This window comes from Lepisosteus platostomus, chromosome 7 (assembly GCF_059453375.1).
Source record: "Lepisosteus platostomus isolate fLepPlt1 chromosome 7, fLepPlt1.hap1, whole genome shotgun sequence".
NCBI lineage: Eukaryota > Metazoa > Chordata > Actinopteri > Semionotiformes > Lepisosteidae > Lepisosteus > Lepisosteus platostomus.
Window position 1 is genome coordinate 48091528 of NC_142617.1, and position 144179 is coordinate 48235706.

Sequence of the window (144179 nt, forward strand, 5' to 3'; positions counted from 1 at the left end):
CAGAGTCCAACACACAGCAGACAGCTTTTTTCCCCCACTTTATTAAAGATAATAGAAAACTGTTAAAATCCTCAACTACAAGGCACATTGAAATGATTAAAAAGTTTACCTCTCACAAAGACATCATTACTAAATGTTAATATAGAAACAGAGGTAATTGAAGCATTTATATATATAAAAATGCCCAACCAATTACATAATATTAACATATATGATGTGCCAGGAAAAATCTGTCAGAGTAGCACGAACCAGTAGCTTTATTTAGATGTCTTCATTTCCAAACTAGTAAAGTGAAATTATAAATCAACAGAGGCAAGTTTAAAGATTGTTTTATATATATTTTAGAGCTGAATATTGTCAAAAATACATTGAATGATTTACATATAGGTTTACACTACATTATAATGCTTAGAATGACTGACAACATGTGTGCAGTAAATGAAATATTAATTTAAATATTAAATAACTGACAAAATAAACATGTAAACACTAAACTAGTTAAGATTCTCTTCCTATTGCAACACTTCCAATAAAGTGGTTCTGTAACAGTACAAAAGGTATTAGAATATTACTATTTTAATTTCCAGTTAATGTGGAAATACACAGTGCCCTTTTGATGCCATGTGGTCCGTGGTCAAATGGAAGGACTAGAGCTCTTCTAGAACAACATCAAAGAATGACGAAAAAGTAATGAATTTAACAAGCCTCCTCTATAGAATATATTGACTAGCATCTTGGGGAGAAAGGAGGATTTGAAGGTGCCTCCGTGTATGACTTCAGCTCGTATGCAGCACCACTGTCAACTTCCATGGATTTCCGAGAGAAGAGGAGCCGTATATCTCTATGGAGGTAGATCTTTCCAGATTTTGAGCTCTGGAACCTGAAATGGATAGTGAAAAAAGTGAACCATCATTTCCAATAGAGTGTGAAGAACTAACTCTGCTTTCAATGGATAAAAGGAAATGAAGTTTAATTCAGAGACATTCACATAATTGCTTTAACAAGTCTGAACTAAACCCTTACTAAAATTGTTCATAGCAACATTGGCTTCTCAATCCACTAGAATGTATTTTTCTGACTTCCAGTTATCATCACTGTTTCTTTTTTCTCTACTAATTAACCTTGATTGCTATGGCCATCCTCAGAGAAAAACAAATGGAAACAGAAAATAGATTTAATCACATCCACTAGGGAAAACCATCTCCTCCTACATACCATTGTAATTAAGCAAACCATGCTAAGTGAAATCATAATCAGAAAGGAAAATGTGCAAAAAATCAGTTTGCTAAATTAAACCTCAACTCCTATGTGCTTGACATAAGAGACGCTTGGTCTCTTTTGATCACAGAAAGAGACTGTGTTTTCACTTACCTCAGGTGTATGAGGTAGCGAAGTGTTCGCTCCTCAGTCAGCAGGGGGAGCTTTTTGGTGACGTGTCTGTTCATTTCCCTTTTCACGGGAATAGAAAACGTCCTTTGTCGCAGGAATGTCTGGTGATTGGCTGGCATCTTTCTCAAGTCAAAGATCACCACAAACATTTTCACCACAGTCTTGTTGGGATTGAATAAGGTCTGAAAGGCACAGGCCAAAAGTGTTACGCCAGACATAAGCTGCATGTTATAGACATATTGGTGGCAAGACTATGCATTTGCAATACTTAAAGTAATAAAAATGACTACCCTTCATTTAGACATAAAACAAATTGCAGTTAATTTCCTTTTAAAATGCTTAAAGGAATTTTGCTAGAAAATGTACTTAGTTTGATTGGATTAAATCAAATCCTGGGCCAGTATAGTTTTTACATAATGTTATTTTTTACAATTATGTTTATAAAACAGTTTTTACTTATAGTTACTTTAGACAAAAAGGTTTAGCCTAGGACAATAGGTAGGGCAATCGAAAACAAAATCCCTAGCATTTTCTAGGTGACGCCACTAGAGAGCGTATATCGCTCTAGTTTAAAGCACTGCTGTGTTGTAACTGTCTTTTATTACTGTTCGTAGCTGTTCTCTACTTACCACTTGAATTGTTCCTGAAGGAGGTACTCGATATCCCCTTTTTCCTAGAGACTCCAAGGTAATTACACCCTGCAGACACAGCAAGTAAAAATCAAACTAGTACATGAAGTGGATACTGCCTGTTTTTTTAAAAAAAACTTTAAGGTTACTAGAACAACAAGCTGACAGCACAAAAATACATGTATTGTAGAACATAGCCCACTGTTACATTTATCTTAAACTCTGGATTTGGGCTAAATCATAACCTCCACTTAGGCTACAATTATAAATCTCAAACCTAATGCTGATTGTTGGTTGATTGACATTCAGGGAAAGCCTCCAGCAAAGAAAAGGCAGCATTCAGGTACTGGATTTGCAATTTGCTATTAGTAGATGAGTTGATAATTTAATTTAATAATGGTGTTAAAAGTTAAAAAATCTATGTTGATACATTGGCTCTTAAAAGTCTAACCAAAAAAAAAATCATTTTACAATGAGAGGTAATTCAAACACCTGAAAGCAAAGCACAATGTTTTAAAAGTATCCAAATAGAGACATGATCAGACACTTGGAATGTTGTTATCCACCAGTCAGTCTCCCTTCCAATTTTGCTTCTTCTTGTTATGCTAAGCATGACTGGAAGATGGTATATTGCGCTATGTTCAGCTAACAGGGGCCAAGGTTGTGGAAACTCCACACAGCTCACCATCCTTTAACTGAACCCAGGACCCAAAACCTATGAAACAGCAGTGCTAAGCACCATGCTACTTGTAAAATATGCTAACACTAAGATGGCATATGCTGTGCCTTGCCAAAGGCTGGCAAGCTTACCATGTAAGGAGAAGGTGCATTGTCATCGGAGACACTATAGAATGACACTTCCACAGGCAGGGTCATATGACTGGGACAAAACATTCCGCTAGCTCCAACCTCAGCTGTGAAGCCTTCAACTGTACCTAATGGCTCCAAACGGTAGTTTAAAACAGACTCCTGCAGATAAAAAACACATTTCATGTGATTAGATATATTATATTAAACCTTCCATATATGCACATTTTTAAATATTATTTTAACCAGAAAAGGTATTTTGTTTTCTTTTCTATCTAGTGCAAACTCTTCTGGTGCCATCATGGATTTCACAGTTAAACGCAAAAAACTTTTTTTGTATCTAGTTTCAAGCCACCATACCTAAAAAGGTTTTATTCACAGACTTTAAGACTAAGCATATTATTAAGCTTTACGATCTGATTAATCACAGAATGTTACACACATTATTAAAACTAATAAGCATGGGTGTTTTAAGTATTTCATTGTATGAAAAAATATTTTTGTATTCAAGCTAATCCGCTTATGATAATTTTTTTTGACTTGCTCGACCTTTTTTTAATCTTTGAACACTTAAGTTACATGAGACTGCATTTCCGTATCAATGTAAAACCCATTTAAATTAATAAGAAACTGACATCATACCTCAAAGTTCCCCAGGAGGCTAAGACTTGTTGTAGGTGGAGCACTTGTGCTAAAAACATGTCCCTGATCATCTCTATCTATTGTTTTCAAGCACACCCTATTGAAAGAAATGGAACAATCTTGGGTCAGCATTTTTTACATTGTAAGAACTCAATGACACTTAATGAAAAGTACAAAATAAAGAGAAACAAAAAAATGTATACAATTGCATTTACGCTGACGTTTCATTTTGCTATGAAAACTACATCTCTAGAGGTTTTGCAAAGAGATACAAATGGTCCGACCATTAAAAAAGTTTAAGTAGTACTCTACATTCTTAGTTTTGTAAAAATAGTAAGTAACTCAGCTGTCCTGCTTTTTTGCTGTTGGTACCCACTAAACAATGAACTAGTTCCTCAGGCCCAAAAGAGAAGAAAAGCAATAATTGAAAATACACGGTTAGGTGTTAACACGTTGTGGACAGCACTGCTCAAATACTTGGAAAACGTCAATTCTCCTTTAATCATTCTCCTGGGTGACGTCTGCATTCATTAAATGTGTTCCAACTCATAGCACACATTTGTTCAAAGAACAGCAGATCTAACAGTACCTTTTATTTGTGGACCATGGTAGATGTTTACACCGTATCAGTGAGGTGTCCAAATCAAAACACCCAGTCTGTGTTCTTCTTTGGGGAACCTGAAAAACATTTCAATAAGTAACACTTACATTACATATTACTGTACAAAAAATATTTATATACAGGCTGAAACTGACTACTTTTGCAAAACAGTTTTTGCTTTACTGGTAGAGTGGTAAGCCTATATATAGCAAACAGCTTGAGAGAGTCTGCTATGTATTAACTCACTGTAAATATAGGTCACTTCTATAAAAAGACTGGTTTAAGTTTGAATGTCTGCACGTCTATTGCTCACGCACTTAAAAAAGGCAGGAAATTAATATTTTGCACGGCTTTCTCTTTGGACAATGTTGTTTTTAACAGGATGTTAGTCAGAACCTTTTGACAAACAGACCCCTGTGAGTCACAGGTTTGTCTTGTGTGAGTACCTAATGACTTGGATGTGAAACAAAAGTCTTACTTTACTGTGGCTATTAAACTGTTTCAAAGATGATCTGTTGCCACTAAGCACATGATTGAAGGACTGTGTACTAAACACAAACCTTTAGACAAAATATCAGGAGACCATGCATATCCAGGTGGAGTAATAAATATATTTAGGGTGTTAGAAGGCTAAACATATTTCACATCTAATTAAAACAAATTCTACTGAAATGTAGAAAAGCCACAACTCACAGGGCTTGAAAGCAGAGGCAGTCCAGTGCAGGGATGGAAGGCATTTGTTGCTGTCCCATCTATAGAGTGACGATTCTGCTTTTTCCAGATGTTGAAAGGCTTCAAGGGAGACTGTGCTTTAACCCTCTGTGAAGGAAAGGAACAGCCCGCAGAGTAAGTATCCCGACAACACACACCTAGTAAATAAAAGAATATAATACACCTAAAATTATAATGGGACTAGTTTTAAGTATAAGAGGGCACCAGGATTTTGACACTGCCTCTCACTTAAAAGGACTTTGATAAACACTTCAAGGTGCTGTTTACCATTAACATACCTGAATTCAGAATGCACTTTACATCAGGAACAACTATATTATCAAACCAAAGACTAAATTTAATTTTACTGTGGTAAAATGGTTGCATTCCTTTTATCACTATCTGACTATCCGTCAGAATGCAATCAAAGTTTAATGAACTATGTCAGAACACAAAGCTCACAAAAGGAGAGGAGGCCATTCAACCCATCTTTCTGGTTTTACACGAATGACTTAAACATTTCAAGAAAGTACTGAAGTTGGACACCAAATTTAATTTACAATTAATTTTAGAATGAACTTCAACATTGGCATTTACAACCTTTTACAACTTTGCATTGTAGACTGGGCTGTTATATTTTTTTAATTCAAAAGAAACTAGAATCAGGACAGCATTTCTCTACAGTACTGCAATCAGTAACTAGGAAGGAGGTACCAAAGTTGCAGGCAATTCCATAAGTATAAAGTTCCAAAGATGAAAGGGTGAACCAGGTAAATGTACAGTTATTCCTGTTCTGGTTTAATTTCCTGATTTTTAAATTCAAGGGTAAATATATCATGAAAATAATAAATGTTATGATCAGTGGAAATAAAGCTACTGGTTGGCTTTGAACTAGCAGTTCAAACTAATAGGCAGTAAATACATTTCACCCGTGACAATTTATTATAATACAAAAATGCACACCTCCTATACAGAAAGCACTCTAACATATTTACTATGATTGCTTATATACTGTAACTACAGAAAATAAAACATTAAAAGAAGTCAAATGGAAAACAAATAAACAGATATCCTCACTGTTTTCATGATGTCTTCATTCATGATGCAAATCACAAAGAAATGTCAAACTACTATGCTACTATTTGGTTCCTAGACACGTATACTTAATATACTTACACCTTCCATAACATATCCAATCAAGACATGCAGGAAACCAGTTAAGTTAAACAGTTATACATCCATAATCTCTTAAAACGAAATTTAATAAAATACTTATTGGCAAATAAATCCTAATTCTCTTACTGTCTCTATAGCATAAAGTTTAAAAGCCAAGTATGAATTTAAATATCTTACCACAACATCAGCGGGTGCTCTTTCGGCCTTCACTGTTTGATCTTCGTGGGAGACTCTCTGGGTAAGGCCCGCAAACATGCTGGAATCTGCAGGATCTGTATTTTCATCTTGCACAGGTTTAGACTTATCCACCTGATCTGTACTCTTGGTATTAGCAACATCTGTACGCAGCGAGGTGTCTGTGACTTTGAATCGATTCCCTCCCTGAATGTCTTCATTTCTTTCCATATGTCCTTCAGTAAAAGAGTTCCTGGGGTCCTTTTTGGCATTATGTAAACTATCTGAAGTTCCCAATTCAGATTGATTTTTTTCATATTCAAGTTTTTTACAGGCCTCATTCTGAAGTCTAAAGGAACAGTCATGTTTGTTATCGTCGGTAATTGTTGTTCTGCTACTTTTACAGTCTGTGCAAATTTGTAAATCAGTGCTAATTTCTTTAATGAAAGCTTGAGAGGTATCGTGGCATGGTACTTGGCCTTTAAACTGACTGTCAGGACTAGAGCATACTCTCTCCAATGTATTTGGTGCTTTCAATGTGCCTTCTTTGCATGTTTTGGGTGTGCAATTATGGAGACCATTGCATTTGTTCTGAGCCTCCTGAAACGTGTCTTGAATCAGTCTCGAAATATCCTGTACCGCCTCTGATATTCTAGAATTCTCAGCGGATTCTGGCAGAAGCAGCCTTCTGCATACTACTGGCTTAGGGGAAGGCCTCAATTCACCATCAATTTTGGCTTTGCTACATAGATTCAGGGGGGTATCAAAGGGAGAGGACCTGCTCTTCCCTTCATAACTGTTTTCAGGGGAAGGGACATCTTGTGAGGCATGGCACAGGAAGCCAGGCTCTTTGCTCTTTTTGGAAAAGCCATCTTCTTCATGCAAGCTCCAGAAGGCTTTTGAGCCATGTGGTTCATGGTTGCTAAACAGGCTTCCAGGGATATGTGGTGCAGTGGGATCACAGTAATTCAAATGCTGGGCAATTCGAGCTATCACCTCTTGCCTCTCCTGAAGAAGAGACCCAATAAGGGGATTGGTTTCACCTGAAGGAGGTCTACTGCCTTGGCTGGGAGGCCCAAGGGGATCTACTAAGGTCAGGGACTTGAATGATCTCACTGGTGGCTCAAAGGCAGGCAGCTTTGAAATTTCTCCACCATTTATAGTACCATAACCCTGTTTTTTAGGCAGCAAAGATCCAATATCAGAGGAATTATTTAATTTGGCATAAAACCATCTCACAGCTTTGCTGGGGGAAGTGACTTCTGGAAGCGGGCATTTCCTGGGATTTACTATGGTTTCTGCTGACGGCGACCAGGCTGGTTTATTGTATATGAGGGAGGACCCTTGTAGGTTACAACGGTTTACACTTGTGATTGGTCTTTCTTCCTGGCCTTGGAGCTTCTTTCCATAGAACGTTAGGCTAGTGTGAATGCTACATTTTAAAACCGGGTAATTTGGCTGTCTGGGAAGGGACTGGACACTGACTTTCAAAGCCACACTATGGGAAACATTTGGGACTGGAAAGACATGCTCAGTTGGTGGCTGAGAAAAATTCCAGACCAATTCTTCATCAGCTGCACTGATCCTGAAAAAAGCATACATATCTGTGTCAGTCTTGTACTATTTAAAACAAAGTAAAAAAAATAGTGTATAAATTTGAATTCATATATTTACAAATATATAAATTAAGATGATTTTTTTCTTCTCCATTCAACTACCAGGTTTTCTGAAGCAAAACAAGTACTTCCTGTGATACTGTAGTTACGTTTTTCTTAGCATTGATCTAAAAAATGCCAGTGCAAAATCTTCTCACTTTATAAGAGTTTAGCTTAAGTTAACAACCTCAAACCACAGTAAATAAGCAATGAATTTAAGTCTCCTTTAGTACAGCTTTCACAAGTACAGACATCATAAATAATAATGCATTCTGATTCTGACATCCACTATCTTTACACAAAGTAATGAATAAGTCATAATAGGCTTTGCTTAATTTAGACTAAAAGCAAATAATTTATAAAAACAATGCTATACACAAAAAATTGTAGTTAAAAACAAAATATCCAATGCTGTGCCATTTTCACATTGTGGCTATGAACAGATGGTATTTACTGAAAGACCACAAAAGTGATCTAGTGCTTAATGATAAAGTGGTCAGCGGGTTTGTACGCATTTGACTTTGCAGTGAAAAAATAAACCCAAGACTTTACTTGGGGCACAAAGGCTTAAATACTGAAATTAAACTTGAATAACAGCTCTCTGAGTAAAATGACAGAATCGAAAGATGTTACACCCACTACTCTCTGGAATAAGTGGCTTTGGTAATTATTGCTTTTGTTTGTCCTATCCACATCACAGGAGGCATAGCCTCCACTTTCCACTCTAATCTGTCCTGACGAAGGCTATTCTGTGCCAAAATGTCAACAGAGTTTAATAAATTATAATGGAATTTAGAGAGCATGTCCTAATAATTTCTGGACAGCAAAGTCTAGGCTGCAAGTCATTCCACAGCCCCTCACCTGTAGAGAATATTCCTGGGAACGACACCATGTGAAGCACTAAGCCATGCACTCAGCTGGGAAAAGAACACATAGGAGCGGACGGCCAGAAGCAGGGTCTTCTCCTCAATGAAGCGATCTCCACTTCTGAAGAAAAATGCACGGTCATTTTTATGCTTTTTTTAAAGAGCAAAAACACAGAATATATAACTAGAAAGATGAATGCCCTTTTTTCAAAACGTTATGCATAAACATTTACCAAATAAAAAGCAAATTATAGGTAACCATACAATCCAGTGCAACAACAAAACAATGAAAAGGTAAAATAGTCAAATTTAAAGTTAGAAATTATTAACTCCTTCATTCAGGAACACACTAAAATGTTTTAAAAAATCACAATTGCACCAAATATTAATGTTACATAGAAAGAATTACTGGTAAATATTTGTGGAGGCACAAAATACTATAGTCTCAAAAGACTTAATATGATCACTTAATATGACTTAATAGTGTCTAGGAAAATGGTGAAGATGACTGGCTGATTGGTGTGCTCTTGTCATTAACTTTTCTTGTATTTGAAATGGCAAAGATGCTTCACACTTACTGTCTGGGAACTGGCTGCAAGGTCCATCTTTCTAACAACAATGCATCCTGCTTGACAGCAGGGTCATTTATGTCATTCCCATCAGTAGTCGGTCCTTCATCGCTATAGCAACAATCTGGAAGCAGCATCACCTCAATCATAATGGGAATGTTATTCCTCCAGAGCAGCATGACCTCAGACCTCGTCCTCCTGGCTTGTCGACACTGTCCAAGTATCAGATATTAAACATGCTTAGTGTCCTGAAGAGTTTAATATACAAAAATCCTGACAAGTTAAAATCCAGAACGATATGGCACTATAACATATAGATGTCTGAGGAGGCCTTTTTTAACTACTAGTTCTACAAGGCCTTTTGACAATTCCCGATACTTAACAAATGTGGAAAAATAAGTCTACTTTTCTGGAAAAAAAATTATTCAAATTAAACAGTGGTGTGAATTTTGTCTTTGGCTGTAGGAAGAGACATTCTAGTAGCTTGATACCTGTGGTAGGTTCTCACTGCACTCATGCTTGGTGTTGACGGGCTGCCCTGACTGGGCTGGAGGGCAGTGAACACCTTCAGTCCGACCCTTTACTGAGCATTCTGGGGTTCGTCCTTCAGTGATCAACAGGGTCAGGAAAACCAGAAACTCCTCGGCATCATATTCGAAATATTCTTCTGCAGCCTCTGCAAACAAAATGTACAGATGGCTCTATTAAGCAATAGATTAGGCACTGTAATGCACTATGCAATGTTATTTAAAGTGGTACTCCTGCTTAGATTAAAAAAAAAGTCAGACAGCATTTCTCTCCCATTCCCCCAAAATATATCTTGAAAAAGTGACCAATTTAAAAACACAGAAATTTAAGTTTAGAGAAGGTATTTTTAAACAAAAACATCTCTGTCCATAAAGGCAAGATTTGTTCTCTAAATATCATGACAATGGATAGTTTCTGATTAAGTTGAAGGATTCTACCCAGTAGTTCTTCCAAAAAAGCATACATTTGTCTGCAGCCATTGCAGGCTTTTGAACTATAATTATGTCATGAAACCTTGCAGACAGACCTAACAGCAGCATTTTGCATCGTGTGCTTTGAATGGTTTAAACTCTTATCCCCACAGTAGAAAACTGGAGTAAGTTACTTTTATGCTGCATCACTGACATTCATCTCAGAAAATACCTGGGACATATGATATTCAATCTTTATACTTCTTAACACCCCACCTCTTGGATAAACAACTAAGGAGTTAACCTCTAAAAACCAGGTCAAATTCTTAACTCTTAAGTTTGTAATTCAGATAATGTACCACAGTGGTCTCAAACATATTCTATTAATTATTGAAAAATGTGATGGTGTGCTGATATGAAGATAAATCAATTATTCTTAAACCATCACACATAAAACAGATACCCCAGAAGACTAGTAGTTGCTAACACTACATTACATGTAGATCTCAGGATATATCTTAAGAACTAAGGAAGTTCAGTATGTTTTCTGCCACATTTTTAAAGAAAGTCAAACAACTCAAACCAAAGAGCAGAAAACCACACAGCCCAGACTTAAAGACTTAACAATGATCTGATGCAGCGTCTAATGACAGCTCCCACAGCCTTTGGGCTTTTTATTGTCAATTTCTAAACTCTGGTAAATTGAGCAGCCTGCAGAATTAGCATGCAGTTCAATATTGGAGCATTCCAAAGAGAATGCTTAAATGTTTCCACAGAGATATTCCAAACACTACAGAAAGTCTCATTTTCTGCTTATAAGAAATTAATATTCAATTAATAATGACAGGGGTACAGCATGCCATGGGAAAAGCAAAAAATATTTTTTTAGCTGAACCTAACTTACATACTGCCAATACTATGCAAGTACTACTCACACCTGGACAGGGCTGGCAACAATGTAAGGATAATGTTTTTTGACTTCTCCAGTGCCTTCAATCCCATACAGCCCTTACTTCTAAGGAGGAAGCTGGAGGAGATGCAAGTCAATGCCTCCATGACCTGGTGGATCACTGACTACCTGACAGGCAGACCACAGTCTGTGAGACTTCAGAACTGTGTGTCTGAACAGGTAGTGAGTAACACAGGGGCACCTCAGGGGACAGTTCTTTCTCCATTCCTCTTCACCCTCTATACTTCGGACTTTAAGTACAACTCAAAGTCATGCCACCTGCAGACGTTCTCAGATGACTCTGCAATTGTGGGATGTATCAAGGGTGGGCAGGAGGAGAGGGCTGGTCAGCAGCTTTGTGGAGTGGTGTGGGTAGAACCACTTGGAACTGAATGTAACGAAGACAAAGGAACTGGTGGTAGATTTCAGGGGGAAAAGGGTCAAACCTACTCCTGTCTACATCTATGGGAGTGGCGTGGAGATGGTGGACTCGTACAAGTACCTGGGAGTGCACATCGACGATAGACTGGAATGGTCTAAGAACATCGTGGCCATCTATAAGAAGGGACAGAGCCGACTTTATTTCTTGAGGAGGCTCAGGTCCTTCAATGTATGTAGTAAAATGCTACATATGTTCTATCAGTCGGTGGTAGCAAGCACCATTTTCTACACAGTGGTATGCTGGGGCCCTGGGATTAGAGCAGTGGATTCTAAAAGGCTGAACAAGCTCATCAGGAGAGCAAGCTCCGTCATTGGGACTGACCTGGAACCCTTGGAGGTAGTGGCTGAGAGGAGAGGAGGTGTCCAAACTAGAGGCCATCATGGACAACATCTCCCATCCCCTCTATGACAGGCTTGTAGAAATGAAGAGCACATTCAGCAATAGACTGATTCATCCACGGTGTGACAGGGAGCGCTACAGGAGGTTATTCTTGCCTTCTGCCATAAGACTGTATAGCCTTGCGTCTGGGCAGAGGCAACATTGACAATGACCTGTTTCTGGACTGAACGCATCTACCACTACATCTGTTCTCTTTCTTTTCCCATTTACAACCGTTTTTGTGCAATATATGCCAGGGACCCATGCAATACATTTATATTTATATCTATATACTTACATCTATACTTATATTCATATGTGTGATACGATTTTTCTGCGTACTGTTCTGTTCTAGTGTGTTCTTTGTGTGTCTGGACTGCGAGTAACTCTTTTAGTGCACCCCTCACTGTACTGATTGTATTGTATGTATTGTACTATTATTACTGTATCATTCGTTACACTGTGGCTGAGTTGTCTGTGTTAAGCTGCTGTTGCACTGCAATTTCCCTCACGGGATCAATAAAATATCTATCTATCTCTATCTACTACAGGAGGTACAGTATGGTCACCACGGGTGTGATATCAACTAAGGCCTGCATAATTCTGAACACCAGCTCTTGAGCATAACTCAAAAGACCACTTTTCTTGAATTGGGGAGTGCCATTTTTCTTGAATTTTAATGAGTGGGGGAGTGTTACTTTTTAAAAAGTAATCCATTAGAGTTACAAGTTACAGTACTTCATTACCTTACATAGCACATATACACACACGTAACATAAAATACATCACTGTATGCAATCCTTTACACCAGTAACTTGTAAATATTAATGAATTACTTTTAAAAGTAACACTCCCCAACTCTGTATGAAAGTGGCTTTATGCTGCTTGATATACTGTATTTTGCATTTATAGAGTTAACATACAGTATAATCTCTGAAACCAAAGGGAATTACACATTACCAAACTAGTAGAAACAAAGTTAGATTCAGCAGTTCACTGGAAATGTAACTGCAGGCATTTTTTATGCATCAAACAAAGGTTCTGTCCAGTCTTCTCCCCATTAAAATCAGTCATGCACTGCATACCTTCATCGCAAGGTTATCAATATTGATCATGATTAACATTATTATTTAGATCTATTAAAGTAGACAGCAGGACATTTTTTATATTAATTTTACTATTTTGCAGAGGCAGATATCGTTCAGATATCCTCTTTCATAGACATTCATAGTTTATTGGCATTGCTTAACATATATCAAAGGTAAAACAGCACAAAATATTAGGTAACTGAGGTTTTTCATTTTGTTTTTGCGTTGAGTATAAAAATTAATCATCTTTAAACATGATGAACTACATAGTCAATGAGATAAATAATAAACTTTGTGTGAAACTTTGTATAAATGAAAATCGTAGTATTAAAGTATGCCCAGCCTTTATCGGAGACATGTTCTGAATTATATTACACATTATATATAAAAGCTTGTGATATTTAACTTTCATAAATCCAAGATCACAGTCAAATGAAATCACACTGAAAACTAAACTGCAGCCTTCAAATGTTAATATAGAGAGGAAGATGCTACTTATAGTGATAAATTGAAACACCTCAACCCATGTTAGAAGCATTTATTTAGAAAAACCCACAAAGTAACACCAACAGCAATATTTTTGTACAACATATATGTAGTCTAAACAAAAAATACTGTCTTTTAATGTTTGTATTATGATGTTAATTTTAGTATTTTAACTACAGCTCCACTAATTGTATGGTCTAAAATGACTAACCATTCCTAAAGAAAGCACATTATTTTAGCTGCATACTAACATTAGCAAAGAACTAGCACTCTTTAACTTGAGAAAAAAATAACCAGAAAAAAAGACACCTAACCACTCCAGTGTGATGAAATACAATAGATTTCAGAAGGTATATTATGCCTGCAAATTTAAATCGTACATAATTAAGATATCCATCCTATATGACAGGATTTTTTTAAAATTCCTCCAGCAGGAACTCCCAAGACTATCAATGAATACAAATCTTTCCCTTACCCAACCTTAGACATTTTTTGGTCCTTCACTGACTGAATTGTCTGACCCTTTTCTAATTTATAAATATAACAAATTGCTACACCTACTGCATGGTACAAAATATTTTCTATAACATTGCACACACTACAAGAGTGAATGCCCTGCTCTTCTGCTTAGACAATCAGGTACCTGACAAATCCATTTGCTTTTCAAGTTGGATCACTATGGCTCCCTACTCTCATACAATAGAAACTTTAATAAGGGGCTCCAGTGTAAAAGAGGAACCTGAATATCTATCCATAACTAAACCAAATTAATGGAAATGACAAAGAACAGCCAAATCGCTGTGCAGCAAAAATGTGTTAGCGTACCATAGAACATACTAAAACTTAACATGACAAAAATCAAACATGACTAATTGCTTGTCTGTGGAGTTGCAAAGCCAATGGTTGAGAAATAATTTAAATGTCTTAATCATCTGAAAACGTGTTTCATGTTTTAGGTTGTGGTGTAATCAAAGCAAAGATGCTAAAATTTAAACTTGCTTTTTAGTCATTCCTCTAAAATACTCATGTAGGAGCCCAGTATTTGCCACTGTATAAACCCAGGGCTTCAGATTGCATCAACCTATTATGGCTTTTATTGTCCTTTCAGCTCATTTGTAATCTAACATTACAATCTGTATAAATTCTATGGTGAAAGACAGAGGATCTGCTGCTAGCCAGAATTTACACTTGGACGTTACTTAGCTGCCAAGAATAAAGGGCTCTTTTTCACCAAGTGTATGCATCCAGTTTGTAATGTGCACAAGCCTTCAAATAAGTGAATTTTGAAAGACTTCTCATATTTTGTATTATTAAAAAACATCAGTTTTCAAAATAAAAATCCAAAAATGACTGTAAAAAAACTGAAGAACTGATATCAGATGCAGTTATTCTATCATTTTTAACCCTTACTCTGAAGTATAAAACACCACATCTGGTGTATCTGTTGTAGCTGTAGCATGTTCCAAACGTTTAAAAGAAACAGCTAAAGTACTGTACAAAGGTCTGTCTGAGCAAAAGGGTCTGAAAACAACATGGAAACCTGACCTTTTCTTCCCATTTACAAGTGGAATCTTTCACTGTTGCAACAGGCAGCTGCTGTTACTTTTCTTCCTGGATAAAAACCCTTGCCAGCTGATGCAAGCAGATGTAACCAAGATTCAGACAGCTGGTAATGATTAGCAAGAAATTCTGCAATACTACAGTTCCTACATCACCTCTGAGTCACAACTGCTTCAGCTGAAGTTTACCCCATGCTTCCTGCACGTGATGAAACTAGTCAACAAAGAGAGAATGGAGGATACTGGCTCTAGTCATCAGAAACTGGGCCTGGGCTGGCTTGGACTGTGGAGTTATACTCCCACTCAAAGTTCTTTGTTGGCCAGGCGCTTTCAATGAACTGGGTTAGAGGTAACACGTCGCAAGATGGGAGGAAGGCAAAACAAGGCAATGTGCTCCAGGGCAACGAAAAGATGAAACACAATGATCTTTCCAAGGAGCACAAAGGACAGCATATCTGTCTGTTTTCAAAAACAAACAAAGCCCAAAGGCTGAATGAAGAAAACATTCTAAGTTGCTTCCAGCTGCTCAGGAACATATAGGGGAAGCTTATTTGCATAGGTGGAATCTTGTTTCTCTAGCCCGCTACAGGTTCACCCAGTTACTAAGGAACAGTTCAGATTTTCTAGCCCTCATTCCAGTATGTGAAAGCTGATTTTTACCAATTTCTTTCACAACAGGCTAGAAAATATGCACTGCAAGAAGAACACACAAACTGCCCTGACCTGCTCCGAATTGTCTATTGTCAAATCAATCCTGTTGCATTTAATACATTTCCAAAACGCTCTCAAGATAAAATGGTTTATGTGTATATGCAGGGGCATTTAATCTGATATTTATAGTAACATACTGGAAACAAAAATAAAAAAAACAATGACATTTGCACAGAAACATTTCTTAATATATAACTGAATCCAACTTCTGTGTACATTTAGTTTGTGGAACTAAAAGTCATTTGAGAAGATCTATTACTTTGAGGGACACCCCTGTGTGATACTAGGGTAGAGCCTACAGATCAGCCAGTCAGATGTCACACGAAGCCCCAGGGCCCTTTTCCAATGTAACAGCGATCCCACAGCACAGAACAGGTTTCTGTTTACCCAGGCTGTTCCCAAATAGTACAATCTCTCAAGAACTGCCACAATTGCTTCAGTGGGGATGTGTTTCTAACAGCTCTGATGAGGTGACATTACCTCACTGAAAGTGCGTTCTTGAGAATGTTTTTCTTTTTTAAAAAAAAACAACAACCTATCCTTAGGTTGCTTACAAAGAACTACATGACTGTAAATCCTTGTTTTTTCAGAGCTACAGATTTTTGAGCTACTGGTTTCTCTTCATGTTGTGCGAAATTGAGACCCCTGAAAATTCATCAAGTAAAGAACTACACCGAGCATGAGTCATCTTAATGTGCTACAATTGTAATTACACCTTTTGGAGGATGTAAAAAGTATACATTACTATACTGAGACACTAGCAATCATCAACATTACTTGTAACTTTAGAATAGGCACTGTTATTTTGTAGGTCTGATCTTGAAAGAAATTAAAGAAAAAACAATACTGATTATAATGGTAAATAATAAAACGGGAAAAGTATTTCTTGTGTGTCAGCTACTGTATATATATTTGTACAAACAATCTACACACAAACATCTCATACCCCATCTCACATTTGGTTCACTCAATTGAAAACTATTTTATATTCCCCTATTTACCTTCTGTTTTCATGCAAAATATTACAAAAACTGGCTACTATATTAGATTATATAGCATTTGAGTCATGTTATAATTAAGTTTTCTAGATACCCTTTTACCATATCTGAAATGATTATGGAAATACATCTAAAGAAAATTAATACAGTTAAAAATAACCCTAACTTTTGAACAGAACTGTACTTACAGCCTTAGGTATTTAAATATCATCTTGAAACTTCTCTGCCACTGATTACAAAGATAAGCTTGTATTTCTAAACAGAGTTAGAAGAAACTTCCAGTAGGTAAAGAGCAGGGGACTGAGGTCCCTGTGATTACCTCTTACACAATTCACACATGCTTCATACAGCTGTCCACTCCCAGCATCCTCTTGGGGGGAGAAAAACAGAGTGTCATGTGTTCATCTGAGAACAGTTCTCTCATTAATAGATAATGCTGTTTTTGGGACACACAGCAATCAGATAAGCTTATTAAATAATCTGTACTTACTGCTGAAACAAGGAAATACTGTTCCCACTCTCCTCATAAATCTCTGTATTTGTGTAGGGCTGAGATTTTATTAACATTCATAAGCATTACAGTCTTTCAACAGAGCTACTGATACAATAGATATTCATTTTGTGCAAATCCTAAAGCAACACAGAAGTAGGGTTAACATTTAACCATCCACCATCCTTTTGAAATACACTGAGGCTTACTTTTCTGAGTTGTTAAGGTTTTTAATGTTTTTACAGGCCTTCAAAACACGTTGTCAGTCTGTTATACAAGTGTTTAACTGCTTGGGTCTTCTTTTGATTTATTTAATCTAGAAAGGAGGTTAAATCATCATTACTGGTTTATGACTACCTCTAACTACAGCAACTGCTGGCTCCATACAGCCAGGGCTTTTGTGTTGAAATACTAATAAACTCAAGGACAGTCATGCATCAAATTAAATTAAAATCAGCGCACATCACCGAGTAACATGGGCAGTAAAGGGACTTCAATGCCTTTCACCCTCTTTCTGTAATAAAAATAAATATTTAAATTGTGATAGGAAGGCTATCTTTACCAGTCACACTGAATTTATTTTAACATCAGGATGTCTAAACAAAGACAAAATAAAACAATCTTGCAGTATAACTGTATAAATCCTCACTGTGATGATACACTGATTTCCTTTTATACTAAAATACAAATATTAAGACCTTGAAATCTCAGCAGCTGCTAGAATTTAAGACATCAGTCTAAACTTAAAAGCATTGTTTTGGTATTTAGTGCATGACAAATGAAAATTTTAAACCTGTACCACGTAAATGCAGCACCAGGAGATTACTACACAAGAACCAATTACACATGAAAGCTTCTTACTGTAGGCACTAAAGATAAATATAACCACTGAGCCCATTCCCCCACTGCACACAGCTTATCATACCACAGCACCCTGAAAACAGGAGCACGCACCCTGAAACCGCCTGTCACCCCTCCTTCTTCCACAAAAGGAATTGAACACCATGATAATAATAAATGATAAACAGGATCCAAGTGTCTTATTCAAAAGAACAATCCATTTATTTCAATTTTATGGAAAGATAACATCTTTCCATAAAAATTTCCTGTCGGCTGTCAGGGTGTATAACGCTGCCCTAGGATAGGACTGTTAGCCCTTCATTTGCTCCTCCATGGACAACATGTTTACTCCATTGTACTTTTTGGACAATCTGTCTGTATAAATCTATGCACATTTTGCACATATTTTATTGTTTTTACAGTGACTATGATCAACACATTTTGCACACACCTATGTATTTATTTATTTTGATTTATTTTGTTTTATAACTATTCTGATGTCTGTTTTGCTCATCTTGGACTGGACTGCTGTAACACATCAATTTCCCTACGGGATTAATAAAGTATTATCTATCTATCTGAAATCTAAACACTAGAGTGAAAGAAAAGTTGTAAGCTTAAGGCTTTAATTTAAATGTTATAATCAAAGATCTACCTAATAAAAAATGGGGGTCGTAAAGCGATACTACAGCTTAATTACAACACTTACATATTCTTTGGAAATTGATTAGCTTATATTCGAAAAATAACCATCATTAACTACATTTTATAAGTAATGCTACAAAACTATTACTTCTACAGATCCACGAGGTATGATGCTTTTTCTGCATTTAATGTACAGCAGAAATAAATTAGTAATAGTAGTAGTAATTCAACACCTGACTTAACAGCATAAAGGCAAATTTGTTTTCACAATGGCATTTTTAAACACACTAAAGTTACCATTAAAGGTATACAATACAGCTACAGCTATATAATACTAGAAAGCCTACAGTTTTATTTACAGATTTTACAAAGCATTATTAAACACCACGATACAACTTAAGAGAACTAGAGGTTGTGAAACCTAAAAGCACTTGGAGATGAAACACAGATAAGACACTGGCTTGTTTATACTCCAGTCCTATGCCACTAATACAGTTATAAAAAGACTTCTAGCTGTTAATAATAAGACTAATTTGAAAATTCTACATAAATAAGTTAAAGGACATATACATACAAGTACAGAGTATAAGCAGAAAAAGATTTAAAGCACAAGAAGTAATAGTCCTGAATCCTTAAAAATACTAGAGATTTTACCAAGACTTATTAAAATAGACTATGCAGCAGTCTCCCACTAATCCCAAAGTAGCACTGTGTTTGCACTGAGTGTACTCCAGACACAGGAAGTCCAGATCGGTTGTGCAGTGAAGCTTTTCAAACAGGGCCATGGAGCAGTGCAGGCTGTTTACTGCCTGCTGGCGACATGTCAAAGGCTCGCCATATTTGGTGCAATCCACACTTTGTGCCTTCACTGGCCGCTTTCTAAAGGTCTTATTCCCCACGTTTCAGGTTCCACCTTCAGCAGACCTCAGCACCCACAGCTATATAACTCAACATTTTTTATATTTTAACTAGGTCTTACTTCATATAGTTCCCATCCAGCTAGCATACAATTACTTGGTAGATGCAAAACATGAAAAGTCCAAATTTAGCAGACATCGAAGCCTAGGTCTATAAAGAAAAGAGATAATTGTGGTAGGAAAATTCTGAAGGTTTTACTACCAGTGATATTCTGCAGGAAATATCATGTTAAAAAAAATCTTAAATGGGACATTGGATCTTAGTTTGTGAACAACATCTAAGCTGAAGTTAAATATATATATGCATATATCTTACAAGTCTTGAGGCTCTGTAACAAAAAGAGCTGAGTTCAAAAAGGGATGAGGCATCCTTGAATAACCTTGTGAAGTCAATGTGCAGGATCCTGGAATTCGACCTCTTGCAGCATGTCAGCACAATTCTCTCACAAGTAAACACTCCAACAACTGGGGCTGATGAGATATGACCTTACTAACTGCCCACAGGCAACTGCTACCCAATCAGAAAGCAAACCCTTTTAAATGCAGAAAGACTGCATGAAAGAAATATGTAAAACCTTGGGCCACGGCGAAGCTCCTATTTACAGGGATATGAAGCTTGGAACCTATAAAAACTAGGTATAGTATTTGTATAGGGAATTTGGTAAGAGCCAAGTCATGTATATGGGAAAGGTTTTATCACGCCATGAAACACCCACAACAAACAGATATTAAATCCAAGATTAGGATTAGAATATTGTATTTCCTAAAATATACACATACACAAAATTTACTTATGCCTTTCATAGTCTTCTTTAAAAATGGACAAACATGAAAAAGATCTGCAGCATGCAACTGCTCAGATCCAATTGCTCTGACTTCAGTAGGATGGTATTACATACAGTATATCCTTCCCAGGACAGTACATTACTAATTTATTTCAAGGAACACTTTTAAAGGAGTGTGAATGTTGCATTTCTATTGCATTTCTAAGTTGTTCATAGCAGAGACCATGTTAGTAATACAACTTCAAAAGTGATTATGAATTTAATGCATTTTTAAAATCCCAAGGCCATGTATGTTCATCTTATCATGTTCATCGGATTAAAAAACCTAGAAGGCCTAAGGGGGTTATTCCTAAAACCTACTGTAGGTTTTAACGTGGTTATAAAGGCTGTTTTCATCTTTTTGTGCCTTTTTCCAACTCTTGAACAGTCCACTGGCATGGTAGCCACATTAATTTTAAGAAAGACGGTCTGGTCAACACGCCTCTTTCCCCCTATCTGCGTACACTTAAAAAATGATTCTTAAAAACTTTAATGCCAGTAAATGATAATTCCATATACCCAACTTGGAATTGATGTGTCAACAGGAGATGCTTGATTGACTAGCGTGTCAGCAGCGATACATTTATCATGTCAGACACTAACTGAATGGTAAATTTAGTGTTAGCAAAAGTATTAGAGTAAACCCTCGTTATAATGATCTTTGGATTTAATGAACAAATGTTAGTATATGGGTTTTTTTTGTTCTCCAAAGGTTATGTCTGTTGTACTGAAGTGTGATCTGCAGGCAAAACATGAAACTGAATTTCAGATGCAGTGATGGGTAGCTCTGGTGATTTTTTAAATGTCATGAAGTAGTGAATAAAAGTACAATGCCAGTGAGACTGCTCTCTTAGGGAGTTTACTCCCAGAACATACCCTAGCTTACAAGCACTAGACATCTACACCAAAACGTAAAACTAGCAAGGACCCTGCCATTACTGTGTGCAAAAAGAGACAGAGGGCCCTCAATGATATAATGAACAAGTTTCCAGTAGCGTATGACCATTCCAAAAAAACTTGGTTTACTTCTGAAACGTTTTTCTCATATACAAGTGTTTTTGCAGCCTAGGATATTGGTAAATTAATGAACAGCTGGCAATATCAGAAAACCCCCTTCCCTCCATTAATTCTGTAAAGCGTGGGTGCACTGTGATATAATATAGTGTAATTATATAAACATTAGTGGATTCATATATTAATATATAGTGCAGTTGGGTATTTACGTGTACATATCCAGAAAGCACATATCTAGTATACATTTCTCATACAAGCTGAAAAAGCATCATTTGTGATTTAACAGACATTCAGCAATAACTATACCCTCTCCCCTCTGTAAGTCAGTAAAACCAAGAATTCATTGTATAATGAAATCTGGGAGCAATTTTAAGATGGTTAGAAACCAAATGACTGAGATGAGTATGACTTTCAACCTGATATTTTTAGTCTGTACCATTAAATTACAAAATAATCATTTTTTCCATTTCTGATCATGACTGAATACATAGGTTACAGCTCCACAGATCCAATCATTTTAACACTTGGCCAGGAGCTGGAAAGATAATCAAAGCTAAATCTTGCGAAATCGGCAGGTTTCTTCTATGATCAGTCGGTTTTACATTTTCATGGCTTTCAGTGGTGTTTGCCACCACAGTCCACCCATTACTTGTTGATTTATCATCTTTGCCCCTTTTCCAGATTATTGATCTATTGGTGAATATTACCTATAACCTAAGGAAACCAGCTCTGATTACTTTTCATAATGACCGTCAAGTGTAATGATTTTCCAAAAGACACCTTGGTATTTTTCATATTTCGTTCTGCATTGTGTTGCCTGGTCTATAGTGAAGTTTCCAGTTCAGTGGTAGAGATTATCCCAGAGGCTTGTGGGAGAACCCACTCTCTCTTGTTCACCTCCTGATGTGGCCCCAATGTGGTGTTGAAAGGCTTTCAAATACCATTCTCCTGTATGTCAGAGTAGCTCCACTGAATTTATTCCATACGAAATGGAATAAAATCATAGTGTTTCTTAACTTACCTCCTTTTCAGTGTTTTGTTAACACAAAGGGTCATGGGTCTCTGAAACAAGCTGAAGCACAGGCTTCTTTCGAGAAATTACTGGATGAGATCCCTGTATCAATTAGCTACTAACAAGACTAGATGGTATGGTAAGAGCAAGATGGTATGTAAAAGCTGAGTATTTGGGGAAAATACTTGTTGATTTCTTCATAAAAAACAAATATTTGAGGTCAATGTTATAAAAAACAATTCAATTCTTCCAGGACAACTCGGTAGTGTTACGGAAAGGCATGTCTATACCTGTATATGACAAGATTATGATAAGGGTGGAAACACTCTATTACTGCAGTGTGCTTCCATGTACTACATGACATCATGGTATTTTTCCTGGATGTGGTTTTCTGAAAGAGGTAACAAGCCTTAACAGTGTTTTTGCCAGGGTGATGTGGGTTTAAAGTCTATTTTTATGAATAAGTCATTTTGTTTTCATGTTAAGTAAAGGCGTGAGTACTCCTTTACAAAAAGCACATTTGAGCCTAGTACACAGTGCTGGTCAGAGAAGTTAATACATGTCTTGTTAAGCACAACAAGTTAAACACTTGTCCATGAACTATTAAATGTGTAAAAATGTGGTTTGTGTTTGCCAGTCAAGGATTTCAAGCTCTTAAAATGTATTGCATTTTAGATCACCTATTAAAAGAATAAAACTTTAAATTTCCATATTGAATGGGAGTACTGTTCTGTGAAATTGGGGACAGAAGAAACGGGGACCATCTGCTTTGCTGTGATAACCATAGCTTGCTTTAATCTGTTATCTAATTTTCTAGCAAAAAAAATGAAAGTCACTTCGGTCAAGCTTCTCTGGCTCCTGGCAAAAAAAGGGAAAAAAATCAATTGCCAGCTCTGGAAAAACAGCACAGAGAACAGCACGAAGACTGGAAGTGTGTTGTTAATGAAAATCATGACGTCGTTACTTTTAGCAGAAACCTTCGACATTCAAATTTAGTTTAGACAGAGGTCTCATTTGCTGCACCCGATTGGCTGGATTTTACTTGCATAAGCAGCGTCTGCCTCGCAGCAAGACTGTTAATGCCACAATTCTCACTGAACTGAAGTATACTTTTCAATGAGTAAAAGGCGCTATGACCTACATAATGCAAACACACAAAAGGGACAACAAGCTTTTCAGTGCCTTGTTTTTCCACTAAAAGACAACTGGACGAGGCACTGAATCAGCAAGATTCCGGGACAGAGTACTCATCTCTAAAAAGTCTAAAACTAGTTGAAACAAAATTGAACTACACCTAAACTGCAACAAAAAGGATTTCTCAAAATAAGAAATGGGTTTTATTTTATTTTTCATCATTTTAAGGAATAGGTACTATCCATTAAATGTCATAAACAGAAAGACAGCAGCCATGTTATGGTTCTGCCAGTTACAGGTGCACTGGTTTCTGCCTCATTATGATGGCAACCTACATTACAGCTCTTATTTCTGCCTAACATTTCCAAATGATGATTCCTTCTAATCATGGCTCTAGCCATCCTCCTAATGTTATGCCGATGTCACTATTCATAGATCTTCTGAGGCACATGTAAACTTCTGTTGTCTGAAGTGCAAAAAAGCTCTAGATGGGACATGAGAAGAAAAACACTTGGAAAAATAAGAACAAGCTTTTTGGCCCGCTGCAGTTCAAAGGAATATGTCAGAAGGATGACCAGTACATATGGGGTAATGAAAAGGAAAGTTCTGCCCACTCCATTGGTTACAACTTAACAATACCCAGGTCATTACAACAGCAGCATAACTCATATGACTGAGCAGGTAAAAGTGTTCGCGCTAAGAGACATTCTGCTACAACCCTCAACATACATTCTCTTATTACACAAACAATATCAAGAACCATTCATGATACAATATTAACTTTACAAAAAGAGGCTATCTACAATTTAGGTTTTTGATGAAGGAACTGCAGATTCTAATAGCAAAACAGACAGAATTTTACCTCTAATATCTATGTCCTGTATTGCTAAAACACCCATTTAAAAAAGCTATTTCTCTGCTTGTTAGATGACACATTGATAGGCAAGTCTGTCAGCACCTTGCAAATCTTAGAAATAACAATCAAAAATAAACATGGAACTAAATGAGACTTCAGTCCTCAAAGTGTTAAAATGAATGGGAGAGAGACAGTATTGTGCTGTATTCTGCACTATTTTTCTGCTATTTTCTTTGTTCTGGCCCTAGTCACATCACAGAGACATGAAAGATAAGAAACGAACGTAATAACAGGATCCAAGAAACACTGCATCCAGTACAAACCTTTGTTTTCATTGTAGACCATACTGGACCCCTTGTGTAAAGGAAGTTGCCTCCTGGCTACACTTGGGCAACACTGCTAGTATCTTAGGGCTCCAGATGTCTGCAGTGGTCTGGCTCTGCCTGCATGTTCCTTTACTGATATTGCACTGCAAGGCACTGGGTTTTTTTTTTCTCTAGCATACAAAGAAGGCAGACTCAGAACACACATAGCAACAAGGGCTGGAATCCTATTGGCTGGGAGGCGTGCTTATACCCCCTCACCACTTGTCAAACTCCACTACTGTTTCCTGTCTGCTTGGCAGGAGCAGTGAATGTATTCTTTCTTCTGGGCCTGTGAACTCAGCTGCTCTATAAGTCGACTGTGCTGATCGTTACACTAAGAAGAGGACTAGATGTACTTTCTGCAAGTCTTGCAAAGAACTGTGCTTCAGAACTTTCAGATAAAATTTAAAAAACAAAAACAATGGAAAATTTTACTTGCAACTGTAATAATATTGTAATCGGTTGTTTAAGTTTTCATTAAAGTGTGACATGTATAAGCTTTTAAAAATTCACTGAATACAATTAAATTCCTTGGAAAATGAATCACATTCTTTGGGCCTGTATTTCTGCTGGTATCTGGGCTTGCACAATTTGGTCTACCTACAGATGTCCCTTAATTCACTTGGTGAAGCAATTTTTCACCCTTCTCCACCTGACCTGCTGTGTTACAGGCTGCAGGTGCAGAATAGCTGCTGAGGGACTTCCAGGTGGAGCTGTCCTTAGTGGTGAATGTTTATCCCCTCCCATATGTAAAGCACTTTGTGATCATTTGGGATCAAAATCACCACATAAAACGGAAACCATTGTTACATCTCCCCATTTTAGGTAAGCATACGTATTGGGACAAATTAACAAAAGTTAATTAGTGTAGTATAAAGTTTAGTATTTGGTTGCAAATCCTTTGCACACAATAACTTCATTAAGTCCAAGACTCACTGACACCACCAAACTATCTTGAGATGCTTTGCCAAACCGTTGCTGTAGCCATTTTCAGTTGCTGTTTATTTTGGGGGCTTTCTGACTTTAGTCTCCTTTTCAGCAAGTGAAGTGCATGCTCAGTTGGATTTAAACTGGAGATGGACTTGGCCAGTCCAAGACTTTCCACTTTTTTCCCCCCTGATGAACTCCTTGGTTGTGTTGGCAGTTGTGTTTAGGTTCATTGACATGCTGCATGTTGAAGAGTCTGGAGGAATTTTCTTATACACTACATAGGCAGACAAAATGTTTCTGCAGCTACACTCATTCTGTACTTTTGCCTCATGTTCATATTTTCATCTAAAATTTGAGCAGAAACACCAATTTTGATTTCACTGTCCCAGTACTTATGGCGGGCAATGCATCTTTGTTTTCTATAGGACCATTAAATAAATTCCTACATGCTCTAGAACTCGAGGTCCTTAAATCTGAAAAATAAAATCAATATTAGTCACGTTTAATTATTGCTTCCCTCAAACCTCAGTTTTAAAAAAAAATGTTACAATGTTACTGTCTTGAGAAAATCACAGATAAGGTTCACCTGCAATTCCATGAAAATTATTCTTTTGGTAACTTTTGCAGAACCTGGGCTGATTCCAACAAAAACTTTGGCTCGACCTCATTATATATCTGTTATGATTGTACTTCCTGCAAATTTTCATATTGTAAAACTTCAGTACAAAAGTGCTCTGTGGCTTTTGTGAATCTATAGTTTGAGAATGAAACAGCTATCCTTCTCTTGAGCTACAGAGGCAGTTCATGGCTGCAGACTGAGGCTTAAAGTCAAAATTTATTAGACTAAAAGTAAAGTCTTATCACATATTGGCATGTTAACACAAGGAACAGAGCAGAAAATGCAGGGCATGAGGGCAAACATCTTTAACCCAAGTCCTTTTCACAGATCACAGAAGACCCAGACAATATTACAATCCTGTACCTTCCTGACCTTACGTTTAGCGCTGTAGTTGCCACAGGATAGCATTCAATGCAGTGATGCACAGAAGCAATACAATACAGCTGAATCTAAAATAAGTACTTTTAATGTTTCCAGCAGAGTAGTACACATTTTTAAATACTGCTCCTTTTTTGCTGCCTGTACAGTATTTGCATTTTAGCTAAATTTATTAGGGTTGTCTTTAAGTTCATGCACACTTAAGACTTCCATTTGCTTCAACCCTAATGTCAAACTATGTTAACTCGGTGGCAAATCTGCTTCCCAGTAATCCCCACTGCATCTCAACGGGCCTTTTTGGCTCATGTCAGCCACGTTGTTGCTCAGTTTCACCTGAAGTGAAAACAGTTTTTTCTTAGATATGCTGAAGTTTTCCTCCTACTTTCTGGAGAACAACCTGAGGAGCACTAAGGACAGTACAACCAGAAAGATTCCACAAGACTGAGCCCCAGCTCAGTTCTGAATTCACTGAAAAGACACCTGAATTGGAAGAGGTACAAAAATAGATGGATGGAGATGTATTGGACAGTGTGTTTTAGGTTCAGCATTTATAAAGGCCCTACACTTCAGCACACATCAAATGCCACTCAGCAGCTATGACAAAAAAACAAATGCTCCCAGTGTTAATTTTGCACTAGTTCCATCTTATCTTGACAAACAGATCCTTCTGATTGATTACTTTGACCTACTTACTCTTGTGGGTAATTAAACTTCTGCAGACAAATGGGGCAGAAATTACAGTTCCTCCCACATGCTTGGCTTATTTTTAATATTTGAGTCAGAGCTTCACTCACCTTGGAACCTATATTTGGGAGAGCAGCTTCGGTCAGTAGTGCCTTATACTGTATAGATTTATAATACACTTGACTAACTAAATAATCCTATTTCTAACTCATAATATTCAATTACAATTTATTCTAAAAAAATCCAGACAGGCAACAACAGTTTTCTGACATGAACATTAAAAATTGCAGCACACATTAATTTACCTAAGGGTATTTTTCATATCAGAGATAAAAGAAGCATGCTAAATCTAAGTCATTCTGCAACACCGGTAATATAACAGTCACCAGCCAGCAGTTCCATGTGTACTGTAAAAATACTTTGTGTCATAGAAAAGGAACTCCTAATCACATCCCCTACCATTCCCAACATCAAAGTGAATTTAGCCATTGTATTTCAAACACTAGCAACCTAAAACAAGAAAGCTTTAGGATTCTCTACTTGAACATTCATAGAAAATCTAGATGTAACCACAATGTGAAAAATGTATTTTCTGCTAGGCAGCTGTCACACTACTATTTTCTTCTGCCAAACAGCCAGGTTAAAGATATACCTTAGTGTCTTTCAAGAAACAGCTGGGTGAGTTAATTAACCAATAACTATCAAACAGGCACGACTGGTCGAAAGGGCTTCTCTTGCTTGTAATCTCCTGTTACTTTACAGGTATTTGCTACCAGCATTCAACATTTATATTAAAATGTCATTTGCCAGAAAATCTTGAATGAAATCTTCTTGAATTTCCTTTGGGGCTGCTATGGATTTGGCAAATCCTCCTTTTGTAAACTTGCTTCCTCAGGTGTGAGCAGTAATATGAAGCAAATGGCCAGGTCAGGAGAACAAAAGGAAGAGATTATGATAAGGGCACGGCAGGCGAGAAAGGGTGTCCAAACAAATGCAAATCAGTGAGACCAATTCCAGGGAATGTGTGAAAAGCCAAAAATGGCAAATAAATGGGGCAATTTAAAACGAAAGCAGCCTATCATTGACAGCTGATGGGAAGCAAGATTTTAGTTTAAAAACAATTCTGGCTTCTGATGTTTTTATAGATTGGGAAATTGGCACTAGTGTGAGTGTGCGTGTTTGGATTTGTGTGTCCTGCAATGGACTGGTGTGCCATCCACGGTGCATACCAGGACAGTCTCTGACTGCACCCCAACCCTGAATTGGACAAATCGGTTAGAAAATAGATGGATTGATAGAGAATCTGGAATGCTTGTCAAAGAACTCAGGCAGAAAGGCCAATGTCAATCAGCTTGGAGAGATCTTTGATCATCACAGATTTAATGAGTTCTCTGAACTGGTTGCCAGGTGTTGCTCCTGCAGGATATGTATTAGCAGGTTATGTGTGGCAACAAAAGGTACCCAAGGTGGATGGCAGCTTTGGAAAGTTATGGAAAAAGGCTTGTCAATTCCTTTTCCCTTAATAGTGGTATGAAATGACTGGTAGATCTGGTGAACGGTAACAGTTGAAGTTCTAGCAAATTACTAGAGAATTGCCTTTCCTAAAACATTCCATTATATAATATTTTCTAGTTAACTTGTATACATTGTCTCCACACTCTTACATATAACACAAGTAAAACATATTACTTTATTAATTTCTTATTACTGCTTTGATTCTGAGGACAGGGGCTATATTAGTAATTTTCCGGTCAATGTGTATAAGCTGTATTGACTTTGATATTTAATGAAAAAATCCTTCATTTCCTTAAGAAACATTGTTAGATTATCACCAACCTTTAGAAATTTGTCTTTCTTCAGTGCCTATAGTACCTGCAACCCTTTCAAAATAGAACTTTGGTTTTCCTCATCCTGAAACATGTTGATTTCTTCCTTAGAAAACACCTGAAATATTTACCAGCTGTTTTCCTTTCATCACTTAAAACATTACCATTTTAAATCAGTGAGATACTTTACTCTTCCCTTTATTATTCGATATTTAAGCATCAGTAGTGTTGATATTTCAGTATTCAGTAGCTTCTGCATCTTGTATTTGTACTTGTAAGGCTTTAACAAAGTGCATCCAAAACAGTATAGAGAACTGAAAAGGAAAGACATCCACTTCAGATTTTTCTCAATTCTAAAACGTAACAAAGGAAAATGTGCTACTGCAGCTTGAGTGATATTTCTTGTAGCTCTTCACTAATCCAGAATGAATTGGCATTGTGTCTTTCCAGTGCACCATTATCGGGTGAGAAAAGGAGAGACTCTGAAACAGTGCACGTGTTACTGAGCTGACCAAGGGATTTCACACTTGCATTCAAAACCTCCTTAACGATTCGGTCTGCTTAGAACAAAAACTGAATCTTGCACGGCACACCTTGTCTAGATGACTGAAAAAGAGTTATGCTATGAACCAAGTTGAAATGATGAAAAAGGTCATTTGTTTCAAGATGTTTTGGACAAACGTCTGCTTTAGTGTGTTTAGAAGGAGAAGTAAGCACAGTGCAGTAAACCTGTTTTTCACAATTATGGGAAAGCAAACCCCAAAAAAATTAAATAAAAAAGCACAGTAGAACCAGCTCTTTATTAGAGTGACAGACAGTTATGTTTAAGCTATAAATCCATCTAAGTGCTAAAATTACAGGGTACAAGAATTTGGTGGGTGACAAATTCTAAATTTCAATGGAGACCCTTCTTTAAAACAAGCACACGACATAGTTTAACGCCAACTGCTGTAATTCCAAGCCTTTGAAGATAAGTTTCTAGAGATAAAGATCATTCATACCCCAGGGCTTAATTTCTGAGACGTAACAGTTGAACTAAACACATCTTACTGAAATGATACTGGTGATCATAAATCAGAAATAGAAGGATGCATTCCACTTAAAGTACTGTAACAACAAATCAACTGTCGATTGTCAATTTCTTCAGCTTGTCATGAATTAGGAAACATTGAAGTAATTTTTCTTTCGTTTAAAATACCACATTTGTAAAATAAACATGAAGCCTCCTAAAAAAAAAATAAGCATAGAAAAATGTGACTCTTTAAGAAGTAAATGGAGCAAGCTATTCATCTGTCACTCAGAATCTTTAACAGAGAATCTGCAACAATTCTAAAAATAGCATTTCTTCCTTGATTTATTATGGAAATGCACTAGCCTCTGTGGTATCGAAAGCCTTTTACAGTAGCACATCTGATTTTCTCTCGTCACACTCAGCAGTTGGAATCAAATCTCATCTTCAAATATACAAGCCGGTCCATAAACCTTGCTTTTTCAAGCAAGGTTTCATTAGATGAGTCATGACAATATATAGCCCATGCTCTGCTACCTTACAGCAGAGTCACTTATCTTAACACTTCTTGTCACTTCTTTTGGTGCATCACTGTGGCATTGAAGAGCCTGTGAAACAGTGTGGTTGTAGGCTGTTAAATCTTCCACAGGATACAATGCACTTCCTATCATTTCTCTAGCTTTAAATAAAAACAGCCTTACCGCAGTGTATTACAAAATAAATCCCCCTTGCACGTTTTCCGTTTATAAGCAGCTGGCTCATTCTGACCCCTGGGTGTTCTGATCTATTATGAGTGTACATCACTTACATTGCTGTGTTCATGCCAAGACTCCCAACAGACACATTCTGCTCAGACAGAGCTACTCAGAAGTCAATGCGCATTACCTCCAAGGAGAAATCTATTTGTCCAGATGGTGTATGTTCTCCTAAAGCATAACTTCAAGTATCAGTTTAAAATTAAACTCTCTCACAGGTTTTGGGGACTATGTTTAAAATAAATAGAGACCCAAAAGCAATTTTTAAAGGAAAAAAATCGACTACAGTATTACTGTGTAGCTTTTGATTTCTGTAAGAAGAGAAGCATAGGGTACAAAATTTGGTAAATCCATGTCACATGAGCAATTAAATATCTATTATACAAACTGAGGATGTAGAAAAATAATTCAGGGAACTGAAGAAGTGGGGGACACTTTCAATCCCATCCCTCTTCCCTGCTCATTTTAGCCAAAGTTTATCAAACAGATTCAAAGAGGGCAGCGGTCATCTTCCCTGAACACACGGAGCTGTACTGTCAACAAATTTAATCTCTCTGCAGGGACAACTAGTACTTCCTTGTTAAAAGGCCAGTTTCTTGTTGAAAAGGAAACTATTCTGTAACTAAAACGGCAGCGAGATGGGAGGAAGGTTTTTACCCTTAACTGAAAGAAATGTATACAAAATGGATTAGATGGGCTGTAGTCCACCTCTGGCTTGTAGGGTTAGGTGCTTAAGTAAACTGCCTTTGTTTGGTGTTCACCTTAAATCTAATGTATTTTACAACCTAGGAAACTATGGCTTCAGTGACATCATTTGTTTAAACTGACATGAATGCTGCAGGCTTTATGCAAACAGTGCTGCATTTTCCTATGACCTCCACTCCTTTATTTCTTTGTAGGGAACTAATGAATCTCTAGCCCTAAACACCAAAGCCAAAAACAAGAACAGAGCACAAGCTTAAGTGCTTATTGCAATACCATTTGCAGGGACAAATTCATAAATGCAATAAATAAAAGCTCTAATTTCAATAGGTAATGCTCTTCCACTCATTGCATGTATAGATATATAGTCCATCAGAAAAAAAAACTTTCTCTTCAGCGGTTTTTTATAGTAACATGTAATTCTCTTGGCATAACAAAAAAACACCAAGTTGTTTTTGGTTAGATATATGCAAGCACCGCTTAACACTTGATTGGGTAACATTTGCCTCAGAGAGTTCTCCCTTGCTGGGGCCTTTCAAGGTTAGAAAAATCAACATGCCAATTTTCTGTGCATTACAAAAGAAAGGCCATCACCTAGGTTCTCTGGCTAGCTCCAAAGCACTCCTTTCCTTCCCCTGCAAGTGTGAGGTGCACCGTCCTGTTAGACAGATCACATATCCCCGAAGACTCGCACACTATAAATAACCCTATCTAAATAAATCATTCCTGTCCTGATATAGAATGACGTAGGTCAAAATTCATACCAAACTGGAAAGGATTTTGTGTCGTGTTTAATTGTGTACCTACCTGATGTAAAATGTGTCCACGGATAAGCAGTATGTCCTAAACTGTACCAGCACACTATTTCAGCTTTAGACTCCCTTTTCTTCAGCTAATGTGCTTAATACCCATGACAAATGTATTTGGTGTCTATAGCTTTAAAAAAGTAACAGCTGTACTAAAAAAAGAAAAAAAATTGGAACAGCTATCGTCTGCTCTATTAAATGAACATTATGTTCCAAATAAAAATAGTCCAAAGCAACAGTCTGACATAAGGGAATCTGTTCCAGGGAACAGTTTTAACAGCAATTAGGCATCATTGTTAGAAATGTAGGAAAACAAGTAGGCTCAATCACAGAGGAAGATCATTTTCTGGAACAAATATAATGTTCTACTGCACTAGACATACAGATTACAGTATAATTCCACCTTCCTGTCCCCCCCAGCCAAAGTAGCAGCTTTGCAAATATTGACATTACTTGGGAAAATGACTTTTTTCTACTTATAAAGTTATAGGTTCACTACTGTAGATATCCCAATGATTCTTGCTAATATATAGAATGTTAACATACTGTGCCAACACATTTGATTTGTAAAACAACATATGCCTTTCATTTACTCTAATCTGTTAAATACAAAGATAAAATATCTGACCACACCTTTCAAGTCATGGCTAGCGAGACCAAATATGAAAATCCATTACCAGAATTAATTAGCACTCTGCAAATATGCAAACAAGAAAAAATCCTGTGATCTGAACTTTTGTGGATTCCTTAAATGTGGGAAGGTAAGGTGCAAATACAACTGTATATTTCCAAAATGTTCAAACGAATACCTTGGGACATGCTGACATAAAGGCTTAGTCTAAAACAGACCCTGAAAACTGCTGTCAGATTCATAGAAGTATTTGTATGCAAAAGAGCTCCTCTTATTATCAATGCCTTCTTTAAACTGAGGTAAGAATATTGCCAGATTGTTTCACTGATTTAATTTCCATAAATTATTTGGAAATGACAGCACAGAGGCCATAACAAAGAACATTAGGCAAGTATGATATGTTTACTACATTTGTTTATTAAGACAACCTGAGCACAACAAAGAAAAGCTACATGACTTGCAAAATGTGTTTACCACACCACTCTCAATAAATGGAAAATGTAAACAACTACATTTCTACAAAAGGCCGAAGGTCTGACCACTAATAGACCACTGTATTTGTGTTTCAAGGAAATGTGGCTCATAAAGATGTCCCACTGTGGAAACAATGAAACAAAAATAAAAAATGTTGTGTTCTAAAAAACTAAATAACAGATTAAGGAATTTAGTTATATTACTGCAATATCACAGAAAGCTAGAAATGGTCATACATATGTGTATAGGACTATTTTTAACTATATAAATGGCATTTTATAATATACTTCACAACCATCACTATTTTACTACCAAATTATGTTTAAATCATAGACCATATAAGTAAAAATGCATTCAATCAATTAAAGGTAAGCGACAGAATACCAGGGGTTTAATCAGGATATGCACATTACCATCAACAACAATATACAGTATAGCGCAGCATTCATCAACTTTTAGTGGATCTTTAAATAAGGTGCAGTTAAATATATAATTTTCTATTGCCTAGCTACTACTTTAACTTATTGTGACTCACAGACTAACAGATTAACCATAAATCTGGTTGTACTGGAAGCACAAAACAACAGGGATGTTTATACATCACAAAAGTAGTCAAAGGTCCAAAGAGTCATATACATTGTGTCATAAACCAATACCAAATGTACTGGTGGTAGTATTCACAGGGCAATACCATTCTCGAAGACAAATTAACAAGTTTGAAATATTTAACACGTTTTTAGCTTAAGGCTTGCACCTTGTAAAGTTAAAAACATAAAACTGCTATGCCATTATCTTCTTATTAGTTGTTTGTTCTAAGTATTGTAAATTCACCTACAGCAATTATAGCGAACCTAAAAATGTTGCTTTTCCTTTGAAGTGCAAACTGTAATTGCAAATAGGTGGAATTTGAAATAGAAGAAAAAACACAGATATCAACAAGTAGACATTATTCTGATAAGATCATTAATGTTAATAGAAAATGTAAGATTGCTTCTGGTGACACCTTGGCCTAGGGTTAGCTGTGTAGCTCTCAGAAGAGTTACCAGGAAGCACAGGACACAACTCCACCAACAATTACACTGAACAAAACCGGATGCATGTTTGTCAGCTGTTCGTTCATTGGTGTCGCTGTAAAAAAAAACTGCAATGTAGAAACAACACCTTTGAAGCAAAATTAAGCCACCCAGTAATCTGAATATTTGACATAATAGATAGACGATCTCGATATCCTCTGCTCTGTCACCTTAAATATATGAATCGTCTACGAAGAACGCATTTAAATCGCTTCATTTATACTTCTCATTTTATTATAACATTACCAAAAACGGATGACTCCGTGAAACAAAGGCTTTGCTGCTGACATGCATTTAGCTGAGCAGTTACACAGCTGTTACAGCCATCCCAGTTCCCCCGGGAAAACAAACAGTACAGAGAGCATTCCTGTACTGAAGAAACAAAAGAAAAACACGACTTCCCCGGCCTTAATACCTGGCATCTGACAAAGACGGCGACAACAACGAGTGGCGGTTAATATTTGGAAGGAAACAAAAGTGTTGATCCGTTTACCTCGATCGGACTTCATGTCTCCGCCGGTGTCGACGCTGTGTCGTTCAGATCCCAGCTGCGTGCACTCTCCGTCGGCCTCCCCCGGCTCGCCGTAGCCCCTCCGCTTCCTCGTCTGGCTCCTCGATCGCGGGGTGTCTTTGTCACCCTCACACGCGGTCTGAACCCCACAAACACATAACCTTTCTTCGGTAACACTAAAAGCCTTGTCCACCGTGTCTGCTAGAGCTCTCTCACAAAAGCAGACCCGTGTTTGTGCCGATGACAGGCTACTCCATCCTTACCAGGTAACCACGGGCAAACCAGCCTCAAGTCTTAATTAATTAAGAAATGAGCCGGTGCTATTCCAACCTGAGGTAAAGATAGTCGTCTCTCATTTCTCTCTCCGTCTTAAGCTTAGATACGGCCAGCCATCTAATGCGGACACCCCTGTCGACTGCCACTTACGTACAGGTAGAGAACTTGCTATCTCGTCCCCTCTGTCACCGAAAAACAAAATACTACGCGCCCGGTCGCTACTCAACAGGAACCATCGCGTCTCGGAGAAGAAAGCGATGTTATGTTGTTGTACACATGCCCCCTTCTCCGTCGCCCTGAAAAAACATCCCTCTCTATCTGTCCTCTCGGTACGCTCTCATTTCAAGTCTCCCAGTCCACGGCTGTCCTCTAATCATCAAGTCTCGGTTTGCAACCGACACCCAGACGACCTCAGGTGTTTCAATCTGCTCTCGGTTACGCAGGATAACTCTCTGAAATAGGGAGTCATTTGCCGACTTCTTGGCGTTTTGTTTTAGCTCCCTCGCTCTCTTACTAAAACACCCCCCCTCTTCCCCAGTTAAGTCCCTCGTTTCTTGCTCTGCCTCTGCGGATCTTAAAGCCTCTCCATCGCTTGTCAAAACAGATCAAGGCAGCCTGTGTAGGTCACGTGTCCCAACAACAGCTCGCCCCCATTCGTCACTTCCCTGCCTCAGCCCTCGGGTGAACTCGCCGTCATGGCAACCGTACAGCTTCAAGCTTCTCAAAACTTTCTTTTATAAAGGCAAAACAAGTGGAAAGTTTATTACAAAGGCATGCCGTTTATCATATCCACAGAAATTAACACAGGGTACCCATTAAGTTAAATGCAATGATGGTGCATTACTCTAATGTTTCCCCAAATACGTTCTATAGGTTTTCTATAGGTAATTAAATAGTTATCAAACGAACCTCGACTTAGTTGAAAAGTTAATATCTGATAGGTTGTTCTAGGAGGCTATAGAAACACCAGAATCAATACATTACACCATATTTTCCCATCCCTGTTTTACGGCCTGCTTGAAAAAAAAATGGTTTAAAAGCATACGATTATACTTTGGTGAAGGTAAGCTTCTAAATGTGGGTATTTTTATGCTGCATGGTTCAGCTTTGTTAATGTGAGTTTGTACGTTTTAAAATGTGTTTGCATATTTAAACAATACATGCAGATTTCCCATCAATTCAGGCTGTGGTTGCGCAACAACAATTGAAAGCTTAGTATTCAACGTGTAAGTACTGACCTGAATGCATTCTGGGTCTTCGTACATCATCCTTGAACCTTGAGAATACTAAGAGAAAAATGAACTTCATTTAAACTGTGCAGCTGGGCACAGACCCCATGCTGTTAAAAGACATCCTACCATTCATATGCGCTAAACCAGTTGACAAAGATGCAAACTTCCGAAGACCAAACGGGATTTTTTACTTTTGCATTATAATCAAATGCTATTGTTTATCTCCCTGACACATTTTATAGCTGGAGGGAGGTGGTTGAGAAGATTACATTGAGAATTTGAAATGACTTTGATTTTATGCCAACAAAGAATGCAAATCTGACACAAACTGGGTAGGCACTTGATTAATTTTTTGCAACTCCTGAAAGAAGCTGTCATGTTGTCAAATGTTGGAATTCCATCTTAAGAGATGTGGCTGACGATGAAGAATGCAGTTTCATCGTTTTATTATTAAAATTTAACCAACATATTAAACTTCTGTAGGAATAATTCCAAAAGTAAACTACAACTATAAAAACATTAATAAAATTAAGTATATGTTTTACAATATCCATTCCAAGAAAAATACACATTTTTTTATTGTGCTAAGTATTTTAAGCATTTACAATCTGCCACTATAGACTACACCAAAGTGTGCATTAAAATCTTTGTAATCATATCTCAGGGCACTGATGATAAATAACATGATCTTCGATCTCATAATGTTATCAACAGTAGCTCCTAATACGATTACTAGCTGATCATGTAGGCTTTGAGCTGCTTTATTCATTGCACTATTCACAAATTGTTAGTTGTTCCATTGTTTGGCTTAGTTAAAATAATAATTAATTGTTTACACTTATATAGCTCTTTTCTGGACACTCCACTCAAAGCACTTTACAGGAAATGAGGACTTTCCTTCATCAACAATATGCAGCATCCATCCATAGTTTTTCATGGTTTATCCTTGAATTTAAATCAAGGGATATCCTGTTAAAATGTGAGATGCAGTAGTAAGACTTACTGGTAAGAATATACAGTGTACAGTTTTGGCACCATATTATAGAAAACATATGCTCTTGGAATCAACCCAGAGAAGAGCAACAAGAAATAAAGCTGGGCTTAAAGAAACTCTCTGCACTGACAGGCCAAAAAAACTGAATGTTTTCAGGCTCGAACAGAAACAACTGAAACAGGATCAATTAGTCAAAATCTTCAAAGGCATTGACAAAGTCAATCCTGTGGACTTCTTCAGAAACAATAGTCAAACACACCAGGGGACTTACTGTACATACTGTACAGAGAAATGTATTTATAACTGAGAAAATTAGGCACTTATTTTATACAAAGGATTGTGGGTGTCTAAAACACATTACCTGATCATATTGAAGCTGACACCCTTGCTTGAGATGAGAGATGAGATCGTTAGATCAATTAGCAGCTAGCATCCAAATGAATCCTACTCCGTTGGGCCCCTGAGCAAGGCCCTTAACCCCAACTGCTCCGGGGGTGCTGTACAATGGCTGACCCTGCGCTCTGACCCCAGGCTCTCTCCCTGTCTGTGTGTCTCATGGAGAGCAAGCTGGGGTATATGAAAAGACAAATTCCTAATACAAGAAATTGTAAAGGGTTAATAAAGTGATATTGTTATTATTATTATTATTATTATTATTATTATTATTATTATTATTAAATGAGCTTGATGGGTCCTTTCATTTGCAACCTTTTTTATTGTCTTAGGTATCCTACCGTATGTCAGTCAACATGTGACCCAAGAAAGTTCAATATTATACATTCAGGAAGATTTGACCACAATTGTGTTTTCCCAAAATCTTTGTAAGCTTTAAAAGCTAGATAGCAGCGACCTAGTATAGTCATTTTTTGTGTTGTAGGCACAGAGAATTATTTACCAAGTCAACGATGAATGAATTTTCTTAATCGCTAAAATTTAAGAGGTTCTGCAGAAACCATTTTTTAAAGAGGTGTCTTCAAATAGAAAATCCTTCATTTCAGCTGCACACCACAGGTCCAGTCCAGTTTGTATGTTCTCCCGTGTTCATGTGGGTTTCCTCCCAAATTCCAAAAACATACTGGTAGTTTAGTTGGTAGTGTGTGTGTTTGTGCCTGTCCTCTGATGGACTGGCATCCCATCCAGGGTGTATCCTGCCTTGCACCTCTTGCTTGCTGGAATAGGCTCTGGCTACACTGTGACCTTGAATTGGAATAAACAGTTAGAAAATGGTTGAATGAGAGCATATTGGTTCCTGGTATTCAGGAACAATACTTAGTGGACTAGAAAAATAAATCTTATGTGTGGTCAGGAAGTGAGAGAATTAAATTAATGGATAGCATATCATCTTAAAAACTTTTCTAATGAAAAGAAAGATGGACTTGTTTACATAGAATACCAAATAGAAGTGTATTTAATTATTATTTGTGTGGAGAACAGATATTGAAAGGGCACTTAGGGAAAAAAATGTAACTAAATGTGAACTTTAAATTTAGTTTTTTGTTTTTGTAATGTTTTTATTATGTACATTAATGGAAGTGTTTCAGAAAATAATGTATTCTGTGCATGTACATCATTTGCATTAATCTAAAAAAAAAACGTTTTTTTCTCAAAGAACTGGACTTGGACTTCTGTCCAAGTACTGGAATAGTCATGACCTCATCTAAAACAGTTTTAAACAAAATGTTATTTTCCATTTATAAAATGACTGAAAAAAAGATACGTTATCATGACTACATATGTAATATGTTGTCATTTTATATTTATTTAACACGAAGAAATGTTGTCAGAATTTCTTCCTAACCTATGGGTAAATTCAAGTTTTTCCGTTTTAAAGAATTTATGTAAGCATGTATTACCCGAAACAGTTCTGTGAGGCCATCTAGTGGTATGGTCGCCAAAGGAAGAAAAACCTCGTGATCTACAGTAAGTGGTGTAATTGGTAGGTTGTTGGCCTAGATTTCACACAACTCCATCAACGTAGTTACTGTCTTGATTTAAGGACGTGTTCCAACCGTTTTTTAAAGTATTCTGGAAATCAATTTAAAAAACGTGTGAGGACACAGTTCTGTACCTAACATTTAGGTACAGAAGTTCCTTTTAAGTACCATTGGTATTTCTGTGTCCTTGTTTCGCTTCTGGCTGTTAACAGTCCTCTTATTTGACCTTTTAGCCCCCTCTCTGATTTAAGTACTCTACAAACAGATTAGAAACTAAAGCATACAGAATATTACCTTAATCTGGGATCGTATTGCACTTAATGCGTATCGTTAAACATCTGACAAGCATTTTCAATAGGTTATACCAAAATACTCCCTACTGTGATTGTAATTGCACTATATTATGGCTGTATATACATATGCATTTTAACATCTAAATGGAACATTGTGAAGAAAAAAAAATGTAATGAACTACTTGCAACCAATTGGACATTTGTAATATTTCGTATATCCTTAAGCTTTTGCATTTTATTCGGATTCAATAACCTGCTTCGTTTGAAATATTGATTATTTGTGAATTCTTCTAGCATGCTAGCATTTTAGCACTGAAAAACGCTTAAAATTAATACTTATATACTGTAATGCACTTACTCCCCCTGGCGTTTGTGGTTTGTAATGACAGGCGAAGTAATTTCCGCTTGAAGGGCTTTTTACAAAATAACAAGTGCACCTGTTATGTGTGTGTTTTTTTCAGTCGCTGAAGATAGCAAAATAATCTATTGCAAGAACTGACCGTTAGTTACTATCTAAAATTGTAGTATGAAGTTACAATCTAAGGTTTTAAGAATTTTTTATTGTGTGCCGTCACAATGTTCTCCTCTTACTACACTACATTAAATGCGTTTTGTCCAGACAGCATTTAACATAGGAACAAGTTAAGGTTAATTCTATGCTGCGAAGAGAAGAAAAGAAACAACTATTCGGCTTTGGAGCCTTTTTCGGGTGTGCCTACTTGAGCATTTAACATATCTCCATATTAGCACTATGATTAGATATACTTAAATTACAATTTTATCTCACTGTAATTAATGGCAGAAGACTTTAATTATGTTTGTATAGATACATCCAATATTTCAACAACATAGATTTGTAATTTACCAATGACAAATGGATTAACGTTTAGATTGTAAGAAACAGTGCTTGATTTTTTAATTGCTCAATAATTGCAGTACTGTATCATTAAATATTCTAGGACCACATGAGGGAATTAATCTGAAATAAAACAAGAGAAACTGTAAAATCATTAGCTCACATACTGCTAAGATGTAGCTTGAATCAATAGACCAGGATCTGTAGAAAAAATATTTGCATAAAAATCCTACCGTAATTGTAGAATTCACGGTCACTGTATACTGCCTTTAGCTGAGGAGAAAACATTGGAGTTTCTGAGTACTTTTCTGAACCGGCAGTAGCCAGGAAGTTTTGGTGTCTGTAATAATCTGCTAAATGGAGGAAGAGTTAAATATTTCAGAAGTGCAAGAGGTGATCAATGTGGCCAAAGGAAAAAGCAGTCACCATTGCTAGCTTTTATCTTCTTTAATCTCCTTCTTTTATATCTTTTCAGGCCTGTGTCCAGTTCTGTCTGTGACTAAGACTGCTTGTCTTCCATAGCCTGAACAAGGCAATAAACATCCTGGAGATGAGAGATGCTTGTTGAGGATGACACTAGGGTTGCCCACAGCTGGCTGATGTAGCAGATGACAGACGTGGGCTGATCACCAAGCTGATTGCTGATTTACCAGGAGACAAAAGAAGCACAAGTGTGGATTGGCCCATGTTGTTTGCCTGATCTTAACACCATTGATTATGACTGGAATGTTTTGGGAAATCACTGAGCTTTCCTATAGATGCATTCTAATCTGATAGAAATTATCAACTCAGGGCCTTGAAGGCATGCCTCACTGTTGTGCAGCCTGCAAAGTGTAGAACTAGACTTTTTACAAAGACCCAATTTGATGCAACATGTCAATGTCTCTGTACCTTTCTGTATCTGCAACCCTTGGTCAATTTTACACCAATTACATATATCATTAAGATCACTTTATTGGCCATATACAATTTTTGTTATTAGGAATTTGTCTTTTCGCATACCCCAGCTTGCTCTCCATGAGACACACAGACAAGGAGAGAAGCTTGGAGTCAGAGCACGGGGTCAGCCATTTATACGGTGCCCCTGGAGCAGTTGGAGTTAAGGGCCTTGCTCAGGGGCCCAATGGAGCAGGATTCCTCTGCCGGCCATGGGATACAAACCGGCAACCTTCTGGCCACAGGCGCAGATCCTTAGCCACAGAGCCATCATTAAACATTATGGTGATAGTAATCTTAAATTGATTGATGTGAACAGGCTTTACCACTTACACAGTTTTGAACTATTTGAAATATTTTGAACACATATCTTTCAAAGGTAATAAAGTTTGTCAAGAACATATATTGGCTCACAAACAACAGTAATTCATGTTTCTTTTGTCAGTCTTTGAAAGCGTGCTTTCCCAGTTTTGTCCCCAGAAATGTTTCTGCTAGATCCATTGCTGGACAAAAGAAAGACAAACAGAAGTAAAAGAAGAATTTGGTCCGCTGAGTTTTAAAACTCACAGGTAAATGAATAAAATACTACTATAATGCTGGATTTTAAAGTTAGGCCAATAGATGCTTCAGGGAAATTTAGACAAATTTAGCTCAAGACAAGCAAAATGTTTCTTGATTGAAAGTTTCATAATTTTTCTGAAGACAGAGAAGTATAAAGGTGTATTCTTAGTTTACAAATGGTTTCATGTGAGACTGGAATTCATGCATAAAATAAAAATACAGACAGGAACAAATGATTAAACAGTGAGATAAAATGACAAGACCAAATCCAAATATAAAGTGCTGGAAAACCCAACATTTTATTTTCTACATTTTTGTGACTACAGAAACGCTGAAACATTTTAACACTGAAAAAGCATGATGACATCATCACTTGCTTCTTTTTTTGCTTAGCAAACACAGCAGATGATATTGCACGGCATAGAGAGAGAACAGTAGCAAAGCCGGAAGAAACAGAAACTAAATTACAAAGAAAACTGTGAAGCATTACAGGAAAAATACCTACTGTTTAAAGAAACCTGAGGAATGCCTATAGTAATACCCACTTTTCAGCTACACACAAAAATACATAAGAAGCGCTTGACAGAGAAAGAGAGAAAGGGAGAGATTGACAAAATATTTGCAATAAACTGTAATCAGATACAAGAATCACTTAGTCTGAAATGCAGATGCAAACGCATAAACAACTACTGCTTTCTAATTTGAAAAATGTAAGCAAGTTATTTTTTCTTTTATCAAAACCTTCTAAACCTCTTTGTAATTTTCACTGTTGGAAGAACTCCCTCTTGCTTGTGGAAGAGTCTATAGCTACCCATCATTTTTTTTCCGGTGATTGTCTTTGGCGCTCTCAGTTTTGTTACTAGTAGTCAAGCTATCTTGCATGTGGGAGACCCCCTTTTTCTTGAAGCTGCTAATTCATAGCCATAATAAGACTCACACACACTTCGAAGAACTGTCATAGGATTGTACTTGAAGGAACACTTGAATTTGTCAAAAAAGTTAAAGCTTAATTTATGTTGTCTGAAACTATGCCAGATTCTTGTTATACATTCAGGAATTGTATTAATAACAATATACAGTATGTCTGTAGAAAAAAACAACAACTGTATTTTGTCCAAGCTGGAGTTTGGCGACTGAGGATACATTACATTGGCGATTTCTCTTGCTTTTAAAGGCCTAATTTTAATCTTTCCCAATGTCTTAAGATGCCATTTCAATTTGGATAATACACATTCTATTGAAGATCTGTTCACTCCTTCTAGTTCTTGCTCAATCTTATTGTATTTTATACAATAAAAGCCTATGCAGGCTTTAGATGTAACAAAGTTAGCAGTGCTTTTTCTTTATTCCGAGCATCTAAAAATATTTTCCCCTTAAAGTGCACCTCAATTTGTCTGAAAAGGCAAAAATACAGATGACTTGCTATTTAAACATATGGGCTTTGAAAGCATATTACTGTATTAAGCAGAGTAGCCATTAGTTTTAAAACTGGCTGGAGTAAAATATAATACTAACTCCTGGATGTATAAGATAATTGAATGCTTTCCTTTATAGTGGTGGATGAAAAAAAAATCACATTAGTCTACCTTTACTACTTATTAAATCCCTCCATCTAGAGCATAATAACCCCTGTTATGAGAAAGAAAACCATATTTAGCTGATAACAAAACAAAAATATCATTTGCTATAGTAATTTTATATTAAAACCACTGAAATAAACCTGTGATAGGCCGGTCTTTCCTAATGCATGGGCCTGTTTTGTTTTCATTTTTCAACCTAATGAGGAAGGAACATCCTTGATAATAATTCAAGTGTTGTTGTTATTCTTGTTTTGTAAATGACATACCATGCAGTCTCATATATACGTACACACTGATTGGTTCAGTTGCTTTGCAGATTTATTAGACTTTGCTCATTATCATTACACGAGTACGCACCCAAAGTAACAGATACTAGAGGGAACTAGACAGCAGTGCCACATTAAAAAATATACCCAGCAGTGTGTCACAGCTGCCTGGCAGGCCGGCTGCCCTATCAAGTCCACATCTCACTCAGTGCATGAGCCAGCAAAGTAACTAGGACTTGCAGTCCTTTTTTTTTGGAAAGCTTCAGATTGTACATTAAACAGGATGTCCCCAAGGTCAGGTTAGCTTGTCTACAAAGTTCTACGCTCTCTACGTTCTGTACCTGTGCGAATGGTCAAATGAAAACTCAAAAGTTCTACCTCACAAATGCCAGTGCTTTTCAACATTAAACATTTTTTTTTCATTTTTTTTTTCATTTTATAAATCTTTGGATGTGCAGTCTTACCCATAAAAGAACCATTTTTAAAAAGTCAAAATAATTTAAAAAACCACATACACTGCTTTTTGCCTTTTGAGTAACAAAGTAACATCTTTAAAACCTTGTTGTCATTGGCAATTCAACTTTTTTTGGTATCTGGCAGTGTTTATAACACATATTGAAGTGCCTGCTGAGACATAGTTGAAGGTACACCCTGCAATAAAAAATCCCACTCCTTCATCATATCTAAGCATGAAAAAATAAGGTGTAACATAAAACTTTGGCTGTATTTTTCTGTATTGTTTTTTTTTCCCAAACCCTACTATATACAAATCTATATTTTCTACAAATGCATAAATTAAAGTAGTGATTAAATAAGCAATACAAAAAATGCAATTAAATTAAATCAAATCACAACACATAAGTAGCAAAAAGGGAAAAATATAAACACATTATCACAGCAGTTGGTTTTACCCTGTAAAAAAGAATAGTCTACGATCATTAGAGTAACACACAAAAAATCGTAATAAAAAATAAAAGTCTGTTTTTTTCTTTCTTTCCTGCCACACTACACCAATTCTCAAAACACATCTTCCGTGAGCAAAACAGGGCAGTTCTGCCAAAACTACAAAATAAATAATTATAAAGCTTTTTTTCTGAAGTAACGGTAACAATTATCAAACTAGTTAAGTTCTGCCTTAATCACATAGACTCTCTATACAACATAACCCTAAGGATTTATTACTATGAGGTATTCAGAGAAATTGGTAAAAGCAGTGCACGACCTACATGGTGGAGCTTCCTAAAGATGACGCAATAGGGCAAGGAGGGAGGAGCGTGTGTATGAAGGAAAGAGCTTTGGTTTGTCAGCAAAAAAGTGGAAAAAAAATCCTTTGGTATGTTTTCATTGCATGGTTGCACTGGCAAAAGCACCACAGTGAAAGAATTATTCCTTTTGTCTTCGATAGTGGCCTTTCGAGAGGCTGAGGTATTCATAGAGTATAAGGTGAGATCATAGAGGTCAACAGTGGTTTAACACTTTGGTTCAAGCAAGGCACTCGTCCTGTGAGTTTTACAAAGTTTGCAACATGTTTGCCTATAGCTTTTAAATATTGGTTTTCTCTAATGAAGAAAGGTTACACTGAGTTAGGTCAAGGTCAAGGGGAGGAAGGAAGGACACCAAAAATCCACCACTTCATTCATGTAGGCCGTGCAGGAAAAAAATCTTTGGTATTCTTTGGTATCATCAATGTGATTAGAATCACAAATGGAAATCGAGTGAGGTAGCGTCTTTGGTTCACACTATAAATAGTAGATTTCTACACATTTTTCTTTTTTTTTAACATGTGGAAGCAGCTATTTTTTAACTTTGCTTCTTCGTTGTAATACTAGTAAATGGTTACCAAATATATTTTTGTAAAGCTAACCACACCACAAGAAACAACAAGGCCAGAAAAGTGTTAAAACCGTGGACTACCATTCATTCATTGGGCCTCTTCAATTTGAATGCACCCTGGTCAGGATATCATAGGCATACACAGTGCTTTCTTCCCATTTGTTAAATGCATAGTTTCCATCCATTCTCAGTAGATTGAGGGATGTTATGAAACTTCAAAGAAACAGAAACAATGAAATCCATCTTACTGTGCTATAGTTTATATTTAAGTCAACTGCAGTTTCACAAGCAGTGAGGACAGAGGGGTTTCAGGACGGAAAACTGTACACATTCTGATGACTGGTTAAATCTCTCTTATGGCGGCTTTGGTAAGAAATTCTAAATTCTGTTAGGAATATTATACAAAAAACATATTCGTTATTTTGAATGAATTAAAAAATAACTCCTGAATGTGTTGAAATATGTGATCAAATAATTAAAGCACAAAAGCGAATGCAATATCTATATTAAATGAATGTCAAGCCAAGTCGTGCTAAAACTTTTTTTTCCAATAATCATGGGATATCTGATAATCAGAAAGAAGCACCTTTCTTCTGATTGTTAACATAGTGTCATTTCAAACTTAATATACCTCACTGTAATTGATTTGTTTTATTCACTGATTTGTCTGAAAACGCTACTGGTTTGGAACTCTGATGGCAGGTGTTCTTTGGGGAAAACTTCAGTAATTACTAGGATCCTATTGTCCTTGAGGGGTGTTAATTTGATGTGGTGGAAAATTGGATGTCTTCTCTGAAAATAGTCGAAGCTCTAATTTAGTAAAATTTCCCCTTTGTGTCACACTGTAGGTCAGACCCTCAGGGCCATGTATTTCAACCTACTCCATGTTACACCAGTAGCAATGCTACATCAATGGTATGCTATATACAGTATCTGAATTCACTGTTCCGTAACATTTCACATAAAAGATGCTTTATAATCAGGTTTATCTTAAAGACATATCACTTTTCCTTTTATATCTTGGTATATTTTTGGATACATACAATGAATAAAAATTGTAGGTACATGCTTTAAAGATGCATCATGTGGCTGAAAAAGACACCTGGGTAGCAAACTATTTTATATGCTATCACTTTGATTGCATGCACTATGTAATTTATCTAAAAACATCTGAAAAACAGCTTGTGTGGGACAAATTACTTTGACTTTTTAAAATTATATTATAAAGCTTTATTTCCAAACTAATGTTCCTGAACATTTGGTGCAAAGGAGAGTTTTATAGATAGGGTGCAATGTTAGTAGACAGGTTTGACCTGTGTCATACATACTCTGTGGATCAGCTTTGGCAAGGAAGTAATAAGGTCTTGATTCAGCCTGAAGTTTTGCAATGCAATGCTAATGAATAAGCTTATATCTTTGGTTGTTAGCAGCTGGTATTTAGTAAGTGTTTAATACAAAATATATTTTAAAGCATTTAGAAAGCAGTGCCTTCAATCTCCCTGAAAATATTAGGCATTCAAAATGAAAAAGAAACAACAGATAAGGCTCGCCACTTTTGAAGATTAAACAAATGAACAATCTCTTATATTGTTATGAGTTATTAGAGGTTATTCTGTCTTATAAGGTGAATGGTGAGATGATTTTAACTCCTTGGTGCAATAAAGCTATTTGTATTTCTAAATTAAAGCTCAGAAGAAAGGCTGTCAAAATAAGCACACTATATAAATATCAGAAGGCTTTTGTCAATCATATTCACACCAAATTGTTGTTTGTGTTTGGAAATCGAGTATGGTAGCCTATACACTTCAATAAAGTTACACTTCATATTAAAGTTCCTTGATTCGTAGAATCAATGTAGAATTCTATGTAGAATTGTTCATCTGTGAACATTTAATTGCTTTTGGGTGTCCTTCTGTCACTATCAAATTAAAAATAAGATTTTAAAACAATATGAGCTGATCTGTAGCAAAGGATATTGCAGATCTTTGATTTGATTGTGCGATCAAATAGTAGTAAGATTAATGCTGAGTAAAAACATTGCATTTTTTCTGAGTAAAAGCTCAATAAGATGTATGCCCACTGACATCATACAAATATTTGGATTCAGCTATTACCTGTTAAGTGGAATAATAATTCAGAAAATTAAACTCAACTGAACCATGTCATTTGGTAACTCTCGTTAAGAAACAATACATTGTAACAGACATTTTCTTTACATGATAAATTGCATTTCATAAAGAAAGCTCCTAGTAATCTTGTAGGAAGTACTCTTTGGGTAATCTGCATTGGAAAATAATGTTTTTTCTTTGGTATGCTATAACATTAGAAGTAATTATTACTGCTATAAGTTGGAATATTTTTGTATGTGGTGTATCCTGGTTTTCCTGTATACTCCTTAACAATTAGGAAGAAAGCACTACTGTGTTCGGTGACATTCAAGTTGGCTCCACCAAGTCTGAACACTTACAGCCGGATCTTTGAGCTCCCAGGTTCAAGTCCTGACGGACAGGAATCGAATAAATATTCAACAGAACACAAACGACTCCACAACATTCAAGCTGTGCCACAGCACAACCCATATCGCAGGCCAGTTCTACAAGGTCCCTAACCACTGGTACGTACACAGTGTTTTTTTTTTCCATTATTTTACATCATACACCTTCGTGGTATAACAAAATAAATTCAATGGCTCATGGGCAGAAATAATGTCCATTCAATGACAAGAACCACTATGCTTCAAACCACCATAACAGCCAAATACTTCAAACGATGATCATGGGTGAAGGTGCACGACCAGTGTATTTTTTTTGCAAGATGTCCCACTAAGGTGTGTTGCAGAACACGTATTTAATAATGCAGGTGAAAGAAGTCTTTGGTTTTCTTTGGATATTATAAATATTGTATCGTCTTTTTTCTCAAACAGTTTTCAGGAAAAAAAAAAACTGTCTTCTTGAGGTCCTGGTATTTTTTTTAAAGCTTTTCCACCGAGGTCCAGTCAGCAGTTATTCCTTCATGCTTTGGTACAAGTGCTCGATGAGGAAGATGAGTTGGCTGAGTTGGTGCTCCCATCGTCTTGCCACTTATCCAGACTCCTCCTACGCGCGTTCATGAAGAAGTTGCTGACAGTTGTGAGCTCCAGACCCAGTTGCTGGGAAATGGTTATTTGCAATTCTTTGGACGGACGCTTGTTTTCTTTGAATATTGCATGTAAAGTTCGACGTTGGACATCCGTGAAGACCAGCCTTGGCTTTTTGGTGATGTTGCCCCTCTCTCCCTTGCCGTGTTCCTGTTCTTTTCTCTTGCACGCTGCAAAAACAGAAATATAGGAACTGCGTCAATTCATGAAACACACTGCAAAGGAAACGCGCGATTTCATCACGTATACAGAGCGACGATCTGGACCGGCATCAGTTAAGCTTCAGCCAATGTCTGCAAAATCTTCAATGTCAATTACAAGGGCAAGGGACGGGACTTGAGCGTCATCAATAACAACACTCAGGTCAACGCCTACGCCCAAGCTTAGGAAGCTACAATTTAACTGTTAGATATCCGTGAATGACAGATTTGCTTTTCGTCTGCTTTCGTCTGCAGTGAAAATGTAAGGACAGGAGCCTGACACACATTTAAAAAAGAAGGAGGCATTACAAACTGAAAAGAAAGCCAAATGCAATTGATTAGCAAGCTGTCTGATGACTGAAAATCCATAATAGTAAATTCACGTTCTCATAGGAGTTTAACAACTTATGTAATTATCTGGCTTCCATAATCTGACAGTTATCTACCGGACAGGTATCATTGTAAAGAGGAATGTCTAGGTACACTGATGTCACTGTTTACAGATACACTACACAACGTAGCACAAATAGGACCAACAACATACAAATGGCAATACAACAAGGGATGTGTGTGTCAAATCGAAGCAGCCCTACATTGATGAGCATCGAAAATGATTGAGAAGAGAGCCAAAACGCAACCATCCACCTCTAATGATGTAGCCTGATGAAATATATATGACATATACTTGTATTTCTCACGTAGCTACCAATAATTAGGGGCAGTCTACTTGTAAAAAACAATTCTCCCAATCAGGTTACTGAAAATTTGAAGCGTCCCGTTTGGTTAAAACAAATGTTGAATAAACCCACTCACGTAGGGAATAAATTATTCCAACATACAGGGATCATTCTTCAGGATTATGGCGCGTTTTAACAACAAAAATTGTAGTAATGTGTATAACGTGTATAATGTGTGTTTTAACACAAGTATTGTATTAATATGTATCGAGTTCCTGTACAGTTTGATGAAAATTAATGATAAATGTTAAGGTCTGAAAGATAGAGTGACCACAAGTTTTATTGACGGTTTTACAACTGCAATGCGTAATTCACTGCTTGTCACCTGTTATCAATATCGTGTATTACCTGGGTATCCGTTGCAGTAAGACAAGGGCAACTACACTTTTAATACTTAACTATAAATTGGTTAACGGGTCATTCTACCTACCAGTTTTAATTAGGAATGTTAAACAATGAGTACTCACGAAACATACTGCATCGATACGATGTTTTTCTTTAAACCCTAAACCCCAAAGTTTTTCTAGCGCATCTTCCTCACCATCGCCATGATAACGTCGTTAACAGACTGTTATGTGAACCAATTATTAAGCAAAATCTGTGAAAGTGCGGAATCAGTGGTAAATTTTCAGTCTGTAACTTTTTCCTAATTCATTTTGTCCAAATGCTCTTTACTTTTCGTGAGGTCTACGGGGTTAACGGACCGTTTTAGCGCGGTCGTGGCGAGTAGTTCTAGACAGAAAGGTCCTATGGTCTCTGGATTTTAGTTTTTAACGAACTGCGATACACTTCGATGACACACCCATTCATTCTCCCGGAACCTATCCCAGCAAGCAACGAGCGCAAGGCGGGTTACACCTTGGACGTGACGCCAGACAATCACGGGGCACACACTCACACCAGGGCCATTTTTTCCTGAAGCCAAGTAACCTACCCGTATGTCTTCGGACTTTGGGAGGAAAACAGGGGAACCAGAGGATATCAACACAACAACGGGGAGAACATGCAAACTCCACGCAGATAGCACCCCAAGTCCTGAATTGAGATCAATCCCCTGCGCTGCGAGACAGCAATGCTACATCATGACCCATCGTGGTATTCAATTCAAAATTAAAGGCGTAGAGACCTGCTATTGCAAAGACGTGTAAAGATGAAATTCCATTTTGAAGGTAATCATATCATACTCTAGATTTTAGAACGGAAATGCTGGACAGGGATTTGTCTGACAGGAGATGAGATTTCAGTGAAACCAGACACGGTGTGCTTCTTTTCTACAATTGACAAAAAGAACTCTCCGTGGTGCTGAAAGATAGTCTACATAGAAACCAAGACTGGACTGTTATCATCGAGTGAAAGGAGGAATACGAGAGAACAAATTATCATAATGAAGGAAACGTAATGGATTCTTTCAATGAATTCTCTACCATTTTTCTGCTTTAATGAAGACTGCCTTCACGATTACGATCACACATGAAATGCGTTTGTGTAAATCTCTGTGCAGTACCTAAACAACGACGATAGATGGCAGACGTGACCTACAAACTTCCTCAACGCGATTCTCGCCTACAGTACCGTAAATTATTAACTGATATAGGCCAACGATATGCAAACACACTGGAATCATTTTCCAAACGAAAATAACAAGAAAAAGATAACTAGTTTTCATGCCTTGATGCAGAATTAGAAAGCGAGTAATCTTTTCACATTTATGAATTTATCATTTTCAAACAACAAAGCATTCACGGAGACGAGCTGCCTTACGAGGCTGGAATGCGAAGTTGTCTAATTATTTACATTGTTGGTAATTAAATAAAATCTTTTTTAGCCTTAAACCAATCGATCTATCAATCGGTCGATCAATCACTTGGACATGATTTAATCACTTAACACTTTAAATATCATTACATTACTCATTGACCTTTGGTCAGCAATCCAGCCAAATGTCTGCAGATTTTTGTGCTTTCAAAGTCTAAGAATCCAATGCACCACCAATTTCATCACAGCAGTCATATTTCGAAAGTTAGTCGAGTATGACCTGCAGTCAAGCTTAATAATTAATTCTCGAAACTATTGTAATTTTTGGTGATTCACATAGATTTTTCTTCCCTAAGCAAGCTCTAGCGGGATTTCTCAGAATATTTATCACGGATTTGAATGCCTCTATGACGGTCATTAAAGTAATATTCTAAACGCTGTTTTGAAAACAGCCTGTTCAAATGTCTCCAGTTTAGATAAATATTAACAAAAAAGCAAATGAGGCTCTGTATTAGCTGGTTATAAATCAAACAGTTTACAAGGACACGGTGACAACAGAACAGCCAGGAATCTCGCAGGTGGGGTATTTTCCCATAGACTGTAGCACTGATCCACAATCGCCTGTAACAACAGCCTCTGTATCTCGCCTTTATCGTGCTCCCTCAAACTCCACTGATCAGATGGTTACTATTTGTTAGCTAAATCATTATACAGAATACCAAGATAACTTCACACGTCCAAAGTAAAACATTGTAAAGAGCCACTGTAAGCCATCGAAAACACACGATGGAAAACGCTAAAGTCGCTATACCAGTATATATATATACTGTATATATGCCGGTGCGTACCTGCACGGGAGACCAATCATTCGTAAAATCCACTTGATCTTCAGTTTGCTTTGTTCAAAACAAAATTCGTACTCAGCTTATTTTAGTCATATATGGAGTATTTTCTTAAGAATCTGCTATAGAAACACAAACCTGTCGTTATCTGTGTTTCTTTATATTTTTAAAAAGAGGCCTGGATATTTCCTATCTTTATTTAAAGAGATCTCAAAAGCAAATTAAATCAAAAGCCAAGTTCGATAATAAAACTATGATTACTACCATCTGCAGTAGGCCAATAGCCTGCCATCTTTAGTTTTTTATTAATACATAACACATGAAAAAATAATTTCTGATTCCTATGGTAACTAATAAAACACCCACCTTGTAATATTTTCCCTTAATTGACCAAAACACATTCGGGCAAACATTTATTCTAACTCATAGTCGAAAAACCTAATTTCGATGGCATAAAAATCGATTGTGTCGGAAACCTGTCAAAGGTTCCTTCTTCTACAATTATTTCACATTTAACTTCTGTTTAGACAATAGGGCTTAGTTCCCTATTGCAGTGGCACACCACAGCAATGTACTGTACCTGTACATCGACTTACTTATTTATTCTTTTAATTTATTTTATTTGTGGGGTGGATTAAACCGAAAACAACATTTTAAAAGCGCTAGCAGTAATTAGGCTATAAAACCCTATGGTCTGTTCAGGAAAAAAAATAATTATCTATACTGGAAATTAAGTTATAGGTCTCTTCTGATCACAACGAAAAATTTTTAATATAAAATCAGTATTTTAAGAAAGGCTGAAATCGAAATAATATTTTTTAGCATACCGTATATACACAATCCATTTAACATAGGCTAAAAAATAAAGAATATAAAATATGTTTGTATACTATAAATATATGCAAAGAAATAGTACAGGTATGTACTTGCATTGAAGTGAAGACTAAACCTGACGGAAGATAGTAACACAATGAAGGTGACTTAAAGAGCACATGCGGCGCGGCTTGTATTCGGAAAGACTGCTCAGAAAGTGTGAAGATCTCAATATTCTCTTACTGTACTCCTGTAAGCACAGGAATCCCTCAGTGAGACGATAGTAGGAGCAAATATGCACCATGACATCAAGAAAAATTTGAAAGCAGTTTAAGAATAGCCTTCCAAAGAGCACACAGGGCGGTAAAAGTCTATGGTAATTCCTTAAGAGTAAAGAAAAGAAGAAGACAGCGTATCTATTTCTAGTCAGAGAAACATTCTCTTATCCTGGCAAAATCGAAAACGTCGAATTTAAATAATCAATATTAATTTTATATTTCACTTCTTAGTACGCCGATCACATACTTTCTGAACGCTTTATAACCGATCAATAGAAACACTCCGCCTCTGTCTGCTCCTAGCAAGAATTGAGCATTGTGTTGTTCAGTGTGTAGTCTTGGATAATTTATTTCTACTTTATTTTATTTTTAAAATATTTTTTATCAAGTATCAAGTGTGTTAATACCCAATTGCATTACAGTCTACACATTGAATTGTGTATACATGGAATTTGCTTTCTTTTCGAAAGCATCGAGACCCTATCCGGCGGTTTTACACACACTGGTATTGTTTAAATCACATGATGAATACATTAATTGGAGGCCTATTAAATATATTACATGTAACTTTTATAACCCCGCGGTCTAAGTAGGGTAAATGAGAGAAGAATCAACTAAGATAAAGAACAATGTTTGGAGGACATATAAAATACACAACTGAAGATGACTGTAGATATACAAAAATAAATATGCATATGTACTTTAGAAAAGGTTTATGATTTAGAAACTATGGTCGTGTTTCTCAAAACAATCCGCAGTAAGAGGCACTGTGAGGACATTTTTCTTACTGAAAAGAACTTGACCTTTTTGTTTCTCTATGTAACAGTGCAGCAGTATGACTGAATTGGCAGCGTTTACCTTCAGATAACACAGAGAAGGGTTTCCAGCAACATATTCTAATTCAAGTGGTTGTTTCCAGTATTGATCCGCGCAAATAAACGGGGACGCAGGTCGACCAAATTGTCGTAAAATACTCCCAGATTAGCAGGCCATCAAAAGTTGTTAATTCTTAAGAGCCAGTATTTTGCTTCGCCGTTCGGGGATTCGTCTTTCATTTAGATGTGTGTTTCTGGGTTATTATTTTAAAACCCCAATTTACCAAGGGACAAAACAGGAAAATACTTTTATAAAACTCTCAGGCAATAAATTCTTACTTGACGTTTCAAATATTATGTAGGTATTGAATGCAAAATTCGCGCAAATATGATTTACCTTTTTTTTTACTTTAAAATATCATTGCATGACATATATGTTCAGTTTAATAAAAAGAAAATGAGAATTACATAATAATCAGCAATTTAATACACGATAAAAGCTATACATGAAACCCAGGTTTTATAAAGGCATGGAGGCACATTTGGATCTCAGATTATCTTTCCTTGGTGCACTTGAAGGAGAAATGGCTCTCTTTGCCTGTCTGTGAAACGGATCAGTGCTCCTGACTCTCGCTCAGATTGACTGTCTCATTCTCTAGGGACAAATTAATGGAGACCTATCAGTTAATTAACAAAACCTCACTCAGGCCACATCACTGGGTCCAAACATTTTCCACACACGCAAAACAACAAAAATCCCACAAAAATAAAATAAACATAACAAAGAAACCACAAAACCTTAAAAAATACAGCGTGAAACACTGATTTCAGTGTACAGCACCGAATTACCCTTTGTCATCACACCAAACACAAAAAGCACACATTTAGTATTTTACACTGTATTGACGCCTTTCAGAGTATAACCTTTTTCTTTAAACAGTCAGTTACATGGATGACCAAAATACTGTTTAAACCGTTTTGAATTCAATTGATTTGTACCCCCTTTGTCTGTAGGAATTTTAAAATAATAAAAATGACCGGCACAAAATACAATTGTAATATCTATTATGTATCTGACCAAAAAAAAAGGAAAAACAAACCGCGTTCTCTCTCGCACTGTAGGTTCAAGACAATAGAGCAACAGAAGTCTGAGTAGAACACAAATGTGTTGTACAAGTGGAGAATGAGCTACTGCACTTGCATTATGATTAAATAATTTATCGCTAAGCTGTTTTCACCGTCACTTACAGCTGCAAATTACAAAGATGATGGCTTATTACAAAATATTTACAAACCCACGTATCTTAACAATTTATTCAGACTACTCACGGTGTATAAAACAAGAAGAATCCTAACGATTTATAGCTGCAGTATCACTTTACAAAGAACCCATGGGTCGATATTTCAAATTGAAAACATAACCTCAGGTTTTTGAAAAAGACCAGCTATACAAGTGAGAAAGGCTGCAGCACACACTACACCGTGCAATTTCGGCAAGGAATGTAAGTGCTATTTTTCCATATGCCTTTTTTATATCAAGAAACACGGCCGAATTGGTTGACTATGTAGCATTACGAACTGCTCTTATGGGAGTAAATACTCCAGTCAAAACCAAATTACAACGGTTTATTTTAAAGTATTTCTGAGATGCAGAATGGCAACGGTTCAAGCTGCAACGTATAGCTCAATAACGGTAACAGAAACAATGTGAATAGTCACGTAATTGTCAATTACCTATTGTTCGCTCACCTGCGAGCCTGAGAGCTGACATCCTCTGGAATTCAGGCTCCTGCAGCCACTTCCACATTCTCCGAAATGTCTCCCGTCCGGACTTCAGTTTGCTCCAAGGTTTGGGGTTCCTTAACAGGTCAGAGAGGGTCCCCTGCGATCGGCACAGCACCCTCTGTGCAAAGATGGCCTGGGGGATGCTGTACCTTTTAAGCTCAGTGGTGATCCTCTGGGCGACTTCTTTGGTATTGATTTCTTCCATTTGCCCTGAACTGCCTCCATTGTTGACCTGCGATCCAGGCACAGAAGATGGATTTTGTTCCCTGGTGGAACCCAGCACCTGTCCATGGCTCTGGGTGTTTAAGTGGGCGTGAGGGTGATGGTGAATCCCGTTGATCTGCACCATGCCCGCTGAAGAAGCAGACATATGCTGATCACCATGCCTGGCCAGCATGGCAGGGTGATGGGCTTCAAAGCCATTGGGTGTCAGCATCTTCTCTGTGGGCATAGTGGCTCCCGGGTGAGCGTACGGGGGCAGCCCCTGCTGGGAGTTGTGAATGCCCCCCAGCCCGGACCCTGACAAGGGAGACAAGCTTTGCCCCATCCCTGTTACATCCTTGTGGTAAGGGGTGTAGAGATTGTTCATTGAAGCCAGTCCCCTGTCGTCCCTCATCAGGGTGAAGCTGCCACTCACATTGCCCGGGATCCGCTGGTGAGGATGGTGGTGGTGGTGGTGATGGTGGTGAGGAAACTTGTCCGAGACGGTCGAGATGGGAGGTAGTGGCTGCAGAGGAGTGAGAGTGGTGTAGGTGCTGCTCATGCTCATGCCCGGGGGAGCCTCACAAGCCATGGTCATGGTAGGGTGCAGGTGTCCAGCCAGAGCGTGGTCAGGGGGGCGGTGGTGATGATAGTCACTGCCATCCAGGATGGATGCCATGCCCATGGAGCGCGCATGGGCCGACAAGTGGTTGCTGCGATGGGCCACTGAGCTTCTGTGATGAGGGCTACTGTTGCTCATCAGGTCAGCCGTAGTTGGCACCTGCTCATGGCTCACCCCGTGCAGATCGCCAATATTCTCCATCGACAGCTGAGCATTCATTATTATTCGTGCAAGCTTGTGGACAAAACATCTATCTGATCTGTGAGAGGAAGGTCCGGAGAAGTCTTCACATCAGACAAGCGCGGTTTTTTGTTTCCTTCTTTCGTGCTGGATGTTTCTCTGTATGAAAATCAGATGGTGTTTTTTTGTTGTTGTTGTTGTTGTTTTTTTTAAATATTTTTTCTTTTATTTTTGGTATAAATTTTAAGGCCCCCGTTCGTCTAAAAGAGCATCAGCAGCCGTGATCGCAGTCTGATCGTATCCCTCGCCATCTCTAGCCATGTCTCGTACTGTTACGATTTCTTTCGCCACAGCTCTGCTGCTGCAGCTACAACCGAAGGATCATGCGCACTAGGAGCAGCGCGCCCCCTCCCACAACACACACACATTCACACACGGCTAGGCAAACCACTCCTCCAGGGAGACGTCACCACAGTTATTAAGGAGGTTGTGGCTACCTGCCGCTCCGCTGTTCAATTCTATAATTTAACCGTTTCTTTTTGGCGCACATCACCTTGAATTGGACCTTGTTCAGATAAGAGGAAAAAATAAAATCTCAGACGAGAATCAGAACATTCCTCTCGGGATAAAGGCTTAAGGATATGAAGGAGAAGCCTGATCATTTTAAAATAATTTCAGAAAGGAGCAGAAAATTGACCATGAGAAGCACGTTTAAACTTTAAATTCGTAGGTTACATAATTGTGACAGAATAATATAGACAGTAAATGTGTACTGTTTATATATGTTATATATAACTTGAGGTTATTCACATAATATTTGATCGGACAAAACCTGTGTATCACATTGCTAACTTTTGAGAACTGTAAAATTAAACTCGGTTTTAAATATGAAATGATAGAAAAACGTTTCAGAAAACAGCACCACCCCGCCAAAGGAAGTGTTTACTAACAGGTAGAGAGAAATTTATTTCTCATTAACCAAAGGGCGCTTCCTCCATCATAATTTTTATGAGCCTCCTTAAATGGTATTTTAATATTAACTTCCGGGTTCCCCTCAATGCAAGGCGGGGAAATCACAGCAGCCCATTTAACCAACCACACAGAGGCGGACAGATTTGGAGCAAATTAGAAAAAGCGAAACGTGCTGACAATTATCCACAAGCCACAGGGACAGGCAGACTGAGCTCACGACTGCTCAGTATACGCGCTGCCGCTTTCATTAGAAGAAAATAAAAACAAATCTTCCGATAGTAAGTGCACAATGTCTCCCGTTCACCCTCTTATTAAATGGATGCGACGTATTTGAAAGCTCGTTAATTATAGTACCATCTGATTCTGCTTTGTTTACAGACCTAAAACAAAAATACTACCATCTACCTAGGATTCACCTAAAAAGACATATCGTAGTATTAATTTTAAGATTGACTAACGTCAAAGAAAATCAGACGTTCTCTGCCTAAGATGTTGTTCTGAGAGCTGACCAGCTAAGATACCCTACCCTTCGGAAAACCCAGGGCAGATGTGTCTTCTATTGTTCAACCTTTAACAATAACGAGCCGAGCCAGCCAAAACATAGCTCCTCGCCCCCACTAGAGCCGCGGGAGATACTGAATTATGACACAGCACATTATGATATTTGAATGCATTTCAACAGATCTAGAGAGAATTGGTCAAATTGATTTAAGCTGACCAAGAGGGGTGAGCCACAATGGACACGCAACTGATGCGAAATTGTAATCTTATCACACAATAAATAAGCGAATCGTCTCCGATAAACATTCTGCAGTATGTCAGAAAACATCTGATAAAAGACTCCAGCACGGTCGAACCATGGGACAGCCTATTTGTTTTTCTGTTTCAACACACATCTTCGTGTGCCTTTGCTTCACCAAGAAAAAAAAAACGACATACATGCACTTCAATGATGTGGTCACTCTTTTATTGCTCCAGGAAGACAGAAATCATTTTAATCAAATGAATAAACAAAAGGCTATGCTGAACAGTCTAAATGCTATTGATTGTTTACATGTACAAACAACGCATTTTTACAATACAACATTTTTGGATTGCCCGTAAATACAGACATAACATGTAATGAACGAGGTTTTTTTTTACAGTCATTGACAAAACTGGAAAATACTCCAATGAATCTTTAGTTTAAAAAAGCAACCAAAAAAAAAAGCAAAAAGAAGACCATTGATTTTTTTTTCAGTAAATGTAACATAAGTGTAGTTTTTGTGAGGTTCTGTGTCTACATACGCTACGGAAAAACACTCTGGGGGTAAAAATAGGCCGTTAAAATATGTAATAATAATTAAAAGAACATGGGCAACAGAAAACGAAGAATACAAAATTACATGTGCGCTGTCGTTTTGTCATCTGTTTGGGCCCTATTGAAAATAGTGACCCACGGGCCTTTGTTCAAATACCAGGCAGTGTGGTAACTTTTGATGACGTTGGGGACAGGTTGCAGGGAAGGCGTCCCCCCCTCTTCTGTGGTGACAGCTTGCAGTGGTCAGTGCTTGGAGCCTCCTTCTCTAAAAAGGGGACATGTCAAAGGTGACGCTTCAAGACTCCAAAAGCCAACAGCTGCCAGTGGAACAGATTAACTTTTCTAGACTTTCCCCTGTTGAGCTTCTTGAGGACCTGCTCGGTGACAAAACACACATACATCTGTCAGGGTCGAGAAGAATGAAATTCCGTTTATCGTGTAAAAGAAAAAAAAAGTTCAATTGTCACTAAACGAGAATTTAATGTCGATGTTTGTGCCAGACAGGAAGGAGGATTTCAGGGGAAAAAAAGAGAATAATCACTGTAACCGCGTCTTGAAATAATAAAAAAATAAATAAAACTGCAGAATCCACAAGCTTAAATTACTTCACAATTAGAGTAGGGCAGTAAAGAGCAACACATTGAGACTTCGTTTCTAGCAAAAAGGCGCAAGTATATTGTTCATGCACATCTATCAAGGTTTAGATTATCACACACAATCGTCGATGTTCCCGCAAGGTAACTATTGGCATCGCTGCATACTTTCAATTTAATTTGACCAATTATTAAAACGAATCCCCCAAACTGTTTAAGCTGTTTAAACACATTAAAGAACGGTGAAGTAAAATAATATTTTAGTAATGGTCTTTAACAAGTTTATATATTGCGTACTGCTTGAGTTTTATGTATATCAAAGCACCCCCCCCCAAAAAAAAACAACTCCCAATATCTAATCTTCTCTACGGTAGCTATAAGAAAAAAAAATGCATCTGCTCGCATTCTCATAGTGGTCGATATTTTTCATTCGCGCTCGTGTCTCTGTGACTTGCTAAAGAAAAAAAAATGTTTTTTTTTGTTGGGATTCACTCAAGCGTTCCTGATTTGTGTTAGAACCCCAGTTTGTCTCGTGTGTTTTGTGCCCGAATTCAATGGCCCCTGGGTGTAAGCATTATTTGGTTTATACTAAAGACACTCTTCAAAAGAAAGACTGAAAGGAAAAGGCGCGTGACAATTATTGTGCCAGATATTAATTGGTATAAATACAGGTATTATCAACAGGAATTCAAGCAGAAGGCTTCCGAAAATCGTCTGTAATAAACCCCCCACAAACATGAGTCCTTACTGTTCAGAGAAGTTTGGCTTATGAAAATTTGAATCATGCAGGCCTGTTATTTAAAGGCTTAACTAAAGCCCCCTACTTTTTTAAAGGCAATGGAGATCTGTAGTAGATGCAGTTTTTGAAAAACGCAGGAGTACTATTTCTAAATGATAAACGTACCTTAATTGTGCAGGTACACTAGTAGGAAATGTTATGTACTGGATCTTAAAAGCTTTCTTAATTGTGGTAAGCAGGGAAATGACAAAATGAAAAAAAAACATACTCAAAGCTTTGTATTATTGAAAACAAAAGTACAAGAACTCCACGAACGGCCTTCTAATTTTAAATTCTTAAAAGGGCTATGTGCAAAGAGGCCCAGATATATTAATTATTAATACGCCGATGCCTCTCTACTTTTCAAAGATATTATTAATTAGGCGCCTCTGGTCTTTTGCGAGAAACTCCACGGAGTCACTTGTAGCTTTAAATATGAATTAAAAGCAAATCCAGGCTGCTATAATGCGAAAATTATTCCATGTCTTGCATGGCAGAGATAAATTGCTGTGTGGATCAATACTTTGAGACTCTACAGCAAAATGACAAAGTTATTGATAGCTCGTATTAATGATGTTAATGGCAGAAAAGACAGAAGACTTCCCCATTTACAAAATTATATATTTTTCTAATCATTGACCTCAAATATCTAGGTATTAAATTGTACAAAAACGATGTTATTTATCATACTCAAAATGTATAAATATAATAAATACAACTAAAATTAATTTATACTATTTTAGTATGAAAAGCCGTCATTTATCCGAAAATTTAACTAATCGTGAAAGTACAAATCAAAAAGGGGCAAGAGGTCGTTTTACATTTAAGATATTGCAATTCCAAAAATGTAATAATACATTAACCAACGTTGATCGTGTGTGATGCGCTAGAGCAGTGATTTCTCAGTAAACAATAATAACTACTGAAACGTTTAGGTGAATATCGTTGATAAACGAGAAGATTGGCAGATTATTCACTTAACAGAATCGACTTATGGTAACGAAGTGTTAATTTCGATCTGGACAGTGCCATAATGTATTTATAGCATATCTATCAATAGCTGACTTCGCTGTATTTAAGATTTGCCCCTATCTTATAGAATTTATAGATTTTGTATAGATTCGTATAAGTAAATATCTGAATTACTCTACGATTTTGTCTTCCGGTGTTTATGGGAAGTCATATCCTCTTTAAAGGTAACGTAGAATTTACACTATAAAATCAACGTAACACTTTCTTTCCTTAAACTAATTTATGCAGCACCCTGGGAACGCTATTTAACCACATTTATTGTTTATCGTGTAAACATTTAGAATGCTATTAAGTGATTGGTTGTCTGAATTGGAAAGGATATAACTGGAAAGAACCGCTCATAGAACATTACGAAAACACAGGCCCGCGATGTGTTCAGATTCTAACCACTATGTTCATTTCAAAACACTGTTTATGTTAATAACACACGAGAATAATTAAACCATTATCGATTTGTATGTAGTACTTTAGGTTCTAATACAATATTGCAAAGTTATTTTGAGAAATAAAGAGGATATATTTATATATTTATTTATTTTAAAACGTCTGCCTTCAATGACGAATTTCAGTTTAATAACCGAGTTTAAGACTTTCTCAATCTCACACTGCACGAATTTCATATTTACGTCATTACAAATATTTTCTTAGTTCTATTATTTGATTTGTTGCAAAAAACTGGTTATCTGGAGTACATTTTGAGAGGAACAAAAGTTAAACAAACCCAGAAAAGCTATCAGTAAAAAGTATATAAGCTTGCTGAAACACCTTAAGATATTTATGTGTGCATACCGATAACTTGGCCGTAGTAATGAATAAACTTATTTGTACATGGGTAAATAAAATCCACTGATTTTGAGACCAAAGCTAGTGTTTTACAAAAAGGCTACGAAGTTTTTAATAACTTATTTTTGTGCTTTGATGAAAAAAAAGACAAATATGCTTTAATGTTTTGTTCACTGTATTATTTGTGATTTAATCCAAGTTTTTGGTGACATCGAACTTCTGATGGCACACTCAGATAAAACCCATACGTTTAAAAATACAGTGCACGTCTTTAGCTCGTCCCTCTGTGTTAAAATACATTTATTAACATTTTGCGATTGAACATTTCTGAACCTTTCTGCACTTCAGCCTTAAGATACAGAATGCCCTTTACCCAACCTGAGGCGCGAGCTCGTTTTCAGCAGTCACAGGTCTTACCAGAAAAATGGCGGTGATATTTATTATTATGTACTATTAAAAGCTGTTTAAAATAATATAGTTTAAAAGGCTAAATAATGACATAATTATTTAGCTAACAAATTATTGCTGTGCTAATCAAGATGTCTAAATGCAGGAGTTTTATTTTCTGAAGGATCTACATCATCTGCCAAAGAAAGAAGAGATCTAAGCCTATTTTACACCTGTCAGCTTCACGGGAAGCGCACAAGTTGCTCGAAAAAAAGTTTTAGAAACTTGCAATACTTAAAAAATGTCATAGAAACTTTAAATAGGCTGCATAGTTTTCAGTACAGTCTACGGATCTATGAACACTAAAGAGATCTCTTCACACCAAATGAAGTAGATAAGCAACGAAGTACGATCTTATCTTTTTCAAATGTTTAAATATGGGGGTTTTAACTATTACTGTATTATAAATCAATCAAGTAAATTGCTAATATTTACGGAAATAGTCCACTTATTCTAATATCAGTCTCCATATAATAGCACAATTATTTTAATATACGTTTTTGTATATAATGTTGGATAAAATCGAAAATATAATACGAATAGACTTGCGTAATTGGATTTCGTTTTAATATGGCAGTAATAATAACTAGACACGTCTTAAATAACATGATATTTGAATTTGGGAAATGGAAATGTTGTGCACAAAACTTTTTAATTCCATTAAACTTTAAAAAGATTAATTACATTTGACATAAATCATTTTAGCCTATAATAAGACTTTCGAGAATCGTTTATTTTACTTTCACTGAAGCCACAATCCCGACTGATAAATTAATATTTGTGATTTAGTTATGCATTCTGAAGAAAACAAACATTAAACTGTATGTACTGTATCTACAGTTTTTTTTACCCGGTTAACAAGTGTCTATCAATGTTTAACACTACGGGTTCATAGATAATGTGATTCAGAACGCGAGTTGATAAGCCAATTAAAACGTCACTTATAACAAGGTCGTGTTGGGCCATGGCAAATTGTTACGTCAGGCTTTATCTTATGAAGTCAACCTATCTGCCTAAGACATTTCTAGATTTTCTCCGTTTTGGATAACACAGTTTTATTACCCTCGTTACTCTGTGACTGTGTATTGAAAGGATAAGACCCAGACTTATTTAATGCCATTACTTGAAGCTATTAGTCATTCACATGATTTTTCCATAACAAGTTTAAATAGCATACAACACACGGTAAATATATTTCAGTAAATATATTTCAAAATTTATAAACATACCGTGTTGTCTCTGTAAACTGTTTCTCATTGACGAGAAACATATGGCCTCAATAAAAACAATTAAATTAAGATTCACAATATATAGCTTAAAATTCATCTACATGAACTGAAACGTGTAATAGCTTTGCACAGCTATCGTAGGACACTTAAATGCAAATTTCCATTTAGTTAAATTCAGGAACTTTCTTTCTAGTCATTCGTTTCCTTTACTCTGTTTACTCTGATTTGAGACTAATATGAACGTCAATGCATAACCCATATTCTATCGTTTCACGTGAATTTTCACTTGGGTTGATATGAAAAAATAAATTCATTGAAACACATCCATTGCTTGAACGTTACAATACTTCAGATAAATATATCTCAAACAAAGTATTGAATTCACTGAAGTAAATAGCAACTGCTTGTTTAAAGAGTACCTGAGGGAACTTCTGCATGCATATGTCTACAAGGGTAGGTGACAAACTGTTGAGTTTCTTGTTTGTAACATATTATGTGAAAGTTTAATTTATAAGTCCGAGAGCTACATATTCAGCTGTAGAAAAAATGTAAACGTTAAAAATATGATATCTGGAAACTCGATCATTTCATTGTTATATAAATAACATTGGCACTTTTAATTTCGTTCATATGCCACATTTTACTTAATATTAAGTTAGCATCAAATACACAGCATCTGGCATTTAATTGGCTCTATTGCGTTGCGTTTTACTTAAATTGTATTCTATTTAAATAGATCAACTCGAAGATCTCTGCTATTTATTTTTTCGTAAGCTCAATCTAATCATACAGGCAATAGTCATAGGCTATTTGAAGTGAAAAGGAGTGAGCAGAAATGCGGGGCAGAACATGACACGCTGTTAATAAGACGCTCATTCCTTGCATTTTGTTCTCGAACGTAAAGGGGCATCTCAGTGATTTCTAATTTTGCTTTTTATCACATAAAACATATTTCCAGCGTAGGAGATACAATTAAAGATTACAACCTTAAAGTTTAATCAATAATTATTCGTATCAAATGAAAGAAAGCACGCCTTATAAATATCGTTCATAAACCTGGGATAAATTAAAAAGAGAGAAACAACCAAAACGAAAGTGGTCAATTTAATCCCCTTTCGGGTTGTAAATCTTCATTTATACACCACACCGCCACATTGCTTACAATTACATTGAAAGTGAATTGCGAAACACAAAGAGCATTTTATATCTTAACAATGTGTTACTGTATATATATATAGAGCAGCCTTTTAGAGGAGAAATAAAACATGCCTTTTTATGTCCACAATACTCTTTCTGAAAGATCTGAAAGACCTGTATTATTAACAACGAAGTCGCGATTTCACAACGTTACCGGCATTTTTTGTTGGCTACTAAAAAATAATGAAAAGCGACATCAGCAAGAACATCACCAGTTCCTCGCGTGGTGAATATTGTTATTTGAAAAAAAAAAGGGAACGTAAATGTTTTCATGCCGAAATTCGCTTATCATTCTAAGCAAAGTCCCTGTAACTATTAACAGGTTTTGCCCCCCCACTTCTTTAAACAGCGATAAAACTCGAGGTCTGTACAGCAGCACTGAACTGACGACTCTACAGCGCGACTGTAGGTCCGAGAGCTCGTGACGCTGTGACTGACCTCTGCAGAGCTCTGAAGCTTGTTTGGAAGTCCACTAAACTCTGCTGGGTGCCAAATGTCGCTGCATTCCTTGAACTACCAGTTCTGATCACTGCATCCTTTGGCGTTTTTTTTTCCCTCCAACTCCCCTTTTCTCCTGGCTTTCCTGTTAGGTATGCTTACCCCTAGGATCCTAGGATTTCGTGGCAGGCTGCATCTTTTAGCGTCCGCCGCTGGACGCCTCTCATTCTTGCCCCCAAGCAAAAATTATCTGCATAATTTCATGTGAAAGACTCGAACTTGTCCATCTCTTTTAGCTTTTTTTTATTGTTTGGTTTTCGTGCGGGTTAGTGAGCGTCATTAAAAATGTCAGTCAACAGTCTCGCCGAGAGCTGACTTCGCCCCGCTCCGTCTGTGCTTCCGCGGGGTCCGGAGCCCCCACGCCGCAGCCCTGCGTCCGGAGAAAAGATCATTTTCTTCCGCCACCATCTCCAATATCAAACAGCCAACATCCAGCGAAAAAATCCTGGATCTTCTTATCCCCTAGCTCGTAGGGCAGCGCTTTTTGGCCGGTCTATCCTTGCATTTAGGGATGCTACTTGCATTTGAATAGCTGGCTGGCTTGTTATGGATCTGCGAGGCTATGAAAGGGAATCAGTATGCAAATTGTTTCACTTACAATCGAAAGGTTCGATCTGTAATAGCTGTCTAACGGAAGTTGATGTCAGCTATCTCTGCATTAGCTTGCATTTACTTCTCCCCATCAAGGCCTTTGTTTGTTCGGCTGTTGATTCTTAATTGAGGCAAAATTCAAGGATTTGTATATGATTGTGTCTGGGGAGGAACATCCCTGTTTTAGCGCAACTGTTATGCAGATTTTAAAGGGTCGGCACTTGCACACAAAAAAATAGCGGAAATATGTGCTTTTCTCTAGAACAAGCTAAATGCAAACAGAAATTAGCTTTATATGCATTTAAACTCACGGTTTCTAACAATAGAGGCGTTTAATATGTGATGCATATATATTGAACTTTGGGGTGGCTGGACTAAGACTCTGTTGGTCCTAATGTTGCTATTATTTGTTTCCTCACCAGAATATTAGGGGAATGGAAGCATTAAAATAAAGATCACAATTGTTTTCTTGTTGTTTACATTGTGGTATTCCAAACAAAATTGAAATTCCTTGAAATTCAATGAAAAGCATTTGTTTCACCGATAATATTACATCCTAGGTGATCATTTGACCTACTGTTAGCAAACCAAGGCTGCCTGTCTGTCACTGTGTTGAAAATGCTTTTAGGTTTTCAGGGTATCAGGCTAATAGTGGCATATGTCACTCTCTGTTTTCTCTGCAAAATATATGCAATCCTGCCATATTTCGGTACGTTATGAATAATAGATATAAAGACATTGATCTGCGGAACACTGTAATTTTCAATTTTTGACTTTCATCAGACAAAGCAGCGTTTCATGCACTGCATTTTAAATAAATGTTACACAACTGAAATCAAGATAAAAGACGTCTGTATTCTCTTTTCTCATTTACTTCATACACACATCACTCTAAAACATCCGTGCTTTGCTACGGCAAAGTTCAAGTAAAAAATGACATGTTAGTTTTTCTTTATCTTATTACCGTTTTCCAATGTAGTACAAACAACCGAATATCAAGTTATGTCAGAATATACATATAATTTAAAACATAGGCTACTAAAGATTTATCGGACAGAACCCTGGTAGAAATAGCCTTAACAAAAGTAATAGTAGTTCATGTTGTTCATGATTAACATCGAAATTTTAATAATAATAACCGATTTTTTTTCTTTTCATCGTACGCAAACCTCTCCTGTCGAACATAATCTCGTTAAAAACCTATAGTGCTTATTCACGTAAGCCCTCACACATCTGCTTGTGACGTCTGTAACGTCACATTAGCAGTAAATGACAACCTACAAATAGCTTTTTTTTAAAACTAAAGACAACGATTAAATAAAACGCTTTCTACTGATTATTGCAAGTATTTACTTTCCCACGTACTGGCTTCAACACACTGCAATTCTGTAAAAGCCGCACAAATATCATCGAGAGAATTTTCCTTCAAATAAATTTCGAGCTCTGAGGTTCTGAAATAGCCTTTCGGTACGTGTATGATGAGTACGTGTAACCTGCAAAGCCCATATTTAAGAGTACTAACTTGACCATATTTTTATGTGTTGGTCTTATCTGTTCTTGAGCTTTATCCCGCACTAAGCTGACCATCTGTCATTCAATTAAGGTTTCAATGCAGCTGATGGAGGAGCAGGGGGTCAGTGACCCCAGGACAAAACGCCCTGCTGCCGCAGCAAAGAGGAGAAGTTCAAATGCTAAACGCTGAACACTTTTCTGAATCTACACTCATCCTCGCGATTTGCTTATGCGGATCAGGCCACTCTTTCAGCGCTATAATTGAGGACTTACGAGTTATACGGGTCGTCCGTATATTAGCTTTGAAACCCCCATTCCCTTACAGGTCCAGCGCACCAAATGTAACCTACCGGATATGTAGTAGTAGCAGTATTAGAAGTAGTAGTAGTAGTAGTAATAATAATAATAATAATAATAATAATAATAATAATAATAATAATAATCATCGTCGTCGTCGTCGTCGTCATCATCATCATCGTCGTCGTCATCATCATCTAGAAGTGCAATAGAGTTCATTTACAACACTTTTTTTTGTTAGGGCTATTCATTGAACAAAGCTCAAACTCGTCAAAGGGGAAAGCAAGCATCTATTTGTTAACAAGGAAAATCATTAAGGTGTTTAAAATAATCTGCTGACTTTTAAACATATTAACCCTACGTCTCAGAACACATCTGTATTGCCGTTTATTCGTGGAGCTCAACCAATTGATGAATAGAGCTTTCACTCAGCTAATTTGGCATTATAAATATTTAACTAACAGCACAGCGAGACTGCTCGCATCTTTCCGGCAGGCGCACTGATTTAGCGAGGATGCCAATATCACAGGTTAACGCCTACTTGTGATGGTAGATAGCTAGTGGTTTTCGATACAGAAACACATCATCCTGAGACTCCGAGGAAAAGATGTTTGCCCCTCGAATATACTCGTATATACATTAAAGTGAGGTTTAGGTTTCTGTTTATATGATATATTTTTAACCGATCTATACTATTACGAATTATTAAGAAAACATACATTTAATGTAAAATATCTTTTGAAAAACAAAAAGTCGACCTGTTATTTTGAATACAAAATCCTTTTATTACATACTGTATATATATATACATACAACCTGGTATTCCAAATAGATTCAGTGATTACATTGATCTAAAAAATGATATTTTTGGCTTGTAATTTTCCAACATACTCAATGGCTTTGCAAGACCTGTCCGTATGTAAATTCTTATGGTTTGTTTAATCAACTAACGGTCACCCCCCAACAATTAACTATTTTTAACGTTTCACAAGGTAACTACATGCACTTATTTGTAAACTGATGTAAAACCAGAGTTTTCCTCATTATTTACTATTAAACAATGTAAAATCTCAAATGCTATGTATCTGGCGTGTCGTGTTCGTCAAAAAATGCGGATCCGAAGATGATGGTTGCATCTGAGATAGATTGTAGGCGTTCTGAGGGAAGAAGGCAGTATGTCAGTCGGTTGAGATGAGCTATTCGGTCAATATTTATATGTAGCTGCTTCTTTTATCCAAAGTTTAGGCTCGAAATCACATTTTTATATTTAATTGGAAGCGAATTTTATTGGAAGCTTTCTGAAAAACAAACAAACAAATAGTGCTATTTACTAGTTAACAAACCACATTAAGTGTTAGCAGTCTTTGCCACGTCATTTAAAAAGTCATATTTACATTTTGTCATAAAATCGAATTATTCAAGAAAAACGGAATTTTCCCGAAATTTAATAGACGGAGTGAACTGGACTTAAACTGTGTTGTAGTGTAGATAGAATATCGATCATTGGGCAGGTTCATTAACCATTTTTGTTCCAACATGAAGGAGTTGCGGACACTCTTCAGTCAAGGTCAAGGGATGCAGAAAAAAGACTAACAGTAGCTAATTAAGTATTGCGTGGACTTCACAGGAAGGCTGCAAGGAAAAGAAAGGTACCAAACGAGTTGTTCTTTAAAATGTTTTCTTTCTTTGAGAGACCTTGTAGATTTCTTCAGATGTTGGTCCTAGTTTATTGTATAAGAAAAACTTGTCTGGGTTGTTTATAGCACCCTCGGTTTTAGGAGGTGGTGAGGAAAAAGTGTAAAGAGTATTAAAACGGGTAATAAGTATTTAAGGGGTACACTGGTAAATGCTGTTAAAAATAACTAGAGTCCATGGATATGGCTTTCTTCATTTATAGGTTTACTTTCATCTGTGAAATTTGGATATTTAGTGTTCCAAAATTCTGTTCTGTTCTGTGTAAACAATGTACAGACCAACACTTAGAAATGTGTTTGAGCATCTAGTTTGATACAAGGCCCTCAAAGACCTATTTTTCTTCTGTGCACGCTGAGTATTTAAAAATGATTCCTCAAATTTAAACCAGCAAAAAAATCATCATTCTGAGAGATGTCTTCTCGTTCATTTTACACAGTTGGTCACTTTCTTTTTATTTTTTGCATGTAAATTTTGAAAGTGGCACTTCAAATATTCATATATAAGAAGCAGAACGGAACAGAGAATAGGTGATATCATAACACGCAGACTCTGAGCACAGGAGCCTGAAAAGAAAAGGCTGCTCAAAATCCAGTATTTTTATAGTTATGGTTCCTAAATTGAATGTGTCTTTTATTGTGCTGACACTGATGAGGTTGTGCAAGGATGGTTATTAATTGCAAATGGAACCAACAGGACACGACAGTGTGATGAGATTTGTACAATGTAATCAGGAGGGGACTGGCCAAGAATTGAGATCTCTGTGTGCATTATGAGAAGATTGATCACTTTGGTTCTAATTGCGGGTAGCTTTTCTGACCAAAACTATTTGAGAAAATTGGTACAACAATTAGCGAAGAAACCTTTTCAATAAATTTTCTATCGGTGCGTTTGTATGCATTTACTTTATTGCTCTGAGAATGAGAATGTACTGTATTAGTGTTTCAGGGCACGCCTTCCCTAATTTATGTGTGTGCTTGCACTATTCACAGGTGGCTCAGAGTAAATAAAATCAATGCCTGCTATCACTGTTTTAGCTGTATTCAGTGTTATCTCTGAACCCTGCTAGTTAAAATGTTGCCCAACCATAGTTACAAAGTGGTAAGTAAATAATAATAAACATTTAATAGAGTAAAAGTGTTCCATGGACAATAAAATGATATTGTATTCCATGCTTCACTTCACCAGGATTTAATTTTTTTTTTTAAAAGATACCATTTTATTTAGCCAACAGAGTTCATCCAAACCATGGTAACAGGTCCAGTTTTAGACTGGCACAAGATACCTTATATGTTGTAGCAGAAAATATAAACTCATGGTTTCAGTTGATAGTCCTCTTGAGTATCCCAAAATGTATACTCATAATATACCAGTAGTGTATGTCAGAAAAATATCCCTGATGTTCTGAATTCACAATTTTCTGCAGAAGAATCCTGTATTGAAATATTGTTTTCTTCATTACCAATAGCTTTTGCTCACACTCAGGGAGATTCAAAGCACAGTTATAACGGCATTTTTAACACCTGTTTGTTACATAAATGTTGCATCTTTGCCACCTCGAATGATCTTGATGTAGGGAATTTTGTGAAAGTTATATTTTACAAAAACCAACCAAGTCTACATAGATGCTACGATAGGCAGTGCTGTGTCTTTTGCCTTTGTGCCTGGAAGCAGACAAAGAATAGCATTTCTCAGTGTGAATCACAGAGATAATCAATAGAGAAGTGGTTCAGAATTCCTGCAGATTTTGACTCGTTACTAGGAGACTGCAGCCTGCAAGACACTACTGCATTATCAAGGTGGGGCAAGTGTCCATGGCCTGGCACCATTCTGACACTTGTGGACTCCTGCAGTTTATCCCTCAGCCTGGCAAGAACAATTCAAGGTAACTTGATGACATACGGGGATACAGAACTTACAGAAGATGGTGGAAAATTTGTTGCTGGCACTGTTTTATATCTAAGAATAACTAGTTCTAAATGTGTAAATATAAATGGTAATAAAGAGCTTTTTAATTTTTTTTCTTTGTTTGCCAGATAAATAATGATTACATAGTTCTAAGCTATATATTTGTGTTTCTATTGATTATCATAAAATTTACGTTTTTGCAGTACTCAATATGGAATTTCAACAGACACATACATGCTCACTCATACAAAAGCTTATGTCATGCTGAAAAGAAAAGAAGAGAGACACAACGTTTCAGCTGGGGAGCCTTCTTCAGGTGAAGATCCTGAAGAAGGCTCCATAGCCAAAACGCTGTGGCTCTTTTTTCACTATGGAATAAACCTTTACTTGTTCCTTTGCAGCCTATGCATGCTGACGCCTCTACCTACTTGAGCTTTGAAAATATAGGTAGTCTCACTCAGTTTGTATGCTCAGGTTTCCTACCACTTTTCAAAAACGTGGTGTCTTTAAATTTCCCTGCTTGTGTACCCTGCGATGGGCTGTGGGCAGCTCTAATGGATAGGGTATAGAACTTCCAGAATACATACAATATCTTTCAAGATGTTGTTCTGCCTTACGCTTCTTTGTTAATCTCTTGCTTTTTGAGCCCCTCACTGGAAATACGTAATTTTCTGTTAAAGGATGGATGGACCAACCAAATTCTCAACCAAATTCAACATAAAATCAGTAGAAAGAAACAGAACAGGTACTACAGTACAATGAGACCCAGGTGTTTAACATACACAAAACACCGATCCTCTTCTTCTATTGTAAAAAACAAATCTCAAACAAAGAGTTGATGTTTCCTCTGTGACAGAGGAAATAACTTCAATGTTGGGAAGCATTTTTCCAAATTTGTCAATTCAGACCTTCTTTTGAAAAAAAACCTATAAAGTCTAATTTTCGTTTTTAATTCCTCATTACAAGAAATGAATGGAAGGGGTGGCACTAACCTTAGAGAAAAGTAGCTTTCTTGCTACACTCCTTGGAAAGGAAAAGTGGGTAAGAGACTGGAGTGATTTTGCATTTGTATTTTGGTTTGGAATACTGTATATGTGTAGTATGTGCCACCATAAACTCCAGATAATCCCTAAAGGTTTTTGGCATTACTGCCATCTGATATACAGTATGTCCTCGAAAATAATCAGATAATTAGATAAGCATTTTTAATTTAATGATACATCAGATATATTGTGCATTACATACAATATTAAAATGACTTTCAGCGGGCGCATTTTTTGCAACAAATTTTGGGAAATAGAGTTTTTGAGGAAAAGCCTGGCTGAGTTAAGTAATATGTAATAAATATTGATTAATCACTGAAGCATGAAACTTATACCCCTGAAAGTGTTTTAACTTCACTTTACTCTGTAAAAAAACAGTGAAACTGTTATAGTGAATTTTAGTCCTTGTTTGATTTCATATTGACAATCGGACACATAACTTTGATACGTTCTGGCTTTTGTCTTGCAGAATACCTCTAGATTTGGTTTGGGACCTGCAGACAAGATGGAATACACGCCACATGCCACTTCCTTCAGAAACAGATGAAATATTCCTTGCACACTGCGCTTCAGAAATGTCAACCTCAAAGGCTTACAACATCTAGGGGAACAGGTTTTCCATCAGTTTCAAGATGGACAGCAAAATTAAGTTTCAGACAAATGTGCAACAATTTTCTTCATAGCTCTATTTAAACCTAGATGGAGGGAAGAAAATATCTGCTACCCACTTAGTATCGGTTTATATGAGTGATTTGGCCAGCCCTAATATGATTATAAAGTGGGGCTATGGCAAAGTGGATAAGTGTTTGCCTTGCAGCTAGAAAACAGTGGCTTTGATTCCCAGTAGATACTGATTGTCTAACCCACTTGGTTTTAGACAAATCTGGCTTTCAAGTGCATTACTGGGTACCCCTAGAGCCACAGAGGCCAGCTCTACCTTCCCTGCAGTAGGCTGCTATTTACAAACAAAAGTCCACAATATAGGAATTGATAAACTGGCAGAAATTTTTTTTGAAAGTAATAATTCACAAAACCTAGCCCTTTCAAGCCCCTGCCCCGTAAGAAAAAGTAGACTTAAAAGGAAAACATAAAGGAAACAGTTACCATATTTTGTATAAAGCACAGTACTTAGAATGTCCTTATTATAATGTGACTATTTGGTCCTTTGCTCAAGTTTAAATCCCCATCCCCATTCCTGAGCAGAAAGATACTTATTCATTTGATGCCAGAACAGAAGGATTAACAAAACACCACAGAACCTGCAAAACAAAATATAAAATGGGGAACACCAAGCTTGAAGAGGCTACATTCAACACATAAGTATTTATGCTGACACATCAGTTACATCTTCTAAGCAATCTTAGGAAGCACTAAAAAGGCAAAGAGTGTATTGGGATATACTGTATAGTTGAAAACTGTAGAATTCAAATCAAACGATGTTTAAAATGCAGCAGTGAAACGTCATTTAGACTACACGTCTAAATATAAATCTGTCTAAGTCTGAATCTGCTGTGGAACCAATACCATACCTTTCATGGGACACATACTTAGGGACAATTAAAGATACCAATTTACCTAGGCAACATGTCTTAAGTAAACCCAGGTAAACTCAAGCTCCTAGAGAAAACCTACCACAACACAATGACACCATGCAAACTATACACAAAAGACATGTCAGAATCAAACCCAGGATCCAAGAGCTTTTAGGCAGTAGTGGTAGCTTGTTCTCTAAGACAGCATTCAAAAATGAGGTATTTTCGTATAGTTCCTATATTCTGTCTCAGTGTCTTCACAAGGCTCTGTCATTGCATGAGTGAGCAATGCAACTTTATTTTCCAAAGCAAAGAGGTATTGCTTAGATATTTTATGAGCCTGTCATTAATTTGATTGCTGAACACTGATGTATGAGAGGACATTCCCCCTTTTCTAAAAAAAAGTTTACACTAGGGGTCTGTTACTATATATATTTAATTTCCAGGTTCAAAGATTCTTATTATTAAGAAAGCAGAAACCTCTTCAGATAGTGTTTGTTTTCCTTTTTGACTGTACTTAAATTCTATGTGAAGAAAAAGACCAAATCTATTTGATAATATTTATAATCAAATTACAAATTACATGATTTTCTTTATTCTTCCAAGGTTCATTTTAAAACAACAGCCATGAACCTGTAGCTGTGATGGGCTTGATGCAGTACTGGCTGAATCATCTCTTTATCTCACATGTTGGGATCAATAATGATTCCATTGCTGGTTCATGGCATCATTCTACATCCAAATACAATAAAACATGCCTTTTATATATGAATCCCTGCCTTCATTTTCACCCACTCTGCACCCATAGGGTCTCTGAGAGGAAAGACTGTCCATAGGGAGATATTTCATCTTCCTGGCAGAAAGCACTCTACTAAAAGCGCTTCACTAATAGGCAACACCAGATTGAACTGCTAGACCTAGTGTGGTGCAGCTCTGTCAACCTCTGACTCCCATTGATGTGAATACAAGGTTGGCTGCAGTAAGCTCATCAGTGGCAGCCCATGACACATCATCTTTACATACATGGCCATCTCCATTTATCAGCAGCAGGCAAGCCTCAAATGACTTCAGTGATTGCTGTGTGGAGCGCTGAGGGGGTAGATACAATTCACAGGCTGGAAGGATGCATTTCATCAAGCACTCTGTTGATGCTCTTGCCTAAACAAAGTCATGGCCAGTCTGCCTTGTTGACAAGTGGTTCTTAGAAGGACCTCAGCTGAGAGATTTTGAGTGTTTTCATAGGGAAACCAAACCATTGACCCTGTGCTTCTTCATAATGATCTGTACATCATCTGTCCATCCCTTTTCTAACCATATCATCCAATTCAAGATAGTGGGAGAGAGCTTATCCTGGCAAGCAATGGGTGCAAGGCAGGTTACACCCTAGATGGGACACTAGAACTGGGCATCACTGAATCCTTATAAAATGTAAAAGCTATAAAAGGAAGGATTGTGTAACATTATCACCACAGAGTTTCCTATTGTCAGTGGCAGTCACCACAGATGTCAAACTGACTTGCGATGAAAGTTTATCCTGAATCACAGCAGACAAACAGAGTACTGAAATTTTCATTACCTGTCTGGTCTGAGTTTCATTTTGATTCTTACAAACTGAAAGAAATTGAAAGCTTTCAAAGTATTTCAATCATGCAAAACGTGCATGGCCTGATTTTTCACTATACTGTAGGCAGACTTTGAGAGTTTGCCTATTTATGATTTATAAAGTAGGCAGTGAACAGTGAGAAATAAGAACTGTAGTCTTAAACAAGGATTATAATACAAATAAATGCGATTATACCAGAGGATGTGCTCTCGGTTCTTTTACATTTCAGGTGACGCACCTATTTTGTTTCTCTTCTTATAACCTTGTGTCTAAGGCCTTCTACAAGGCCTCCAAACATTATGTGACTGTGATGTTTATCAGTGTTTTCAGCCAAAGCTGTACTTGAGAGCCTACCTAATTTACTCAAGAACTGGTATCAATTTATGACAGCGACAGCACATCCATTTAATAACTACTGGTATCACTTGGTGAGTAAGAAAAATGGAAAAAAAGTATTCTGCAATCTGAAACCAATTTGGATAAAATTGTACTTCAGCTCCACAGGAGAACAGCTAGCAGCGATGCATGTGAAAACATACTGAAAACAAATAGCTGCAAAAAGACTAAAATAAAGAATAAAAATAACAACTCACAATTCACGCAGAGGATATAATCTGTACTGCTATCATCTCTGTAACTGACAAAATCTTGGATAATTGTTATAGTTCTCTAAAAAGAGCATTAAAGCAGGAGCCAATATTGATGGCTAACATTCTGTTTAGAATGTTAGCTGCATCACATCAAGCAAACTACAAAAAAAGCAAGTGGTATATTCTATTGGCCTGGATCTCTACACAACAAAACATATTTTTTTTCAGAATATAACATGTCGAAGAAGAAAAACAACAACAAAATCAATGAACACAGTGTTCAAATGTAAAAAGTAAAATTAAATCATACTGTGAGTCATGGTACCATAAGATAGGAATAGCTATGCAGCAATTTTAAGTATTTATAGGAGCTGAGGCCTGCCATTGGAGATGTGATAAGGAATAATTTGCAATAAGAGAGCTACCTTTTTCAATTGTCTTCTGGTGAAGTGGAGACTCCCAGCAATGATTTATTGCCCTGCTGCCTCGCTGCTGATAACTGGACACCAAGTGGCTCCTCATTACTCAATAGTCCTTACGATTTCCAGGACCAAAGTCCTTTCCTATTAGTCCACTGTTGTTCAGAAGGAAATGAATTGGTAGACCTTTCTGTATAAGCTCATAAACTATTTTGGTATAAAAGTATATCATAAATACAGGAAGAGAAAATCTTGTTTGCAGGGACTGCAGGATCAACTGCCTCTTGGCCTTTTGATAGCATCTTTGAAATGGAAATGGCCAGCTGGCTGACCTTCTGCTCAGTGACCCTTCTGCACAATGTCATATCTCCATGGCTGTGCACCGGCAGTGTGCTTGATGGACACACACTGCAGTGCAGTTCAGGCCAGGCGGATAGCCACAGTGTTTAAGCATTTCTAAAACAACAGTCAAAACCATAATAAGACCTGGGCTGGAAACACAGCCACATCAATGATCTCGTTTTGAATCAAACTTAAAAGCTGTGGTGTTCATCATATCACTTCCCTTTGTTAATGACTAGGTTTGGTGCTTACTGTCCAAGCAGCTAGTGTTATGGTGTTGACCGCATGGATGTACACAGTGACACTGCAACCTGCAACATGCACTTCTAAAGAAGGACAGAGTGTGATCAATCCTGCAAAGTCAATCGGTACAGCTATTCCCAACTCAATGATAAGTTAAACTTCGTAAGGAGAGTTCTTGTATGTCAGAACTTCATCTCCCAATACATGCTCTTGCAACGCTAACTGCTCTGTTATAGAATCTGTCTGCACTGGTTTAATTACAATTTGTGGACATACACAGATTTTTTAATATAGTGTATACTAATTCACGGAGAAATCAGCCTGCATTTTTAATAGTCCCATGCTGCGTGGATTTAGTTCATCTTAGGAAGCCATATCTTTTACTAATTTTGTAATGCTTTATATTTGACAATGTGTCATGTTCATGGAATATTTTTTGATAATTGTTTATTCACATTTCCAGTATTAATATCCATGTTTAATACGTTTGATTTTGTCCGTTAGACCCGAGATTGTTTCTTTTGAGGATCAATGTGTAAGCTCCATTATTTAAAACATGAATCATCAGCAGGAAAATGATTTTCAGGGTGTAAGTTTGACACATAATCTGAAAGATAGTGATACTCACATCAGGCAAAACGAAATATATTTACATTATGAAATGAATCCTTAGCCAGTTAAAATAAAATGTTTCTACAGTATATGTGTTTTTTTCTTTCCAATTTAAAATTAAATAACAATAAAAACAATAACAATAATGCAATAATTTTTAAAGCTGTCTTCATAAAGAAGGCTTCCAGTAAAAGAAACACAATATTCCTTCCTTGTGGGCATGAACTGTAAATATTAAAATGAAGCTAACATGATCTGCACAAATTAGAGTGCGGCCATACTTTTGGAGTTTGGCTCCTCAAGGACTTTTCAGTATTATTTCACACTGAATGATTACAGATTTCGAATGGTACAGTATGTCGGAGCCTGAATGATGATAATGACATTGAAAGTAACCCACTGCAAGATTAGATCTCATGCACAAATAAAAAAATGGGCATTTTCCACAGTAGGTTGTAACCAAGACAAGATCCACTGATGGAAAAAGGAGTAACAACTCTTCGAATTATGGCACCTAATCGGCAGATCACAGTTTACCCTTGCCTAAGACCCTAATGTCAATTAACTCAACCTGAGTAAGATTAGTAGACAGCCAGCAGAACTGCAACACATGGTCATTATGGAAATGAGGTTGTTCAATGCCCCGGTGTTTGATTATTTAAGCCCCTTATTACTCACTTATGATATTGTAAAGGGGGATCAGATTGTTTAATTTGTGTAAGTGGCAGCTGAATGGAATGTTTAATTGAGTAAGGGAAGGTCTGGCACTGATGTCAGGGCTCCCAGTAGCTCTTTGATGTGATGTGGATTGGAAACTGGTGGCAAAATGCCCAGTCCTTGTAGCACACACAAAAAATAGTTCATAATTACACCATAATTCAATCTGAAGTCTTTTGTTTCAAATAAATCCCTCGTGAAATTAGTATTCGACACGACAACAGCAACACTGAGTGCTGACAAACTTAGAAGTGTAGAATAAAAAGGGCTGATTAAATCACACTGGCACGCTGCAGCCAGTCATGTTTACATATCATAAATTAAAACCGTTAATAAATTGCCACCACAATATGCGATTTCAGGAGTCTCAGGCAGAATTACCTTTTATTATAGGGGTGTCCAGTGCAGTTTCAGTTTGTACAGTAGTGAGTGCAACATCAATGTACTTCAGAAAGGTTTCAACACCAGTCAAGATAAGACAATTGCTAGATTTAGTAGAGGAAAAAATCTTTAAACAGGAACATTTTTAAGTTTGAATTTATTTCTGAGAAAACCTGTGCTACCTTATCATTGGGATGTTTGCGGCATGTTCTGAACTTTCCAATCCTTAGCTGGATCTTGATTTCTTATTATGTATGTATATATTGTATGTAAGTATATACAGTGTGCTAACATCCTTGTTGCTGAAAAAAACACTTATCTTGTAGAAAAGGCAAGGCCATATTAATTAAATAGAATATGCAGAAGATGAGAAGGAATATGAAATGATTTATTTTTGTCATACACTCCATCGGGTGAGTTGTGCACCAAGGTGGAATTCAGATGTGGATTTAGCATACAGATAAAACTGTGATATAACTACATAAGTAAAATCCCCTCTCTCACTTGTTATATAGAAAATAATGCGTAATGGCAAACTATCACACTACAAAAACGGATCGTTAATTAATCGAACTAACAATTTGTATCAATTTGTTACTTATTTAATATTATTATGTAATTAGTTATGAAAACAAACAAAATAGGTACTCACAGAGGAATTCTAGAGGCAGTTTAAAAATAGTAAAACAGCATTTGAGTTTATGGCAGCATTGCATCATTGTCAATGTAGCCAAATCATTCTTTTACACCCACAGGCACTGGAGTGTTTGTGCTGAAAAGTTGGTACTATACTGTACAGTTAATCTTCTCCTGTGTATCCACTGTAAATAATATATGTGAGTGTGCATATGGCATTGTGTACTGGTGTTTGCCTCTGTGTAAGCATGCATGCCATGAATGCAGATGTGTGTTTATATGTGCAGAACAGATGATGGCTTGTAAGGCTTCAGAGGCAGACAGTGTTTCAGGAGTTATAGTAAATAGCAAACCTGTCTTAGAACATTCGATCTTCTTTGGTTTCAATTTGCATGTCCCAGAGCTCCACCACCTCAGGCAGAATACAACAGTTCTGCTATGGTGCTATGGTTCACAACGATATGACTTCCACTTTGAAAAATCCTCTTTAGCTCAGTTTGAATGATGTTAAAAACAAGCAGGAAAATCTGTCAGAATCTAAACGTATACAGAATATAGACACAAAGTTTAGTTTAAAACAAGACAAAAACTAATACTTGTCAGTCAGTAACCCTCAGGTATTTTTGAATTAGTAATGTATAATTCTAAAACAAAACATGAAGAAAAATTGTATTTATTATTTGCTTTCAGAAACTATATTTTTCTTTAAACTGTTTCATGTAATTTAAAATTCAAATATTGTCCATAACAAAATTGTTACATTATTGACTATTGTAAGTGTATGATAACATCTCTATAAAGTGCTCACAAATTAATATTTTCAAAGGGTTCAAACAATCTATGTGAATAAAAGAAAAGGTGTAACCTAATACTTGTGCAAAATGTTCTATTTACAATGGAAGTTACTCTGTCCTTGAAGTTAGAATTTTGAGAACTTCCTATTCCTACATTACTATTTACTGTGGTTACGAGAAACAATCATGAAAGTCTGCAAGAATTTTAACTTCTAACATCTCTCATTGACACCTCATAAATGTCCCTTTTTTGGGTAACTAATGTGTAGGATAGGAGACGTACAGTACTTAGTGCTTTGCATGAAATCATTCCAGTTAGAAAATGCTTTCATTTCTGGCATCAACAATTAATCGTGTGTTTTAAGGTAATTCATAGATCTCGACAAACAGAGTAGAACAGTGCTCTCAGCCGTGGACTCCTGGAGGTTTCCTGAAAGTTAAATGAGGTTTTTCCTCCCCCCTGTGCTGTGCAACTTTTTCTACATTGGTACTTGCTCGGTCGACATCCAACCTATAGAGGGTGCTCCACTTCTTTCCTGTTCCTAGTTCCGTGTGATTAATCATGTCCTTCCGGTGCGTCTGGTTCCATTTCCTATTTAGTCCCTGTGTCCAGTGTTCCTTGCTCAGCATTAGGGTATGGATGTCACGAGGCCCACCTAGCACCAGGTCACCCCAGTCCATGTCCTGAGGGCATATGCCTCATCCCCGACATCGCCTGACCCCTGAGCCCGGAGCAAACGTCTGTGTCTCTACTGCTCTTCTGTTCATTCCACGGCTGGCCTTTCCAGTGTCCGTGAGAGTTTTCATATTTAATTTCTAACTCTGAGCAGCTCCTTTATGTTTCTACATCTTGGAATCATCCCAAATACTCAAGTCAAAAATATTGATATCATCTATGGTCTGAGAATGCACCAAAAGCTCATGTTCAGAATCTAGTGAAGAATCTTCATAAGACATCTTTGTTCATTTACACCTCATCCAAACTGATACAGACAAACTGGATGACTTTTGCAGGCTTGGTTATCGTGATGCAGGACCTGCTGGTGTTCCCAGACTTGTTCTTAACAAATTGCATTTGATGACAGAAGCTTAGATCTTAAATAAAACTAAAATGCACGAAGCACATATAATCTGTTTTGTTTCCTTGAACAGGTTCCTTGTGGAATGCATATTAAAATTTAAACATTTTAAGGTTTTAACCATTTTGGCTTCCGACTACATCAGTAGTGACTACATGTCACTCATTCTCCTCGGACTCTGGCCATCAATGAGACTTTAAACATCTAAAGATAAAGCTGTGTGTTCTGTTGTTGCTCCAAGGTTTTGAAATGATCTTCCAGCTCAAATTGTATCTTGAACTTCCTATCTTATAATTTACTTTTTTACTTCAGCTCTAAATTCCGATTGATTTCCTGCACCATGAAAGTAAAATATTATTATTTCTAATGTCTTTTCTAACATGTCTTTTTCTCATCGTCCATCCATTTTCTAATCGCTTTTTCCAATTCAGGGCTGCAGGAGCAGAAGCCTGTCCTGGAAGGTAGGGTACACCCTGGATGGAACACCATCTCAGAGTAGACAGACCCAAACACTAACACAGAAACACATACACTCAGGTCAGGGCTGATTTTTCCAGAATCAATTTACCAACCAGTATGTTTTTGGACTGTGGGAACATACAAACTCCACTCTGACAGCACTGCAGGTCCATAATTGTATCCAGGGCTTCAGTGCTGTGAGGCAGCAATGCTAACCACTGAGCCAGTGTGCCTCCTCCTTTACTAGTACTGCACAAAGATGAGGAAGGGCTACGTATCTTTCGCAGCCGGTTGAAAGTGAAAATCAATCAATCAATAAACTGATAAATAAATAGCCTTTAGAGAATCACAACTTGTATTAACAAGCTTTTGATATAAAAATACAGCTAATACTAATGGAAACAAAGGAATACAAAGGACTCACATCTATCAAAGTAAAGAGTGTATAGAGGGAAAATGGAAAAAAAACCAAGGATGCGCTTTTACTCAAATACTGCAGTTAAGCAGTCAATGGCAGTAAAGGCATCAGTGCAGTCAAACTAAAACACTGCTTCCATGAGCTGGGTGTTCACCGTCTGTCAGTGTCAATGCAGTGTGAATTGATTTAGTATGTACTCTCTTCTCAGCCACTATTTGCAATGTGCTTTGCAGGCTCTCAAGCACTTCTAAATTAAACTGTGAAGAATAAATAACACACGTTTCAATCATGGGTACAACACAGTACACACATTGCAGGCAGCGGTGAAGGCATGGGAGAAGCCTAATGGCCCTCGGTGTATAGGTGGTCCAATGGACAATGGAACCATGTGCTGAGGAAAAACAAAAGCAGACAAATTTGCAATACATGCAGTGAGCACACCAAGACAGGATCATGTAGTTTATGCATAAGCAGTTCTTCATAAACAGTACAATCTGAATTTTAAATAGTCCATTTAAAATATTGTGTCATCCGTTGTGCTGCATGTAATATAACATATCAGATCAAGATCGGGTCGAGGGCCTTGATCAGCTTATTAACTAAAAAGTACATAGTGACCTGGGAAATAGTACACTGAGACATTGCTCCCACCAGGGCACATTTCTTACTTATTCAAATGACAAAACAAGCTAAAAATTCACAATAACTACCTGTACAGATCCTGTTAGCTTTCAACAAATAGAACTAAAACTTCAGATTTACCATTTACACAACTGAAATTCAATGATGCAGTAAGAATGTCATGTATGTATTACTGCGTTACTAATCTACACATAATAATAAAGATTGGCAAACAATACTATGCTCGTACCTTTGATTCAAAAACAGCTCCATAATGCCCTTTTCAACATTTTCTATAAAATGATTAAAAAGTCAATTCAAGTTTTTTTATGTTTCAGGTGAAAGATCACTTAAGGGGTTCATATACAAATCAGTATAACATTAACTTTTCCGGATCCCCAAATGATTGAATTCAATGAAATCATTTTCCATGAATTTGAGTTAAGAAAAACAGTTTTAAGTAATTTAGTAAATACAGCAGGTAAATAGCTTGTCATTTGGGATATGATATGATATCATATGATATGAAACCTCATTCTTCCCAAAAAAAGAAAAGTTGCATCATGGAATGCAGTCTTGATGTGAATGTTTTGCATATAACCAATGTGATATAATTAGTGGGGTACCACAGGAATCTGTGTTAGGACCACTGCTCTTCCTGATTTATGATGATATATGTTATGGCCAGCAATCCTGTCAAGACAGAAGTTTGTACCAAACTATCAGGATTAGAACAAATTGTACACTTTTAAAAGAGTAGAAAACACTATCAATATCAATTGGAAATCACCAAATTTGAAGAGTTTTTTTTCTGAGACAAAATAAAAAGGAATATAAAATTAAAATTGTTCAATGCACTTGTTTGTAACCATTTCGATGTTTTAATTTTGTGTCATTTGTGACACCCCCAATTGTCTTATATGATGCATTCTGGTTCTTTCAGAAAGAACAAGGATCTTAAGGTTCTGATGCATAAACATAAATAATAAACTTATATAAATCATTTAAAAATTGTCCCTTTGTGATGCACAGTTCTGTTATAAACTTTTAGACAGTCTTTAAATAAAATGAAAATAACAATTTGATGTCATATTAAATGGTAGGGTGTGCTTTAAAAACTTTTAAAGTTCAAAAGTTCAATAACAGGTTTGGAGGGGGAGCTATTATTTTTTGCGAAGGCTAATTGACATGTGACGAAGCCTCTTCTGGAGAAGACTGTTCTCTCTTTCAGCCACAGCACAGCATTGATCAGTGGAAAGTTCAAGGCAGCAACTCATCACGCAGAGCTTCAGTAAGAGCTTCAATACCAGATTGCCGATGAGGTCTCCAATAAATAATGCTCCTGACAAAAGTGACCATTACATTTTCCACTGCATAGAAAACCTTGTTTATGTGCCAAATTTCAAATGTAATACATTCTTTGTCCTTAAGGGTGTAAATTGTGCAGTCTTATTGGTGATTTGTACAGAGAAGCCACATTACTATCAAGATTACTAGTTTACCTGCTAGAACACACACTAAAAAGGTGTTATTACAAGCACAGCAAAACACGTATTCCTTTAATGGTTGTGCTGCTATGTTTCATATGACAAAATATAATTTATGCTTTGAAAATGAACTTAAAAACACAAATCCCAATGCTTATCACTTGAGCAAAACAATCCTAATTATGCAACTTCTGTAAAACCTAAATTATCATTGGACCTAAGATTTAAATCGAATTCATCGTCTGATCTACAGGACTTTGAAGAAAGCAAATGGAATCACGATTAGGACAATATATATTTTTTTATATATGCATGTATATATGTACACACACCCTCTGTAGCCCCAGCAGATTATTAGTATTGATTTCTTTCCTGGAGACGTGGAAATGCTGCCAGATGGGGCATTTGACTGCAAGTGTGAGAGGGTGAAAATGCTGTTTATTGCTCATTCTCTGCAAAGCACTAGAACCCTCCTCCACCTTGTTGTATTACAACAGCTGCAAACAAAGCAATTTATTGTGATATCTAATAACTAATAGATTTACTCACACCTCACATTCAAATATTAATATTGGGTTTGATTTTCTTCAAACTATGCCGAAAAAAAGCTATTTTTTCCTAGAAATCCTAGAAAAGACAATAACAAAATTCAGGAACATCATTAACACATTAGCTCTGCAATTCTGATCTCTATTCCTTCAATTCGATTTTTTAAATGATCATTTTTCACAGTCCAGATTCAGCAACAGAACAAATACACACCTGTCTATCAGGACACTTCAGTTTTGAAGCAGAGGTCTCAAACTGTGGTGGACAGTTTTGATAAACTCACAGACTCCAGCCTCTTATGATCAGATTAAATGCATGGTTCAATACAACAAAAACTCAGTGCATTGCTCATGACATGAAAGACATTTTGTCAATCTTTGTCTTTTTCATGGCCTTATCTATTTTCCGTGATGCACAAACCACATAAGACCAGACATAAATACACATAAAAACACATGGCACTTACTTGAATTTAAAAAAATATAAGGAGATATTAAAATGCTGTTTAACTGGAGGGAGTCACTTTACCTGTGAATCTGTATGTGGAGCAGTGTAATGGGTCTCTGGGCTCATGACTAACAGGCTGTGGGTTCAAGTCCCTTCTGCAGACACTGCTGTTGTACCTTGAATGAGGTACTTCACCCCAGTTCCTTCAGTCCACCCTGCTGTATATGTGGGGTCCAGGATTGCTGGGGGGTGATCCTTGTATTAGACCAGTGTTATACAAGGGAGGGAGGTCACGTGCTCTCTAATCTGCTTAACACCACAGAAACCAGGAAGCGCTTTGGTCTAATGAGCAACTGGAGTCTTTTTTTACCTGCATGCAGCTGCACTGTGGGATAAGAGTGTAGAAGGTGTGATTATAGGCTTTGGACTCATAGCTAGAAAGTTTGGTCTTGAAACCCCAGGTGGGTCATTGCTGGTATACCCCACACAAGGTTCTTTAAATTGCTTCAGAAACATTTTCAGCTGTACAAATGGGTACAGGTGTACATCGCTTTGCCTTAAAGCATCAGCCAGCTTAAACAATCAACCAATCAACAATAATATTGCACGGTGTCACAGTGGTTAACACTGCTGCTGTGCAGTGCAGGGGCTATGGGTACAATTCCAGACCTGCGGTGGTATACAGTAGGCGGGGGCTATGGGTACAGTATGTTCTCCCTGTTTTTGTGTGGGTTTCCTCCCATAGTCCAAAGATATACTGGTAGTTTAACTGGCTTCTGGAAAAAAATGGGCCCCAATGAATGGTGTGAGTGTGTGCTTGTTTGTGTCTTGTGTGTGTCCTGTCATAGAATGGCATCCTGGTGACCATGACCCTGAATTGGGGAATCGGTTATTGAAAGTAGTGTGATGAAGTGATGAAATTTAAAAGGGTATATAGTTGTAAAAACTGGTCTGCACAATGGTAAAATAGGCACTGATTAAAGCAAAAGGCATTTTACACTTATCTTTTACAGGACGTGGTAGTATTGTTGGCACAAAGTGAATCATGGGTATACAATTATTCTTTGGGCATTCTTTGGGTAAAGAATTGCATACTTTGGGCTCCCAGTAGCACTCTGCAATGGAGATAAAAGGAAAGCTTTATTTTTCTGATATGAACACAGACACAGGCACACCGAGCCAAAAATGGTGGGAATTTTTATTTTTCTGTGAAGTAGTCTAGATAGTAAATTTTAAACCAATACTGCATTTAAAAACATACTGTATTTTAAATTTGATTTTATTTTACAAACAAAAGTTGCACTTCTTAACTCTCAACTGCACGAATAAGGCTACATTCCTTTGGACTCTGTTAATATGTACAATATAAAATCCCTAGTTTTAAAATGGCTATACTCTAAATATCGATCTTCAATTGGGAGGCAGGACATCTATGTGTAGGCTTGCCAGGAGCACAGCGAAGGAATTGACATAGAAATACAACTGATGAATATTGTATATTTTTAATTCTTACAAAGCTTTCTTTTCAATAAGAAGAAATAACACTAAAGTGGTGCTCAAAGGTGTTTTTGAAATGTTGCTCAAATTTGTTTTGCTGTATCATACACCACTGCAAGATTAATCTTAGTTAAATGAAAAGGATACATAGCATATATAAACTGGACATGTCAGAGCATGTCAGATATATGGATTAAAACACTAAAATTGCATTAGAATATATATTACATATATTCATGATATAGATACATATAAATATAGGCACACTGGAATATGATACATCTGTTTTTCTTGAGTCCACACCATCAACTGCTTTTTTCTTTTTTATAGACTTACGCCCTTAGGATAGTAAACATCTTAAACTGTCTCTTGCATTAATATCACTTACTTGTGTCTAAACAGTGCTTCTGCTTGGCCAAGTACAGCTCATTTGGAATACCCAGGGTTAATGTCTTAAGAATGGAGCTGTTGTAATCAATACAGTCCTCTGGCTCTATTGATTAGAATCGCCTGCTTATTTTGCTGTGAAGATTTTTTTCAGCCCATTCAAAACAAAGACACCCAGGGGAACCATCAAGTAAACAGTCATTTAAGACTTTTTCTGTACTAAGAAAGTAGTTAATTATTATTAGATCCTAAAAGTCTCAAATGGAACTGAACATCATAATCTCAAGACTGTCTTGTTATAAATGCATTTTAGGCTATTTCCTCTGGAAAAAAAAATCCAGACTAGAAAAGAAGAGATATTCTTCATTACTTTTTAACATGATTGAATGCATTTATCAAAGCAGACCCAACCTGTCACTATGTTGTTTGCGGAACTGTTGTACGGCTGAATCATTAGTGTTTTATAAAGCATAGAGAGGATTTCAGTCCATGCAAGATACAAACTTCACTGAACTGATGCCTATTATTATTATTATCATCCACAACATATAAAAGATGACACTGTTTTAACTTTAAATTGCCTAAGGAAATTAGGTTGTACAGGGCTCTAAAAGGCAAGGCTATTTTTTTACATAAGCCTTCTTGATTGACCCTCAAGCTATTTGTGGCTGAAGCCATTCAATTTCAGTGATAAGCTTTGATTTACTCTGGCCTAAATTAAAGGTATTTCATAGCCACAGAACACATTTCTTTGTTTGCTATGGATCTATGGTTCTGTCAAAATCCCGAGAAAAGAAAATCAATGCCACGCTCTAAACCATGGGCAGCCGCTGGCCAATCTGGGCAACGCAGTGCAAAAGAAGGAAATGGTAGGGCGGAAAAAAAAATCGCACTTCAGCAGCAGAGAAGCACACAGCTCTGGGCTAGTAAGAGCTTGTAATTACACACGGAGAAGCCGAGCATGCAGAGTGCAGGCCACGCAAGAGAGGCGTTACAACTCACTGAGCAGTCAGGCTGCATTAAACTGATAGCCAAATATAGACTCTGAAAAGGTAACTCAGCACTTTGCATCCCTGTATGCTGTGTGACATGTAAAACAATAAAAAACATCCACCGCATAATATCCCCATATCAGGGAGGAACAATGGGGAACAGCAGTATGGCAATATAGTGCAATATGGCACTATATCCATATTTGATCTTTAACAACGAGAGGAGCGGATAGTCCTGTGAAATGGTGAGAAGATATTATAATAGAAGATGTATGTCAGCTTAAACACTGCAAAATCATTGTTTTATCTGATCTAGATGACTGTTTCAGATGAAAAATACACTGGGGCTAGAATATATTTAGGTTTTAGATGAGCTAGCATCACATGCAAACTTTAATATGCGCTCTGCAGATGTAACACAGCTGATGACCTCTTAAGAGGGGCTGTCACTTCTGTAATGGTGCTTACAGTACACTATCTTGTAGATCTCAGGAGTCACAAAACTGCTCTGCAATCTCCAGTTATTCTTTACATTTTAAGGGCTTTGGTTTGGTTGTAGCCAAATGAAAATTTAAAATATCTTTCTTTTTATAAAATACTTTTAAACAGCTTTTTAAAAAATTTCTAAAGGAAAATGTTGTTTTAAAAGCAGATAACGTCTTGCAATTTTTTTCCACTTAAATACAGTATCTTAATTACAATATGAATAACAACAGAAATAGTGTTTTTGTCTAATAAAAGTCCATGAGTTTAACTTAATGATGCATCTATCATTACTGGATAAACTATGGTGGAATTCATCACGTATTGCTAGAGTTTATGTCACAGAAACTCCAGTACAAACAGTAGCATGAACAATTGTGAACAACTTAATGTAAGTGGAGATGAAGCAACAATAATTACTATGGTGATCATAGCTATCAAAACTGGGTGCAGCACCTTGTCCTACTCCTGACCCACAGAGCGACACAGAACTGACCGAACTGCAAAGTCACCTGCGCAGAGAGCCCATTTGCGTGCTCAGCACCCAGAACTCAATTTCTTAACGCTGAATCCAATTAATCTAACAAAACCAGATGACCTGTGAGCAACTATGCCTCACAGCAAAGTCAAGAGAACAAGAGAGAGAGAGAATGGGAGAACACCAGGCCTTGACTGAAAGGGAGAAAGACAGAGAGCATGAAATGGAGGGGCCATGCTTGTAGTTTTGCACAGTTTTGTGCACAAACTGTGAGGCAGTGTGTAACAGTAACATAGGGACTCTATGTGCCGACACACATTTAAAACTATTGAGAGTGACAATCTAGTTCATGCAAAATGACGTTGAATCTCCATACATTTCAGTTTAGTATCGACTACTAAACTAAACAGAATTTTGCAAAAAAAGGAAGTACCATGTATTATCTGTTTTCCCTTACGCACACAAAAACCAAGCGACGTAGTGCAAAATTCGTTACAGGCAGCCGGCCTTATTTATTCACTCCCACTCCCAAGCTGTGGGTGCTGAGCTGAGAGCAACACGCAGTCACTGTAAGGGGGAGAGTACAGTGAGAGAAATGCCTTAACAGTGCATACCCAGGGGCGCCCTTGCTTTCACTTTGGGAAGGGTGGATGCAAGGGGCCTCAGTAATTCCTTCCTGGCTACTGCAGACCAGGGAGTTTTCCACCTTTCTGGTGTCACAGGCAATCTTATCCATTTCTCTTCCACCTCCGCCTAACCCCTCGCTCCACGGAGGCCGACCCAGAGGTGTTAGCCACTCCACAGCTGCCTCTCTTCTCACATTAATCTATGGGAATCAATGGACATTTCATTAGAGTAATCAAGTGTGGATGCACCGCGCATTTCAATCCTCCCCCTCCACTTCTTTGGCAGACTAATTGGTCCTCCAGCACAAGGAGCGTAGATATTTTCTGCCGTTAGATGAGTGTCAGTGGCTTCTTTTTAGCTGCTCCTTGAAACACCTATCAATGGAGTGTTTGTACATAAAAGTGCTCTCCTAAGAGGGCTGCCCGGGCGATGACAGTGTGTTATGTACTTCATGTTCTGATCCATCACGGCATCTGCCTTTCACTTCCATCCTGTTCTCATTACTCATGCTTGTCACCTATAGGATTTTTTCCCCCTTTCAAATGCTTTCAAGAGTTGTTGAACATTAAAAAGAAGCTCAGAAAGGACCAAACAAACGGGAGTGTTAGGAATATGTGCCCTGTTCCTGGCTTTTGGAGGCACCGATGTCAATGGAGCGGGAAAGTGAAACAGAAGAACAGAAGACAATGTCTCAAATCAATTTTCCTTGAGCTTTTGTTATGAATGCCATTTTAACCAACATCACATTATGTTAAAGTACGGATTGTGTAAAGGTAGCAACATTTTAAGTGTTTAAAAATATACAGACAGGCATACAGGTATGCTGTATAACATTATGATACTGGAGTGTCTATATGATAAGTTTTTGGAATACATATTCAGATATCAGACTAACTAATTGAATCGAAGTTTTTATGAAACGTGTATTTGCGAAATAAACAAAAGACTTATCTAACTTAAACATATTGGAGTTTTAAAGAACAATCATCTGTTCTTCTCCCGCCGGTGAAGAATAATGACAGTAAAAACAGTGTACAAGACAAAGAACTATTTAGCATGTATTTTTTCCCTAATGTCATCAGTTTTGGTATGGATGTGAAGACTGAAAAGGTGCTAGAAGGTGTGTAACAGCATTCTTATAGCACAGTGTATGACTGTGCTTGAATATGCTATACATCTACGGGGATGTGTTTCAACATGACTGGTGACCAACGCGTTGTTATATATAATCACACTCTCCCCCACTCGCTTGTGTCCACACACTATTGGCAGTTCTTCATTCAATGCAAATGCACCAGCCTGCAAAGGTGGTGAGGATGATGCAGGAGCGTGCCTGTGGGGGGAGGGCTGCTGACCTCCAGGCCAGGCACTCTCTAATTTGCAGCTCTGTAGCTCCCTGGAGGCTGTTCTGGACAGGTCATCCAATCAACCTGAATCAGGAGGCCACTTCTGTCCAGCTGCCTCCATCTCAATAGGACCTGGGGATATGGTTAACTAGACAGCCAGCGGGACCCTCCCCTCTCTAATTCCCTGACAAACAGACAACATGGGGACGTCCCTGCGATGTTAATGACTTTTTTATAGAAACCAAATGGCATCTTACATCGAAAAGGGCCAAAACAGTTTGCTTTGAATCTGCTTTCACCCGGTGTGGAGCTTCATTTCAGCAGGGCAGGGAAGAGTAAATAAAAGTAGAACAGGAGTCTCCACAAAGGGTGAAAAAAAAGAATGTGTGCTTCAGCGCATAAAGACTCAGATGTGAGATGCAGGACTGTAAACACATTGTAAAAAGGAAATGCAGGGCAATGAAGGTGACTGATCACAATGTGGAAGCTCACAGCTGACTAGATAAACAGAAATGAGCAAATAATGTCTGATCATTTAGTTATTGCAGAAGAAACTTGGATGAATGTATCAAAATCCTTCTTGATTTTAGGTTTTGATTTTAGTTCTGTCTAATATCCACATATATATGTAAGATAAGATAAGATCTCTTTATTAGCCATATACAATTTTTTACATTAGGAATTTGTCTTTTTCGCATACCCTAGCTTGCTCTCCATGAGTGCTTGCTCTCAATGTCTGATATGGTCTTCTTCATATGTCTATGCTTTAAGGAAATATTCAGAAACTGTCCTCATCATTCTATTGCTTTCATGAGATCTGTTAAGAATGGTAGTGCTTTTCTACCATAAACTTATCTGTGGAGAAAATAGTTAATAAATAATATGTTCCAATTTGAAACGAAGGAGGATGCGGATAAGCCTGTAATGAGGCACTACAGTTTTGTCTAATAGAAACCAGGTCATAATTCCTGTCTTTGAAGTGTACGTAAACAAACAAACTCATAAACAAAAAAGCAGGCCAGAAAGACATTTTAAATCATACTTTTCTTTCTTTTGACAATATAAAATATATCTTTTGATTTTGGTTCAAAAACATGACAAGCCCATCTTGTCCATGCAGTGATACAGTTCTGAAAGTAGCCATTAGTTCTGTGTATGTTTGTGTACCTACACTCATCTGATCTCTTGAAGGCTTTTAAGTTGAGACCCTGGGTTCTCTGGGGCCACTGGCAGCTTCACAGTTAAGAAACAAAGATGAGGAGGTGGAAAGGGGCAGTGGAAAAGATTACATTAATCCCCCGTCCCATTTACAGAGCAGAGCTGGTCTTCAAAAGATGCTCTTGAGTTGAAGAGATGGAAATAATTTGAGTCTCTCAGCTGTTAAGAGGCCCTTAATAAAATGCCAAAATAACAGCCGATTCAAAGAAAATGGATTCAGATCCTTTTATCTGTATGGACCCTTTTTGGTAAGAAAAAATTAGAAAGTTCAAGACTACACTAATAGCTAAAAGACCTTAAGAAATATTCTGTGTGCATATGGTTCATATTGAATCCTATCCATCACTAACTAAAGAACTCAAAACCATAATGTGCTTTTTACCCATTTCTTCACAAGGTGGAACACAAGGCCTTTTTAGACTTTCTTTTTTTTAAATGCATTTACAGAGACAAAGATATATGGAGACAGAAAGAGAGAGCAAGTGACGGCCAGAGTACCAAACACATGTGCGAGTACAGTTCTGATTAAAATACAGGATGAAAGCTATTAAGCATACAAGTCAGAATACGAGTGAAGGCCTGGTCATTTGTTATTATGGCATACCATGGCAAAACACAGGAAAGTGCAGGAAAGCACAGGTAAGCCGTGGGAAGAGTGTGAAGCGTTATGATACAAAATGTGGCAAACCACTGCGTAGTAAATGCACAGTTTGTGCATGGCAAAACTAAGAAAGAAATACTAAAATTCTGTACTGACTTACTGTGTTAAACATAAATCTGCAGGTAGCTTATCATCTGTATAGGATGGCCAGTGTAATTGTGCAGAGATCTGACACCTCCACGCTGAGCAGCAATTTTGCTACAGATGACACGAGTCCTGCCTGTGCTGCTCCACAGACAACAATGAAAGGAGAGTAGTGACCCAGCTAGGTACTGGCTTTAAATCTAGATCTGACCATTTTCTGACTTATATTAATATTAAGAACCCTACAATAAAACAGTAAAAATAAACTCAAGGGAAGCAAGTAAGACCTTGTGTTAGGGATCGATGCCCCATCGACTTAATAAATATCGGCCAGTCCACTGCCACACTGTCGCTCCTGATCGTAATGTTAAGTATGGCACCACGCTGTTCCACTACGCAACAGCCATGGCTGTGCAAGCCTGTGGCGCTGCAATGAAATCAGACTTTCTCTGCCCCCCCAAGTCCTGCAAGAGCTGCAAGAAGAGCAACTTTCATGCAGCGAGATGAATATGGATAGGTACTGTAACTGCATGGTTCCCTAAAGATCACAGATCCAGCTATCTATCATTTACCTTTGCTGTATATACATATTTGTAGTGACCTGTATGCAGGGCAGAACGATTTATTTACAATATTAAAAATCCAGATACTGTAAGCAATTTGGGGCTCCATTTTATACAACAAACACCTAATAATGACTGAAGGTATCAGCGCAGTAAAAAGAGAACTAATGCACGTACTAGCCAAAAGCTCTACTGTATCAGATTAATAATACAAACCTTGACATGAAAGCCCTCTTCTCACTCATTAGCCCATAGCACATTCAGATTCATCAATAGGTGTTCAACAACATTACGACTCGTCTAAATCTTGGGAAAGAAGTGCTATGTAGAATTGCTATTGACTCCGCTATCTAATTATCACCCAAAGGTGACAGATGATATAACACTAATGACCACATTTTGTCCGCTGGTGCTGAATCAGCTTCTAGCAGTCCACTCATTAAGTTTCTGTTCTGATAAACAAAGCAAAAGCACTTTCCAAAAAACCTCAGAAGAGTCACAGGCCTGATTTTAATTGAACTTTTCTTCTGTACAATTTTGAGTCAGATTGAGACACGCACTGACTTTAAAATTAATCTATTTTATTTTTCATCATTTTTACGAAATGTTACGATTTTTTGTTTTTAAACTGGAGTTTAAAGATAAAATGTTTTTATAGATTTTTTTTATTCTACCAGAAAACAGTAGAAAATTGAAAAATATATAATCTAATAACATGATTAGTGTATTAATGAACGAATCCTCTGGGATGAACATTTGAAAGTTACGAAATTCAGAGATTCTTCATCTAAATGTTTTTAAACTTGCTACTTTTCTGGTTCAACAATGAAAATATTACTATAACACTTAAAATATGTATAAATAAACATACAGTATTAATATTTTTAAAACAAAAAGACGTGAAAAATTGATCAAGTTTTGCACAGTTTTTATGCACAACTGTTCAAATGGAGCGGCTGAAAACACTACAGAAAGGTAAGTCTGAAATGCACTTTGCAAAAGGAAAACCAGGGGAATTAGATGATGATCTGAGCACAAACAGCAAACTTCAGCATTGTCATCGCTCGGTGAAGTAGTTTTTAATGAAGTAGTGGGAGAGGTATAAAACTCAGGTTTTCCCCATTGATCAAAAGAAGGCATACACAAATAAAATTACAAATTTAAAAGCTAATGCACAAAAAGCTTAAAAATCAATTTTTATATAGCTAAAGGTATCCCATAATGCTAGACAGCAGACAAAATCAAAGGAAATATATATATTTTCCTGTGGAATCATTACTTTTTGCTATAATTTAACCATGTTCCGAATACCTAAAAACACATCTTTTTGATGGCTTGCCATATAATCTACTTTTTTCATTTTTGTAGGCAAAGATCAGATGTTCAGCTCACTTTTTCAAAGTCTAAGCAATTCTAAGCCAATTTGGTTTTATGACGATGGAACCATTAGGTGAAATCTTGATGAAATCCAAACCTTTGAAATGTATTAGAGGAAAACACTTTATATAAGGGAATCTGCAATAAAAAATATAGATAAAGGGCATATTTAACAAGATTTACATCCCACAGGGTGTCTGGGAAGTTTTGGGTGGCATTACTTACTTTTGAAGAGAAACGTGCTGTGTCTGTGTGTATGCACATTACTATCTGAAAGCTGCAAATCTTGAGGGAGCGCTAAGTCCGGTCTTGCACAGCATGCCTGAATGAACTGAACACCATGGTGATTCCACAGTGCAAGGTGTGATCCCAAAGGGATATAATTAGCAAATGTGAAGGACTGCTCGGAGAGGGGACAAAGGTGATCCCCAAGCATTTGGAAAATAGTGTGATCATGTAATGTAATTTTAGAACTGTGGAAGACAGGTCCCCATTTGAAAGTTTGAGATCCGATTAAAAAATGAATAAACATAAAGGCCTCTTTATTTCCATTTTTCTTGTTTTAAGCTTTTACTGTACATTTTGCTGAGGCATATCAGAGTCTTTCAGGAGCAGGATTGGGACCGGTGCTTGAAAAATATTTTATGTTAGCCCTTACTTGCATATTGCACATACTGTATGTGAGTTCATGTCTTCAATAAATTTGAGGAAATGCATGAATGGACTGAAACAAATTGTTCAAAATATTTTTTTATGGCATTAAAAACCGTCATGATACAGAAAGTGGCCAAAGCTTACTGCACAATGATGACATAAAATAAAAAAGTTTGTTTTGAGGTCTGATTTTTTGCTCTCCTGACAATTAAACTGCCTTTACTTAATGTTATATAGAGAAAATAATTTTTGAAGCTTTACAGTGTTGTTTTGTCCCTTTCTGTACCAGGAAGAGCATGCACGCTTATGCTTACACAATATTTTCAGGCAAGCTCTAAAGTATTTGGCATTATTAAAACGCAGCATGATAATGTAAAATCAATAAAGAGTTTTGTTTCAGGACTTCATGTACATCATCCAATCAGCCTGAGAAAAGCCTAATTTTTTTCCGATACTTTCCATTTGGAAAGTAAGCCTTTTAGTATTGGAGTTCTGCAGGAGCCAAAATGAATTCCAATCATTATACAGTTTCTATCTTCTAAAGTTTAACATTCAAAAGATCTATTTTTTTTAAGAATCTCCCAAAATCTCAACAAAAATGTCATGGTCATTTCTTACCCTTTGCAATTGATTAGATTTATTTTGCACTGTATTAAAAAATAAAGCTTTTTATTTTATGCCAGAGGAAACTGGATACCAATTACACTGCCTTATAGTTGTATTAGATATTTCTTAATATGAAGTGTAATGTAAATTACATGTAAATGTAATGTAAAGAAGTGATGTGCAGGAAACATGCAGTATGTTTTTTTACGTCAAAGGGATGGCAGAAGTTAACAATAAGCTGAAGTTATGGGAGGCTAATTAATGATATAAAAAATAAGGACAAATTTAATTACTTTTCTAAGGTACAGTAGTATCTTATAAATTCAAGTAGGGAGCTGCGTCAGCCTGCGTAGGCTGCAAAGGAACAAGTAGGCTGAAAAGAGAAGAAAGGAAACACCATGTTTCGGCTATGGAGCCTTCTTTCGGTGTGAGCGTCTTATAAATTCTGCTGATCTGTTGAATGGTCTCCAGTCGCACTGATCTGAGGTGATTAGAAAAAAAATATGCCCCTCTTTGAAATCTAAAAAAGAATTTAAAAAAATCAGATATACAGAAAAAAAAATATTTGTGAAGCCAAAAATCTAAATGGGCACTTTCGGATTGTAGGACTGAATCAGGGGATATTGAAAATAATGTTTCTCAATCGTTTGATAATTTTCTTGTGTTTTTATAATGAATGTGGACAACCCTATATTCATATAGGTATGTATAATAAGGTATTGTCACTTACAAAAATGAATCTTTCAATCACAGAAAATCTCTCACTATAAAGATGGAGCGTCAGCCATGTCTAAGACAGCAAATCCCTGTCGGATACAATAAACATAAAGCCTAAAAAGATTTCATTTAAAAAATACGCTGAAAAGGGTGGTGGGGGGGAAAGTTAAGTTAAAAATGATGCATATAGGAGGCGAAGCATGTTATGTGATTTTCCAGCAGAGGCAGTCAACGTAAAACGGGGGTGTCATTCGAAAGGGCATTATTTCCAATGAATTCTGAAAGTGTCACACAGGGTATTGATCGATCAGTCTTGCCGTCAGCGTGACCAGGGCCAGCAAAAAGCTATCCTTGTGATCCAATTTTCAGAGCTCACAGACACCTTCACTCTGAGGCTCATGGCGTCAGTGAGGAGCAGAGTGGGGGGAGACACACCCGCTGTAGCAGTCTGCTTGTCTAAGCATTAAATGTTATTAGCTGCAAGCATGGTGTCCCCTTTGTGCAGGAAGCCTACTACATTTCCGGATTTTGTGTCCAAAACAAAACTTAGCCATTTGAAATCCAGTATTGGTTTCCACCTAGTGAAAACAAATATTACCTTAAAAGCAACCTTGAAATAGATTTCCTCCAAAACAGAGGTGCAACACAGGGAAAATGAAGGAGGCTTCTTTACTGGTATCTTATTTGGTGCCATTTTTTTTCTGTGGGGCTCCATTGCAGTAGGTTACGTTTTAAAGTCAAGAAAAAAATGAATAGGGGCTTTTGGGTCTACTACATTAGGCACTGCAGAATTGTAAGAGAACCAACAAGAAACAGCAAATTAAATTATAACTGAAGTCCCCCTCCCCAGAAAAGTAGACCTTTCAATGGCAGAGCTGAGATGAGCTGATAAGCAAGACTGTATATGTAAAGCAGACATACTGTAAAAGTTTAATTGCAAATTTATTCTAGAAGCACAACAATGCAAAACTTACATTGAACGGGTAGGAAGTTCATGTGAGGCACCTCTGCTGCACTGCTTAGCAAAATGTAGCCCTTACCCAAAGTAGCAGTCTGAGCCTGTACCTTGTCCTCTGTTATTTACATGGATAGGCTTCATCATTGAAGACCCAGGGCTTGTCTTTGCTTACTTTGCAAGAAAGAAAAGATACAGCTGCAGTTTGCAGATCTTCATATCATTAGTTTCCACATTAGTTGTGAGTCTGTACCAGGGTCGTCTGGTTAAATGCTGAAACTCCATGATTAAAGTGGAGATAAAATTGGGACAGGCTTGTTAAGTATGTTAGCACACCGTAAGCTACACCAGCACGTCCCAGTTAAAAAAAACTGAGCAGTAAAAATATTACCATTGCTCTATAATATCATGAAAGCTGAATCAGCTTCCTAAAGAAATCAGTAAAGCTTGATAAGCTCTGATGAATGTGACCAATCTATATAAAAAACCTCAGAATAATTTTCCCTAGGGTTTTAGTTATTAGACACACACATTGCTCTCCAGCTCTCCACAACAATAACAAAAAGCTACAGTATTTGGGTTCTATTTTAACAGAAAAATAAATGTTTTCTTGCAAGTTACGACCTGAAATATTTTTGGACTTTTTAAAGCGGGTGAGGGGAGCCTCAAGAATTGAGGGACACAAGGGCAGAGAATGAAGGAGAGAAAAAGAGAGAGAGAGAGGGAGAGACAGTGAGACAGAGTGAGGTTGATCTCCACTCCCAGCAAATTGGGCTCCCGCATGGTCTAATTCCTGTTTCAGCACAGACTGCTAACATGGCTTGGATGAAAGAAAAAAAAAGAGAAAAAAAATCTATGCAGGGAGGCAGCTAGAGCCCATAGAGTCTGCTCTGAGCTCCTTCCAGAGGCAGACAGCAATCAATAAATCAATAGGAAATGTTCGTTGGCTGTAAAATGGGTAGAGAAGCCAGTGTCAAGCTGCTTTAAGATGGATGGACAGAAAGGCTCACAGTCTGGAGAAAGGCCAGAGGTGACTATCACCTTGAGATGAGATCGCAGGCCACCGGGCCTAACAATGCTTTGAACCTTCAGTTTATTATGAAGTGCAGGGGCAGGGTGGCCAGAGCAGAAAGCAGTCTTCTCAGAGCTCCTCACCCCCCTCGAACCCTTGCCTCTACCCTAGCTTTCTTCCCTTGTTTTGTTGCGTAGGTGCCTTACCAACCTGTGCATGGCAGTTGCCTCAGCTCTGCCTGCTGTGCCAGCCCATTGAAGTGAAGGCTACAGGAGACTGAATCAAAAATGACTAAATACCTAGAGCTAGCTGAGAATCGATCAGAGCGGGCAGGGGTTTTCTATACAACAGCTGGACTTTCACTTGAAGAAAAGGTTTTGAAATTAGTAGTAGACATCTGTCAGATATTTGTCAAAGCTCTTTTCCACACATGAGCTTGAATGGCACAGGGGCCAGAGCACAGTGATGGCAGACTGCTTGTGAGTTTAAATGTGAATATCCAGGCATTACCTGCTCTTGGGAAATAAAGCAGTCATGGCACATTATCCAGGAGGTCTTGAAATCAGTCCAGAGTATTCTGTGAGTCACAGACTAACAGGTCTAAAACAGAAATTACACATTATTGCAACTCTTTTTTCTGGTGTATTATTATTATAATAATACTAGTAATAAATATCCACACACTTAAAAAAAAAAGCTGATTTTAAAGGAGAGGGAAGCATATTTTCAGTAGAGTAAGGAAAAATAAAAAATACCAAGAAAGAGGTACAGTACTTTCTGGGACTGGAGTACTTAAACAGATTTTATGAAAAGATAAACATTCTTTAGGATTCCGGTGCCATTTGTTTCCAACACTGATTACAGGCACCCTGGTACAAAAGGACCAAGCCTTAGATATTAGAGATCACATAACTTTTGTCAATTTACACTTCAACAGGGTTACGACCTGAAGGTGCTGGAAACTCTGTTATTTGTAACTTTTAGTTTAAGCGTAAAAATTGAATGGTGTTAATGAGACAGTGGATCATTCAACTCAAACCACCAGAATATAAACCTCCTGCCCCCAACCCCAAAATAAGCAAACAGAACAATAAAACAAACAGAAATATGGAAGGAACAACAGTACAATTTATACCAGACAAACAAGGTTTTTTTTCTAGCCGATCTGCTAACTCTCTTTAGCCAAAACAATACTGAGGCTTTCAAAACACAGTGTAAAAAAGAGAATATTGCAGAGCTTCTCATTTTCTTTAACAAAAAAAAAATCGATAACGCGCTGCATAAAAAGCTTTCTGTTAGTTACCCGTATCCCTTATTCCTTTAAGATCAGTTTTTGTACATCTTCAAATGGTCCAGCCTCCAGGAATGGGCTTATTTTCAAATAATAAATCACGGGCCTCAAAAGAATAGTTTAAATTCTTAAGGTTGGAATGCTGAAAATTAGAAAAATATTGAAACATCAGGATTTTTGTAAAACAATCTATGTTTTTGCTAAAAGACACAATGAAGCAAAAACACTATGAATGTATTATTTTGGGATTTTTAATAGTGTACTAACATTTTTTTTTCTCCATAAAAGACACATGGCTCACATCCTCTGCTGTTCAATTCCTACAACACCAGATATTTTTTTAAATATGCAAGTGTGAAATTGATAACATTAAAATTTCAGTGGACACATGAAAGTAGTATTTTGGTAACATTTCAGAGAGTTGCAGGTGGCATTTCTTTAAATTTTTATCTTGATAAAATTATTAATATTTCAAATGAGGTAGTAGTAAACAACTTTAATTCTGATCTTAACCTCAACCATATCTCTCAACATAGAGATATTTGAATACTTTGTCTGTAATGTTTTATAACTGCTTATAATATCTTTAATAACAGTTTAATAGACTGTTTACAGAGATGTATGCTGTCGAGGCAGTATTCATTTGCACTGTATTAAATTGAATTTGATTATTCATACACTGAAAGATTTCTTCCATTTGAAAGAACATGATATTATATCAAAGTGTCTTCTCAAGCTAAAATAAAATGTATATATTTATGAAGAACAGAGGTGCTGTATGTTCAAGCACCTCTATATTTTAACACACATGTAAATTGATTTCTAGCATCAGTGTCCATTGATCTAGTCAATTGCTGCACAGTAAAACCACAGTGGACATTTCAGAAACATGGCTACAAAGGAAGCCAGAGAGAGTGGAGATGTAGATCACCCTCCCACAGTTTCCTAATATGTTAAATGTAATATACTGTACGTCTGTTTTTCATAATCTCATAAAATGTTTTTCAGGTGTAATATCTGTAACATGGCTCATCCCGTATTGTCCTACACATTTATTAAAATAAACAAATTTTATTTAAATCTGTCAACAGAGAAGTACTTGGGAACCATAGATCTTTTCAATTTTCCTTAAATTGTCTCTGGATTACAATATTATTATTGCATTGGTATTTTAGATTTCGAAATGTTGCACTTGTCATTTAATACATGCATTTATTACTATGATATACAGCATTCCCTGAGAAAAGCAGTCAATTATTTATGGCATTTATGTATCACTTTGAAACACATAAAAGCATAAAAGAAAGTGCAAAATAAAGCAATAGACTTCTTTGTTTAGTAAAAAAGACTTGTCTTTTCTGAAGGGAGTATGAATTGTAAGTAACTCTATTTTTTTAATTAAAAGGTTATATTCATCCAACTTAAATGCTTATAATCTCTGATAATAAAAACAACAAGGCCCTAGTGTATCTTTAATAAATCCATCTCTCTCACAGATAGAATTACCAAAATGCAATGCTCACCAGATATTTGCTTTAAATGAGATTTATACCAATAGACTGTGGAAGGGATTCTGAGTTTATTTGAAACATGCAGAGGATTATTTTAAAACCCAGTTACTGACCTTAGCAATCTGAATCATTTACATCATCTCCTCATTTACAGACAATGTTTGTATTTTTATCAAATAAGAATATACTTTAATTAAATGAAAAAATACCTTTCAGAAAATGTTGCATAGAGCAACGTAAAAATAATCAATTTTCCTGTACATCCTATACATAAAACAGTAAAATCTAAAATAACAAGGAAAAAATGATTAAAAGATTTTAAACATCTAAACCATGAACCATGAAGACCTGGCTTAACTGTGATATTGTTTTAGAGATAGAGAGATGTGGGGAAGAAAATCCTATTTCATAAGCTGACTCAGACCATAATGGATATTTAGTTGTATTGCAAAATTGCTGCAATGCAGAATTCTCTGTGGATCTTTTCCCCTCAAAAACAAATGACATTGTAGCTAAATTTCCAGAAAGGAAATCTAAAGGATGCTCTTTCTTCTCTAATGAATCCATTAAGTTTAGGATATGACTGCTCTGATGTATTCATTTCAAACAAATTGGAATATAGGCTATTTACTTTGTTGGGAACAAATTCAATTGTAACTGCCAATCTCCTTTCAAAATCACCTGTTTCTGAGCAGGAGAGTATAAATCACTGAAATTCTTCAGCATCAGTATATGCATAGAATTAAGATGAAAGCCCTGCTGCAGAGAAACTCCAAAACAACAATGATTAGTGTTTGCACTGCTGCCAGTCTAATTTTTCTGTCTTTGAGATTGCATTGTTCTGCTTGTGCCTCTTTGGCCTTGTCAGAACATATCGTCCAGTTAGAGACTAAGAATATTTTTCTATTGATTGGGAACATTGATTTTTTTAATCTGTACATTGGCTTAGAGATCAGGGGTGAAGGGTGAAAGTTCATCCGCTTAGTCTGCGGTTTTATCTGGATCCTGGGAAGAAGCATTGCCAGAGAATTTGATTTACCTTCTCAGTCAATGGCAGTGGCCTCCTACTGCAGGCCTTTCTCTTGTTATTGCCGTTTTTGTCTACCACCAGTTCCTTCCTTCATTTCACCATACTCTGGCGATTTTCCGCTTTGCTTTTGCGTTGTTCAAAATTTAGCCCCCAAGTGTGAACACTTCAACAGCTAATGCACCACACACTAACAGTCATAATGGGATTCTTCGCATATTAGTTAGAAAACATTTCTCTATCAAGGTTCAAATAGATACATCCATTTTTTAATTTTGTACACACAATGCTTCATGCTCTTTTGAATTCAGATGAACTCTAGTAGAATTCCACAGAAAATGAAAAAGACATTTCTTTTAAGCATAACCTACATTTGCATAGATATATAAACTGCTAGCATTGTGTGTAAACACCTAAAATCCCCACACATAAACTGCAGACTTTTGATTTAGCTGAAAATAGGAAAATAGGTAAAAAAGCAATCTGTCATCATGATTATTCTTTAATAATACCTACTTCTCACTCAATAAATCTTGAATATAGAGAAAAACCATCCATTTTTGGAAATGAATAGCAATAACATTAGGACTGTGGCATTCAGAGGGCATCTAGACAGTGATGACAGAACAGTTACAGTAAGGGCTTGTCTTTGAAGACGAAGCTTTATTTACATCCCCTAGACTGTAAAATTGTGAAACTGTTTGGAAGCACATCATTTCTGGGACAGTGGGCATTGCAGCTGTAGTCTGCAGTGCAGCACGCTGTCAATCAAAGTTTGCAGGCAATGTCATTCAAGGTCAGAGGAGCATGTAAACAGGGCAGTGGTATAATTCATACTAAGGCAAGTAGTGACACAAAAATAATCAGGTTTAGGGCACTTTTATGGATCAAAGTTTTAAAGCTCTCGCAAAACACAGATGTGATTTCTGATGTCTGACCATTCAGTACATTTGACTTGCCTTAGCCCCTTTTTAAAATAATAGCCATGAAGTTTAAATAGGTTACTATATAAACATTTTACAAGCCTGAGGTGGCAACTAAATGAGTATATTAACTTGTTATATCTTTCAGTGACAATATATCTTAACTTCAGCCTTGAGTAGTCAGGGGAAGGCAGTGAGTGTCAAAAATGAGAAAAGCATAAAATACCATCAGAATGAAAAAAATGTTTTTAGCAGAAGAATGTTGCTCAGTATTAATATCTTAAGTCTGAACTTATCAGATCTCAGAAACCAAGTTGAATAGGGCCTGGTCGGTAGGGGGTTTGGAGACTTTAAAGGAAAATTAGTTAATGATTTCATGTTGTGTTGGTGGACTAATTGGTGGCATTCTTTCCTCTTGAGCCAGACTTCTACCCAAATGCCCCACTTTGATGAAGGAGGTGCCATTCTTACAATGAGACATTAAACTGAGATCCTGCACTGTTGCACTATTCATAAGAGTGTGGGTGTTAACCTGATGTCCAGGCAAAATGCCACTTTGGCATAACAAGTTTTACCTTGAAGCAATTTCTCATCTTTTTCACTTGGTCTGATGTGGAGTGGGGCTTTTGGTGCAGCATGGTTGCCTGTTACTGGGTGAAAATCCAAATACCTCCTGACACATAATTAATCCTCAGTAATTATGATTTTTTTTTGTAACAGATCGTGTTGTCAAAAGGCAGTTAGAGAAGGGGGAGACTCACATACAGTGCCCTGCAAAAGTGTTCAGACTCTTCCTATGTTGTCCCATTTTGTGAAATTACAAAGTGAAGATCGCGTCTTAATATTTTTCGAAAAACGTGAATGATCAAAGTGAAAACTATTAAGGGTGAGATATGGTACAGTAAATGTCAGCAAAAACTAAAGAAGAAAAATTGATATATGTGGATCTCAATATTCAAACCAGATTTGCTCATTGGCTTGGTGCAATTTGTACCCATTTTTCTTGGCCGATTTTATTATGCTCTCCCAAGTTGCTGGAGAGAACATCCAAGATCACTTAAGAACAGTTGTTTTCAAGTCTTTCCACAGATTCCAAATTGGATTCAAGCCCTGACCTTTAGTTGTGTATTCGTCATCCTACTCTAAGGTGACTATGCTTCCATCAGTCTTGACAAGCTTCCCAGTCCCTGTTGATGAGAAGCCAAACTATAACTTAATTCTACTACCACCATGCTTGATAGTAGGTACTGTATGGTGTCTACTGAGTTATGCATTATGCTGGGTTTGAGTCAGGTGTATTGCATTTAGGCCCAAACGTTCCAGTGTTGTCGTATGTGACCACAAAACCTTTTGCCACATGTTGTACCACACAGGTGCTTTTATGCAAACCTCGTGAGACTTGATGTTTTTTGTTCAGTTCCCTACAAGCTCCTTCTTTTAAGTGACTAGGCTTCAGAGGGGCATCCCTAGGCAACGTCTGTGCTTTCCACTTCTTAATGATTTACTTTACCATGCTCAAAGAGATATTTAGGCTTTGAAATGTCTTTGTCCCCTTCTCCTAGTCTGTGCCTATATTCAGCTTTATCCCCGAGTTATTTTGAAAGCTCCTTGGTCATTGTTGAATTTGCTTGAAATTTACTACCTGACTGAAGGACTCTACAGATACAGTATGTGTATTAATTCTGAGATAATTGAACCTCCATTATTGCACACCGACAGAGGCCACTCAACTGTATACTGTATGTGACTTGTTAAGACCATTTTGTACACCTAAATTAATTTCGATTTCTACAGCAAATGGGTTTAATATTTATGCCATCATGACTTCCATTTTCCATTTGTATTATCTATTTACTTCTTTCTTTTGGTTTAGTGCTTTAAATGTGTAGTTTCAGTAGTCTATATAGCAAATATTAATTGAACATTTTGCTGTTATAAAGCTTGTAGTGGCAAACTGTGTGAGGGTCTTAATACTTTTGCAAGGCAGTATGTTTGTCTGACAACAAGGGCAGAGTATGGTTTGCAGTAGTCTAGAACGAGCAAAGATAGACTGAAAGGGACAGCAGACACCTGAAGAAACACAACAGCACTGAAAACAACAGACGCCACGCTATTAAGCAAAACTGCGGGTGCAGAGCAGGTGCATCACACCAGTGAGAATGTATAGAAGACACAGGACTAACAGGATATTCATTAGGCAGGTGCAAATCAATAGAGAGAGGAATTGCAATGCTGAGATCATAGTGACCAGGGGTGTTAATCCAATGGACATTGTTCTTCAACTGTTGATTACATTCTGCAAATGTGAAAATGCACATTCAAATCAAGATGACCATCAATTATTTTTATTTGATAGCTGCACAATTCACTTGCTGGATGCTGTTTAATTGTTTTATCCTATAGTTGTAATTTTAGTTGTTGTGATTCAGCGTGCAGAGTACAATAGGAGAAAATTCTATACTGAACTCACAATGTTTTTTCCCAAAACTACTGACAACCCATTGATTACAGAATGAATATAACTGACATAATTTAATTTCCTCATTTCCTGGCATAAATATCACAAATAAATTACATTCATTGAAGTCTGCAGCAAAGCAGAATGAAGGACAAAGATGTGCTGTAAGATCAATTTTACAACAGAAAGATGTGTAAAGAAAAGCTTTTTCTTAAGTAGGAATGAATCTTAAAAAGGACATTGGCATATATATTTAAAAAATCAATATGGTAGTAGGTTGAATTTTGGTAAAAGCCTGGATAGTTCTTTACAGTTCGTTTGTGAAAAATGTTTTTACTGCAATTCCTAAACTGAAAACAATGTGTGGTCAATTAAAATCTGCTTATAAAGGTTCCCTGACATGGACAATATAGTCAAGATCAAGGTCCAATGACCAGTGAGAAGCCCTTCTTCAGTTCTCTATCAACTTTTTCCCTAAAACAATATATTAGCAATTCAAAATGGCCATAGTGTTCCCAGACCTTTGTCTATGATAAATTTAATTTTTTTTGCTAACTGCATACATTACAAAATAGTTATTTTAAGCCTCTCATTATACAGCTCAGCTAATAGCTTTACAACACAACAACAAATTAATTAATTTATTATTAAAAACAGATAATCATAAAATTCCCTCATTAATCAGATAAGATGAATTCCATCTAAGGACACAGTTTCATACATATCAGGACAGCAGAACCAGATTTTGAGATGACAATTAAATTAGATGGTCTATTTGGGAAATTCAACATAACAGCTTTACAGAGATTATTATCGTTATTATACTTTCCATGCATATGATTTCAATGAGCATTTTACCATATCCAGTTGTATATTAATGCCCTGAACTGATTTTGGGTGAAAATCATGTGTCTATTCTAGTAAAACTTATGAAAGAGTGCTTTTTTCCTTGCTAGAAAATATAAATCTGTGATAAAAGTCAATATAAATTCGAATTCTTCACAGACAGAGACTGACAGATATGTTAAATGGATCTTTGACATGATCTTTTTGTAATAATATGGAAAATATATAATAATTATGTACTGTATACAAGTTTCTGCATAATTTCTGACAACCAGGCTTAAAGCTTTAATTATCCTAAATATAGTCCAGAAAAACAAGGGCAAACATTTCAAGATCCCCGGAAAGGCCTTGCTGAAGTAAAAGGATCACTGCAGTCTTTGGGGGACAAGACATTATTGTTTTTTTAAGAAATTAATGATTTATCTCAAAAGAGCAGGGACTAGAAAGTGAGCAAGTTTAATGTGTCACTGTTTTCTTACAGGAACCTTTATTAGATGTTTGGATGGCCAAAATGCTTCTCATTTTTCTAGTCTCAGCTTGGCCAAATGTCATGATTGGAACTCTGAAGAACTATGTGGGCATCTGCAGCATTTCCAATTCAGGTCATATAATTAACTATACTACCTAAAAGCTTCTCTTGTAAGATGTTCTATTTGTAGGGTACTTTGCTTTTATGAAATGCATATTTGTAAGTTAATGTGCCAAAAACTAAAATCCTACAATTTTAATGTGAATTGTTGGGTAAAAAAAAAAGAGAAATCGATATGCTATTGACTGCTTAGTATGATCACATCCATTTTGCCCTTTGTGGTTGGTGAAATCCGTGCTGCAATTACAAAGACAGGCTGGCAGCAAAGAGGCTCAATTGGGCTTTCAACTCCACATTAATCCAAAGCTCACTATTTCAATGCAGATATAGATTGCTGCGAGTCAATAGCTGACTACTTAGATTGTGAAGTAGCAGCTCTGTGTTGTATCGACTGTACACAACGTTACAGTGAGACAGAGGTGCTGTATATCTGAGGTGCACACATGATATAGAACTAATGACACCCAGAGCAGCACACAGAAGGAAATATGGAAGCATGGTTCAGCTAAGGAGGCTCATACATCCATTTACCATTGTACAGTACACTTAGTAGCATTACAAAGACAAACTTCACATTGCTCAGTACACAACTTTCAGTACCATTAATGTGACACAAACATGCATTTAGTGTCTATTTACCAAGGTCTTTAAGAAGGTTTTCAAACAGTGTTTTTCCTTGTATATTTATACAACAATATTTACCTGTTTTAAACAACTGTTTAATTATGACAATCAAACGTTGTAAAGGTCTTATGAAATGCGGTGAAGGAAATCTTGGATTCTACTAAATTGAATGCCTAGATTGTAAGAAAAAAGGCAAAAATCCCTACAAAATGTCCTTTAGGTATAACATATAACATTTTCAGTCATAAACGTCTGTTACCACACACTACAGATTAGTTATAGAATCTGTGTCTGCAGGTGTACTTGAGACACAGTCAGTGTACATGCGGCAACAGTCTTTCCAGCTAAGGAAAGGGAATTAGAGCTGAGTGAAATTTTGAAGCACACTGCTATTTTAAGATTCTTATTTAGACTCAACTTTAAGACACATTTTAACAACTTTTATATCAACACAACAACAATTTTTATATCAAACTTTATATCAACTACTGTACTGGTAATCTCATAATACAAATTCTAAAAACATAAAAATGAATTGACAAATGAATAGCAGTAGATTTCTATTTACCAGTACAGCTGTATATAAAGGTACAAAACAAATAATGAATACTATCTTTAGTCTGTTCCTTGCAGATTTCCCCATACAGTATATTGAATTTCTGTTAAGCTTCCCTTCACATTTTGAAGGCTGCAATATTCATTTATAAAAAAATTAGGTACAGTTGGATTTGGATTTGGTCAACCACAATGGAATTGTATCCTGATAAAATTATCAGCAGAACCAACTACAGGTATATAATGACGGCCACACAGTGTTTGTTTTACAAACTGGCTTAACACAAACAATATAACAAGTACACCGTAAATATAAAAATAAAGCCTTTGACTCAAGTAATACACCTTGGTTAAATACTGTACATTTTATAGGTATTGTGGTTAACTTTGTAGAAAGTACAAATCTAGGCTACAATTGCTTTCTATTTCCACAGCATTGTTAATGCCAGATACAATTTATATTCTCTTAAAAGTGCCAAGTTGGGAAATTCCATTTCCATTAGCGAAATCTGGCAAATGCAGAACTGTTTAAAGGCATTGTCAATAGTCATTGTGCAATTAAGTAGTTGTATTGATGCCTTATTAAATTACCCTTTTAAGGATGTCTTATAAACTTCAGACTTAAAATGTCGAGGGGCACGACAGATATCTTAACTAAGAATACTATTACGCATTTCTAGAAACAGTTTTCTTGAATAGATCCACATACACATATAAAAAAAATAATTAAGTCTTCTTTTGTTTGTTTTACCATTAAGCAGTTTTAGTTCAGCACTTGTATTGCACATCCAGCTTGTTTTAAACGTATTTTTCAATTAATTTTGTTGTGTGTGCGTGATTGTTACTGTAAATTTCATATGATTTCCATGTCGCTCTTCATAAGGGTATCTGCTTATCAAGTAAACTAAATAAATAAACAGCTGACATTTTCAGACACTGATGGAGAGTGTTTTAAGAGAGCAAGAATGTAGAACATTTTGTATTGGAGCGAAGTTCTTTGAAATTGATCCTCTATCAGCATATTTTGTAAACAAAACTTTTGCTGCAAATCTAGGAATACAGTATGTGTAGAAGATTAATGTGCAGTAAAATTACAGATACATGATAATGTAACCAGGTTCTGGAACTGAACACATACTGTATAGTACCTACCTATTGCCTTTAACTATTACTTTACACCGTAATCCAGGGGCCTAATGATCTTCTTGTTGTTAATGATACACTATTATAATAATGGTTGGAACATACAGTAAAACACTGTAAGGTTTAATGTTTGAAACACTGTTATAAAACTGAATATAGAGTAATTTACTGTCTCTTTAAAGTTGGAATACAATACAGTACATACTGTACATGAAGTTGACTCCTACTGTGTGTGCATAATGGCAATGGAACTTTTCTAAAGTTATTGTCCTGCTGGAACCCCATGGTGAATTTTAATGCTATGTATCTGGTTTCACTTTTTATTGCCAACACGGTGGATCTCCTGTCCAACAGATTTGAAGCTGTCTATCACAACACACAGCCTGCATGGTTTTTTCCCATAAAATCCAACCTCTGAGACAGGGCCTGAGTCTCTGCAGTGGCTAATACATGAACCCCCTCTCTCACATTACATCTCTGAGTGGCCATTTTCCTGCCATAAGGTCAGAGGCAGTGCTGTCCCTTTAGAGCTGACGTACACCAGGCCCCTAACCTCTTCCACGCAGAGATGATAGCCTTTTGGGCTGCCAGGCTCCACATTACAGATGGCCCATATTTCAGATTTATCATGAAAAGTAAGACTCGCTAAAAGGTCATTCCTTTTAAAGCTGTAGGATCAATCTGTCTATTCCTAAAGGTGTGCACAAGGGTGCAAAACAATGGGCCCAGGACAGCTGTAGAATGTTTATCTGGTAGGGCAGCCAGACACTTTATGGATGTCTGGACTCTGTGGACCGCTGCAAAAAGCAGGGTGTTGTGTTTTGATAATCGAATCACAGAAGTCAGACAGTGATAGAATGACCCTGTGAGCCTTTCTAAGGCATGCACATTTTAATATTCCTATAAATATTTTAAAAAGTCATTATGTCACTTAAAGGATATTAAGGAATGAATACTTCTGCTTTCGCTCTCCCACTGCTATTACTAAATCCCATATTCAAATAATCAATAAATGTGATCAAATCACTGGGGACTAGGAAAGGCGGCATATTGATGAAATGAGGCACAACCGTGGTAGACAGATCTTAGCCGTAACAAGAATCTGGATGTTTGTTTTTACCTCAAAATGATTGTGCCATTGTATATCTTATATTATAAAGTATTTATACGTTTCCACAGTTGCTGCTTCTGATTATGTTCAATGTTTTCTATTACAGTCAACAAAAAACTCTTTATCATAAGTTTTTCCTTACCTTGAACAGATTCTTTTTTTATTGAATATTTTAGCTTTCCTTTTTTTGTTATACACAGTAGTGAAAGTTTTAACAATAGTCTTAAACCATAAAATAACTAGAAACATATTTTACTGTTTAAAAATGTGAATAATTAATATAACACAGGAACATAAAATAAGAGCACATGCTTGTGTAAAAATGTTGAACAATATTAAATAAAAATGAAACAGGATTGTAATAAATTAATTCTGCAATACAATGTGAACAGCTAATTTGATGTCCCAAAGAAGACAGCAAGTATACTTTAAAAACACTTTTCAATCAGTCTTTTCTCTTCTAAAGTCTGCAGTGGATATAACATATATCAGAACAAATTTAGAATTCAAACCATAAGAAGATGCATGGAAACTACTAGATGTCTGATCCACCCAACAGAGAGTAAATGGTATGAACACTACAGCTACAGGTGACAGCAAATTTAATGTGATGGAAACTGGTGAAAAAATGTTGTTAGAAAACACAAAAGGTGAAGACAGGGACTAAATGTTATTATAGATTCTGCACATTTATCATGAAATTCAGTTAGAAGAGTTTCTACTTAATGAAATTACCATAACAGAGTCATAACATTTTCCTAAGGTATTATGACAGGAGCACAAAGGAAGACTATGTCAGCCATGGTACATTTGTTGCTGCTTTTTGGATTGAAAAGCTCATGCAATTCAATTTTTCATCAAAATGATAAGAGACCAGTTCCCCACTTGACATCCAGAGCCATGATCTCATGTAAGGAAAATTGACTAATGGACACTCATATTTTAGAGCAACAAAAATGTACTTTGTTTGATTACCCTGCAAATAGTTAAGTGGTACTGTATGTTATAACCAACACAAAAGATCTAGTTATTTCAGATGAACTTCTATGCTTTTATTCAGAAACTTTAGTATGATGCTACTTACATTTTGTCGAACTGACCATTCTTTGGTTGAGTTTCGATTTAGTTGTATTGTTATCACTATTATTATGAAGATGATATCATATTACATTAATATACATGATGATGACAGTGTATATTCTCCTTCTATGTTTTGTTCGGTGTACAGGGTCAGTCACAGCTCGGGACAAAGAAATGATTCTAAAGATAACTAAATCAGACTTTGACACACAGGATCACATCTTTGCACAGGTTATACATGAGAGAATGCCAATAAGAATCATATTATTTAAGGTCAAATAAACAACAGAATTCTGTCTCTGAGTAATTAATGATATACAAAGGAAAGTCCAGACAAGAACCTCCGCATGTATTTCAATCTAAGTGACCATAAGAGAATGGAAATTTTTTTTTTGACATTTGCAGGAACAAATATGATTTATTCTATTATGTAAGAGCATGACAAACATATATATTAATAAAACAAAAAAAATCCCTAATAAAATAATAATATGATGCATAGAAAAAACTGCATTAATTCTCAAGGAAAAATTAGTTACATCTTCGCTGCCATGGTTTAAGACCAGGAATACTGTACATATGAAACCTGTGGAGAACTATTTTGTATAGGGTAGAAAATTACTGGAACCTAGTAATACATTAATTCAAACCAAATGTACAGTCTACACTATGGTAGTTTAATTCTATTTTAAGGACCAAAGATCATCTTCACACTCTGTAAGGGCTGGTCTCACCTATTAATTAATTTTAGTAAAATTAAGCTAAGGATATGGCATTTGTTTTCCTTTGATTGATAAAAGACATTCCTGAAAGTTCCATGCTGTAGTTTTTAAAATATATTTTAAAATGGTGTATTATCAAAGGACTGTTAATTATTTAGAAAGACAAAATCACATAATTCCCCTGCATTTCAGTTCAGCTGTCAGTCAATTAAAATTTAAGGGTTAGCTTTTCTATGATCTAATTAACCCTTGCCCTCTTAAATTACACAAACTACCCATAAACCTCCCACAGGAAATATAAAGAATACTAAAACATTTAAAAGTCAATGGGTTCAAGAATAAAATGCCGTACAAGGGTGATGTTACATTTGCGAACAGATTAAGTTAGAATTGTTAAGTCTGAATAATGTGAGATTCTCAACTATCAATAATATCATATGCAATTGAAAATCTTTATTCAGGCTGCCTGAAGGGCTTTGATCATCATCCAGTGATACTGGGGACTAAAACAGCTTCTCTTCCAAAATGCTTCTGTAAACAAGGATGAAAGACGAACAGAATGAAACTGAATACAAACCTTTTTTGTTACATATTAATAAATACAGTAAGGCATAACATAATGGATGGGGTTTCTGCTGTGAAATTGTTTTAACCAATAGTGTGTGTTCCAACTTCCTTAATGCATGATAATGAGGCATTAAGTAGAGAGACTTGAGAAAAAGTAACAGACGCATGATTCTGTGAACAACAGCTGCTTATTTTGCAACAGAACATTATCAGGATTAACACTGATGTCTCCCTTTGCCTGACGTAAAGTAACAGTGTGCTTATACTTTGCAGGGATTTAGAGCTATTTTAAAATCTTATTCTGCAGGACTGTAGCTGATTCCTGGAACAGAAACTATGTTAGGAGATAATGGCATCCATGGAAGAACCTTTCTCTAACTTCAAGGGAGCATAGTCTGTATGTGTTCAATACAGTTTATTAATGCGAGACCAAACAGGCCTGGATCCTCACTCAACAGGAATCCCTTTCAGCACATGCTGCAAAATATAAACTCCATTCATACGCTGCCAGCTCCTTACATGTTTCTTCTGAACATGATGTGAATTTTTTAAAAAAATATTAACTCACCAATGACTAAGAAGTTTGAAAAAACCTTTAAATTTAATTTGATTTATACAGTATGTGAAAACGTAACAGCCAGCAAGGCCTTCATTTTCAAATAAGATTCCCTGTGAGCCTCTTGTTTCCAGGGAGAAATGGATTTTAAGTGAGCTGCCAATGTGTCGTGAGCTCACATCATTAAAGTCGTTTCCTGTAATCAGCCTAAGCAGTGAGAATCCATCTTAATGAGCATGCAGACAGAGAGCTGTGGGCCAGGAGTGAGGATTTTCTCATCTTCAATCATAACAGATTTGAATTGTCTGAATGCAGAAATTTAGCATCTGATTGCAAATTATTTTAGGAACAGTATTTCTAAAATAAGTTAATCTCTGGGGAAAATACTGATCCTGCCAGCACTTTGACCACAAAAGATTTAAAAAACATTTTGGATTTTGTTACACATAAGTACAGTACATGTGGGATCTTTGTCCATTTTCAGTATGTTATTTTCCTGTCACTGTTTGCTTAGAAACAAATCTAAAGTGACTGTTTTTTTACTTCTATTAAGAAAAACAAATGATAGAAACCTAATAATAATGATAGAGAAAAAATCTCTAAAAGCTTTTCTTTTTCCAGGAATATCATCTAATCTTTAAATGTTAACCTTTAATAAAGCCCAGAGTGAAAATGACAAGCACGAGATGTCTCTAAACAAGATGCAGGCTTTGTGGACTGAGTCGACTGTGCTTTTGTAAAAAAGTTGTGTTAATCAGGAGTGTAGCTCAGCTAACTTGTGTCCAGTGGTTGTGACTTTTAGATGGATGCATTCTGGATGAGTTCAGAGGTTAATTCTTCTGGAAAGCGAAGAAAATACATCAATTAATTTCCCCCAAAATGTAGGCACTTTGGTAAGAACCACAGAATTAGTAACTGGACTGTAAAAAGAGGGAATATTGAGTTGCCCACTAATCCTAAGAGAATTAACATTGGGCATGGTTTATCTGGAAGAAAAGACAACTGAAAGCAGGGTCTATGTCTCACTCCAACAGAAACAAGGCCTTCCAAAAAGGCATACGCAAATTGATATTTTTCTGTGAAAAGAGGAGTGCCTTGACAGAGAAGCTAACAACATAAAGCCTTTGTAAGGTTTATTGACATGCTAAACTTATTCCCTCCTGTTTCCTGCCAATGTGTGTGTAAATATCAGGGTGTATAGCTGTCAGCAACAGTGAAATTATATACCGATTACTGGCTATGATATCTAGAACATGAACTGGTATCCTACAGCAATTTGGAAAGCATTGTGATTCTTCTGTGTGTGCTGGCCCTGGCTAAATAACAGGAAGGTGTCAATTTTGGGACCGTCCCTTTACCAATAAATGTTAGCGTAAGCGGCACAGTAAATCAAAACACCCTCACTTGCAAGGCTTTGCAGAACAGCCGATTACAATCACGCTCTCCATGCTATTTGTACAGAGACATTTAAAACTGCCTATAAAATAGCAGCTAATTGCTGATCTGCTTAATTAAAGAGAGCCTTTGTTGTCACCTTTACAAAGATAAATGAAATAATCAGCTTTAGACTAATGAGAGATAATTAGATTATGTGGAGCTATAAATAAAGACAAAAATCCTAATGGTCTGCAGAGTAAACAGACCTACTGTAGCTTGAGGCTCCTTTTGCCACAGTTTGCAACAGATATACATACTGTATATTGGCAGAGATACACACTTATACATCTACTTGTCTGTCCTGAAAGATAAACCACAGAGAGCGAGTAAGGCTCTTGCTCAGCGCTCATATAGTTCTGTTCATGCCTTTCCTCCCAAAGCATTTTTTAAAAAGTTAAATTTTCATTTATTATTATTATTATTTTTTTCTTAACATTTTTGAATATAAATATTTTTAAATATGTCAGTATTACAATAAGTCATTTAAAGAAGTCAATGAATAATGTCAGATTGATAACCTTTATTAGTAGTAGTGTTAGAACATTTCATTAAAATTATTTAAAAACATCCAGCTGAACTTCCGATATTTTTTAAACTTAAGACTTTTAGATTTAATATTTAATTATTCACTTATTACATTAAAAATATATATAATAAATATTAAGCTTTTAAAATATACTTAATATTGCATGCCATAGTAAGCTAAACAACGAGACAGGAACCAAAAGGCATAGCTGTTTGTCCTAAGGCATAATCAAAGAACCAACGCATAAATGTTAATACTTTTATGATTTTTCCATGAATACACTCATTATGCTTTCTTATTTTAAAATTAACTTATGGTATTCCGTGTTGAATAAGAGAATGATGCAAATTATGAAATCTCAGAATGTGGCACACAGTAGGAAAAGGAAATAAAATTTGGCTGTGACATTATCATACTAAATTGTTGCACTTCAAATACTTGCTGACTTTTTTATACTTTGGATCCATTACTTAGTACCCTCTGGCTTTCCACAATATCTGATTAACATGAATATTACATATTCCTCACAGGGATTTCAGGAGGACTTTTAATGATAAAATAGCTACTCTGAAGCCTAAGTGTAAGCTGGTCTTTGATCAAACTTTAATGAAATATCACTAAACCCTCCACAAGAATCATCTGCAATTTTAAATATGTATGAATCTTCTTTGTATATTAATAAGTGAAAAGACAGAATGGTGGAACAGCATGAAAGCACATGTGGTTTTCAAATGTTTAAACATCCTGTTACTACTAAGCTGAGCTACAGTATGTCTTTTCATCATTACTGTGAAATTAAAGGTTTGACAGACAAAACTACTTTATGAGATCAAAACCATAGAAAGGTATGAATTAAATTCTTTGCTATACACACCTGTTCATTTATTTTTAAATACATTTTAGGTCATTCTAAGATACAAGATGCACAGTTTTGAGAAGGCATGACCAGTTCATTTGCCAAGCCACTTGCCTTTCCTGCTTCTAAACCTTTACCTGGATATTATACAGGACCAATATTGTACCAATCCCCACTAAGGAAAACATAACATGGAAGATTCTAATATCCCTAAACTCCAGCTTTACTTTATATTTGAGTTACAGCTGCCATACGAGGACTTTAAATGCTTTAGCAAACAAATAAAATCCATTCAGACTGTTGAACTTATCCTTTAAGATTTTACAAGGAACATTAAGCTTGAACACTCTGTGTAGATGGCCCCTGTTTTATTACCATGGAAAGCAGGTCTCTGAACCATTGTAAGAGCCTTAACAGCCCTTTCATAATCACTTTCTGTAAGGGAGCTAAAAGACAATCATATCGCCCTTGTTTGCTTAATTAATGCCAGCTGCTTTGCGAAATGTAAAAATCAAAGCCCCTTGTTTCTAGGATCAAACAGCTAATTCCCACTTTAGATACTTACCCTGTCTTGCATTAAAATTTATACATTTCCAAACCTTCTTGTTCCAGTTGCTACACTATTAGAATACCTTCTTGCATACAAAGCATTGTTCTGAATGCCTAGATCATTAAAAAACTGCAGCTACATCTAAATACTTCTCCAAACTGAGACACACCTGGACTCCAAAATTTTAAAAACGTATTTGTTTACGTTTACGTTTACGTTAGAGGGGAATTTACTCTTCTGTTGAAACACAGGCATTATAAAATACTGTCTAAAATGTAAAGTTAAATAATTGTGTGATGTGTGCCTTGAGTTCTTATTACCCTTAAATGGAACACAAATCAATTTGTTGTTTTGGTGCACATCCTGTTTTATTTGGGCAAAATCAATTCAATTTAAAAAGCTACTGTAAATGCACATTGCTACAAGATTTTATTCCCTCTCCACTGTTTACAACCTGCATCGCAAGGAGGTGTTATTCAAGGACAGCTTCCTGTATTAACAGAACTGCTCTCCCATATACAGATACAGCATGTACAAAAAAAACATGAATGACCATTTTCTGGAAACAAAAGCTGAAAATTGACTTTTGTTGCAGACCTCATTATTTAAAGCAAAACCTTAGGGAAGTCAAAGGGTGAGCAGGCGGCTTCACCACATCAGCCTCTCTCTGTGTCTCACAGTGCTTCCAGGAGAGTTTAGGGTCAGGCAGTGGAGTGACGAGTGGACATAATTACAACCAAGTCTAACTGTGCTCTCCAGTAGCGTTACTGAAGACTATCCCTGCTTTAATCAAAGATTGCACATCCTTAGCATAATTCATCAAAAGCCTTTTCCTTCTTCTGAGAAAAAAAAAAGTTAGAATCAGCTAAAATTTTAAAAGCTTTATTGTAACTCATCGTAAATCCACGTTCATTCATTAGGAGCTCATTTGTTTTAACTTCTATTTGTAACTGACAAAAATTGCACTCTTCATTCTTTTTGGCAGAGAACTCATTACTCAGCCAGATAATATTGTGAGGATTTGTGAGCATGTAGGGTGCAGCAAATCACAAGCCCTGTTTTATTGCATTTTATGTCAAAGCCCTTTGGAAGCACTTCAATGCAAAATACAGAAAGATGCACACCTCAGAATTCTTTAGATAAATATAACTTTGAATTACCCAATGCGTCAAATAAATATGCACAGTAAATGCTAGTCTATGGGAAAAATAATAATTCAATTTCTTATATTTCTGAATTGCACAATGAAAATGTTGCAATATTATATGTTTATAACTAAAAACCTTTTCCCTTTCATTTTAGTTTGAGGTTAGAGTCACCCTATGTCACAGCACCCTGATGCTGTGGGTTGTACTACCATAACATGGAGGATACAGCCCATAGAAAAAAGGATATTCCGAGAAATGTAATTTGGAGGTTTTGAAATAAAGTCTTTGTTCTTCTAAATCCCTGAGGGGGTATAGATGTACTGCTTCTTTGTTAGGGCTGGAGCATTTTCCCCTTGGTAGGGATGACTGTGCCATTACTGATTTTTCCTCAGGTCAGCGTCTACCGAGCAAAAAGAGAACAGGACAGTTTGTACCTAAAGTGGGTTGCAAGAGGCACCTGTGGAGAATGGGAAAACCACTGTGAAGGAGTCTGGCTGGCGGGCTTGAGAAGGGTAGCAAAGACCTCAGAAAACAAGAGAAGGTTGTGACACAGAGTGTCCTGAAGGTGTTCTCTGAAACAGAGGACTGTGTGCAATACAGATCTTTGTCTTCACATATGAATAGCTGAAAGGTATTGACAGAATCTTGTTGTAATTCATATCTAAGCTATATTCAAATGCATAACTATAACATTACTTAATAAAATTCTTACAAATGGTGCATGCCATCTACATGGGCATATTTTATTTTGAGGAAAAAAAGAAATCAAGAATTAAAAGAGTCCTATAATACTGATTACCTAACGTTCAGCAAACCATTTTGAGTATTGAATTAAGCAACTCAATACTTAATTCGAAATAATAAAATTACATCATAATATTATTGTAAAAAATAATATTATTTATGATACAAAATAAATATCTGTTTAGCAGACCTTATTGTATTGCAGAATCTTTGGTTTTATGGAACACTATTTTTTAAAAGGGATCACAGTTATGTGTTCTGCTTTATGAAGTGCATTGGTACAAAAGGCAAACTTACATTAATTTCAGGAACAACAAATTGGTTTGCCGTTTCTTCAAGAAAATAAAAACTGGTTTCCTGAGGTGCACATAAAAGTCTCTTTAATTACTAGCTTCCAGAGTATATTGTATAAGTAAACTGAACCGTCCGTGTTTCTCTTTTTCAATAGCTCCATAACTAGAAACTGAACCATAAATGCTTTCTTATTGTGATGTGCCCTTTTCTCTTTTATCACCAGAAAAGCATTCAGAGCTTGACTTACACATTTTTGATAAAAACAGATATATAAAAATATGTTTTTTGTCTGGAAGTCACGTGACTGAAATATTGTAATTGACCCCCAGTTATTGATTTTCCTTTGTGCCTCGGAGCATGGCAACATGTTTTCTGCTATATAATAGCTTTGAAAAAACCTGTTTCTTCCATCTATCATCATTGCTGAGGTTAAAAAAAATGAAGATTTAGAGTAGAATAATTCAGTAACGATATCATTTCCTAAATGAGCAGAAAAATGCTTGTCATTTTTATAACGATGAGTATTTATATCAGTTAAATGGCGATAAAAATCTTTGATTTCTGTGCTTCATGTATCATGAGGATATCTAGGACTCGCCGATTTGAAGATGCAGGAATAGCCGGGCGAGAGAAAAAAAGAATTAAAGTGATGACTGATGCATTTAAAGAAAGCATTAGCTGGCTGTGGGGAAATTTATCCACTGTCACTTTTCAGAGCAAAGCTCACAATTACCCTATGGTACTGAGATATTTGAGCTGTTTAATCACCAAGTTCATAGTTTTATTCACTCACGTTTTAAATGTTGAGCCTGTAGACTGAAGGAAAAATGGAAGGCTACAGGGTAAGCCACTGCAGTTACTGTTTGTTCTAGTGACTGGGACTGTTTCTGATGGTACGTCTCAGAACAAAACATTAATAAGAGACTGCATTGGAAGCCTAGTCTCCCATCATGATTGGTGAAAATGCCATATAATTTAAATAACCCATTTACTCAAATACCATCGATCTCAAATTTATTAACTATGACTAAACATATAAGACAAGTTTGTCCCACTGCCCCCACATCCTTCTAAACCTCACTCGGATGAACAGTTGACTCCTTCAGTAAAGACACATTCAGTACTGAATGTGAGAGGAAATCTTTGGTTTAAACGTCTACCACCATTTGAAGATGATACTATGACCCTTCAAGCAGTTGTTAATACGTAAAAGCAGGCAGAATTTTGAAGGAGGAATTAAAACATATTAAATGACTTGGACAAACATCCAAAAGATTTTATAGGCCATGAGCATTGCTCATTACAGGTGCTGCATCTTTCTCCTGGTTTTAAACGTTCATGCATTTTAAGACTGTACATGACAGAGGTACACATTTCAATGACAGAGGGTCACTGCGGAAACACAAAATGGCAAAGCAATAATCGCCAACTTGATTTCATAATCGCACAAATTGTCAAAGCAAATTGCAAGCTGACCAATTTCAGTAGAATCCACTGTCAATTAAACCTCCAGCACCCAAATCAACCCGTGAGTCATATCTGTAAGTTATTTAATTCCTTTGAGAATACAAAGGAAACACACAGCCACAGTCGTAAAGGCCACTCCAAAACATCCCTCCGATGAAACAAACCAATACACATACACACAGTTACATTCCCAGTGGTATTGCTGATAATTGTCTTTATATTGTTCTCATTTTCCTAGGAGCTAACTCAATCGGAATGCATTGTAAGGTAAAATTTGCTTTTAGGTGCCATATACATATTCTGACTACTACTTTATTGATTGACGACTTAATGATTTCTGAAACAGTTCTAATAATGTGGGTTATGTTTGTAGAAGATTTTATCTCATTTTTCACTTTTCCTTTGAAAATGTGTTTCAGTACTCCTGAGCAGCATTTGCAGCCTTGCAGCCAGCTTCAGGGACTGCAGCATGAGGTCTGCCTGAGTCATTTTTAAAATCAATACTGCTCTCAGAGCTTACAATAATTTCAAGAACATAATTCAGAAATCTACCTTTCAGCATGCATCCTCCATCAAAGGTGCATTTTTTTTGTCTGGAGTCAGCACAATGCCTGCATGACCCACAGATGCACATCTTAGCTTTCTGGGAAGGTACACAGCAGAAGAAAGGCTAACAAACAAAACAAAGCAAACCCCAGTGAGCTCAGAAGTAGTCACCGTCTACAGGAAAGCAAATTTGTTTGTTTCGGGAAATGTGTTTCTTCTCTTGCTACGTCTCAAACATAAGCCTTATTGCAAAAAACAATATGTAACAAACCAAAATACATTTAAGACATATTGTCAGCATCCACAGTGGGAAACAAAGAAAATAAAATATAATGGTACAGTAGTTCTGATTACCAGGTAAATATGATTATTTTTGCTTTACAGTTTCATACATTCCATTAGCTTATGCTTTCCTACATTCATGTGCATAAATTGTTCCATGAAAAAGCCTATATCAAATCAATTATCTTGTCCTCTCATGCTGACCCACAAGCAGAAGCAAAACCTATATAAATATAAAATGCCAAAACCATGGTAAGATTTAGCGATGCACATCATTTGAATTAATTTTATACACGTCTTAAATGTATAATTTACTTCAAATCGATATTTAAATCCCTCCTTTATGCAAAGCTCCAAAAATATGTTTTCTTGATGTTTATATATTAAATTATATGTTAAATAATTATCTTCTTTTCAGCGTTGCTCATTTGCTTTTCAAGATCGATGCTTTGAACATCCAGTCACCTGCTAGATATCCTGGTCACCAATATTCAGCTCTGTGGTCAGCTTGAGTGACATGATGTCACCTTGTCCACTTTGAGATGACCATTTGGTCTGAATCCAACCCAGCAGACTGTAGGCACTGTCCACTCCATTGTTCTGCTGGCCTCTGTTGACCACAGACAATACCTCCTACCCCACTCTCCAGGGATTGCAGCTTCTTCAATGGGGGTAGGGTAGGTCTCAGAGTTCTCTCCAAGCTAATCTTGTAACCATTTATCGTTTTTTTTTTTCAAAATAAAGAACCAGTGCATAGCTATTAATTTTCTGAGCTGCTACACCTCATTATGTATAACAGGATGAGTTTGACATACTTGAAGCATTTCTGCTGTTCTGCTGCATGTTTTATGGTTATATTTTAAATGTATCATTACTGTCCTAGGAAACATCTATTGTTTTGCTATGTGGTCTGAGTAAAAAAAAAATTAGAAACCACTAACTTAAAAGCAGTATTATTGTACATCAACATAAATTATTTTTGTTTTCAGACATTCTTGGGTATAACATTTACACTGCATTATGTTATCTTACATGTTTGAGGACATGTGCATCATTCTAAGGAATGGTAATGTAAAATTACCGTTTGATTAGTCATGTGTGTGTTAGCAAGCCACATTGTGGCGTGATGCTGAAGAAAATCTCAGCACTGCAATTTTCTGAGCTGCTCCTATTGAAGACATTGAGCTTTCTGCCTGTGCTTGGGGAGAGCTCCCTCTAGGCCTTGATACTTAACACAGCAGGAGGAAAATAGTAGCAGATCAATATTGACAACCTACAAAAGAAGCACTTTCTTATAAAAACACAAATAACACCAAAAGATTATTTCCTAATTCTCTAATGAGGGTGGACAAAATCAAAATCAAGAAATAAATTAAATAAACATATTACTGACTCACTGTTTCATTTTAAATAGTGTGCCAAAAAAGGTAGGGGGGAGCTGAATACAAATTGGACTTATGGTTTCCCGGGAGACCAGGCCTACTTGGCCTAAAGGTCTTTGAGGCCTTTGCTGCCCAGTCCAGCAGCGAGTTAGTTATCTTTTGCACTACAGTCATAAAGATCTTGGCTTTAGCCAGGTGGTAAGGGCCATGGTTTGAAAAACTCCCTTGTGTGCGGACTGACGAATAAGTATGGATGTAGCCTGAGGCACTTAGCTGGGTCCTGTTACATCGGGGCCCTGGGACAATTCAGAGGCCTAGCAAACTCAGCATTTTTAACAGCAAAAGTAGACAGTCATTTGAAATGTAAAGCTTCTGGCCGATGGAGGTAATTCATTAGGGTTAGAGGCGAAGATGCTGTGGGAGACAAAAATAACATAAAGATGTATTTTCAGAGTGATGCTGTACATTAACAAATCTGTAAACCTTGAGCTGCATACAAATAATGTCTGCAGGCTTCAGGTGTCAAAGCATGTCCTTTTGAAATTTACAGCCTCTGGCAAGTTCATTAGTTTAAGCACATGAAGCCTTGGAGATGGCAAAATGTGCTATCCATTAAGTAAAAAAACAGTTCCTTTGTCATGTTTTTCATTACTAAGTGAATCCAATTGTTTCAAAGGATAAACAGATCATGCCCTTAACTTCAAAAAAGTTAAATGCCATAACAATTTAGCAGTTAAGAGTATGGTTATGTTAACTAGAATCTTAGAATATTTTCCTTGAGAATACAACGTACTTACAATACAATAGAGTACTTATAATACAAAGAGTGAGAGAGTGCCCAATTTATAGAAATTAGCATTAAGGGTCTTTAAGTGCTTGGGTTTGTCATCCTTTTCAAGGGATAACAGTAGCTGTTGCAGTGATATGCCATAGGTCTCTAGCTCTAGCGGTCTGGTCAGGGTAGCTTTTGAATCTGTGCAGCTAAAGGTGCAGCTTCATTTTGAACTAAAGCAAGATGAGATGAATGTCTGCACAGATGCCATTTAAAATAATTACATCTCCCCTGCTGTGCCTTTCTGTGCTTTACTCTACTGTAAAAGTTAGCAGACTGTAATAAAGAGAATTTTCATTTATTTTCATTGCAGAAAAAAGGGAGGAGTATATACGACTCTTGCCACTTACAAACAGTTGATCTGCGGACAGTTTTGGGAATTTCCTCACCTAAGAATGCAGCCTGTTTACTGATTAGTTTCCCTTTGAATATCTGTACATATTCAGGTGGAAACACTGCCCAACAGCACCACCTTTTGTTGCCTTTCCTTTTTAAAGAGAGGCCTCTTGGAAGGAAGCCTTTTTTCTTTGTTGAGAATTTTCATTACTGTTAAAAGCAGCAGCAGTGGTGGAGAGGCTCAAATGGGAAAAACCTTAAGGGTGTAAAAGGTGAGACTTCCACTGGGACAAGATACAATGCCTTGGCAAAAGAAAATAAGCACCTGTTCCAAATACATTTAACATTTGGCATGCAAGTGCAATAGACCTATTTCATATTTCACACAAGTCTGAAACTGTGCGCCCAACTCATGAAGTTGAAAATATAATTCCAGCAGTTGTGGGAACAACGGTGAAAACACGCACACTGACCTTCTAAAAGATAACTGGTCAAAAACAAAGTAGAAAACGGAAAAAAGGCTGAGGTTTTGCACTGGGACCTCCATCTCAGAAGGTGAAAGGAAGAAGGAACCCAATCAGAGATCCCAATAAAAACCTGCACGTACTTTGGGGAGAATATGAAAACCCCACACTAAAGGTACCCCAATCCAGAAACAAACCCATGACTCAAGGGCACCGGAAGATCAATGCCAACTCCCACACCACTCCACTTCCCCACAGGAAACCAAGAAATAAAAATTAATTTGTGTGAGTCCCTTACTCACTTCCTTACGCGCATAGTCCCAGCAGAAGACCGCTCTAGTTTCGAAGCTAGCAAATCCTCAAAAATACAAAACATAGACATCCAAGCTTTTCCTATGCTTTGGGATTCTTTTTTTCCTTTAAAATAATGTCAATTAAAAAAAATCTTTCACATCTTTTGCCACATATTCTGTGAAAAACTGAATAAAAAACACTACTGGAGGCAATTTCTGTTAGATGCACAATACTTCCTTGTAATTTCCTTAGGTACTGCGTCACTGTGCCATGTGTTAAGCTAATTACATCAGATTAATGTGAAATGGTCATGTGAGTTGGCTAAATCCAAGAAAACAGAGGTGAGGAGAAGAGGAAAAACCCTTGCACCATCAAACAGATACCCAATGTACCATCTGCTGTATTAGCCCTGTTGAGCGTTATCAGGTGAACCTGCACTAACGAAGAATGAATTGGACTGGAGCTTCACCACCTACAGCCCTTTTGTCTGCAGCAAACAGAACTGGGCACTGTGGAAAATACAACATGTTCATGTTCTGTGTATTTAAACTTAAACCCCTGGGACATGTTAGGCGTAACAGGATAATCTCTCTTTTTCAGCCTATTTCATGGAAATACAGTACTGTATATACCATTATTATGTTTTTACACAAAGCAACAGACCGGATTGGACAATCCTTTTTTACATTATTCTTTTCTATATACCATATTTTGCACATATTATAGGATTGTTGAGTATTTTTATTTCTAATTTTCTATTTCCTAGTTTTGCTGGGAATAAAGATATTCCTCTTTGACAAAAGTTGCAATGTATTATTTTAGTAAGACTTGTAAAAGACCAGATATTATATGCAACATATTTATATAAATCCTACATCTAAGTAGGCCAACATGTACAACTAATAAACTTGAATGACAGTTCTGCTTTCGTGTTTATCTTGTTGGCAGAATGGGTTTCAAGTGCTTTAAATCGGCTTGGTCTTATATAAGTCATTTATGGGAGAGTCATACACGTGGGGAACATATGGAATATTAGTGTTTATCATACTAATGAATGTGGTGTTTGCTTTTTATCATGTTGTAAAATGGGTTATTATTTATTCAGAAGCAGAAAATCATTCCTAGGTGGAACTTAGCTTTAAACTTATATGTTTAAATGCATAAAAAGTGGAAAAAACAATGTTAAAACTAAATAGACAGATATTGCTTATTAAAATAGAGAGATAGAAACCCACATGTCTGAATGCTAGTACAAATATAATTATGCACCAGCATAGATTAATAACAGAAGACAAATCTTAATGCATCAATTTCATATTTGAGCAGGGAGCTGCATCTGTGTACAGGCTAAAGAGGAACAAATAGGGGCTTGTTATTGGCTTAAAAGTTGTTTTTTCTTTATATTGGGCTGAAAGAGGTGATATTTAATAACGATAACAAAAAAGGCAATATGCAATTGAACAAGCACAGGATAATTCCAAATTGAAAAGTAGACGGGCAATACACCTTTCAGCTATCAGAATAACCTCCACTTGATCAGTTACATACAGTATTGGTGCCCTTCAAGCACTCAAGCAGTGTCCATGACTTCCAAATACTGTGGCATGTATTTATCGGAAAGGTATTATCTTTATTTCACCTCTTTAAAAGCAAATGACAGTCAGCCTAATTGTTTCACCTTCTCTGATTGTACAGCTGACCCCCCCCCCGGGGCTCTCAACTTCCCAAAAACACGTCAAGAAGCAATCACAAAATAGGGGACCACACAGACTTTGAGGAGATACCTGAATCAGCAAAACATCATACCTTGGTGTGGGTCTCACTGCTCCGCTTTATTCTTCGGCTGGTTTGCTAAAAACACTTTTCAGGAAGCTGAATATTCATGAAGCTCTGGACAGATAAAAGAAGGTCATGACCCAGTGGGTGTGTATCAGCCAATGGACACCAGTCTGGAAAATAAAAAGTCAGTCATCAATATGCAGTGCAGGACACCATCAAAGTAAAGCCAGCGAATGCTTCTGCCGATGCAAGAGGTTCCAACCATAATCAAAAATCAATAATCATTGAGGTATTATGATAACAGCTTGGTGAGCCACAGGATACGGTTTACGATGGAAAATGGTTTAATGATATGTTAACTTCCTGTGTGCAAATAAAGATTGTTATATGAAGACTCGGTTACCTACAGTATGACAAACATTTAGATTTAGATGTTATTTTTGAAGACTACCCTGTAGTATGGTGCTTCATTTAATGCTCCAGACAAAAACGTCATTTGGCTAATTAAATATCATGTTGACATTTCTTTCCTACCATTTAAACATTTGAAGTGCAAGCTACTTCCTTATTTAATATGTCGAATTTGTCAAATTTGAGTGACCCATAAGCACAAATGTCAATCTAGTGAGCAATGTGAGGGTGTGTTGATCTTGCCCAAAAAATAAGTAAAAACCATTACTGGAAAGTTTGATTCACTTGTAACCTAGTTTTATTTAATTTGCAATGACATAATACAAATTGTTCTACATCACATACTGATGTTAGGAACTAGTTATTTCATTAACTGCAGTAATGGTTGCCTGGAACCCACATTTATCATGCATTAGGCTTGTAGAACATTACTTTGTACTGCTCTAGTTCCCCATAAGCAGATTTAAACTTCTTCTTATAGCCAGCAGCCATATCACCCTGCAACTCACAACTGGCAGCCCACTGAAGCTAAGCAGGTGTGAGCCTGGTCAGTACCTGGATGGGAGACCTCCTGGGAAAAACTAAGGTTGCTGCTGGAAGAGGTGTTAGTGGGGCCAGCAGGGGGCGCTCACCCTGTGGTCCATGTGGGTCCTAATGCCCCAGTATAGTGATGGGGACACTATACTGTAAACAGGCGCCGTCCTTCGGATGAGACGTAAAACCGAGGTCCTGACTCTCTGTGGTCATTAAAAATCCCAGGGCGCTTCTCGAAAAGAGTAGGGGTGTAACCCCGGTGTCCTGGCCAAATTTCCAATTGGCCCTTACCAATCATGGCCTCCTAATACTCCCCCTCTATGAATTGGCTACATTACTCTGCTCTCCTCCCCACTGATAGCTGATGTGTGGTGAGCGTTCTGGCGCACTATGGCTGCCGTCGCATCATCCAGGTGGATGCTACACATTGGTGGTGGTGGAGGGGAGTCCCCATTACCTGTAAAGCGCTTTGAGTGGAGTGTCCAGAAAAGCGCTATATAAGTGTAAGCAATTATTATTATTATTAATTATTATTATTATTATTATTATTATTAAACCAAATAAACTTTTAGGGCATATTTACATTCACAGATGAAAACAATTAATGCATTATAGAAACTTGAATATGGAACACAATCATGCATTTCTGTTGTAGCAGGCGTATTTATTTTAATATTAGTCTGATGGCACTCCGTAGTGTTTGGGAAGTTGAAACAATGTGACAGAAATAAGCAGAAAACTGTATTCTTTACGTAGCAGCTCCACTGCACAGCAAATCAGCTCAAGAAGGGAGGTGTCATTGTGCAAGCCCTTGTGGCATTTAACCATGAGGTGACCCATAAGACAGGAATTAACTCCTAGCCTCTTTGTAAGGGAACATTGGATTTTTAATGACCGAGTACCTGGAACTCTGTTTAACATCTCATCCACAGGATGGCACCTCCTATAGCACTGTGTTCCTTGTTGCCAAGCTGGGGATGGTTTCAGTACACCTGGTACAGAGAGAAGAGCATCTCTAACTGTTCTACAGGCAGCACATACAGTGGTAACCCAATTTTCCTTGAAGGCCTCACATCCCAGTCCTGATCAAGCCCAGCTTTGTCAGAAGCTTGGCTTCTGAGACCTCACAAGAGAAGGAGGATATTTTGTGATACTGCTAAAAATTCTTAGTCGGAATTAAATCTTAGCTTTGCAATGTTTTCACAGCACAATGGTAGAACTATTCAAATGTTCACATTGCAATAACCTCCATAGCAACCTCATTACCTAATAAGAGTATTTAGAATTAGCCAATACATTGCAAACGACGGGCTTTACAAACCTTTTATTTTATCAGTTATTTCAGAAAACAAAGCAGCTTCCACAGACAGATGTGACTGAAGTTCTTTAGTTCTATGAGACAGGGTTTAATCTCTTTAGATAACTTACCAGTAAGCATAAAATTTGCTCAAGTTAAATTCTAACTTATAAACAGATAGTCAACATCCCCTAATAATGTGAATTTAAACTTGTCAATAATTAAAAAAAGGAACTTTTTTTAACTTCAGGACCATCAGAATTTGGACACAAGAGAACATTTTCCAAAACTAACCCTTTTCCCCTAACCCACACTGTCTTAGGTATCTTTAAATAGGTATCAGCTTCAGAGAGATGTTTTGATTTGTCCAATGAAGATTAAAAGGGGGCAATTTAACCAGCTTAAAACTGATTTGAGGCAGATGTCCAATCCTGGTCCTGGAGGCTGGTGTATCTGCAGGTTTTCCAAATCTCTTTTAAACACCAGCACCTGAGGAACTGAGTGAAGCTGTTACAATGGTCAGATTAAGCTAGTAATGAACTTGATTCAGGTGATTAAAAAGCCCAGCTGGAGTGAGACACCAGCCCTTCAGGACCAGAATTAAGGACACCTGAATTAAGGGGCTCTACACAAACTGCTGGATCTTGGCCATTAAAGACAAAACTTTGGTACTCCTGCTGTAAGAGATTACTATAATTTATTTTTGTTAGAAATGGCCTGTGCATTTTTTTGGGTTAATGCTCTTATTTTTATTAACCTTTTCCTAAAGGTTCATGTATGTTATTTAAAAAAGAATGCTTTGTTTTCATTTTATTTTTTCCTCTAGCCATTTGTTGGCATTTTTTCTTTTTACTTTAATACTTCCAAGTGCTTGGATACTTCCAAATAGTTACTCAATAATACCCCCCAAACAGCAAAGCTAGAATTTCTTTGCTTTTTTATTTTGAAAGGTGTTTTTATACTAACAACCTCATGTACGTCCACTTCCTGACCCTTTTAAGCCTCCCCAGCGTCACACACTACAGATTACAGAAACATAAAACACAGGGCTGTCTTCATATCTTTGGAGAACAAAATGAAATGACCAGATCTTGTGACCTCAGGTGAGACAGTGTGGCAGGATGTGTTCTTTCTCAGACACACAATACGACAGAAAACCCAAGGTGTAAAAAGCAACAATTCAATACACAGTACAGTACTTATATCAAGGACTTCTTCCTCTACTTCTTGTCTGATGTTGCAGTTGCTCTTAGTCTAATGTAATAAATGTGTATCTAATGATGGAACAAAACAGACAGGTGACCCTGGATTTAGAACCCAATGAACGTATACATCATTCCTGTAAAAAGCCCAATTTCTTTCATTTTCGAAAAAAAAATACAGCAAAGCACTGACACCACCAGGTCTCTGATGAGCGGCTGACAAGCTGCCTGTAAATAATGTATGTTAGGAGATGGGTTAAGTCAAACACTGGCCTTACAGACAGTATTAAAGAAGCACTTTTCTTCTCTTAACTGTTTTGAGAGACAAGAGCAATAAGCTCAAAGCTTCTGTCAACATGTTATCCTTGGAAAGCCACATTAATTTCGTAGTCTCATTCTGAAATTTATTTGAGAAATTTAGAACCAGGGAAAGATATTCACCTGATTTGGAAGTGCTATAAATTGCAGATTGGGTGAAAAGTTTTATCTTTTTAACTGGAAAGGTCTTGTCTCTAAGTTGTTTTTGAATGTCTTCAGTTAACTGCCAAAAACAAATTGATTAGAAGAGGAGTGTCTTTATCTCTTCTTAACTTCGATTTAGAAAACATTCCTTCCATTGATCCTTTTTAAAATTCTATTGACATTCTAACTCAATATACTGAATAGTCCCTAGGTTAAACCTAAAGACCTTTCTGGTAGACACCACAGTATACCACAACGTCTTGAGTGCACTGTACTTGATTTTAATACATACATTTTATCTTTATCAAACATACATCTAAAAAGACTAAAAGCTACTCCTCTCTCACAGCCAAATACTGTACATGTGGATCGTACTCAACTATTAAAGCTTGTTGCAGCTCCATGTACAGTGTGATTAATTGAATGTTTCTATGTCTTCTCAGCAAAACCTTCATGATAGATTTAAAAACAAGCCCATAATATAAATTGTTACATTATTCACAGTGTTCATTCTGGTTCAGAACACTCATTCACTCAGTGCTCTAAAATACTTAAAATTCCATGGATGTCAATGACACATATTTGTATTATATAAAATCTATCCATTATTTTTGTTTGAGCAAAATATTGACCACAGAATTCTATTAATTTCACAAGCAAAAGAAGTTTCCTGAACTTTATACTTTACCTTTTACTTATTATTACTTATTTCTCTGGAAGAACCAAAACAAATGAGCCAGATACAGAAGGATTCAACAGCATCTGTAGTTTGAAACCCAACACTGGACTTTCAACCTGCTTCTGAGATAAATAAATATGGATTTTAGCATTTCTAAGACTCTACTGATTCAGTTGGAATGGATTACACCTGCTTCAGCTTTGTTAATACATTAATGGTTTTCACCTGAGCCTCTAAATCTGTCACTGGGGGTCTGACATGATATTCATCAGTCTCACAAAAAGGTAAACAACTTTAAAGGCTTTTGAAGAAGTAAACTACCAGAGCTCCGGCCTCTTGTTTTTTGGCAGTTGGATAGTTTCTTTATGGTAAAATATGTATCTCTGAATCCCAGGAGGCTGTGGAGCTGTGTTATTTAATAGGTCCTACTTGCATACATATTTTAACTTAAGCTTAAATAAAATAACATGGTGTTTTATGCAACTAGCCACAAAAATATGTTGCAAATAACACCTTCACTATTCAACATAGATGATGATTCACTTAACAATATTGATATAAGTGTATTCTTCTGCTCTGTGCAACACTATAAAACTCAGAGATCACAAGGGGGTAATACTAAGAGGACATTTCCAACATACGTTGCTTAATATACCACGGGAAATATTCATTTTCATCCTGTAATTTTGTCCTCTTTCTTTGTTGAACAACCACCACAAAAGAATGAAAAAGCAATACACTCGTCTTTATCTTGAACAATTATCCTTCAGTGGGTCCTTAACTAAAAGTTTACTGTACTTTGACACACAATGGTAAAAACAGAGGGAACAGTTAAAAAACAGTGAAATCATAAAAAAATAATGTGCAAAAATCCCAGATAGACTGTCACAAAAAGGAAGCGGGAGATTTGTGAAAAAAAGGTCTTTGGGCTCCAAAGAGCAACTAAACTGCAATGTGATTCAGTCAAGCAGGATCATCTCGGAGGGATCCAGGGGGTATGCTTCTGTAGTGAGTGTTTTTCATCATATTCACAAAAGACAAAAACCTCCAGACAAACTCATTGTTTAAAGGAGACCTGCACAGCATTCTCTTCGGAATCTGTTCTGTTTGTTGTGAGCCCATTTTGTTCATCGCCTTAAGCGTCACTTCTCACAAAATGGACGAAAGGAAAAGAACCCTTTTCCTCCTCCCTCATCATTCCAATTTCATACTTTCACACGTTTTAGAGAAATGCAAGAAATGCTTAATGTTTACAACAATCTGAGTCTTTTTGGGTAAATACATTTGCCAAAATTTACTCCTTTTAGTTGTTGTCGTACAGGTACAGTATTTTTAGACCTACTAATGTATTATAAATATGCTTTATGGCAGATGGAACCATTAAGTGAGTTTGTTTTCCTTCTGGAGTCATCAGAATGCGACAGAAGTGTTTTACTGAAATGGTAGTTCTTAACTGAAGTTTTGATGGAATGAAGACAGCTAAACCTTTTATCCTAACTGTTTCAGATCATAATCATTAACAACATCACTTCTTGAAAAAAAAATAGATATCATATTGTAACGACCCCGGAGTTCGGTACGGAATGGACCAGGCGTAGGACTCAGGAAAAGGGGCTAAACAACACATTTATTAACCAGAACTGGGGAAAGGTTCACAGGGACAGGGGTTACAGAGCTGCACCTACTGTATAGTAACACAGACACGGGAGGGAAGAGGCTGCCTCACAGCCCCCGCCCCCTTATGTACAGTCCGTTTTCCCCAAGTCCTGCCCCTCAGGCGCTGTTCCCAGCCCGCCTTGAGTGCGAGTGGCTAAAGGGGACAGAGCAGCTGTTAAAGTGCTACAATATATATACAAATTCTTCTTTTCACATTTAGTCTCATGCATCCCTCCTCCACCTCATCTCCACCTTTGCAGATCTCCCTGGGTTCACTCCTCAGTCTGCATGGGGTCCTAGCCTCCTTGTCCTCTGGCCAGAGGGCTGGACTTCATACAGGCAGGTCAAGCCAAATTTCACTCTACCTAAAAGCTCAATAAACATCATCAGTCACATCTAATTCTTGGATTCATCTAATACCAAAATGTTATTCCTTGTGAAGCAATAAAGAATGCCAGAAGGGAAAGACATTTTTAAACTTGAAAAATACCAGGATGAAAAATCATATTTATCACCATTTTAAAAACAAATATAGGAACAATAGAAGTGCATTTTCACTGTGTTCCACTCATCCAAAAGCCTGCTCCTTAATTAAAATACCTTCAACCCTGTCAGTGTGGGACAAGAAATTTGGTTGTGGAAATTACTTTCATGATTCCAAACATGCAATTACAGCAGGGATCAAGGCAATTAAGAAGCTACGCGGCAAAATGTTTATGACATTTAAAAATATGTGAACAGCTTCAGGCTTAAGTGTGAAATACATGTGAGATTCTCAAATGCTCCCCTTGTGCCTTGTGCCAATGCTGCATGTGTCATTTAGTGTTAGGAACGTCCAGTATTTTATGTGTGAACGGGTATACCAGTTATTACCAAGCTCAAAGATAAACCTGTCTGAATCATTATGAGAGGATGTTGGGGCCCCAGCAACAAGGTCCATCAACAGACAACATAAATCTAATAAAGTGTAGTCTTATCAGGGATCATCTTAAAAGTCTGAGCTTTTAAGCCATTCTTATACCTTCTGGTGAATACTTACAACACCTCTCCTTCTGTGAAGTGGCATTGAGATACATTGTTCGTGTCAAAGCCCAGTGAAAGAAATGCTCAAGTTGTGATTAAAGGAAATACGGGTGAGATGGTGTAAAGAAGGGCTCTTATTGTACCCTTGATGCTAGAACCATTTACTTTCACAAAACTCGCACAATTATCTGAAGTCAATGAAATGCCCCCCCCTCACCCCAGACCCCTTTATTGGATCCTTTTATTGCTTCGTGCCTTTAACCTTTCCCCCTCTGAAACAGCAGTAACAAAAAGGGGGCTTCCCCATTAGACACAACAGCTGCATAACAGCAAGAGCAGGCTTTGTAAGTTGTTTTGTAGAGCTGTTATATACAGTAATTGTGGGCTGATTTATAGGTTTTTCAGGAACCTTCATTGGATTCTACCTGCCTTCATCTTTTCTTTTGATGGATAATGTGTTTCATTTTAGCTTACATCCATGCAAAACAGGGTAAGATGCTTTCATGCAAGTGTTCTTATCTTAGATACGGTACAGTATGTACAAGGCTTGTATTACTGTAGATATATACCTACGTTATCTCGATTTATTTAGTTCTTTTATAAATATCAATGATGAAAGATTCTGCATTAGTATGTTAGAAAAATCCTCTACCCTTCTGAAAAATATTATGTATGGAACAGAAATGAATGATATGCTTCATCCAAACAGGAGACCACCCATGGAGTAAAAGGGTGGATTAGACTGAAGCCCTACGGCCCTGAGCCTCTTCTGCTTAGACGCAGCCCCATTTGTTGAAAATGGTCTAGTGGCTTTTTGATAAGCAAGTGCCCATAGGGGTGAAGGGCAATGCCAGTGTCACTCCTGTTAGAGACAGGGGCAGCAGCAGATCCCAGGACTCCTTAGTGATGAGCCTTGTCACCTCAATGAGTTTCCTCAACACTCCCAACATGATTCTACAGAGTAACCAGACATTCACTGTTAGTTTCTATGCTGGGCACACATTTGTACATTATAACAAGTAATAGGTTTATTCCATGCTGAAAAAAGAAGACAGAAAACACGTTTCGGCCATGGAGCCTTCTTCACTTTTTACAATATATGGAAGTCCATACAGACACTCTCCTTGAACATTAAAATAGTAAATCTTGCTGTAATGTTATCAAAAATGCTGCATTGTAACAATGATAAAATGTCTTAATGTGCTTTTCTTTTGTACACTTCTAATAAAATGTTTTTTTTTATATGTGTACAATGCTAACAACAAGCAGACAAATAATATTATGACGTATTAATAACTGTGCATGTGGTGATAAAAACAAAATACTAATTTGATTGCAATATTTATTGACAGATTTGCTGTAATAGTGGGTTATCACGTAAAAACAAATGGTGGCTGTACTAATACAAGTGGATTGTGTTACTTTTTCTTTGGAAAAAAAACTTTTTGCTTCTGATATGAAAGAACGTTATTTGTCAACCTCTTAAGCAATTTCTCAGAGGAACAAGCATCCTTCCTGGCAAATGTTGTCTTTATATTTTTGCCAGCAAAACCCCCTTTGATATGATGTGAGTTGAGGCTTGTGATTGAAATAGTAATTTTCTACCACCTTCACAAAGGAGGGGAAAAAAGAGAATGTCCCTTCTGTTGCAAGTCATGTTATATATTTAGTAACTCTGGGACTGTCCCTGCCCATCTAGATTGATAGTGTTTATCAAAGGAAGATCTTCTGGTTTAATTGGATTGTGACTAGAAAGAATGGAGCTCCATTAGTATAAAATGGAGTTGTGCACAGCAATCTATATCTAAAATACACACCACATTGTGGCTAAAAATGGTTTCCTACTGGATCAGTTACTTCCTTTCTGTGGTCCAGTGTAGGATTTATGATACTTTTATTTTGTATAGTTTACACATTGATGTTGTAGCATTTTTACTGGATAGCTATGTTACTGAAAATTGTAAAATATTTTATCAGAATTTAATGTGCCCGTGTTTGATGAACTTCTCATTATATTAATGCTTGGCTGACTTTGTTAAAATTCTTTTCTAAAATAACTGCGTCATTCCTAGTTGTGTGTTTTCAACCCTTATACTGTATGTACAATATTTACACATCATGAATACAATCTAAATGTTAAATAAGTGTAAACTAATAATATCTTCAAAATTAATTATGTTAATTACATATGTTCACAGTGTTATTTACAGGTATCACCAAATATGTTTTTATTTTAAAGTTACCATGTACAGTTCTTTGAATATGTATGGTAGTATATTAAGAATTTCAAAAACTTGTATTTTCTCCTGGGATATGTGAGCAGGTGCATAGGCATAATTAATATAAAAGTCCACTTGAGGTACTCACCTAATCTTGTGCAGATTAAGTGAAGTTATCATATAATGTTTTTAAATAACAGTCACAAAAGTGCATTTAATTTTTAAATTAAATTTTAGTTTCAGTCCCAGTATTATAATTCCTGCTCTATCCATTCTGAATACAGGTCAGGCTCAGTAATTCCAGTAATAGCAAGATTTTCTGAGATTTATTTTGGGCTTCTGCTTCATGAGCTGAATTGGAGATCCTCAATATATTAGCAATATAGTACATGTGCAATTCACACGGTCATTTTACTCCTTACTTAAAACACTTTGGATGTTTTTAAACTAAATGGCTAATATTTCTTTTTTTTCTCATTTTCATGCCTAGTATTTAATGGAAATACTTTTATGGAACGGCATTCATTTTTGGCATGTTTTAAAAAAAAATGTTCTCTTACATATTCAAAACTCATATTTATAGTTTTTGATTTCCCCAATACGAATATCATCTTTGAGTTCTTTCTCGTATTATATACTAAGTGTATGAAAGGATGCTCAACAATTTTTTAATAGCTGTGGAAGTTCTCTCTCATTGTGGGATTTTGTGTTCTATTGTTACAAGGGCTTATTTAAAATAAATCAGTATCTGAGTACCTCCCATGCATCCTCAGCTCACCACATTTGGACAGGAATATTTTGTATTTTTTTTTTATCACAGGGCCTGGGAAATTCATTGAATTTAAGGAACCTAGTATTTGAAAGTACTTGACTGCATGCTCAGCATGGAATATATCTCCATTTTCTTCCACTATCGTATCACGTTGTCAAAAATCTGTATGTTCAAAATGGAACTAAAAAATTATGTGGAATATTTAACCCGAGAGTCTTTGTCAACTTGGTGCATGACTTGGAGCTGAGCAATTAAAACTGCAAAGACACAAGAAAAACATCAATTGGAATTCTAAACCACAAAATCATCTTCTGGCAATGCTTCAGGCGAGGATACTCTTTGTCTTAAATTCCTTGAATTTTTTATTAGTTTTATTCAGTACACACCGTTAACTTGAAAGGTCTCATGACCCTGTAAATGAATAGTTTTTTGCTCAGTTTGGCCACAGAATTATACTAACTGCCACTCAGCACCGGAGCCATGACACTGGCATTAAGATGGAAATTTCCACACTCCAAATTAAAATAAAATAAAATAAAACTTCAAATTAAACATTTGAAGACAAATAGTTAATTTTCACTCTGTGTCTAACAAGTTGTCAAGTTTCAGGCCGTTTTATGAACAGGTAAGGTACTTTGCGTTCAGTCAGTAGAAACAGGACAAACCTGCTCAAACTACATCAAGCCAAACCGAAACCCCGCAAGAATCCTCGTAAGTTGTTCGGTTAAGTTTTAACAATGACGAATCAAGCCGCAATATATAAAGGGATAGCGTACTTAAGACTTTTATTACAACTCACTAAGCTGAGGATCTGACTGGTACTGGTAGGAATTCAGCAATGTCACAACCCCCCTCACTTACTAGAAATGAACTAGGAAGGCAGCTGCAGAGGTGAAATTAGAGTGGAGGTTGGGGTGAAAAGATGTGTGGACAGCCAGCTAGTATATACAGTATACTATATATATATGTGTGTATTCATACATAAGAAATGGACTTACAAGAATTTAACTTCCTCTTGAACGTCTACAGTATATAACGTTTGTCACCATTTTGTGTAGGATTTCACCACATCAAAGTCATTAGTGCTCCCAGGATTCTGAATTTTTCGTGGTATAATGGCATTTTAAGAAGTGTATTTTTCTTTTGTCAGTTAAGGAGGACAACATTAATATCTGCTTTCTAAGAAATACATAGTATACTGTACACATTTTAAATCACAGCTCATTATAAAATATGGATTTGGAACCTGAATTTATTACAGATTTTGTGGTGACAAAAATAATACTGCTAATTATAATGTTACAAGATTAAAAATTATGCAACCAAATAGAATTATTATGTAGAGGTGTCTAAAATGTACATATGCACAGCCCTCGCAGTGGTTTTGGTAGCAATGATGTCGTTGTGAGGCTGTCATGACAAAAATTACAACTCCCAGGAGTGAGTTTGGTGTTTCTCTGTGGGGGCTCTTTAAAACCATCTTTATAGGCAGAACAGCAGTAATCGCTCACATGCCTTCTGATTATGTAATTATTTTTATTGCACATCTTTGAACTGATGGGTCTAGTCTACAGAGTCCCTGCAAGGTGAAGATGGTGGGAGCAGTGACTGACCAAAACAACAAGAAAAGAGGAATAAAGCAAACATAGAGTGCTTGCATTGCTTCATATAAGGCCTTGTATTTGATCAAAATGCATTCTTTAAGTGCTTAGCAGGATTTATAAACCAGGGCAATGACTGAAGGACAGTTGTTGTACAATTGTATGAGACATGTTAGACTGCCCTTTTACTGCTGTCCATTTAAAAATGCACAGTGCGTCCACTCCCTGCTAGCAGTATCCTTTGCAGGCTGTAGAATATTGGAACAATTGCTGGCAACTAACAGGTTAAAGAGGTGTGGAATGGCATTAGACCTAACCTGATTTCACCAAGAAATCAATTCCTGAAACACGATGACATTTTAATCTAAAGGTCCTGCATATTTGTTTTCTGGACTTTGGAGATGATCCCTAATGTAAAGTACATAGCAGGACCCTAAGGATGATGGCCATGAAGGATTCCCTTTTCACTCTCCTCCTTCCCTCCCCTCCCCCTTCCTTCCATCACTGAAACAATCATCAATTACCCTTACTCCCAGGCATTATCTCATCTGAGTTCATTTTCAAGATGAAGTTTCCTCGTTGGATGGTGGCCGCCCAATCCTCTTTCTGTCCATCAGAGAGCTCTTTGGAGCTGTCCCCAGATTGACAGCCAGTGAACAAATCAATAATAATTATCAAATTGCAGCCAGTGTTGCTAGAATTATGCCGAACAAACACTCATGCTATCTACAGGCAATTTAAATATGCAGTGATGCGCTTGACTGTGTCAAGTATACAACAGATTAGGATGTTATTTTAATACATACTTTATTACTGTCTTTTATTTTGTGGAATTAATGTGTTTCATTACATTATAATGATTAGAAATATACTTATAATGTGGATCCAATATATAGTGGACACAGATCCAAACTACAGTTCTACAGAGTACTTTCACCCCTGACTTTAATATATACTGTTGATGTAACTTTTAAAACATAAATACGAGGATATATCTACTTCAAATATTATTACACAACACACAGTACACAATTTCATCCAATTTTGATTTTTCAATTGATTGTGATCAAAACAGAGTCAAGCTTTTAGAATGCTGCAGTGCTTTATATAATTTAAAGGAAAAAAATCACATAAAGGGCCTGGACAATCATTGGATTCTCCAAAGACCTTTACTAACGAATTAAAATAGCAAGAAGTATAAGAAAAAGAATATCAAAGTGTTAAGTCAAAATTTATAAAATGAATGAAAACTACAGGCACAAAAAATATTATAATAATAAACTTTATTTTATAAAGCACCCTTAAAAGTATCTTCTCAAAGCACTTTTACAGTAGTACAACTTTAACAAAGATAAGAGATAACAAAATTAGCACAATTAGGAAGGGTTTAGAATGCAGTAGATGGTGCAAGAGGCAGACACAGAAAACAAATAAATTTCTTTCTGAAGAACAAAGTTTTCAGTCTGGTTTTGAAAGCAGTCAGTAATGGTGACTCTCTGATATCATTGGCAATAGAATTCTAGAGCTTTAAGATCTATATAAATATATTTTTAAATAAACAAACAGGAAATATTTGCATACAATTATATTTACATACCTTAGATCGCAATTGGTACATTATTCAAAACTAATTAAACTCTGTCGTAACCCTTTTACCAATGTTAAAAAATCAGGGCATTCGGAGGTTTTAATATTTATACATTTGAATGAGAACAGGCTGATCTTTCATCTTTGTTCCATTGATCTAAATACTTTGCTGTCACAGCACAAGAAAGACAGCCGCTGGCAACCTGAGATTGATTTGTTCACAAAACTAGTGATCTTTTGCACAGAAACCACTCACTTACAGTGTCCAGAAGAAACGAGGGCTTGTAATTACTTTATTATAATGACAAAGCAAACACGCTGCAAGAAGAAAGAGTGGATTTGGTTTTAAGGTATTTCTTGAACTCGGGATTACCTTTGCCTTGCCTCCTGTTCTCCCACATACACCCTACGGCTCTTAACTACAGTGCAGGCAGTAATGATGGTCACTTCGTAAACAAACTTCAATTAGCAGGATGACCTATAACGTTAATAGACATATCTGTCACTACACCACTTTATAAAGGCAAAACAAAGGGCAAAGGGAGAGGAGAAGCAGTGGTGGTGGTGTCTGGGGGGTGGGGGGGTGGGTGTGGGCAGTTATTGCCAGGGCACTGAGAAAAATCATCACCACGGCTGAAAAGAGGGCAAGCGAGTGAGGAAGAGGGTGACGATAAGGTACTCAGAAACATTGAGGTAGGTCAGAAGGGAGAGGCATTATACTTCTGAAGCGGAGATGATCAAGGATCCATCAAGCTTTTTCAATCCTGTGTTTAACCTGACAATCAACTGAAAACAAATTTTCATGAGTGCCTGGAGGGTAACTCCCTTTATATGGCAGGGCATTTCCTGGAGCAATCTGAGTGACGTACGTTGCTTGGGGGTAACAGCAGCAGTTTCCCATTTGGGATTTGGAAGAAGTATCTGGTCCAAGACATAACCACAACAGCGAGCAGCCTCACTTCACCAAATCCCCCTGCCTCCATATTTACTGAGCATCACAAGGAATGTATTTCTTAGAACTGCAAAACAGTTGTCAGGAACATGACAAAATATTTAGTGTGGTAGGTGCACTGACATTTTATCAAACAGACATCACATAAGTAAACTCTTATTCTGATCAATATTTATAATCAACATGGGGGCTATGACAAACACTTGCTAATAATTGTGTAGCCACCATTGGAAACAGTAAGCTGTGCATCTGAAATCTGTGACACATACTTTGCACTAGTTTGCAGGTGCTGTCTTGTGGAATTTTTGTCTCATAGCTGTCAGAGAGCCATGCGCCTCCACACGGCACACATTTTTCCCGGCTTCTTCCACAAATTATCAGTGGAGCTTAAGTCTTCCCTCCTCGGCACACTGTTATATGCCTAACTTGCAGCATGGGGATGTGTATTGTCCTGCTGGAATACTGTAGCATCAAGGTACAAGTGAGGTCCCAGGGGTTGGTCTATGTACTGTGGCAATGTGCAGTCTCGTTCAACCTTCATACATCATACTTGAACCTTCCCACTGATCATTGCAAGATGGCATGGCTCATGCTGTCTCAGATAGTGGGACTGTGTTTGCTGCAACATGTTGCTTTGTAAGAAATTCTGGCTGTGAACACCTTATCTCAGGCTGTAAGCTACAATATTCTGACTTAGCCTAGAGACCAGGCTTGACATTAAACATGTTGAATCACTCATCATCTGTCAGTTCTCTCACTAATGATTTGATTTAGTGCTTATGCAGCTAAGTCACTTGAATGTACCATAGTTGGTCATAAACATGCAATATATATGTACTTAATGTTTCCAAGAATATGTGTGCATAAATTGAGAGAAAAGTTTCATTTGATGCTCATATTTTTATGGATTTACAAGGTTTTTCTGCAAACACAAGAGGCAATGAAAATTAAAATGTTAAAAGAGCCAAACCCAAATGAAACTCAGTTGATACATAACAATTATCCATTTATTGCCTTTAAATTAATTAATACAGCTCTTAATTATTAGACTCCTCTTCCAGCAGTGTAGTAATGTACAGTATGTACTAACATTTCAATTATTAGTATACTGGTCAGAACATGAATTTCTTGAAAAATCACTATAATTGTTTTGGCATCTGTTAATCTAATTACATTTAGTGTAACTAACCATAATTATACCATTATTATTTTTCCTGTTTTTTAGACAACTGTAATGGGTTCTAATTAAAATGAACTGGGCTTCTGTTAGGACATAAATTTATTACTTAATTACATTTAAATCCTACACATTTTTTTCCCTCTTCTCATTGACTTTTCATTAAAATTGCATTACAGAAACTTAAAACCTTCCTCTGATAAGAACGATCATCCACATTCAAATTTCAAGGTCTTTCAATTACAAGGTCTCCAGAACAATATAAAGTAGCCTTTTAAGAACTAACCACTAATTAAGGATTAAGTATAAGATATAGAAGTTTGTGTTTTTTGTAAGGTGTATTATTTAAGCAATATATTGTATTGGGTTATTTTTGTATTACAATGAATAACGCGCTTTACATTCAAAATGTAAACCATGAACTAGTACTCCATAATATTACAGAAACTAAAATATCAAAATACTCAAATATAACATATTTATAACGAGTTATAATATAACGAGTGATTCTGACCAATATAGTCTTTTGAGGGTGGCATGATGCAATTGCCACTTGAGTTCCATGTTCAATTCTGGTGTAGAGTTTGCATTGTTTCAAGGTATTGATATCAGTTATGACCAAGGACAGGTTTCCTTTCAGAGCTGTGGACTAGGCGTGGGTATCGCTAAATCATCCCTGTGTGTGCCCTGTGATGGTCTAGCATCTGCAGACTACAGACCTAAAGACCTTGTGCATAATTCTTCAAGGAGAGTGTCACACCCAGTACACCTAGAGGGAGCTCTACTTCTGTCCTGTTCCTAGTTCCCTGTGATTATTCATG

The 144179-nt window shown here is 36.8% G+C and overlaps 2 protein-coding genes and 2 long non-coding RNA genes across 6 annotated transcripts; 1 reads left to right on the plus strand and 3 right to left on the minus strand.

Moving 5' to 3' along the window:
- Window positions 1–313: 313 nt before the first annotated feature.
- On the minus strand, window positions 314–36157 carry atosa (atos homolog A). 2 transcript variants are annotated; one of them, XM_088640908.1, is made up of 12 exons: window positions 35246–36157; window positions 9711–9895; window positions 9229–9431; window positions 8646–8771; window positions 6133–7714; window positions 4762–4887; window positions 4057–4145; window positions 3468–3564; window positions 2829–2987; window positions 2019–2087; window positions 1372–1571; window positions 314–880 (listed from the first exon to the last, which is right to left on the minus strand). In XM_088640908.1, the coding sequence occupies exons 1-12, from the start codon at window positions 35259–35261 to the stop codon at window positions 727–729; spliced, it is 3006 nt and encodes a 1001-aa protein (XP_088497034.1). In that variant the 5' UTR covers window positions 35262–36157; the 3' UTR covers window positions 314–726. The 2 variants fall into 2 exon arrangements, with proteins under 2 accessions (XP_088497034.1, XP_088497033.1); XM_088640907.1 differs by lacking the exon at window positions 35246–36157 and adding an exon at window positions 24824–24968.
- A 6457-nt stretch (window positions 36158–42614) lies between these two features.
- onecut1 (one cut homeobox 1) lies at window positions 42615–57878 on the minus strand. Of its 2 annotated transcripts, none has more exons than XM_088640909.1 (2): window positions 56335–57878; window positions 42615–49330 (listed from the first exon to the last, which is right to left on the minus strand). In XM_088640909.1, the coding sequence occupies exons 1-2, from the start codon at window positions 57425–57427 to the stop codon at window positions 49035–49037; spliced, it is 1389 nt and encodes a 462-aa protein (XP_088497035.1). In that variant the 5' UTR covers window positions 57428–57878; the 3' UTR covers window positions 42615–49034. The 2 variants fall into 2 exon arrangements, with proteins under 2 accessions (XP_088497035.1, XP_088497036.1); XM_088640910.1 differs by having other exon boundaries at window positions 56350–57875.
- A 1432-nt stretch (window positions 57879–59310) lies between these two features.
- On the minus strand, window positions 59311–68689 carry LOC148659014 (uncharacterized). Its single transcript, XR_015940290.1, has 2 exons — window positions 66320–68689; window positions 59311–60034 (listed from the first exon to the last, which is right to left on the minus strand). It is a non-coding gene; the product is annotated as an uncharacterized LOC148659014 (long non-coding RNA).
- A 1469-nt stretch (window positions 68690–70158) lies between these two features.
- On the plus strand, window positions 70159–75264 carry LOC148659015 (uncharacterized). Its single transcript, XR_015940579.1, has 3 exons — window positions 70159–70266; window positions 72072–72194; window positions 73730–75264. It is a non-coding gene; the product is annotated as an uncharacterized LOC148659015 (long non-coding RNA).
- The last annotated feature ends 68915 nt before the right edge of the window (window positions 75265–144179 follow it).

Bases quoted from the DNA above. Each gene is read 5' to 3' on its own strand.
- atosa (XM_088640907.1), bottom strand. From the start codon at position 24,845: ATGGTCTACAATGAAAACAAAG. The intron at 2,088-2,828 runs GTAAGCTTGCCA...CTGTGTCTGCAG, and splicing joins ATGCACCTTCTCCTTACATG to GGTGTAATTACCTTGGAGTC. The intron at 881-1,371 runs GTAAGTGAAAAC...TATCCATTTCAG, and splicing joins CGCTACCTCATACACCTGAG to GTTCCAGAGCTCAAAATCTG.
- onecut1 (XM_088640909.1), bottom strand. From the start codon at position 57,427: ATGAATGCTCAGCTGTCGATGGAGAATATTGGCGATCTGCACGGGGTG. The intron at 49,331-56,334 runs GTAATTGACAAT...CTGTTTTTGCAG, and splicing joins CGCAGGTGAGCGAACAATAG to CGTGCAAGAGAAAAGAACAG.